General features: G+C 50.2%; 9 protein-coding genes across 13 annotated transcripts; 5 read left to right on the top strand and 4 right to left on the bottom strand.

The window, feature by feature from the left end:
- Nucleotides 1–4920: 4920 nt before the first annotated feature.
- Nucleotides 4921–17332, top strand: Capn11 (calpain 11). The gene is made up of 22 exons (XM_046426168.2): nt 4921–4944; nt 5667–5897; nt 6228–6297; nt 7914–8032; nt 8940–9073; nt 9228–9396; nt 11405–11488; nt 11582–11667; nt 11881–11955; nt 12099–12259; nt 12448–12623; nt 13806–13817; nt 14128–14339; nt 14639–14678; nt 14776–14841; nt 14926–14983; nt 15083–15144; nt 15581–15649; nt 16068–16146; nt 16241–16357; nt 16721–16779; nt 16896–17332. Exons 1-22 carry the CDS (start codon nt 4921–4923, stop codon nt 16917–16919), a joined length of 2127 nt encoding a protein of 708 aa, XP_046282124.2. The 3' UTR covers nt 16920–17332.
- A 25559-nt stretch (nt 17333–42891) lies between these two features.
- Nucleotides 42892–43539, top strand: Mymx (myomixer, myoblast fusion factor). The gene has a single exon (XM_046426239.2). The coding sequence runs from the start codon at nt 42894–42896 to the stop codon at nt 43146–43148; it is 255 nt and encodes an 84-aa protein (XP_046282195.1). The 5' UTR covers nt 42892–42893; the 3' UTR covers nt 43149–43539.
- Nucleotides 43540–44467: 928 nt separating this feature from the next.
- Slc29a1 (solute carrier family 29 member 1 (Augustine blood group)) lies at nt 44468–57825 on the top strand. The gene is made up of 13 exons (XM_046426155.1): nt 44468–44698; nt 51473–51558; nt 53389–53470; nt 53592–53794; nt 53875–54014; nt 54391–54525; nt 54620–54717; nt 54856–54934; nt 55370–55494; nt 55910–56018; nt 56245–56330; nt 56654–56853; nt 57202–57825. Exons 1-13 carry the CDS (start codon nt 44675–44677, stop codon nt 57311–57313), a joined length of 1479 nt encoding a protein of 492 aa, XP_046282111.1. The 5' UTR covers nt 44468–44674; the 3' UTR covers nt 57314–57825.
- Nucleotides 57826–69905: 12080 nt separating this feature from the next.
- Nucleotides 69906–76256, top strand: Hsp90ab1 (heat shock protein 90 alpha family class B member 1). The gene is made up of 12 exons (XM_046426131.2): nt 69906–70061; nt 71379–71525; nt 71859–72065; nt 72168–72327; nt 72692–72825; nt 72952–73260; nt 73709–73874; nt 74055–74245; nt 74474–74621; nt 74743–75011; nt 75576–75909; nt 76039–76256. The coding sequence occupies exons 2-12, from the start codon at nt 71379–71381 to the stop codon at nt 76146–76148; spliced, it is 2175 nt and encodes a 724-aa protein (XP_046282087.1). The 5' UTR covers nt 69906–70061; the 3' UTR covers nt 76149–76256.
- A 297-nt stretch (nt 76257–76553) lies between these two features.
- Nucleotides 76554–79997, bottom strand: Slc35b2 (solute carrier family 35 member B2). Of its 3 annotated transcripts, none has more exons than XM_046426133.2 (4): nt 79853–79997; nt 79144–79337; nt 78819–78973; nt 76554–78027 (listed from the first exon to the last, which is right to left on the bottom strand). In XM_046426133.2, the coding sequence occupies exons 1-4, from the start codon at nt 79861–79863 to the stop codon at nt 77089–77091; spliced, it is 1299 nt and encodes a 432-aa protein (XP_046282089.1). In that variant the 5' UTR covers nt 79864–79997; the 3' UTR covers nt 76554–77088. The 3 variants fall into 3 exon arrangements, with proteins under 3 accessions (XP_046282089.1, XP_046282088.1, XP_046282090.1); XM_046426132.2 differs by having other exon boundaries at nt 79144–79340; nt 79853–79986; XM_046426134.1 differs by lacking the exons at nt 78819–78973; nt 79853–79997 and having other exon boundaries at nt 79144–79224.
- A 1197-nt stretch (nt 79998–81194) lies between these two features.
- On the bottom strand, nt 81195–88225 carry Nfkbie (NFKB inhibitor epsilon). Its single transcript, XM_046426135.2, has 6 exons — nt 87612–88225; nt 85186–85288; nt 84266–84488; nt 83157–83245; nt 82761–83000; nt 81195–81887 (listed from the first exon to the last, which is right to left on the bottom strand). Exons 1-6 carry the CDS (start codon nt 87974–87976, stop codon nt 81822–81824), a joined length of 1086 nt encoding a protein of 361 aa, XP_046282091.1. The 5' UTR covers nt 87977–88225; the 3' UTR covers nt 81195–81821.
- Nucleotides 88226–92775: 4550 nt separating this feature from the next.
- Nucleotides 92776–101095, top strand: Tmem151b (transmembrane protein 151B). The gene is made up of 3 exons (XM_046426171.2): nt 92776–93045; nt 95488–95928; nt 97081–101095. Exons 1-3 carry the CDS (start codon nt 92929–92931, stop codon nt 98206–98208), a joined length of 1686 nt encoding a protein of 561 aa, XP_046282127.1. The 5' UTR covers nt 92776–92928; the 3' UTR covers nt 98209–101095.
- On the bottom strand, nt 101033–120522 carry Tcte1 (t-complex-associated-testis-expressed 1). 3 transcript variants are annotated; one of them, XM_046426177.2, is made up of 6 exons: nt 120323–120522; nt 117777–117922; nt 111481–111844; nt 109873–110441; nt 103939–104388; nt 101033–102058 (listed from the first exon to the last, which is right to left on the bottom strand). In XM_046426177.2, exons 3-6 carry the CDS (start codon nt 111749–111751, stop codon nt 101849–101851), a joined length of 1500 nt encoding a protein of 499 aa, XP_046282133.1. In that variant the 5' UTR covers nt 111752–111844; nt 117777–117922; nt 120323–120522; the 3' UTR covers nt 101033–101848. The 3 variants fall into 3 exon arrangements, with proteins under 3 accessions (XP_046282133.1, XP_046282131.1, XP_046282132.1); XM_046426175.2 differs by having other exon boundaries at nt 117840–117922; XM_046426176.2 differs by lacking the exon at nt 120323–120522 and adding an exon at nt 119980–120267 and having other exon boundaries at nt 117840–117922.
- A 2093-nt stretch (nt 120523–122615) lies between these two features.
- Nucleotides 122616–134576, bottom strand: Aars2 (alanyl-tRNA synthetase 2, mitochondrial). Its single transcript, XM_046426212.2, has 22 exons — nt 134315–134576; nt 133171–133362; nt 132443–132588; nt 132079–132246; nt 131265–131409; nt 129253–129398; nt 128974–129082; nt 128588–128626; nt 128376–128487; nt 127838–127971; nt 127259–127403; nt 126870–127042; nt 126638–126751; nt 126398–126538; nt 125648–125785; nt 125439–125548; nt 125181–125289; nt 124766–124888; nt 124435–124545; nt 123787–123870; nt 123567–123677; nt 122616–123192 (listed from the first exon to the last, which is right to left on the bottom strand). The coding sequence occupies exons 1-22, from the start codon at nt 134555–134557 to the stop codon at nt 123028–123030; spliced, it is 2958 nt and encodes a 985-aa protein (XP_046282168.1). The 5' UTR covers nt 134558–134576; the 3' UTR covers nt 122616–123027.
- Nucleotides 134577–135673: the final 1097 nt, after the last annotated feature.

Raw genomic sequence — 135673 nt, 5'->3', positions numbered from 1 at the left:
CACCAACTCTGGCTTCCCTAGTCTGAGCCCAGGTCTTTTTGATCCCCAGTCCAGGCGTCAGCACAGGGACAGTGCTGGGTAAGAGCCTGAGTGTTCCAGGGGATTCCAGTGCTGCTCCAGGATGTTCTTGTGAAGGGGCTCCCCAATGGAATGGGGAGTCCAAGAATGAGCCACATCCCCATGTATCCCTTCACAGCCTTGTTATTAGACCCTTCCTATGGGAGACACTAAGAAGCATAAATTTCTTCCTTCCAGAACTGCTTAGAGAAATCATTCAAAACACTTATTGATCACCTACTATGTGCAAAATACAGAAGCAAACAAAATGGACCAAAATTCCCTGCTCTCTCATGATCTTCCTTCATGAGGGACACAAGGATAAACAAAATATGTAGCATGCCAGACACTAGCAGGACAGGGGGTGAGAGCCAGCAAGAGAGAGAAAACGCAGACCAAAAACCACTAGAGCCAGTGCAGTGTCACACGCCTGTAATGCCAGCAATGTGGGAGGCTGGGGCAGGAGGATCAAAAGTTTGAGGCCAGCCTCAGCAATTTAGCAAGACCCTCAACAACTTGGTGAGACCCTTTCTCAAAATAAAAAATAAAAAGGCCAAAGAGGTAGCTCTGGGTTCAATGCCCAGTACAAAAACAAACAAGCAAACAAACAATACTTCGCAAAGCAAGGCAATGGTTCATTCATTCATTGAAAGCATTTTTCTGCCCCTGCTGGGAAACCAAGTGTTAGATGATGTAGAGGAAACCCAGTGGGGTACAAGGTGACTCAACCTCCACCTTTGAGAACTTACAGGCTTCCAGGGGATCAGACAGGTCAACTCAGAGCTGGCAGGCAGTATTGAGTGTCATTTGGAAAAAAAACATTATCATAGCCAAGCTATGGAACCAACCTTCAACAGATGAATGAATACAGAAAATGCGGTATATATACACAATGGAATATTACTTAGCCATAAAGAAAAATGAAATTATAGCATTTGCTGGTAAATGGATGGAACTGGAGACTATCATGCTAAGTGAAATAAGTCAATTCCTAAAACCAAAGATTGAATATTCTCCCTGATATGCAGATGCTAACACACGATAAGGGAGGGGGATAGAAGTTAGTTGGATTAGACAAAGGGAAATGAAGGGAAGGGAAGGGAGCAGGGATGGGAATAGGAAAGACAGTAGAATTAATCAACATAACTTTCCCATGTTCATATACGAATACACGACCAGTGCGACCCCACCTCCTGTACAACCACAAGAATGGGAAGTTATACCCTGTGTATGTACGTCAAAATACACTCTGCTGTCATGTATATCTAAAAAGAATAAAAAAATAAAAATAAATGAAAGAAAGTGTTAGACTAAGCAGCCCCAAGCTCTGCTTACATCAGTGGAGGCTCCACAGAGTTGAGGGTGGGGGCTGAATGGAGCAGGGACTGGAGGCCAAGCAGGGCTCTTCCCGGGGTACACAGTGTATGCACAGGATCAGGGATGAGACCAGGCAGAGGCACAGCAGTGGGAACAGTCCAATGTCATTGAGGGACAAAAGCAGCCTGGACACCAAGGTGCTGGGCAAGAAAGTGGCAGCCTGGTTTGGGTTTGTCATGCTAACAAGAGGCGAGCCATTTAAAGGACTGGGCAGGTAAGGGGAGTAGCTACAGTCAGTTTGCATTTAAGAAAATCTCAACCAAGCCTGTGAGGAACCAGTAGGGAGGGAGGACGCTTAAAGAAAGGGGCAGGTTAGGAAATTATTCTCCTGGCCTAGGTTATCAAATGACTTTTGCTCTTTAAAGTTAACTTTTTTAGCCGGGTCCATAATCCCAGGGAGACTGAGGCAGGAGGATCGTAAGTTCAAAGCCAGCCTCAGCAACTTAGCAAGGCCCTAGGCAACTTGGCGAGACCCTGTCTCTAAATATAAAAAGGCTGGGGATGTTGCTCTGTGGTTATGTGCCCCTGGGTTCAATCCCTGGCACCAAAAAAAAAAAAAATTGAATATGCTTTGTGCCCCAAACCCACTACAGATGCCTTAGGCTATCACCCATTCTGAAGATGGAGAAGCCAAGGCAGTAGAGATTAATGGCCTGCAGTCAGTCTTTTTTTAGACACTGGCCTGGTGCTCTGTGACCTGGGGTACGCCTATGCTCCCTCTCTTGGTGATCAGGGCCTTCCAGGGACCCATCTCACTGCCACTGCGTCTGGAGTCAAGCTCTGTTGTGTTAAACGGAGACGCCTGCTCCTCCCTCTGTTGGGGGCTCACCTCTGACAATCACGGGGTCCTCCAGCCCCCCTCTGTAGCTGCCCCTTCTCTCCTCACTCTGAACCCTCCCAGCCCCCAGCCCCACACTGTTCTGCACCCTGCTGAAAACTTGGGGAGGCTGAGGGGGTCAGTACCTGCATGGGTGGGGCCTGAGATTCACAGCCAATTGCTGCCCTGGGGTCTCACCTCCTCTTCCTCCTCCTCCTCCACTCCCCTCTCTGCCCCACCCCTTCCCTTCCGCTGAGTGCTACAGGTGACAGGGAGAAGGGTCGGGTGGAGGGGTGCACATGCGTATGCGTGGGCATGGTGTGCAGCGCATGTGCATATGGGTGGGACATAAGCACGTTGTGGTTTTTGGTGGCAGAGCTGTGGGCAGGGCACCCTGGGTCCCCAACCACCTGACTTACTCTAAGGCTCCCCACTCCCCACTAGGCCATTGCCTAATTTGGAATCTCCCCCATCCACCCACCCTGTCCCCAGCAACCCTTCCCCTCTGCCCTCCCACCCTCTCTATACACCATTATTTCTACTCTCCCCACAAACTCTGTGTTTGAGGCCATTTCTTTTTTCCTTTTTCAAATAGCTCATTTTATGTGTATGTGATCCCATAATAAAGTTAGCAGTCACAGGAAGATTTGATGAGCAGTAGAAGCTATAATCCCTAATTTCCAGTTCAAAATGCTGTTTGACAATCATCACAGCATTTCAGGGTTCGCGGGTGTAGCTCAGTGGTAGAGCATTCACCAAACGTTAAAAATCAAGAAATAGTAATGTAATCATTTCCCAAATATGAAAAGTTAAATATGTATATGGTTAGCCAAGCATGGTGGTGCACGCCTGTAATCCCAGTGGCTCAGGAAGCTAAAACAGGAGGATCTCAGGTTTGAAGCCAGCCTTAGCAATTTGTCGACACTGTCTCAAAAAAATAAATAAAACACACACACACACAGAAAAGTAGTTGTGGAAGCAATTTTTTAAACAATTTTATTGAGATATAATTCATATGCTGTACAGTTTACCCATTTAACTACAACTCTTGTGGGTATGATGGCACACCCCTGTAATTTCAGCTACTCAGGAGGCTAAGACAGGAGGCTCTCAAGTTCAAGGTCTGCCTCAGCAAGTTAGCAAGACCGTTTCAAAACAAAATTAAAGAGATTGAGGATATAGCTCAGTGGTTCATCCCTGGATTCAATCTCCTGCACAAGGGGAAAGATAAGTGTACAACCCACTGTCTTTCAATACACAATTTTTTATATACACGGGTTTCACTTTCACAGATTCGACAAACCCCAGGTTGAAAATATTAAAGGGAAAAAACTACAGAAAATTCCAAAAACCAAAATAAATTTGTCACACAGAGTACTTACACTAAATCCATGCAAAGGAAGCAGTAGACTGGGTGTGGTGGCACATGTTTGTAATCCCAGTGACGCAGGCTGAGGCAGGAGAGTTACAAATTTAAACCAGCCTGAGAAATTTAGTGAGACCCTGTCTCAACAGAAAAAATTAAAAAGGCCGTGGATGTGGCTCAGTGGTAGAGTGCTTGCCTAGCATATGTAAGGCCCTGGGTCTCATCCCCAGTACCCCCCCCCCGACACACACACACACAAACAAAAGCATAGGGGAGGATGTGTGTAGATTATATGAAGATTATGCCATTTTATATAAGGTACTTGAACATCTTCTGATTCTGATATGGGCACGGGGTCCTGGAACCCATGCCCTGTGGATACTAAGAGACCAGTGTTTACAGTTACACGTCCATCACCACAGTCGATTTTACATCATCTTCATTACCTTCCAAAAGAAACCAGCAGCAGCAGCCCCCCTGCCCTCCTAAGCCCTATCACTAATCTACTTTCTTTTCTTCTTTGTTTTTTGTTTAAAATTTTTATTAACATATTAACTGTATACATTAATGGGGTTTATTGTGTCATTTCAACGCACCAATGTGCACTGCTCAAATCAAAGTAATTAGTATTTCCCACTCACTATCATTTCTTTCTGCTTGAACTCCTCTTTTCTGTAATTTCTGTGTCTACAGAAACTTGCCTATTTTGGACTTTCTCTCTCTCTCTCTCTCTCTCTCTCTCTCTCTCTCTCTCTCTCTCTCTCTTTCAGTACTGGGGATTATTGAACCCAGGGCTTGCCACATGCTAGGCAGGCCTCTGCCCCTGAGCCACACCCCAGGCCTATTTCACACGGTCTGTCTACATGGAATCACACGATATGAAGTTTTTGTGGACTGGCCTCTTTTGTTCAGCATTTTTTGCTTTTGTTTTTTATTTTGTGGGACCAGGGGTTGAACCCATGTCCTTGAGCATGCTAGACAGACGTTCTCTCACAGAATTACATCCCCAGCCTTTTCTAAAATATTTTATTTTGAGACTCAGTTGCCCAGGCTGGCTTCCAACTTTGGATCCTCCTGTCTCAGCCTCCCGAATCCCTGGGACAACAGGCGAGCACCATCCCATCTAATTGGTTTAGCATGTTCCTAAGGTTCATCCATGTTGTAGCATATGTCCCTACTTCATTTGGTTTTTTTGTTTGTTTATTACATGTATAATGCATGTTTTGTTTGTCCATTCATCAACTGAGGGATCATTTTTTGGAGTTTTTTTCCCCACTTTTTAGCTATTATGAATAATGCTACCATGAACATTCGTGAACAGATTTTGGTGTGGACATTTATTTTCATCTCTCTTGGGCACGTGGTAGAAGTGGATTTGCTGGGTCATACGGCAGCTCTATGATTCACTGTTGGAGAAACAGCCAGGCTGTTTTTCTGAGTGGCCACCTTGGAGACAGGTGCGTGGTAAGAGTTCTGGCCTAGCAAGATGGATGCCCCAGATTTGATCTCCAACACCACAAAAAAATAAACAAATAAGCAAGTAAATAAGTAAAATCAAAGGGGCTGCATCATTTCCATTGCCACTGGCAGCGCACTAGGTTCCGGTTTCTCCAAGTCCTCACCAGCACTTCTATCACAGCCACCTGGTGGGCGTGAGGTTATACCTCACTGTGGGGTTTTTTTGGGGAGGAGCAGGGGGATTGAACTCAGGGGCACTCAACCACTGAGCCACATCCCCAGCCCTATTTTGATTTTATTTAGAGACAGGGTCTCACTGAGTTGCTTAGCGCCTTACCTTTGCTGAGGCTGGCTTTGAACTTGCTATCCTCCTGCCTCAGCCTCCCAAGCTGCTAGGATTACAGGAGTGCGTCACGGCGCCCGGCTCTCACTGTGGTCTTGACTCAGTGTTTCCCCGATGATGAATGTTGCTGAGCTTTTTTTCATGTGACTGTTGATCATTTGTATATCTTCTGAAAAAAATACCAATTCCATTTATAATTAGATTATCTGTCTTTTTATTATTGAGCAGACACAGATTTTATTAATAAGGGCATGTTTGCCCACATAAGCCATAACCGACTCAAGGCCAAGGGACTCGGCCAACACAACAATGCCCAAAACTACAGAAACCAGGACTTTGAGGAACTGCAAGCAGACTGCCTTAGCATGGGAGAGTTGTTTGAAGACCCCATATTCCCTGCAGTACCCAGTTCCCTGGGCTTCAAGGATCTGGGCCCCAACTCCAGGAGTGTTCAGAACATCTTGTGGCAGCGGCCCAAGGTGGGCGCTGTGGGGGGAGGTGTGGGCTCATGGGAGGGGACTTTTATCATCTCCAATCCCTGACACCACCTTATCCTGACCCCTGGGTTCCACCTCCATCAGAGCTGGGGACAGTTCTGAATGCACTTCGGCCACAGGTTACCCTTGAGTGGTCACTCACCAAGCTCCGCTACCCCAGCCTAGCCATGTCCTGTGGGTCCTGCACCTCCCCCTCCCTCCTCTCATCTATCCCCCTGGAACTTGGAGGGAACACCAGTCCCTAGTAAAGGTGTGAGGGCGGCAGGCAGCAGGTGTCCTGGGCCCCCTGACACCTTTGTTCCTTCACTGCAGGATATTGCAAGCAACCCCCAGTTCATCGCAAATGGGGTCTCTCCCACAGACATCTGCCAAGGGGTACTCGGTGAGTGGGGAGCAGGGGGAAGCTGGTCTCCACTGCAGAGAGGCCGGGGAGAGGGTTGGTGGGGATACCTACTGCATTCTGGATTTGGGGGGTCTGTCGGGGTGCTGTATTGATAATAATGAACTATTCAACACTTAGTGAGTTAAAAACATCAAGAGGCATTTCTTATCTCAAGGTTTCTGTGAGTCAGGAATTCCAAGGCAGCGTGGCTAAGCGGCTCTCAGTGGGCCACTCTTGAGGTCCTCAGCTTTGCTGTGTTCCTCTGAGGGTTCCCTGAGTCTGGTGGTCTGCTTCCAAGATGGCGCCCTCACTGAGCAGGAGGCTCAGTGCCTTACTGGCTATTGGCAGGAGGCCTCTGTCCCTTGCTATTTGGCTCCTCTGGGTTTGCTTGAGAGTCCACACAGCATGGGATCAAAGTTAGTGATCCAAGAGAGGCTAAGGAGGGACCTTAGCCTCTCTTAGGATCTAGTCTCAGGAGTCACACAGTGTGACTTCCATTCATTAGAAGCAAGCCCTGAGTCTGGTACACATTCAAGAGGATGAGAATTAGGCACCATCTTTTGAGGGAAGGAGAGCCAAACTTTTGTGGACAGGTTTTCAAACCTGTGCTACAACCTACTCAATCCAGGGCATCAAATAAGAGAGCAACTGACTTCATCTGACCCATGTCCCACAGGCTGCATGGACAGGTCTTCCTTCCTAAGCCTGGTCCTGTTCCTCAGTTTCCTCCAACCCCCTGTTGCCCCTTTAGGGATGAAACCAGGATTGGCTTCCCCTAGGAATGAAGTCTGTCCTGACTTGTGGCAGAGAAAAGGGGGTGTGTGGCCATGGTAGAGTCCAAAGAGACCTCGGGCCCCACGGCTGCCTCTGTGGCTCGTTGGGCTGCAGGGGCATTGGTTCTAGGAGGAGACCCTTGTGCTGGTGGGTCTGCGGCACACTTACATTCCTTCCTGCCCTCTGCCTCCCTCCAGGAAGCTGGGAGGTCACTGGTAATCACAGAGCTCTGCCGGTGCCCTCAGCTCAGCCTGGCCCTGGGGGCCCACCCAGGCACCTGCTTCCTGGCCCACTAATGAGGGCTGAACCCGAGAGGCAGATGGCAGTGGGTGACTCATGGTGCTGTCCTCGCACAGGCTCCATTTAAATCAAGCCTCAAGCCACACACACTGCCCTTGGGCCCCATGCACAGCTAGTCCTGGGGACTTCACTGGCGTACAGATGGAGCCTCCGGGTCTCCATAGAATGAGGGTGACACGAGGGAGAGACATCTGGGAACCTTTGTCACTACACCAGTGTGCTCATGGGGTGGGAGGGAGCAGTGGGAGGGGAGACTGGCTGTGGTGGGGGGACAGGAGTGTGTTGACTCTCTCCCAAAGAAAGCAGGTCCCAGGGAGGGGAGCAAGATCCGAGAACAAAACCACCTCCCCCGGAACTCCCCCAGACACAAGCTTAGGGCTCCAGTTTGTCACTGTCTCCCAAAACAGAACGGGGGGCCGAGGAAGGGCGGCTCTGCTGGGAGCGAGGTGCCAAGGCCAGGTTCCTGCTCCCCCAGGGCAGGGGCTCGGGGATCCACCCACACATGTGGGTGCTCAGGGGGAAAAGCCCTGCCTGCCTTTCAGGGGACTGCTGGCTGCTGGCCGCCATTGGCTCCCTCACCACGTATCCCAAACTGCTGTACCGAGTGGTGCCCAGGGAACAGAGCTTCAGGAAAAACTATGCGGGCATCTTCCATTTTCAGGTGAGGAGCAGTGTGAGAACCAGAGTTGCTTTGTGGGGGCGGGGGGGAGCGAAGGAGAGAGAATTCGTAGGTGCATATTTATTTTATTATGGTCTGGGGGTTGGACTTTACCACTGGGCTACAGATCCAGACATTTCTCTTATTTTTTTCTTTTGGGGTCTTGCTAAGTTGTCCAGGTTGGCCTCTAACTGATGACCCTCCTGCCTCAGCCTCCTGAATAGTGGGCTTTTATTTTCTTTTTCAAAAATAACATGACTGGGATGGCTTTTGGCCTCATTATCAGAGAAGTGAAACTGTTCCCGAAAGAAATCACGTCGGCTGATTGTTTAAGCCCCCAAAGAAAATAGTTAGGAATTCATGGTTCTTCTCCCTTCTCTTTCTCTCCTCCTCATTATTTGTGTATGCGGTGTGTGTGTGTGTGTGTGTGTGTGTGTGTGTGTGATGTCAGTAATCTCCGTCACTTAATGTTTGTGATCTGTCCCTTAGTAACATTTGGACAATTACCCATGTCATAAAATATTTCTAAGAATAGTAGTAGGAGATTTTAAGATCTCAGAGATCCTAGCAAAGCTGCCTATTTTTAGAGGAGGCCCTTCGGTCAAGAGGGGATGGGGTCACCTGGAGACCAGGCAGGACGGGGAGGAGGCTGGGGGGTCGGGATTCAAGATTTTCTAGGTCTTCCCCCCCACTGTTCAGTCTTTGCAGGGAGTGGGGCTCCGTGGCTGATGTGTTACTGGGCCTGGCCACCAGGAGGCGCTCAGGTGACAGGGTTCCCACGTGGCGCGCGCGCGCGTGTGTGTGTGTGTGTGTGTGTGTGTGTGTGTGTGTGTATGTATGTATGCGCGCGCTGGGGACCGGGGGCTGAGAGATGCCCCTGCCCCACTGAGGCCCACCTTGGTGCCCACAGATCTGGCAGTTTGGGCAGTGGATGGACGTGGTGGTGGATGACCGGCTGCCCACCAAGAACGCCAAGTTGGTGTTCGTGCACTCCTCAGAGCGCACCGAGTTCTGGAGCGCCCTGCTGGAGAAGGCGTACGCCAAGTAAGTGCCCGGGCCCACGGGGGGCTTGCCCTGCCCGCCGGCCGCCCTACAGTGGGCTGCTTCAGGCAGAGAAAGAGGCCGGGTGTGGTGTGGAGCGCAGGGCATCCCTCTCCTCCCTCCCCAAGTCCTCACACTTCCATCTCTGTACCCAAAGGCTGAGCGGGTCCTACGAAGCACTGGCAGGGGGCAGCACCACGGAGGGCTTTGAGGACTTCACCGGTGGAGTGGCCCAGAGCCTCAATCTCTTGAGGCCCCCTGATAACCTGCTGAGGCTCTTTAGGAAGGCGGTGGATCGATCCTCCCTCATGGGCTGCTCCATTGAAGTAAGCCAAGCTTGGGCCTGCCTCAGGGCGTTTGCACCTGTTGCTGCTTTCACCTAGAAAGCTATTTCCCCAGCTATTTGTAGGTATAGCTTCTCACTCCCCTTTCAGTTCAGCTGTCCCCTTCTCCAGTCAGCCTTCCATGACTCCCAGTTGATGTACTTTCTACTTTGTTTTTGTTTTAGGGGGCCGCCAGGGATTGAACCCAGGGGTGCTCAACCACTGAACCACATCCCCAGACCTTTTGATTTTTGGGGAGGGAGGGGCGGTGCTGGGGATTGAACGCAGGGCCTTGTGCATGCAATGCAAGCTCTCTACCAACTGAGCTATATCCCCAGCCTTGATTTTTTTATTTAGAGACAGAGTCTTGCTGAGTTGCTTAGGCCTCGCCAAGTTTTGTTGTTGTTGTTGTTGTTGTTTGAGACAGGCTTTCACTGAGTTGCTTAGGGCCTCATTAAGTTAATGAGGCTGGTCTTGAACTTTCGATCCTCCTGCCTCAGGCTCCTGAGCTACTGGGATTACAGGCATGCGCCACCACGCAAGGCTTCTACTTTGTTCTGATTTTCTTCTTTAACCTTTATTGTGACCTGAAATGTCTTGCTTACCTATGTATCTATTCACAGTCCATCTTCACACAGTGCTCACATTGCATGTGGGCAGGGACCTTATTTGTGTCATCATCCACTGCTGGACCCTGGGACTTTAGACAAGACCTACCATCCAATAGGCACCCAACAAATACTTATTTTTTGTAATGAGCCCAGAGTGCTACCATATGACCCAGCAATTGTATTCTTGGTCATTTATCACAGAGAAATTAAGATTTGGGGTCCACACAAAGCCCCCTACCCAAATGCTTATGGTAACTTTATTCATAGTAGTAAAAAAGCCAATCAAACTAGTCCTTCAGCAGGTAAATGGCTAGATAACCTGTGATGATTACACACCATGAAATACTACTCAGCCATAAAAAGAAACAAACTATTGATAGCTGTAACAGCTAAGCTGGCTCTCTAGGGCATTAGCTGAATGAAAACAAGTCAACTCCAGAAGGTCACACACTGATCCTGTGATTCCATTACATGACATTCTTTTTTTTTCCCCACTGGGAATTGAACTCAAGGGCACTTTACCACCAAGCTACTTCCTCAATCCTTTTTATTATTATTTTTTTTATATTGAGTCAGGGTCTCACTAAGTTTCTGAGGCTGGCCTAAATCTTGTGATCTTCCTGCCTCAGCTTCCCAAGTTGCTAAAGTTGCTGGATTACACAGCAACCACATCCAGCCCCATTTATTTGACATTCTTGAAATGATAAAATATTAGAACTGGAGAATAAGTTCTTGATCCTTGTTGGCTAGGGAAGGAGAGATGGGTGTGTTTATAAGCAACATAAGGGCTGCTTATAGTGAGGGAAATGTTCTCTACTTGACTGTACAGAATAAGTACTTGACTATGGTGGTGGGCACACCAAACCACACATGTGAGAAAACTGCACAGAACATACTCAGTGAAAGCTAATAAAACTAGGGAAAGCGTGCAAGGTTAATGGATTGCATCAAGGTCAACATTCTGGTTTTGACATTGTCTAGTTTTGTAAGATGTTACTCTATCTCTGTGTATTATTTCTTACAACCGTATGTGAATCTACAATTACTTCAAAATACAAAGTTTAATTTTAAAGAAAAAAAAAAAAAAAGAACCCAAGGGCCAGGCATGGTGGGGCACGCCTGTAATCCCAGCGACTCAGGAGGCTGAGGCAGGAGGATCACAAGTTCAAGACCAGTCTCAGCAAATTATTGAGGCCCTAAGCAACTTAGCAAGAACTTTTCTCAAAATAAAAAATTAAAATAAATTATAAAGCGCTGGGGATGTGGCTCAGTGATAAAGCACCCTTGAGTTCAATTCCCTGCACCAAAAAAAAAAAAAAAAAGAACCCAGAGAGTTCTCACCTTTCTTGGGGTGCCCCGGTCCAGATCCTGAATGCCTTTTCTTCCCCTCTGCTCTGTAGGTCACTAGTGACAGTGAGATGGAATCCATGACTCATAGAATGCTGGTGAGAGGACATGCTTATGCAGTGACTGGCCTTGAGGATGTGAGTCCTGGCAACCAGCCCCACCCTGAGGATAGCAGGAAGGAAGGCACCTCTCTCCTAACCCGTGCCCCTGCCCTGTCATGCCTCTCCCAGATCCGCTTCAAGGGCAGGATGGAAACACTGATTCGGATCCAGAATCCCTGGGGCCGGGTTGAGTGGAATGGAGCCTGGAGTGACGAGTAGGTGCCCGTGACCCAGGTGGGGGATGGGGGTCACAGCAGGCCCAGGAGTAAGACAGTGAGGGACTGACTGTGTGCCAGGGCAAGCCCCTCCCTGAAGGTACTCCATCCTCCTGACTCAAGACCCGGGGAGGCAGACCTTCAGGGGTAGGGGAGGGAGTCCAGTGGGGAGGCTGGCCCACCTGGCTCCTACTGCCGCCTTCTCTCCTGCAGGTCCAGAGAGTGGAAGGAGGTGGATTCCAAACTCCGGGTGCAGCTGCTGAACAAGAAGGAGGACGGGGAGTTCTGGTGAGCTTGTCTCTGGTCCACTCCTGACTCCCCCGGGCCCCATCCCTTGGCTCCCCTCCTCCCTCCGCCCTGTGCCTCCAGTGGGGAGGTTGTGGGGGCCTCCGTGCTCACGGGTGTGGGTATGCACTGACACCCTCCTGCAGGATATCCTACTACGACTTCATGAACAACTTCACGCTCCTGGAGATCTGCAACCTCACCCCGGATGCGCTCTCTGGGGACCACAAGCGCTCCTGGCACACCACCTTCTACGAGGGCAGCTGGAGGAGGGGCAGCACTGCGGGGGGCTGCAGGAACCACCCTGGTAGGTGAGGGGCCTCAGGGGACAGGGAGCGAGCAGTGGGACACACTCACCACTAACCCAGGCCCGGGGCGCAAGGTCACGGGGCCAGGGTGCATGAGGTCAGGGGTCAATCCAATCGATCCCAACATCTGCCAGTAGGGGAGGCAGGCACTGTCCCAGCAAAACCATCCGACCCACTTCCTCCGCAGACACATTCTGGACCAACCCCCAGTTTAAGATCTATCTACCAGAGGAGGATGACCCGGAGGAGGACGTTGAGGGAGACCAAGTCTGCACCTGCCTGGTGGCCCTGATGCAGAAGAACTGGCGGCATGCGCGGCCCCAGGGAATGCAGCTGCACACCATTGGCTTTGTCGTCTTCCCAGTGGGTGCCCTGCGGGTCAGGCTACTCTTGCTCCCTCACCTCTGGCCTCCTCCCTTGAAGGCCCTTCTTCAGGGTCACAGCCCAACTGCACAGGTTCCCATCGCCCCAGAGCCATGGCTCTCTGGCTGCTGTTTTCTTTTCACAGATTTTAATTAATTAATTTTGATGGGGGGATACAGGGATTGAACTCAGTGGCGTTCGACCACTGAGCCACATCCACTATTTTGTACCATCCACTATGTATACAAACCACAATTTGGTATTTTATTTAGAGACAGGGTCTCAGTGAGTTGCTTAGCGCCTCACTTTTGCTGAGGCTGGCTTTGAACTCACAATCCTCTTGCCTCAGCCTCCTGAGTACATGGGATTATAGGCACATGCCGCTGCCCCTGGAATCCTACTGAATTTAACTTGATTTAACTCACCTTTTTACAAATTTATAAATTTGGAGCTGGGTGTGGTGGCATGTGCCATCTGCTACTCAGGAGGCTGAGGTGGCAGGATCACTTGAATCCACATTTTCAAGACTTTGTCTCAAAAACAAGCATACAGCTCAGTGGTAAACACTTGCCTAGCATGCTCAGACCCTGGGTTCAATCCTCAGCAACACACACACACACACATACGCATACACACACACACAAAATCTACCTTGGGAAAACATTATGTAACTGTATTTCACAATCCAAATGTGATGGATGTTTTTATTTGTTTTGTTTTTTGGTACCAGGCATTGAACTCAGGGGCACTAACCACTAAGCCCTATCCCCAGCCCTTTTTTATACTTTATTTAGAGACAGGGTCTTGCTGAGTTGCTTAGGGCCTCACTGAGTTACTTAAGGCCTTGCTAAGTTGCTGAGGCTGGTTTTGAACTCGTGATCCTCCTTGCCTCAGCCTCCAAAGCCAATGGGATTACAGGTGGGCACCGTGGCACCCAGCTAAATACAATAGATTCTTTGTGTGTGTGTGTGTGTGTGTGTGTGCGGTGCTGAGGATTGAACCCAGGGCCTTGTGCATGTGAGGCAAGCAACTGAGCTATATCCCCAACCCAACAATAGATTCTTAATGGTATCAGAGCCCCCCAAATACATACATACATACACACATAAACACACCCTCTACCTGGCTTTTGCAGACCTTATCACTCTCAAAATCTGAACCTCCTCTCTGTTTCCTTCCCAGGTCCCAAAAGAGGTACAGAAGAAGACATGGGGCTTGTTCCTGGGCAGCAACCCCTGCCTCCTGCATGTGTATTGTCAAAGGGTGGGATTTGGTAACATGCTCTGAGAAACACTGGGTTAGGATCCAGCCCCTTCAGGCCCTGGTGGGAGTCAGGGATAGAAGAGACCACACCAGGGTTGCATGGTCTTTGGGCCATGTCCAGAACAGGTTGGTTGGTGTTGATACCTACTCCCAACACTGCCCATCAGGCTGCTTGCTTTGGGGGACCCTCTCTCTCTGCTCTCCCATGCCAGTCCTGCACCCACCTCCAGGGCACATATAGTTTCAGAACGTCCAGGATGTGCACTTGAAGAAGGATTTCTTCAAGAAGTATCAGGACAATGGCTTCTCAGAGACCTTCATCAACTCACGGGAGGTGAGCAACCACCTCCGGCTGCCTCCAGGACAATACATCATTGTCCCCTCTACCTTTGAGCCACACAAAGAGGCCGACTTCCTGCTGCGGGTCTTCACTGAAAAGCACAGCCAGTCTTGGTAAGGGTCCATACCTCACTGCTTCTAGATCCCCTGAGCAAGAACTGAAGGATATCAAGCTTGTGGAGCTGTTGTCTGGTTCTCCTCTACATTGTCCCTATTTTATAGTCAGGAAAACTGAAGCATTAGGAGGTGAAGTCTCAGTTAATAGTAGAACCAGAACTAGAACTAGAATCTAGATCCTTCTGAGCTGTTCCATGTTGCTTTGAATATGCAACATGACCTTCCCCAGACCCCACTGCAAACCTCTGTCTTCCCGACTTCTGGTAACCCCTAAGCTTTCACTCTCTTTCTTCTAGGGAACTGGATGGATTCAGCTACGAAGAGCTTCTCCAGGAGGTGAGGGGAGGCTGTGGGACTGGAGGTTGGAAGGAAACACATGGGAGAGATGAAAAAATTTTTTGGACTGGGTTCCTTTCCCACTCCCTTCCCCCAGGAAACCCCGTCTAAGAAGGACATAGATGAGGACTTCATAAATTTGTTTGAGACAGTGGCAGGCCAGGTGAGAGAGCCATGGGTAGAGGCTGAAGGAGTGTGGCTGGGGGCTCAAGGGGCCAGAGCAGGAGTTTCCCCTCCTCTTTCCTAGGACAAGGAAATAGACCAATATGAGCTACAGAAACTGCTCAACAGAACGGCTTTCAAACGTGAGTCCCCACTGCCACCCTCACAACCCTTCCCCCACATATTTTGCCCCACCTTCAACCACATCCCATTCATTCCATCTTTTCTTCCTTCCCTCACAGTCAAATACAAGATCAAGGGCTTTGGCTTGGAAACCTGTCGCCGTATGATCAGCCTCATGGATGTATCTTCCTATCTAGTGGGTGGACCTGTCTGGCATTCTCTCACTCCTGTCCTCCACCCCCAAGCCTGGCCCAGAGATGGCAACCTCTCTGGCCAGCCACAGAAAAGATACCCATTCTGCCAGGCTTGGTGGCCCATGCCTATAATCCCAGCGGCTCTGGAAGCTAAGGCAGGAGGATCGCAAGTTTGAAGCCAGCCTCAGCAACTGAGCAAGGCCTTAAGCAAATAGCAAGACCCTGTCTCAAAATTAAAAAATCAATAAAAAGGGCAGGAGAGGTAACTCAGTGGTTAAGTACCTCTGGGTTCAATCCCTGGTACCAAAAAAATGATGCCTGTTTTTATCATTCAGTGGCTCCCTGCAGTGAGCCGCTCTGCTTCCCTGCCCCAAGATATACTCTTCAGTCCCTTTTCTGCTATCCTTGACTACTCCCACCCAGAAAGATGAATCTGGAAAGATGGGGATTTTGGAGTTCCAGGTCCTGTGGAAAAAAATCAAGAAATGGACGGTAAAGAGCCCTAGAAGGACAGTCTATTGGAATCAGGAAAGGGTGTCTTCTAGAGGAGTGGGGCACTAGCAGGAATGAAACTAGAATTAGAGCCTCTGACCATAGGGGCATATGACGGGAGAGGGTCTTGGAGTGCTAACGTATGAGCTGGTCAAAATGTTTAATAACCAGGATGGCTCAGGTACCAGCTAGTCTTGAAGGATGCCTACAGAAAGTACCAAGCTGCTGTATCAGAGCCCTCCTGCAATGCTTGGAATTAGTGCCTTAATCACTAGATAATAGAAATATTGGGAGCTCATAGGGTAGGTCATTGTGGGGGGACTGGTGATCTTGAGCAGCTATTATGAACCAACTGTACTGCAATATTTCTTGGTTTCAACCAATGCTATGTACATGGCCCTACCACATCTGTCTTCAGGAGATCTTCCGAGAGTGTGACGAGGACCAATCAGGCAACTTGAACTCCTACGAGATGCGCTCGGCAATTGAGAAAGCAGGTGGCCAGTGGGCAGGAAAGGGTTAGGGACTGGGAGCACAGATGCCTTTTCCAGAGCCCTGGACTCTGCCCTTCCCCCCTCTTCTCTCTCCCAGGCATTAAGCTGAACAACAAAGTGCTGCAGGTGCTGGTGGCAAGGTATGCAGATGAAAACATGCTTGTGGATTTTGATGACTTCATCAGCTGCTTCCTGAAACTGAAGGCCATGTACAGTGAGTTAAGCACCTGCCCATCAACCCCCATACCAGATGCACGTGGCCCCAGTTCCAATGCCAGCTCACCTTGCTGGCGCTAGAACTTTGTGCCTCCATTTCCTGATCTATCAAATGCGGATGATAATGGTACTGCCCCCTTGGAATGGAGGTGCAGAGTAAACGAGGTGATCCGTGGAGAGCACTCAGAACCAGGTCTGGCTCCTAGCAAGGGTATATGAGTTGTGATCATTCATTCCGCACTGGGTTAGGGGATTTATCCCGAAGGCAGCAAGCATTTTCTGACCTTCTGCCCTGTTGGAAGTGGGTCCTTTAAACCACTGACCGCCTCGACCTCTTTCTTCCGCCTCCTCCCTGAAATAGTGTACTTTCTCAGCAAGGATCCCAAGAATACTGGCTATATTCGTTTGGACTTGGAGCAGGTACACGGGGGAGGAGTGGGAAGGGATGTCCCCGCCCCTGGCCCCGCCCACCAGGCTCTGGCCCCGCCCACCCGGCCGCCTCCCCTGAACATGCTGGTCTACTCTTCTCTCTGCAGTGGCTGGTGATGACCATGATATAGGCACTCTGCTGGAGCCTGGCTCCCTCCCTCTGCCAGCTGGGGGTGCTGGCCAAGGAGGTTGGGGTGCCCCTTGCCGCCCTCAGCTCTCTGGTCGGCTGGGCCCGGAGGCCGTGTTTACTCCACTGTCGCTCTTCCTGCTTGGAGGGGTTCTTTGTCCCCCACCAGCTTCTAGTAGCTGGATCAACCCCACCATCTCAAATTTTCTCCCAGTATATTTCATTAAAACTTAAGTTAGGCTTCCTCCTGTTCCCCCCGTGTGAGACAGCCGAGAATAGGGAAGGCACCTGAGCTGCTTGGTGCCCTCCAGCTTTCTGTCCACTCACCTGCCTGCCAACCCAATCCTCCTGTGGCATCGCTTCTCTCTCCTTTCCCTCACCCGTGGATGTTATTGTAATAAAGAGCACATGCCACTAGCTTCCCCATGTCTGTGTTTCTATACCAGGAAAAGACTGGCCAGGGCTCAGGTCACTTCCCCAACACCAAAGAGGAGTCCTGTAGCTCTCTCCCTCCCGGCAAGGTGATAGATACTACCTGTTTCAGCCACCTTTTTCACTGCTGTGACTACAGATTCGAGGTCTGACTCCACAGACGGCTGGCTCCATTCCTCAGGGCTGGAGGTGAGGTGGAACATCATGGCCGAAAGAGTGTGGTGGAGAGAAGCAGCTCACATGGTGATCACAAAACATGGAGGGAGACTCCACTCCCCAGATACAAATATATACCCCCAAATATGTACCCACACTCCCAATGTCCCACCCCCTCCAGCCACACCCCATGTGCCTCCAGTTACCACTCAGTTAATCCCATCAAGGATCAATTCACTGATTAGTTTAAGGCTCTCCCAACCTAATCATTTCCCCTCTGAACCTTCTTGCATTGTCTCTCACATGAGCTTTTGGGGGACACCTCACATAGAAACCATAACACCACCTTAACCCTGGAGAGCGCTTAGAAATATGAGCAGTTGCAATGGCTAGGGGGCGCTGTTGGCATTTGTGGTAGTCCAGGATGTGAAGTTTGCTTCAGTCTTTGAGGGTAAGAACTGTACAGTATGCTGGATGGTGGAGCAGCGTTGTGGTGGGGGCATAGGGAACTTTCAGCTGCCAGTAAGGGCTGTGAAGGGGCTGGCAAAGTTAGGGGCCACATGGCTTTGAGCCATCTCTGTCATCTCCTCTCTCCCTTGGGTCCCCAAGGTAGCACTGCATGTCTCAAAGTCAAAAATCCAAATGCCACACCTGCGGCAGCCAGCAGACAGATCATAGACGTGAAAGGAACGTCCTGGGTGTGAGGTTGGGAGGGGTGAGGACTGAGTGTTCATTCCCACCTTAAAGGTATTCAGATTCAAATCATCATTATTGTTGTTGGAAAAGTATTGCTCGTCAAACTATTGCCCCTCACCGGAGGGATGGTCCTTGGTTCTCTAGTTTTTGACCTTGGAGTCTCTGCTGCAGAGGCACCCGCACCCCCTCCCAGTCCCAGCTTCCGGTCATGGTAAGAAGACTCAGGCTCTACTGCAGCTCTGTGACCCCACTTCTGTCTTTCCAGATCTCTCGGTGGTTTCCCCCTCCGGTCTCTGGCAGGGATACTGGGGTCTGGGTGTGTGAGCGTCTCAGATTCATTGGTAGAAACAGCTCCCACACTCCCTTGAATTAGAGACCGTTCCTCCCCAGGGGAGCCCAAATCCTCCCGCCTCTGTGCACTTTCTCAGCCTCCCAGGGCGGCTGGGCTCCAGTTCCCTCCTACGGTGTCCTAACTTGGGTCCTCCTCTAGAATGCTGAGGGGCCTGCAGGAGTTCCTTCCTCCTAGAGCTGGTGACAGATGCCCTGCCCCTGCCTCCTTCATGACTTCAAAGACCAAACCTGATCAGCCTGTGTGGAAAGCCGCCCACTCGGTCCTTCATCACCGGCCATCACCGCCTCTCCAGGAGTCATTTCCTCTCCTCTCCTTCCTCCTGTCCATTGTGACAGATAAATGACACTCTCTAAGCGCCTTTTAAAGGCTTGATTCCCCACTTTATCTTCCCTATTGTCCAAGGAGCTCTCTCCCTGAGGAACAAAAGTGTGGGGGTGGGGCAGTGGGGTCCTGAAACTAGAAACTACAGTCTTTTGAACTTGTGTGTGTGTGTGTGTGTGTGTGTGTGTGTTTATTTAGAGACAGGGTCTCAAGAGTTGTTTAGTGCCTCACTTATTGCTGAGGCTGGCTTTGAAATCAAGATCCTCCTGCCTCCACCTCCGGAGCCACTGGGATTACAGGCTTGCGTCTTCTGAACTTTTGAGATGTCCCAGCAGTCCCAGAACCCCAGGAAGATGCTGACCCCTTGTCCTAGGATGAAATGATGTCAACTTCAAACCAGGAGGGAGGGAAGCAGAAAACTCCCAAATCAGAACTATGAGTCACTTTTCTTTAAATTTTTTTAATTTTATTTTTTAGTTGACACGGTAATTATATATATTTACGGGGTACATATGATATATATATATTTTTTTTGGTGGTGGTACTGGGGCTTGATCCCAGGAGTGCCCTACCTCTGCCTACATGCAATTCTCCAATTACCCTGATCTGTTCATTACATGTTGTATGGAAATGTCACACTGGCCAAACGTGATGGTTTATGGCCGTAATCCCAGTCACTCAGGAGGCTGAGGCAGGAGGATTTCAAGTTCAAGTTCAGCCTCAGCAATTTAGGGAGACTTTGTCTCGAATTTTTAAAAAGGACTGGGATATAATTTGGAGGTAAAGCACTCCTGAGTTCAATCCCTATTACTGAAAGAAAAAAAAAGGAAAAGGAAAAAACATTCAATTGTAAATACATACATACATAATCAAATATCAAGTCATTGAACTAAACAACACAAATGGCATGAGGCTTATGATACAAAGTCAAATGAGCAAGATGCCATGACAGAATTCCTATTGGCGTTTGTGTTTACTGGCACTCTATATTATTAGCAATAGCTATGTATACAATGTAAAATATGGAAAATAAAATATGAGGCTTTAATACAGTGAAAAATGTGGAAAGTGACTCCATCCAGGACTTCTCTTGCCTCTCTTTTCAGCCTAGCTGCCCCTGGAGGCCATTCCCACTGTGACCTCCGTCTCTCCAGATAATTCATAACCACAGGCAGGCAGCCCCACGTTTCTGCTTTTTCCTCCTGTCCTGGGTGTGGGTGACTTCTGCTTGCAGTACTGGGCAGCTGAGATCTTCTGGGGAAGCACTAAAATATGCAGTCTGCTTCCTCCACAGCCACGCTGGTTGACTCAACTGGGCCCCTTGCAATCCAAATTTCAACTGCCATTCTCCACAGCTGCTGCTCCTCCGCCGCCCCATTTCCCTCAGAGGTCTCTCCTCAGCCTCCAATTTTACTATAAAGATTGGGGGTGCCTCAGAAGAATGGCTTCAACCTTACCTCTTCCCTTCTTCCGAGTAACTCCACAGCTTCATCCTCTGGCCTCTTGAGAAAGCAGGGTCTCAGATGTGCTGGGAAACCATGGAATATCATGCAAGATTTAGACACAACAACTAGATGCCACACAGCACCAGCTGTAGAGCCTGGAAAAAGAAAAAAAAGTCAAGTGGTCAAGTGGAATTTTTATTTTGTTTTGTTTTGTGGTCCTGGGGATTAAACTCTGAACTCTGGTGTACTTTACCACTGAGCCACATCCCCAGCCCCAGCCCTTTAACTTTTTTTTTTTTTTTTTTTTTTAAGACAGGGTCTTACTAAATTGCTGAGGGCCTCAATAAGTTGCTAAGGCTAGCCTTGAATTTGTGATCCTCCAGTCTCAGCCTCTGGAGTTGCTGGGATTACAGGAGTGGGCCCCCATGCCCAGATCATACGCTTTTTTTTTTTTTGTATCTGGGCTTGAACTCAGGGGCACTTGACCACTTAGCCACATCCCCAGCCCTATTTTTGTATGTTTTACTTAGAGACAGGGTCTCACTGAATTGCTTAGCATCTCACTTTTGCTGAGGCTGGCTTTGAATTTGTGATCCTCCTGTCTCAGCCTCCCCAGCCACTGGGATCATAGGCTTGCACCACAGTGCCTGGGTCCAGATCATAAGCTTTTTAAATGTTTGTAAGTGTACAGTCTATGGCTTTACATATTATGTGTGTGCAACTGCTACCACTCTTTTGAATAACACCACTATAAACATTTGTGTGCACATTTTGTGTAAACATGTCATCAGTTCTCCTGGTAGATGGTTTCACATCTTTCCAGAGTTTCTCTATGCAAATACAAATATATAAATATATATACTTATTTTTCCACCGTCTTTGCACAAAAGGTAGGATGTCATACACACCTGTTGGCACTTTTTTTCTTTCTTTTGTGGGTGTGTTTGGGGGGGGGAGGATGCTGATATTCAAATCCAGGGTTTTATGCCTGTTAAGTGCGTGCTCTACCACTAAGCTATGCCAACAGTTGCTCCTTTCTTCATTTAAAATAACTCTTTCCCTCTCCCTCTATCTCTTTCTCTCTCTCCTCATTGCAAACTAATAATGGGAGGAGGCTTGAATAATCCATGTGGTAACAGATTAGATAAGAGATATCAGTATGAACTCCTGTTTAGCTTAGTACAGATACAAATGTTTACATATCAAATATTGATAATCTGAGTGTAGTGGTGAGTGCCTGTAATCCCAGTGTGGAGGAGGCTAAGGTAGGAGGATGGCAAGATCCAGCCCAACCTGGTGACTGGTGTTGAGACCTTGTCTAAACAATAAAATTTTAAAAAGGGCTAGAGGTATAGCTCAGTGGCAGAGCACTTACATAGCATATGCAAGGCCCTGGGTTCAATCCCCAGTACTCCCCCAACACAAATGTGTAGACCTGTGTATATACACAGGTTAATATCCCCACACCTACTTCCTTAGTCTGTAGCTAAAATGGCCTAAAACCAACAGTTCTCCAATAGCAACAAGCAACACCTAATGTCTAGTAATTGGTTTCTAATACCATTCTCCAACAAATAGGGGAAGTTGGCATGAGGTCTGCAGAAATTCTGTATAATCTTCACAACTTTTCTGTAAACCCAAAACTATTCTAAAATAGTTTATTTATTTATTTTTCCAGTGGACACAACAACTTTATTTTTATTTTTTTTAATGTGGTGCTGAGGATCGAACCCAGCGCCCCTCACATGCCAGGCGAGCACGCTACCACTTGAGCCACATCCCCAGCCCCTAAAATAGTTTATTTTAAAAAACAATGAAAATATATATCTTAGTGATATTTCTACATTCTATTAGCATGTAGAGAGCTTCCTCATTATTTCTATTTTTTATTTTACTTTTTTGTGGTGTTGGGAATCAGACCCAGAGCCTAACACAACTGGGCAAGCACTCTACCACCAAGCTACATCTCAGCCCCTCATTATTTTTATGGCTGCATGGTATTCCACTGTATGGAAACCTCATCATTTATTTAGTAGTTTTCACATTATTAAACAACGAATAACAATATATATAACATCATACATGTTATTGTATCCCTGTGCACATATTTCTATAGGACAAATTCTTGAAAATGGGATTATTGTGCTGAAGAGTATATACATCCGTAATTATAATAAATATTAAATTTTTCATACAGACAGTACCAATTTGTATGCCCCAGCAAGCTGAGTCTGCCTGTTTCCCCACAACCTCAAAAACACATGAATGATCAAATTTTTCCATATTTCCAATCTGATAAAAGAAAAATGGTATCTCAGTATAGCTGTAATTTGCATTGCTCTTATTGTGAGTGAAACTGAGCGCTATTCCCATTTTGCTTCGGCTTGCAGTTTGTTTTCCATGAAGTGTCTCTTTTTGTTCTTTGCGCATTTTCATTGCGGGCTTTTTTTGGTTTTCCTCCTAAAATTCTAGGAGCTATTCTATTTTAGAAAGATTAGACCTTTGTCTGCCACAGGATTGCAAGTGTTTTCCTTTGTCAATTTTTAATGCCTGCCACCTGGACTCTGTCCCTTCACTCCAGCAGAGCTGCTCTCCCCAAGCCACCTGTCCCCTCTCAGAGCCACAACACAAAGACCTTCCAGATCCACATCTTCCTGGGGACATTTGACCTCATGGTGACATTTGATTCTAGACTAAAAACTCTCTCTTTGTGTAAATAGCATTTGTCGTGTTCTTCTGATTACATAGAAAATACAGAAAAGCACACAAAAGAAAACCAGAGCACATTTAATCCCACCTCCCACTTCCTGGGTGTGTGGGCGTCACTGTGTGTATTTATTTACACAATAAATTTCTTAAGCTTGCTCAGGCCCTTTGGAAGTCTACAGCTCCCCCTTCCCGCCTGCTGGATTGCTCCCTGGGCTTGTTCTGCCTCCTGAAGCAGGTCCTGCCTGCTCACCCCACAGCAGTCTCCCCCTCTATCCGGGACCCCCTCCCTGACACCAAACTCCAGATCTCATGGGCCTTCAGAATCACCTTGTTGAGAGCCTGAGTTTATCACCCTGCTCCAGAGGATCCTGGTTTCCCGGGTTCTTTAGTGCCACCCATCAGGAGGGCCTTCCAAAGTCCACCCCAGCATTGTTCCTGGCCCAGGCCCCAGGCCTGCTAGGCAGTTCCTGAGGTGGGCCCTCACTGGCCTCCTCTTTTGCTCAGGCTCTTCCTCTCCTGGACTCCTCTCCTCCATGGCATGGGAGGGAGGTAGCGTACATCCTACCTGACCTCCACCATCCTCAGGGAACCTACTCCTTTCCTCCTGGAGACCTCTAAGAGGCCCTCCTCCCTCCCCAGCCACTCCTTCTTCTGGCCCCAGCTTGGTAGCTGACCTTCCTCACAACCCCAGGCCCCTTGCCCTGTTCCTTAAGTGCCTGAAATACTCCCTTTGCCCCCAGAGTGGTGGCTCCATATTGCAACTTCCGGTTTCATCCTCTGTTGCCCATACCGGCCACACATGGAGAGCAGGACTGTCTTTCCATGGACATCAGCACTTCATTGACATTTGTATTTCAAGAGCCTGCATCCAGTGAATGCTGATGACTCTATTGAGGGAAGGTTGGACCTACAAAGCTTTGCATCCAGGTTGTCTCCCTCAGGACTAAGGCTGGAACTGGAACCCACCCCAGTCTAATGTGCAACCCCCTCTACCACCGCTGTCTTCCTGCAACGCTTTTCTGTTTTGTTTTTTTTTTTAAAGAGAGAGTGAGGAGAGAGAGAGAGAATTTTTTTAATATCGATTTTTTAGTTTTTCGGCGGACACAACATCTTTGTTTGTATGTGGTGCTGAGGATCGAACCCAGGCCGCACGCATGCCAGGCAAGCGCTCTACCACTTGAGCCACATCCCCAGCCCCTGCAACCCTTTTCTGTCAGAACCTCAGTTTACTCTTCTGTCAGAGAAGAGTACTCAGGAAAAGGAAGAGAACTCAGGGGAAAGTTATAAGGACCAAATGCATCATATACTTGTAAATGGTAACTTCATGAAAGAATATGAGGTATTGGGTTTATTATAAAGAGAGTGCTCTTGTTCACTTCGTGTTTGCCAAGTGCCTGTTTTCTATAATGGTTACTATCCTAACATTTAATCTGTAGCTGTTTCACAGAAAGGTAAATTAGCTAATGGCATATTTGCCAAAGATTCCACACTGGTGTAGAGGAGCTGGGATTTGAACCTGCACAGCTTAGCTCTGTTAGGTAATAGCTAGCAATGAGCAGTGAAATACAGTCAAGGTCACAAGTGTTCTTTATATTACTTTAGAGTCCTTCTTTAAACTACTTCCTAAGTAGACAAGAAAGCAAAGTATGGTAGTTAATTTGTAGAAAACAAACAAAAGCAAAGGAGCTAATGGGAGGACATATCAAGAGAAAAGGATTAATGGGACTAACTCTTGACAGGGTCCACTGAGGTTGGTGTGAAGCTAGGAATTATGGCTAAAGGTGTCTCCATTGTCTGGGAAGGAAGATTCCTTTAGTAGCACAGGGCACTAAGGTAACTTCTGACCAGCTATTGACTCCAGTGCCCACATTAACATGGGATTGATTGTTGATGAAGCCCCCCCCCAAATGGGATGGCCACCATGACCATTCCAGAGACGACCAACTAAGGTCAAAAACTTCCCCACCCAAGGTGAAGGAGGGGTTGAACACCTGATTGGCAGAGAGTACAGAAGGTGGTCCTCAGTTCTCCTGGGAAACACCAAACAGTAATAAAATTGGGGGACAACATTGTCTCCTTTGTCTTTTTCTGCTTGGAGATGGCCTACTGTCTCTCTCGAGAGTGCTTTTTGCTTAAGCCTCACTTTTCTTTTACTTTATGTTCACCTCACTTTCATTTCTAATAAAGTTCTCTTGCATGGCTTTTGGTGTCTGGCTTTAAATTTTCTTTCACCGGAACACAAGATCCGAGGTTTGGAGTTTCAGCCCCCTGCTTTCCTGTGATACTTCCACACTCTGTTTGCTTAACCACCACCTTGGACTGTCCTTAAATAAAGTTCTTAGTATTATTTGGTCACAAAGCTTCCCTCTCTAATATAAACTGACACAGCTGGGTGTGGTGGCACACACCTGTAACCTCTCCAGTTACTCAGGAGGCAGAGGTAGGAGGATCGGAAGTTAGCAAGACCCTAAAAATATATATAAAAATAAAAAGGGCTGGGGATGTGGCTCAGTGGTTAAGAGCTCCTGGGTTCAATTCCTGATACCAAAACAAACAAACAAACAAAAAAACCTGGCACACAACCAACTCCCTCAGCATGGTTACATAAAAATGGTAATGTACCACAGAAATTTAATTTCAAGAATGGAGAAAGGTACAAAATGTAGCTATATGCCCATATTTTCTGTTCTTCATTATTCATATTATTAGATTCAAATAAAACAAATACTCATCAGTTGAACTAAAAACAGAAGTTCAGCCGGGCGCGGCGGCCCATGCCTGTAATTCCAGTGGCTCAGGACGCTAGGCAGAAAGAGCACGAGTTCAAAGCCAAACTCAGCAAAAGTGAGGCAACTCAGTGAGACCCTGTCTCTAAATAAGATACAAAAGTCGGCTGGGGATGTGGCTTAGTAGTCAAGTGCCCCTGAGTTCAATCCCCCCCCCAAAAAAAAACACAGAAGTTGTCATGATTGTCATGCACTTACCATCAGTGGTTTGAAAAAATGCACATTCCCCAAGCCCACCATTCCAGGTCTTTATCACTCTCAGGATGAGATTTTACTCTTTGTCCTCAGATTCTCAGATTTTTTTTTTTCCCCTCAGTACTGAGGATTGAACCTAGGGCCTCATGCATTCTAGACAAGCACCCTACACTGAGCTACATCCCTGGTCCTTTTTAAAAATTCAATTTATTTTGAGACCGGGTCTCACTAAGTTACCCAGATACCCTCAAACTTTCAGCCTCCGCCTCCTGAGTAGCTGAGATTACAGGGTGCACCACCTCATCCAGCTTATATTTTCAGAATTTTGTCACCAAGAGAGACATGAGGTGAGGTGGGAAGAGACCAGACTGAGCAGAGGCCTCCATCAAACTCACAAAGGGCAAGAGAAGAGAAATGAGGAGAGGTTGAGTGGGTACCATGGTTATTCTGGGCCATGGTTTGGGGAGAAGTCTGTGCTCCCCTGGATTGCCAGTTTCCCCTCCTGGTTTGTCCTGTTCCCACTCTCTGATGCTGCCCATCTCTGGTAGGCTCTCACATTTCTGGCAAAAAAACAAAAAAACTCCTGCTTGTGGAGGCCAGAGGAGAGAGGGGGGAAAGAAAGGGACTGGCTCTGGACACCCAAGATGAGACTAGAGAGGAAGGAGGATGCTCAGGGCCAGCTGAAGTCAGACAGCCTTCCACCCAGCACCACCCCTCCTACCTGCTACGCCTAGTGCCTTTCCGCAGCTGGGGTGGGGGGGCTGGGACTTGTGGAAGCCTAGGAAGGAAAGGGAGGGAGAAAGCGGAAGATAAACTTGCATTTCCAGGTTGGTCAGATATTGCCAAATTGCCCTCTAAAGGATTGTGCCATTTAGCTCTCCCTCCAGTACTCCATGAGGTTCTGCCTCCCAGGGTGCAAAGTGATAGTTGCTCTGGGTAAATGTGCGTTTCCTCATTGACCGATGTGGGTGAACAGCTTTTCATGATGATGGATCTCTCCTGATTCCTTTTCAGAAAATGGCCTCCTCTGATCTTTTGTTCATAGGATTCATTTTTGTTTTCGTTTTTTGCTTTTTTTTAAGAGATTTTTTTTATTATTATTGTTTAGTTATCATTGGACCTTTATTTTGTTTATTTATATGCGTTGCTGAGAATCAAATCCAGTGCCTCACACATGATAGGCAAGTGCTCTACCACTGAGCCACAGCCACAGCACCTTGTTCTTTGTTTTTTTCTTAGTGATTATAAAAGATTTTCGCTTATATTGATACTAAATATTTTTTTTCTTTTTCTGTACCTCCTAAGCCGCTAGGATTATAGGCATGCGCCCCAACAATACTAAATTTTTTTCAGTTATGTGGATTGCACATTTCTCTTCCCAGCCTGTGGGAGGTTGTCATTTCACTTTGTAGTGTCTTTTTTTGTTGTTGTTGTTTTTTCCCCCATGTTGGGGATTGTATATGTCTTTTTTAGCAATTGAAAGTTGCTGATTTACTATTGAAACAGGTGATGCATATACATGGGTGTTCGTTAGGCTATTCTAATAGCTTTGACAATTACTATAACAGCTGGACATAGTGGCACACACCTGTAACCCCAGGGGCTTGGGAAGCTGAGGCAGGAGGATCAAAAGTTCAAAGCCAGCTTCAGCAATTCACCAAGGCCCTAAGCAACTCAGTGAGACCCTGTCTCTAAATAAAATACAAAAACGGCTGGGGATGTGGCTCAGTGGTTAAATGCCCCTGAGTTCAATCCCTGGTACCAAAAAATAAAAAATTACTATAACAAAAAATTTGTAAAAATCTATAAAACAAACAATTCTGTGCTCTTCCAAATTCCTAAAGCTCAGTTCCTATTTTTTGTAGTTTTACTTGTTATATTAAAGTCTCTAATGCCACCAGAAGTTTTGGAGTTGATGTGCCAGAGGGTCAAACCTCATCATCCCCTACCCCCGTGTATGGCCCACAGTCTTTGTCCCACATCTGGCCATGCATGTCCCTTCTTCACAGACTGGCAAGTCCCCCTCTGCCTCACGTTCTTAGGTCTTTTTTTGATCCTTCTATTCCTTAACCCCTGTGCCTATTCTTGCCACCTTCCGCACAGTTTTATTTCCCATATTACAATTTGTCCAAATTGGCATCCTCAGGCCAGGTCCCTCTTTTTCTTCTCAGTATTGACCTGGCTTTTTTTTTTTTAAGTTGTAGATAGACACAATACCTTTGTTATTTATTTATTTATTTGTTTGTTTATTTATTTAGTGCTGAGGATCGAACCCGGTGCTTCACATGTGCTAGGCAAGCTCTCTACCACTAAGCCATAACCCCAGCCCAACCTGGCTATTCTTTTTTTTTTTTTTTTTTGATGGACCTTTATTTTATTCATTTATTTATATGTGGTGCTGAGAATTGAACCCAGTGCCTCACACATGCAAAACAAGCACTCTACCACTGAGCCAACCTGGCTATTCTTTTTTTTTTTTAATATTTATTTTTTAGTTCTCGGCGGACACAACATCTTTGTTTGTATGTGGTGCTGAGGATCGAACCCGGGCCGCACGCATGCCAGGCGAGCGCGCTACCACTTGAGCCACATCCCCAGCCCAACCTGGCTATTCTTGACCTTGACTTCTTCCATATAAATTTTATGAGGGCTGGGGATGTGGCTCAATAGCAGAGCACTTGCCTAGCATGTGTGAGGCTCTGGGTTCGATTCTCAGCACCACATATCAATAAATAAAAAGCTCCATTGACAATTAAAAAATATAAATTAATTAATTAATTATTTTTATGATCGCCTTACCCAGATCCAGAAAGAAAAGAAAACACAAAACACTGTTAGGTCAGGCTGGGGATGTGGCTCAAGCAGTAGCGCACTCGCCTGGCATGCATGGGGCCCGGATTCGATCCTCAGCACCACATATAAACAAAGATGTTGTGTCTGCCAAAAACTAAAAAAGTAAATAAATATTAAAAAATTCTCTCTCTCTCTCTCAAAATACAAAACAAAACAAAACAAAAAAAAACACTGTTAGGTCCTTGATTGGAGTCACATTGAATTCTAGATAACTTGGGGGAAAACAAACATCTTTTTTTTTTAATTTTTGTAGTAATAGATGGACAGAATGTCTTTATATAATTTGTTTATTTTTATGTGGTGCTGAGGATCAAACCCAGTGCCATGCTTGGCAAGCGCTCTGCCGCTGAGCTACAGCCCCAGCCCAAAAACAAACATCTTTACTTCATTTATCACATGAATCTCTCCTGACCATCACCCTGGCACATCCACCCGTGTATTTAAGTCTTCTCTTTTGGTCCCTCTATAAAAATGTGTTTGCTTTCTCCAGCGTCTTGCTCAATCTTTGTTAGATTTTTTTCCCCCTGGGGCCTGTGGTTTTTGTTGCTCTCCTTCCCCACACGGAATTTCAAGGCATGTCCCTCCTTACCTCCTCCTCTACCCTTCACCACCCTCTCTCCCACTGTCCTGGGAGCAGCTGTCCTGCCCCAACAGCTGACTGTCCCCTGTGAGGCATTGCCAGAGGGTATAGGGTTCACACCTCATCCTTGAATCCTGCCAGCTGCATCTGGGGAGGGGAGTGACAACTGTTTGAGTGGGGACAATGGGCTGCATTCTATACAGGCTCCCCTCCGGGGCCACCTCCCTTCCCCTGGTCAGGGCAACTGTTCCTATGAATAAGGAAGGGCCCCATCTGCCAGCTCTAGTTAACCTTTCGGGCAACATCCGCTTTCCTGACTCCTTTTACTCATGTCTTATGAGCATGTCTAGTTTGGGTCCTGCTGCCTGATCATCTGCTTGTGGGTCTGTCGCTGCCTGGAATTAACTGGTGAGCATCATTGGAGGAAAAGTCTGATCTCTCAGTTGTTGCACTCAGACCTCAGAGGGTTACCATAGCCCCACTTGGGTAGATGGTTTCAGATTGTCTGAAGCACAAAGGTATTGTGCTAAGCCACAGGGCCAAGCTACCATATCCTGAGTGAGTATTCTGCCCTTCGTCTGCCCACACTGCCTATACCTGGCAGCTCAGTTTCCTGCACAAAGCTTTCCACATCTACTGCTTAGCAACAGCTCTCCTGGCTCTCCGGGGCCTGAGGAGGCCTCCCTGGGAGAAATGAGGCCTCCCTGGCTCCTTGCAGAGCTCCTTATTTGGGGTTCAGCACCATCCTCAACCTCCCACAGACAAGAAGGACTCCGGGTCAGGGCTGAGTTCCAGAGAAGCTCCAGGCCAGTGTTGAACCCGAGCCAAGGTCTCACAGGTCTCCATCAACCCTTCAAACATTAACTGAGCCCCAACCTCTGGTCCATGTGGCTGCTCCTGAGCAGCAGGACACCTGTGTCAGGTCTCCAAGAAGCAGCCCATTCAGCTGGCCTCAGACATAGGGGTGTACTGGGAGGTCACAACTGGAAAGATGGATGGAAATTCATGTTTACTGGATACCTTCTAGAGACCAAACTCTGAGTCTTGTGTTCTTCCCACTTCTTTATCTCATGGAAGGTAGGTATCATAATTCCTACTTTAGGGAGGAGGACCACCATATAGACAGTTCCAGAAAGCCACTCCTATCTCTAGCTATGCACTGTACAGCCTATCAGGCATTCAGGGAAGCCCTAGAGAGGGTCCCAGAGCCAGCACGTGAATCCAGAGCTAAGAGACCAACACAGAAACACATGCAACCAGCTTTGCAGGTTGGTACTCATATGTATACAAGCTGTTCTTAGCAGAGGCATGTTATGGAGTGCTCTGGAACCCCTGGGTAGGGGCACGCAGACAGGAGTGCAATGAGCAGAAACCCCAGTGCTCCTGGTTCCAGCAAGAAGCCATTAGGTCTCATCACCCCATCCCCACTTTTACCCGTGAGCTGTCACCTGGCTGACTCTTGGGGCATTAGGCTTTTTTGTCACTGCCACAGTACCTCCACAGGCCTGGCATGCAGTAGGTACTCAATGCTTGTTGTCAATATGAATGGCCCATGTAACTGATGCTTGCATATAAGGGTTGTAGAAGTCTCCAGAATACTTCTGAATGGCCCTGAAGACCTGAAGAATGGCTTTGAAGATAGCCAGGATGGTTATCTTTCCAGGAAATTCTCAGTACAGCCCTTGGTTCTCTGTCTTAGGAGAACTATTTGGGGCAGGGAAGTGGATTTCAGGGTCACTTAAGTGTCTAGCTCTAAGACCTCAACTTCACAGGTTGAAACCCAGACACTTTTTTTTATTGTTGTTGTTGTTTTTGTTTTTTTTTGGGGGGGTACTGGTGTTATGCTCGAATTTGGGACCCCCAAAAGACCACCAGAGATCCAAGATCGATGTAAGCAGCAAAGAGGTGTTTATTGCGAGCTAGCTCGGTCCTCCACGCGCACACATAGCAACTGGTGATGCTGAGAGGCCCCCAGCCCAGGGTTTGCAGCAGTTTTATACATTCTTTGGAGAAGGCAGGGACTTCACATACATCATAGCATCTCTTAGCAAATCATCACACACCGCTGGAAAATCAAATAACTCTAAAACATGATTAGCACATTCACTGGCGGGAACAAGTTGGGTAGGGGTGATCGGTTACGACAAGAGGGGGATTCATTTGAACTGATTGGTTTAAGCCAAGAGGGGTGTTCCTGCTGAACTACGTGGTTTCCCAACACCATAAACCACTGGGAGGGTCATCTGGCATCCCAGGTATTTCCCTGTCTCATGCTGATTGGTGGCTGCTAGGGGGTTGCTATGGGTCCTCACCTAGCCTGACTGAGTCAGGGACACCTAGTGCAGCAGATCTCTCCTGTTATTTGTAGATAAACAATTTAGCAGGGTAGGAATGTGCCTAGGGGTGCTCTGTGGGTCTTTCCAAGGAAAAGGTCATGTGCCTTCCTTGGACAGGCTTTGCTCTGAGGTAGAGGCTGGTTTTTCACTGGGAATGGAACTCAGGAGTGCCCTATCTCTGAGCTGTATTCCAAGTCCTTTCTATTTTAGTTTAAGACAAGGTCTTGCTACATTTCCCAGACTGACCTCGAACTCGTGATCTTCCTGCTTCAGCCTCCCAAGTTGCTGGGGTTGCAGGCGTGTGTCACTGTGCCCAGCTCCCATTTTTATTTTTAATTGACCTTGAGGAAACAGAAGGTCTGGTCAATTTCCTCAAGGTTGTCTACCCACCCCCAGCAGAACATGGAAGACAGAGGTTAGGGAAGTTCAGGCCCATTGCACAAGGCTGAACCAGGAACTAGAAGAAACTGCTCTCTGGCAGCTTTGAAGACAGCCAGGATGGTTATCTTTCCAGGAAATTCTCAGTACAGCCCTTGGTTCTCTGTCTTAGGAGAACTATTTGGGGCAGGCCAAGAGGAGTGGGGTGGGGTTAATCCAGGTAAGAATGGGAAGGAGATGGACACAGGAGGGGGCCGGGGGAGGGGGATAAGCTAAGCCTAGACCCATTCCTTGAACCCAGCCACTGCCCCCACCCTCTACTAACCCGTCCTGCAGTTCCTCCTTGTTACCAGAGACAATAGCCTATTTCCTTTACCTGTTTTGCCTGCTCAGACCCCTGGAAGCCCTCATTAGTTACAAGAGGCAGTGTCATAGGGCAGGAATAGCTGGCTCAGGCCCAGGATCCAGAGATCCCAGTTATGAAAACTGAGCCTGGACCAGGAGCGGTGGCGCACGCCTATAATCCCAGCGTCTCAGGAGGCTGAGGCAGGAGGAGCACTGAGTTCAAAGCCAGCCTCAGCAAAAGGGAGGCACTAAGCAACTCAGTGAGACCCTGTCTCTAAATAAAATAGAAAACAGGAGAAAAACTGAGGCTGGGAAGCTAGTGGAACTTAGCCAAAGTCACAGTAATCACAGATCTGAGCCAGTGTTTGATGGGGCCTCCTGGGTTCCTCGGAGGGAACCATCGGGCCTGCCTTTCTTCCTCTTTGGCTCTGTGTGTTCTTCCTGTTCCCCAAGGGCTCTCTCCAGCTATTTGTGTAACACAAGGCTCCCACACATCCTGGGAAGGTGTTTGGATTGATGGAGCCCCAGGGGTCTTAGTAGCACAGGCTCTGGGGCAAACAGGTCCAGTGTTGGAGCCTCAAGCAGAATTTCATTTCTTTATTCTTACAATAAATGTTAACTGCCAAGCAATGGAGACCCAGCAGCAGACAAGTCTCTACTCTTCTGGAACTCACATTCTGGTGCGGGAGGCAGATAATGAACAAGATAAGAAAGCTAAACATCTAACATGACAGACAGTGATTTGCTGTGGAGACACAGAAAGATGAGGGGAGATGGGGACAGAAGGAGGGGGTGGAGTGTATATTTAAATAGGATGGTTGGGTAACACTTAGGCAAAGACTTGAAGGGGATGAGAGAAGGAGCCCTGTACCTGGATAAAGAGGCTCTGTGGTGCACGCCTGTAATCCCAGAGGCTCAGGAGTCTGAGGTAAGAGGATCATCAGAATCAGCAATTTAGTGAGGCGCTAAGCAACTCAGTGAGAACAGTCTCTGAATAAAATGCCAAAAAAGGGCTGGGGATGAGGCTCAGTGGTTAAGCACTCCTGAGTTCAATCCCCAGGAATCAAAAGAAAAAGAAAAAAAGCCTTGAAGGCAGAAACAATGGTAGCCCCTGTTGTTGGGGCTTAGTATACACCCCCAAAATATGACTGTAAGAGACCACCCTGTGTGTATATGACTCTTTGGCATATTGATTATTTCAAAAAACTGCAGACTACAGGAGTGTCTTTGAAACCTGGCCCTTGTATAAAGAAAATTTATATCTATAAAGAAATTTTTGTCAGTAAAGGGGTATGGACCAGGGAGAGAGCTGCTCCTGACAACTTCTACCCCTGCCCCTAGAGGATTCTATGGACACAACAAGGAAACCTCTATTCATCATCCATTGCCTCCTCTCCTCCTCCCATAATTTATTTTTATTTTTTTATTTTTAGTTGTATCTGGGCCCAATGTCTTTATTTATTTTTATGTGGTGCTGAGGAATGAATCCAGTGCTTCACACATGCTAGGCAAGCTCTCTACCACTGAGCTACAACTCCAGCCCACCCACCCACCCATAATTTATCTCCATCACACCCCAGAAATTCCAAGCCTTGGTTCTTCTGAAGCTCTGGATGGTATAGAAGTCTCCATCATCTGATTGCTTCATAGGATCTTATTATTATTTATTTTTTGGTGGTGGAGATTGAACCCAGGGCCTTGTGCATGCAGAGGCAAGCACTCTACCAACTGAGCTATATCCCCAGCCCTTTTAATTTTTTTTTTTTAGTTGTTGATAGACCTTTATTTTATTTATGTATTTATATGTGGTGCTAAGAATCGAAGCCAGTGCCTGACACATGCCAGGCAAGTGTGCTACCACTGAGCCCCAGCCCCAGCCCCAGAGTCTTATATTTTTATGGGACTCTAAGCAGACATACATGATTACAATATTTTGTCTCCTATGTCAATAAGCCTTATGTCAATTTAATTTGCAGACCAACCAAAGAACCTAGAAGTGCAGAAGGAAGTAATGGTTATCCTCCTCTACCTTTTGGTGACCACAAAGAGACCTTACTGATGGACCTGGCCACTCCAGAACTGAAGCAGAAGCAGAATGCTGGGACCCCTGATAGAAAGCCAGCTGAAGACAAGATTCTTACCACATAAGGTTCCCCCATCTTTGTCTGCAAAGTGAGAGTGGTAAGAGTCTCCTTGTCTTTTCTCCTTTCTAAATTTAGAAAACATTTGTGTTATAACTAGTTCTTGTATAGAGACTTTGGTGTGTGTGTGTGTGTGTGTGTTGCTGGGGATGCAACCCAGGGCTTCCAACATGGTAGGCAAGCACTCTACCACTAAACCACACCCCCAGCCCTGTGTGCTTGTTTGTTTGTTTGTTTTTGTTGCTGGTTTTGAACCCAGGGGCTCTTAATTACTGAGCCTCATCCCCAGCCCTTTTTTGTATTTTATTTAGAGACAAGGTCTCACCAAGTTGCTTAGTTGTTGAGGCTGGCTTTGAACTCTTGATCCTCCTGCCTTAGCCTTACAAACCCCTGGTATTACAGGCATGTGCCACCATGTCCTGTCCTGGGTGGTTTTTTTTGTTTTTTTTTAATATGAGTACTATTGTTTTCTGATTCTTTCCCTCTAAAGAAGACCAGTATTTTCTTTTGTCTCCATCTTTTGTACCCTTTATCATAAGAAGAATGACATCATAGATTAAGATTCTCTTTTTGTTTTATATCCTGAGAATTTGGCTTTGTAACCATTGAGGATGCTCTCTCTGGATTTCACTGGTTGGGGGTACCAATATTAACTTGCTTCAGGCAGTTAGTCTAATAAGTTGGGAGACTGATCATAAAGTGACAAGTAGCCTTCTCTTTATCTGACCATACCAGCTCTCAGGAGAGTTTATCGTAATAAGAGTTCCCCCCAGTCCCTAAGTGGCAAATATCATCTCAAACTTCATTGCTTAGTTAGTGCTAAAAAAGACTCATCCAAGTAGCTCTTGCCCAGTGTCACAGATTAGCAGGTTTGTGACTGGACACTCTGTTGAAGACTGGGGATACCATTTCACAAATGTTATTCTTAATTCTTAATGGCCATGAAAATCTTTTTTTTTTTCTTAGTCTGTCTCTGGGAGTGAATTTTTTCATATCATGAGGGCTTCAACTTCAGGAACACCAATTACCTCCATAGTAAAGATTTATTGTAAGCCTAGAAAGTTATCTCCAGGTCTTTGCATGAAAAGGTTTACTGGTTTGTATTGTTCCTTGAATAAATAAATGGGTCACATTTGGAAAAAAAAATATTGGAGGCTGGGGATATAGCTCAGTTGGTAGAGTGCTTGCCTCACATGTACAAGGCCCTGGGTTCAATCCCCAGCACCACACACACACACACACACACACACACACATTAAAATTCTCATGCTAAGCAACTGGCTTATTGGTACCATGAGAAGATCAAATCAACAGAAGACACAAAATAATACCAAGGCGAGCCTTACAGATTCCCTTGACAAGATTTAAAAAACAAAACAAACAAAAAACCCACAGAAATCAAAGTTAGAACAAAAGTTGAAATCCAAATCCACCATAAATCCCTCTTTACCATTCTCTTATCTTTACCCTTGACTCCCTATCCCTGGACAGCCAGAAAATTTTTTGGCTCTCTCTCCTCCTCAAAACCTGGTGCCATCTTTTCAGATGGGAAAATTTCCATTTGAATGGAATGAGCTGAGCTCCAATTTCCTCAGCTCCACCAAGAAAGCTGCTTAAATCACCAGCTGCCTGTTTTAAACTTCCAAACTGTTTTCCTAAAGGATTAGCGTGCTTACCCAGTGGCATCATCCCCAGGCCTAAGACATCTCAGTTAAATTGGCAGAAGCAACTAAAGGTTGAGCAGCAAGGCTCACTGTGCTGTCCCTTAAAATTCCTGCTTCCGGGGCTCTTTAAGTTTATTCCGCTTTTTAATAGATCCACAGCACCTTGCTACACATTGGTAGACCCCTGTGAACAGGCTCTATGAACCCCTTCCTATACCCATTCCAGACTTCAGTCACTTGAACTTTAAGAGACTCAGGGATTCCCCCAAAATGATGTCTGATAATAGGCAAATGTGCCCCCAAATTTCTTCTTGGAGAAAACTCAATCCTTCTACTGTATCTTTTTTTTTTTTTTTTTTTTTTTTAAGGGCCAGGGATTGAACCCAGGACCTTGTACATGCCAGGCAAGCACTCTACCAACTGAGCTATATCCCCAGCCCTTCTTCTTCTGTATCTTTGAGATAGAAAATTTCTGCTCTGTTTTATCTTAGAATTATCCCTTATGACAAGCAGACTTTAGGGGGATGTGAAGACAGTTGGGGCTGGGACAGGACAAAGATATTTATGAGAAGTAGTTTGAATTGTGACTCTTGGACTTTTGATCCATTTGATCTTTACCCTCCCATGGAAAGATAATGTTTTATCTTTTTTTTTTTTTTGTCAAAACATGGCTTACAAAAATGGGGATTGGTTTTATCTATCCTCAGCTAGTGTCCTATGGCCTGTTGCCAACTCTCAGGGGACTGTCTTTGGGAGTGGCTCTGGATCTTGGAAGGGCTGTATTTTTGTGCCCTCTTTGAGATAACTTACAAATCTGTGATTAAGCCATAAAAACTTATCAGTCTTAAGTAATAAAAGTCTCATTGAGTCTTTATTGGCCCCTTGATTGATTAAGAGAGAAAGAAGTAGATTGGAATGGGGAGAAGATGATTTAGAAATTGGTCAAATGCAAAATTTTAAATATTTTCCACAAATAGTTAAAAGCTTTAGTTATCTGGGTAGGTAATCTTAACTTGTTCCATTTGCCAGATACAAAGTTTTTCTTATGTGTTGCCAAAATTAATTGTAAAAGAACTCTATTTAAATTGCTTAAATATAAGCACATATATAAATTAAATATTCTCTTAGAAATACAAACAATCTCCCAATGCTTTTTTTTTTGGGGGGGGGTACCGGAAATTGAACCCAGGGGTGCTAAACCACTGAACCACATCCCTGCTCTTTTTTATATCTTATTTAGAGACAGAGTCTCGCTAAGTTGCTTAGGACCTCACTAAGTTGCTGAGGCTGCTTTGAACTTGCAATCTTCCTGCCTTAGCCTCTGGAGCCACTGGTATTACAGGCATGCACCACCAAGCCTGGCTTTTGTTTCTTTTTTAGACATGGACTCAACATGTTGCTGTCTGGTCAGTCTCTAACTCCTGGGCTCAAGTGATCCTTCCACCTCATCCTCCCAAGTAGCTAGAATTATAAGTGTACATCACCGTCACAGAGGCTGGCCCGATGCTCTTTTTAAATTCCCCTGCCTTGGATAATCTATGGCAAACAAGTATTGTTGGTTTTGTAAAAATGGATATGCCTCCAGAGTTGTCAGCATTAATACAATGCAGACACACAACTTTTATTCTACTAGGTTTACTAGTCAAATAATTTCTTGTCTTTTTTTGGTGCTGGGGATTAAGCTAGGCAAATGCCCTACAGCAAAGCTGCACCTCTAGCTCTCAAGTTTTTTTTTTTATCTTAACTAAATATTTACAATCATAAAGCTGAGTTAAAACTAAGAAACAAGCCAGACGTAATGGTGCATGCTCATAAACCTAGCTGCTTGGGAGGCTGAGGTAGGAGGAATCCAAGTTTATGGCCAGTCTCAGCAACTTAGACTGTGCCTCAAAATAAAAAAATAAAAAGGGCTGGGTGGATAGAGCGTCCCTTGGTTCAATCTCCAGTATGTGTGGGGTAAGGAAATGACAAGTTTTCCTGGAAGCACTGGTGTGCTCTTTCACTTTTTTCTTTATTTTTATTATTGTTAATTGTACATGCTTATGAGGTACAGTGTGATAATTACCCACATATGTACAATGTGTGCAGATTCAATCAGGATAGTTAATGTTTCCATCTCCTTATCATTATTTTGTCTTTGGAGCTCCTGGCTGTTCTGTTCTTGATAAGAGATTGTGAACGTATCTCTTAAATAATCTGCCTAAGGGGGAAAAAATCTGTTTTATCAAGATAATTTCCTGTGCTTCCTATGGTCTTCATTAGTTTTATTTTGTTTTGGTACTAGGAATTGAACTCAGGGCACCCAACCACTGAGCCACATCCCCAGTGCTATTTTGTATTTTATTTAGAGACAGGGTCTCAATGAGCTGCTTAGCTTTTTTGCTGAGGCTGGCTTTGAACTCCCTAACCTCCTGTGTCAGCCTCCCAAGCCACTGGGATTACAGGCTTGCACCACTGCACCTGGCTCATTAGGGTTTTTTTAATTAATAAGTTTGAAAGACTGGAGGGGTAGCTTGGTGGTGGATTTGTTGCCTACCATATTTGGGGCCCTGGGTTCTATCCCCAGCACCACATAAAAATCAAAACCCAAAAAAACTGAGTGTTTTCAGTTTTAAAAGTTTTTACACAATCATGTAACTTTCTGTATTTGTCTTTCACTCTGTTATTGCTTCACAACGATCTGTGACTTCATTTAATCGAAAGTTCTAAAAAAAAATTTTTTTTGGTACTAGGGATTAAGCCCAGGACAGCTTAACCACTAAACCACATCCTCAGCCTTTTTTATGGTTTATTTTGTTTTGATATAGCGTCTCACTGAATTGCTTGGGACTGTTAAGTGGCTGAGACTGGCTTTGAACGTGCAATCTTCCAGCCTTAGCCTCTAGAGCTGTTGGGATTACAGGCCTGTGTCACCTTGCGCTCCAAACCTTTTGATAGTGTCCAAAATCAAATTCTAAATTGTCTTTATTTTTAACCTCAAACTAACTTTAAGATTTTCCAGATGGGTCCTTGGAATATCTCAAAATAATTTGTTCTCTTTAAAAAAAACAAAGATGTTAAACTAATAAGGCTTTTTTTTTAAGGACTTGCAAGTGCTAAGCATATGCTCTCCCACTGAGCTACACTCCCCCCCAGCACTAATTAGGCTTATCTGATGTTAAATTATATGGGGAGCATCCTCAAATAAGTGATGCTCACTAAGCCTTCTTTAGGTAATAAATATAGATAAGTGTTATTAACATAAGTATTCTAGAAGTTGTATGAAATTTCTAGTAATCTGATACATCCTGGTATAATGAGCTATATTACATATCAGTCATAATGATAGTTATCTTAAAATATTGTATGCTACAGAAATTATAAAATTTACTTGTCAACTTCATTATAATGAACTTTCATTAGAATTTTATTTGTACCAAGGATTGAACTCAGGTTCACTAAGCCACTGAGCCACTTTTTTTAAGACAGGGTCTCACTGAGTTGCTTCTTGCCTCACTAAGTTGCTGAGGCTGCCTTTGAAGTTTCCATCCTCCTGCCTCAGCCTTCCAAGCCACTGGGATGACAAGTGTGTGCCACTGTGCCTGGCTCATCAGATTTTTTTTTTTAATATTTTTAGCATTGGATAGACACAATAGCTTCATTTATTTAACTTTATTTGTTTATTTATATTTTACGTGGTGCTGAGGATTGAACCAAGTGCCTCGCACGTGCTAGGCAAGTACTCTACCACTAAGCCATAACCCTAGCCCTCATCAGATCTTAAACTGTGGCCATTTTAAGGATTTTGTTATCCACTGACAATTATTATTTTATTCTGATGCTTTCCTAAAGCTTTTGTGAGCAACCATAACCCTATAAATCTGCCTTCGAGATTTATGGAATGGACTCTAAAAAGTACAGGTTTTTGACTGAATCTAAGGAAACTTTTTCAGCAGTTTGGTAAAGTACACTCTTTGTAAACTTAAATTAAACATTTCCTATTTCTCCCTAATTGATCTTTCCAGAATTCAGAAATTTTTAGTGAATGTTCTTATTTTCATGACAGAACAGGTATTTGTGTAAGTTCAATAAGAACCTGTTTCTTATAGGACACAGTTGGAAATATTGCAGTATTACCAAACCTTTGACCAGAATGTCACATTTGAAAGTATGACTAGGGCCATATATGACCAAATTGGTTTTTTTTTTAAATATTTATTTATTTATTTTTAATTCTCGGTGGACACAACATCTTTGTCTGTATGTGGTGCTGAGGATCGAACCCGGGCCGCACGCATGCCAGGCGAGCGCACTACTGCTTGAGCCACATCCCCAGCCCCGTGACCAAATTGTTTTAAGGAACTAAAGTTGAGTTTAAGAAGCCAATTAAAGGGCTGGGGATGTGGCTCAAGTGGTAGTGCGCTTGCCTGGCATGCGCGGGGCGCTGGGTTGGATCCTCAGCACGACATAAAAATAAAGTAAAGATTTAAAAAAAAAAGAAGCCAATTAAAGCCCTTGAGTGTGAGGAGCTAAACTACTCTGGTGCCTTAAATACATGGTTTCTTTCTACAATTGTATCAGGCCCAGGAACCTCAGTGTGTTTGGGGAGCCTCCAGGTAAAATCACCTAAATCTATAGATATTGCAAAGTCATATGACAAATATTTAGTTTTCTGGCCTCAAAAGTGTGTGTGTGTGTGTGTTTGTGCGTGCGCGCATGTGTGCACACGTGCGCTTACTAGGGATCGAACCCAGGATCTCAAGCATGATAGGTAAGCATTCCACCACTGAACTACACCTCCAGCTCTAGATTCTGAATATTTTAAAGTGGAGTCATCAGAATTTGCTCATATGGATGGAGAACTGTGATAGGAAAAGAGGAGTTCAGGATAATTTCCAAGATTTTGGCCAAAGCAATTGGAAAGACACAATTTGGGAAAACCTGGGAAAAGGGCAGTTCTAGAGGGAAATGAGGCTATTTACCCAATGTCTGACTTTGGAAAAGGTGCTTAACTACCCTGAATCTTAGTTCCTCAATGGTTATCCATTGGTTATAATTTTTGCTTCGCTGCACCGTGGTCGTGAGAATTGAGTGAGATCATGAACTCTGTACTGGCATACACGCGTATTCAATGTGTCCTACCCACAGCCCTGGGATAAATACATGACCATGAAACTTCATCTGGTAGCAACTATAAGAAGACTCTGCCTATGAATGTGCACTTTCTTGCTCCTCATCCCTGCTTCTTCCACATAGAAGTAGACAGTCCTTTCTGACCTTGTAAGTTTTCTTTCTTCAAGGTCTTGAATGGTGATGGAGATGACAATGATGCTAACAGCAGCTGCTGGTGGGGTGCTGATATGTGATCATAGTCTCAAGACCTTGAAGTTTTTATAATACGTCAAGGCCATTATCTCATCTGAATCCAGAAAGGCAGGAATTATAACAATTTTCAAAATAGGAGAATGAAGTATTTAAAAACAAGAACAAACAAAAAGCCTGTCTATAAACCCAAGGAGATACACCTGGCTACCTTATGGATCCTCCTCTAATCACAAGGAGGGAAAAGTAGGTGGAGAAAAGGGACCTGAATTAGGTCCCTCCTCCATCTTTGAGTACAAATGTCACCCGACTGTATCCAAGTGTGCCCAGCTATGAAATGGACTGTCTTTACTCCTCTGCCCCCCAGGAGAGGGCCTGCTCCCACGAGGTCCTGGTTTCCTGTCTTGTCCACTGGAACAGGTCTGGTGTTAATAAATGTGTCCTGGGGGCTGTTTTACTGCATCTGAGGTTTGGACATGTGGGTGTCCTACATTGTCCTGTTCAGTTCCTCCTCTCGGTTCTTCCCAGCCATTGAGGTAGCAGATAAGGGGACTGGAGCCCAGAAGAGTCAGTGTGCTTAAGGCCACACAATTAGCAAATGCTGTTTGAATTCCAACTCTGAGGCTTGTACCCAGCAAGGGGAATTCCTGCACATGCTCCCTCCTTCCTTTTCCTTCCAAACTGGAAAAGGGGATCAGCCCAGCTGCCTGCTCCCCTCCATGTACCAGGTGCCAGAACACAGCTGTCTCTCCATTGTTTCCCCTACCCAGGCAAGCTGAGCTGGGTGGGGTTACCCAGTGTTGCATCCAGCTAGGCTGTCTCCACTGCAGGAAGATCCAGCCAGAGACTGATTCTGAGCAGCAGTCCTGACTGGTGAGAGCTGAACTGATCGGTGGGTGTAGGGGGCCGGGGTGTTAAGGATTGCAGGTCTGGGTGGATCAAGAACCCCCCAAAAGAAAAATTAGAATTGCCTGGGGAAGAATTGCTGGACTGAGGAAGAAAAGTTGGGGAATGTCAGGGGGATGGAAGGGGTCCCAGGAACAGTAGAGCCCCTGGAGACAGGGAAGGGCTGGCTGTGAGTTCTAGCTCCAGTTTTTCTCTCCCCATCCGTGCTGTGGTGAAACCCCCTCTACCAGCTACCTTGCTTAGAGAAAGGGAAAAGCAACCCACAAATTGGTAAACTGAAGAGAGGGGGGGCACTCCTGTCCACCCATGCTTTTGGCAGGTGAGGTGGGAGCAGGAAGCACAAGGTTAGAGCCTCCGTTGCCTTCGCAGCGCCGAGCTCGCCATGCCTGCCCCGCTGCTCCCACTGCTGCTGCGAGGACTGCTCTCCCGTCTGCTGCTTCCTGCTGCCCGCCTGGCCCGCCAGCACCTCCTGCCCTTGCTGCGTCGGTTGGCCCGTCGCCTGAGCTCCCAGGATGTTCGAGAGGCTCTTCTAGGCTGTTTGTTGTTCATCCTCAGCCAGCGACACCCGCCAGATGCTGGGGAGACCTCCAGAGTGGACCGCCTGGAGAGAAGGGAGAGGTTAGGCCCCCAGAAGTGAGGCTGCACGTCCTGGCAGCAGCCATAGCCATCGCAGTGCTTTCTCCTGGAGTAGGAGTAGTTCTGGCAACAGCACTAAAGCAGCCTGCCCACTGGGCAGTCCAGTGGGGATCTGACCTGAAGGCCTCCCCCTCCCAGCAGACATGTCTTTGTAGAAGGATGCCTCGCATCTCACAGACAATTGATCACTGCCCCTTCCTCCTCCTGCAATTCTTCTCAAAGATCTTTGCTAACAACCTCTGACCTCAGGGGAGAGGAGACCTCACCTCCTGGTAAATGAGGACAATTTATCTAAGAGGTGATATTTGAATCCAGACTGTTGGTCTTCCAGACTTGGGACCTACCTACCTTAAAATATGATTTTGGTTGCCTTTGGAGGCAGCACTGTTCCTAAAGCCCAGCACAAAGCAAGTGCTTAATAAATATTTGTTGAATTCTTGGGATGCTCCTTTGAAAGTTTTGTCACCTACACCTCAATGGTTGGCAGGTAGGGAGGGGGCTGGAGGAGAGGATCACTGGGAGGCTTCCTTTGGCTGTTTGTTTCATTGTCCACCTCAGTCTTCAAAACCTTGAAGTTGTTTATAGTGTCTAACTTTGCCCAGAAGGTCACACTTCCCCTAGTTATGGTCTGGGTCTGTTTTAGAGGAAGGTTGGCTGCTAGCTCACAGAGGGAGAAAAAACCGTTTGAGTCAGTTTGGAGTCATCTCAGCTAAAGGTGGTGAGAAGCGGGAGACTTGTTTGCTAAGCGACCCTGCGGGTAGCCACCGGAGAGGGAGGGGGCAGTGTAAAAATGTAGGACTTCAAGGACCTAGGAAAAAATAGGGAGGGGTAGCCTGAAAAAAATCAATTCCTTATTCTCCCTTCCCCAAAAGGAGGCAACTGGGGATGTGTGTGTTTCCAGTAAGAGTTGTCAGGCACATTTGCATCCCAGCCTCCGGATGATTTGTTTATGGTTCCCATGCAATAATCCTATTTCCCTGAGTCTTGGGCTCTGGTTGAGAGGGGGGATAGTAATGAATACAGGTTCCTCTCGGGATCCCCATTCAATCCCTTGTCCAGAGAAGCGACACCAAGGCTGTGCACCCTCACTCCAGTAGGACTTTCCCCGCCCCAGTCGCTTCCCGACGAGGTCATCCACTCGCTCTTGCCTCTCGAGAGGACGACCTGGGGTAGAGGCGGAGTAAAGGGGGTCTGAGTCCCGGGTTCCCTAACCCTGTCCCTTCGGAACACTGGCTGCTCGGCCCACGAGCCCCTCCCACTGAGGCTCCCTCACCGCCGGCGTCCCGAAACGCTCTGCGCCCTCGAGCGGCGAACGGCGCCAGGCGGGACTGAGAGCCTGCCGCGGATCGCTGGGCGGGCGCCGCAATCGCCAGTTGCAAACCTCCCGCCCGGCGGCAAAGACCCGGTCCACCCCGGCGCGGGCAGCGCTCTGGGGCCATGGACATAGCCTCAGGCCGGAGGTAAGGAGGCCCGGAGGGATCCCGGATCCGCCGGCCTGGGAATTTCCGTCCTCTCTGCCAAGTCCGGATGCCCCCGCCAAAGTCTCAGCAGGTGCGCAGGGAACGGCGGCCGGGGCGGCGGGGGAGCGCGAGGCGCGCGCCGGGCAGGGGCGGGCTCTGCGCGGTTCTCACGCTGCTCCTGCAGTCTGATCCTCTATGGATTCTGAATCTGCGGTTTCTAGAAGGGAGGGTAGTTTTCTGGGAATTTGAAGGTGACTCCCCCTCTTCCTTGATCTCAGCTATTTACAATTGCCAGAGGTCAGAGATCTGCCTAGAGCAGAAGTCGGGGGCCTGAGCAGACCCAGTGAACAAAGACTTAATTCTTCTTGAACCCTGACCTAAAACCCACCCTTTGTACACACCTGTCTTTATTTAAAAATTCGACCTTGTATTAATCATTGATTCTTTTTATTAAATTTGGGTTTTTAAAAATTTATTAGTTGTAGTTGGACACAAAACCTTTATTTTAGTTATTTTTGTGTGGTGCTGAGGATGGAACCCAGGGCCTCCACATGCTAGGCGAGCGCTCTACCGCTGAGCCACAACCCCAGCTCTAAATTTGGTTTTTGAACATTTCACTAGGGCTGAAGTGTAGCTCAGTGGTGTCCCTAGTATGTTCAGGGTCATGTTCATGAACCCCAGCACATAGTTGATCTTTTCTTTGCCTTTCTTTTCTTTCTCTCGCTTCCTCTCCTTTCTTCTTTCTTTCCTAGTACTGGGAATTGAACCAGGGGCGCTCTACCACTGAGCTACATCCCCAGCCCTTTTTATTTTTTTTTTATTTTGAGACAGGGCTTCTCTAAGTTGCCTAGACTGTCCTGGAACTTGCCTTCTTCCTGCCTCAGTCTCCCTAGTACCTGGGATTACAGGCCTGCATCATTGCACCCAGCTGATACCCAACACTTCCAAACAAACCAAAATTCCACATTGCATTACAAATTTATCATGATGATGATGATGATGATGATTTTGGCATCCCTTAAATTTGGTGTCTTAGGTAGCACTTCACTGTCCTCACTCTAGAACCAGCCCTGCCACAAAGGCCATGAAGACAATCACAAACACAACTGAAAACATGACACATGTTCTAGTGATAACCCCCCCGGGCTCAGCAAATACATTTCCAGCAAACACAGATGGCTTGTTGATGACAGCTGAGAGGACACAGGCCTGGAGAGAGAGGGCTGTGTGCTGGTGGTGAGGCATGCTTACAAGTAACCCAGGGGAGAAGGAGTCTGGAGCATGCCATAGTCCCCAGTGGAATAGGGAATAAGGTGGGTATGGGGGTCTGAAGGACCAAAGTTCCCCTCCATTCCCTGTGACTGAGATCTGATTCCATGAAGGGAGAGAACCACTGGGCAGAGGACTAATTTAGCTAGAAAATCTCCAGGCACAGACCTGTGTTAGTGGGCCTCCGAAGGCTGTCCAGCAGAGGGCGTGGACAACCAGCCACCTTCTCTGTCTGGGAAGGCCACCGTGATGGGTATGGGTCTGGCCCTGGCCCAGGCAGGGTGTGTGCCAGATAGACTTCTCTCCAACAATAATAGGCCTGGCTGTTGCCATCCCTTGAGCAGGGCAGGCCCCATGGGGATGGGGAGAGGAACCAACCTTCCCTAGTCTGGTCTCCTGGGGACCCTCACCACTTCCTCCTGTTTCCTCATACTTCCAGCCCCCTTTGCACACAACTGCAGCCACTAACCACCGAACCTGGCTGTGCCTAGCGGATCTCTCTGACCACCAGTCCTGCCACCCCCACAGGGCCAGAGCCAGAAAGGAAGGTGGGAATGAGGCAGGGGGCCAAGGAGAAGGGGAGGCAATAGCAAGGTGAGGAAGAGAGAGAGACCGGACAAACATGAGGGTAGGAACCCAAGGTTGTGGACAGACATGAGCCACTCAAAAGCCAAGGGACAGTGCCTAGAAAAATACCACCCACCCCATCTTCCTGCCCTCTGTTTGCTTCCTGCTGTGGGGAAGATGTGTATCATCTCCACCAGAGCTATAAGGCTGGGGACACCTCTACCCACTGCCCTATATAAAACCCCTCCCTCCTCAGGGCCCAGGCTTTCTTGGGGAGAGGGATGATTTTGCAGTGTCCCTATGATTTTAGTACCACTAATTGTTTGATGTTATTTTTTGGTACCAGGGATTGAACGCAGGGGCCCTCAACCACTGAGTCCTTTTTTGTATTTCATTTAGAGACAGGGTCTCAATAAGTTGATTATAACCTTGCTAAGCTGATTAGAACCTCCATAAGCTGCCAAACCTGGCTACAAACTCACTGTTCTCCTGCCTCAGCCTCCTGAGCCGCTGGGCACCCAGGCGCTAATTGTTAATTAGTGTGTATGACTTCTCCAGGGGACAGGCCTCTGGGGTAATTGAGGGTGGGGTAAGCAGCCTAGGTTGAATTTTCTCTCCCCAGGACACTTCCAACCTTTGGATAGTCCTAAAGCACTGAGCACTGAGGTAGGGGCAGAGAATGACCCCCTGATTTACTTTCCAACAAGAACAAAAAGGAATCCCTGCTCCTCCCTTGGAGGTACATGGTGGACCCCTCCTCAACACGGACCCCATCAGCCAGGGAAGGATATGGAGCTCAGCAAGGATTCCACCTCTGACCTATATCGTCTCTGGGACAATGGGATTTGTGCAGGATGTTGGGCTCTTCCTGGCTTTCTCTTCCATTCCCAGCAGTGCCTCAGTTTTCCAAAGTGCTCGATTTAGAAACGGTAGATCATGAGGGAGCCCGAGGACTCTGCCTCTCTCCCCTACACAGAGACAAGAGACAGAGACGGAGACACTCATCCCTTCAAGTCAGAGCTGTGGGTGGCATGATGTTTATGGACCTATGGCCATGTGTATGTGTCATGGGTAAGAAAAACCCACCACACAGGTCACAAATGATTGAGTCGTAAGGATCCCACAAGGGAGTGGGTGAAAGGGACAGAAGTCTTATTGAAACGAAAGGAGAAGGGATCTAAACTGGAAAAGGTGGGACACTGGAAAGAAAGGAGGCTCTGTGTACTGTAGAGGCGTGGGCGGGGTTTGGGGCGGGATAACGGAACACCTCAGCTGAGCCTGGCGGATCCTGGCAGTGGGGGCGTCCGGGCCTGTGAAAAGTCCCTGGGATGGGACTTTGCACAGCCTCGGCGCGGAAGGGACTAGGGGCGCCTAGTGTCGAGCTGTGCCCTCCAGGCCCACACGCCTAATAACGGGCTGGGTTAGTGTGGCCCTAAGAAATAATGCGACCAGATGGCCCTGGGACGCAGGGTGTCCTGGTGCAGGCCCCGGCGCTTGCAGATCTGCTAAGCGGGAGACCCTGGGGGCGGGGGGCGGGGGCGGGGCGAGGCCGGCAGGGTAGCGGGAGGTGGTGGCGGGCGCGGACCGGGGGCGGGCTCAGCGGAGGGCGGGTTTGAAAGCTCTCCTGCGGGCGCGGGAAGCTGCAGAGAAAGCGCGCAGGTCTCCGCGCGGAGGAGTTCTTCTCCGGCAGGTGCTCCGAGGGTCTTGGGTGGGCGCGTGCTGGGGACGGCCGGGCGTGGGGTGGCGCGTCCAGCTTGCCACGAGGGAGGGAGGCCAGGCCAAACAGCTCCGCGGCCTAGCGACCGTCGCTTCCCTGGCCTGACTCGTGCAGAGCGCGCAGCACGTGGCACACCCAGGCTCTGGGCGCTGGGGATTTCTGTGGGGACCACAACCGGAGTGGGGCATGGGTGGCCTGGCTCCCGGGCCTAAAAGCTGCTGTTGCCTCGCGGACCTCCACAAGACGCAGGCGAGGGGACAGTTAATCCTGGTCGATTGTCTTCAAGACATGGGAGGGGCCAGGACACCGTGTTCGCAGTGAGGGGGATGGGGATGGGGGCGACGCAGATGGAGGTAGGGGAGCTGTCCCTTTAAGTATCTCTTTTATTGGCCAAATTCTTGTCCCTGACCTCCCGTTCCTGGCGCGTCCTCGTTTACTTACAGAGTAAATGAGAGACAAGGATAGCAAACGCCGGGCTTTATCCTCGGGGGAGAGCAGCGATGGGCCCTCACCCTCCTAGGGATGTCTCCCCAACCCTGTACCGACCCTTGGCTCACTCATCTTAGTAACCTCCAGACCCTTGGACTTGTCCTCCTGTCTATGAGTTCTTCGTGCCTGAATGTATATGTGTGATGGGATGGAGATGAGGTACCCTACCTCTGACATTCATGTCAGGCTGGGAATGATCTGGGCCCCCACTTTATTCTTCTATTTATTTATTTATATTTATAGGGGGTGACTGGGGATTGAACCCAGGGGTGTTCTACCATTGATCTTCATTCTCAGCCTTTTTTTTTTTTTAAACAGAGTTGCGCTAAATTGCCAAGGCTGGCCTCAAACTTGCTATACTCCTGTCCCAGCCTTCCCAATAGATGGAATTATAGGCCTATTTTTTCCCTTTAATTGCAGCAGTGCCCCCCCCCCCTCCCCAGTCTACAGGGACATCTGGGAAGCAGTCTTTATACCTCCCTGCCCAGCCGGAAAGGAACCTAGAATGAAATGAGCATTGAGTTTGAATCCTGGCTCCCCATTCACCTACTCAGTGAACTTGGGCAAGTGACCCAACATCTCTGAACCCCGGCTGGCCCATCTGCTCAGCAGAAACAATCTAGAACTAGCTTCTGGATAGTTGAGAGAAAGAGGGGATCTACAGTAGTGACTGGCCTATAGGGCACCCTGGGGAATGGAGATTTGATGTAGCACAAAGGTATGCCTGGAAGTTGGGTTGAGAGGTGTTAGGAACCTAGGGGCAGGGAGGGGCTCCATTTTGTGACTGCTTTCAAGACTTGACAGGCCAAGGCATGGCCCTGGGACACCAGATGGTCTGAGCTGGTATCAGATCCCTGGTTGCTGTTGGGCAAAACCTGACAAGAACAAAACACCTAAGTTGGCCAGTGGAATGTGAAGATGTGTGCAGGGGTGGAGGGGTGCCCAGTGGAATTGCAGGGCACCCAGGACTGGGGTGAGGACTGTGTAGAACAGGGGCCGGGCTGGGAAAGAAGACAAAAATAGACATTTCTCCAAGCCTAATGCACTTTGCTAAGGGGAGGGGGCTATTCTGCCAGGAGCCCTTTGTGTTGGGGTAGGGTGGAACACCGGCTCTGTGGAGGTGAGAGATGGCGGGGTCCCTCCCTGGTACAGATGAAAAACCTGAGTCCTTCCTCCACTCCAGCAGAGCCCTCTTGTCCTTATCCCTCTAGAAGACATCAATACTATTGTTTGCCACTCTGTCCCCAGTGCCTAGCAACAATGCTTGGTTGCATACTGAGGTCCTTAGTAAATATTTGTTGAAAGAGGATTGGAAGAAGAAGCCCTTCTCCTCCATTTGGAGGTACGCTCCCACCCCTACGACCCAGCTTTGGACTGAGGGATGAGGAAGATCTGTGGAGTCTAGAGTTTACCCAGGGAGGAGTGAAAAAGCCCATTGAGGGTCTCAGAGTCCCCTGCTGTCACTGCTGTGACCTTCAGGTGCAGGGGGCTCTCCTTGCAATCTTATCTCCCCAGCAGCTCTGGGCCTTTTATCTCCTGGGTTTGCTTTTGTGCTCATGAGGCTTCTCAGAAAGAGGCCCATGAGGCCAGAGGGGTCCTCTCTTGCTTTGCCCCATACCACCTTTTTCACTCTAGGCCCTCCTTCAGGACCATGTGGACAAGGTCTGCTGCCCAGCCTGCCTTAGGACCCCCTCCTAGGGACTGCCCAGGCCCCTTCTGTTCTCCCCTTCTGTTAGTGAGTCTAGGCAAGTGCCTGGACAGGGAGCAGAAGGCCGGCCTCCAGACAGCAGCAGACCTGGTTCCAGAGCTAGGCTCACCTGGAGGGTGGGCCAGTGCATGCCAGCGTGGCCACCCAGGCCATCTAATGGAAAGCTGTTTAACCTTCTGGTGCCAGGGAGCCTCCTACACAAGTGAGGCACAGAGAGGAATGCCGAGGCCGGTGGCTGGGAGCTTTGGGACTCAGCAGTTTGGGTCTGTGCCTGAGGCCCTACACCTCCAATCTTCCCTTTAAGCCAATCTCAGAAAGGAGAAGAAAACATCGGCCTGGAGTGGAACTCACAGGGGGATGGGATGACCTTTGGGCCAGCACTGGGGGTCAGAGTGGCTGGTCTGGGTTGTGAGAAGGGTCACATCCCCACACCCTTTGTGAAATATTTCCCTGGAAATCTGGCTGGGAATTAGGAAGCCTCTGGGCAGTGGTTGAAAAGAAAGGTTTAAGATGCCCCTAGGAGAGAGGCCAGTCTGAGGTGCCTTCAGTAGGGGACAGGCTCCACAAAGCCTACCCTGTCCTTGAATCCAGGGGCTCCTGGGTAAATTGACAGATCAGACTTGCGGAGGGGGCCTGGGGCCTCTGCAGATTTGTTTGGTTTTTGTTCTGTGCCTTGCTCCCCCTGCCTCTGGCTGTCCCCTCCACTTTGTTCCTGTCCTCCAGCTCACCTTCCATTGTCAGCATGGCCTCTGACCCTTCTCATCTCTTCTCTGTCTTTGACTGTCTTTCCTTCTCTCTCAATCATGCTTCCTCCTCCTTCTTTCCTGCTCTCCACCCTCCTGTTTCCCAGCTTATAAACTGCTTCGGCTGCTGGATAAAAATAGCGGTGGCAGCGGCCAGGCCGGGAGCCAGGTGGAGGCTGAGCAGCCATAGGGGCCCCATCAGACTGGCCTGCTGGGCCAGAGGGTCTATCCGAGTGGTCCTGAGGGGCAGGACCCAGAGGGGATCCCGTGGGACTCTTCACTTGCCCGCTCTGTCTGCCTCGTCCCCTCCTCCCCACAAGAGTCTGAGGAGGGCTTGGTGGAAGCAGGGCCTCCCGTTGCTTCTGCCCCCAGCAAGCCTCAGAGGGAGGGAGCCGTCAGCCAGGCGCAACTGAGAACAACAGCACCATGACCACCACCAGTCACCAGCCTCAAGACAGGTAGGTACTGGGGGCAGGGGAGGGGACCTGGGCTAGGGATCAAGGGAATGGGTCTCCAGGGGGGTGGGGGCAGTGTTCCTTGGAATTTGGAATTGCCACCACAGGGTGGCCAGGTAGCTCTGAGTCAGGTCTGCTTTGGGCTGGGAACCATGCATGTCTTGGCTGGGTGATGGCAGGGGAGCCTGCAGGGGGGCATGAGGTGGCAGCAGCCTGTCTGGCCTGTCGGTGTTCCAGTATTGCACTCCAGCTAGTCCCACAGCTTCTGTCCCCTTCCGCCACCACTGGGGAGATACTTGGCAATACCCTTCATTCCAGAGCACATCTGGCAAAACCTCCCTGTCCCTCAGGACTACCCTGGGGCCTGTGCCTCAGATTACCCCACCCCACCCTGGTCCTAGATATAACCTTCCCACTTCTGGAGCCTGTGAACTCCCTCAAGTTAGAGCTGCCGTAGCAATGAGGAAGAGTTTTGGAGGGAGAGACTGTATGGGTTCGAGCTCTATAATGGTTTGGGACATGACAGTGTTGATGAAGCCCTGCCACACTTTAGCCAGGCTTCAGGCTGTCCTTCCCTCTGCCTCGGGCCACCACACCCCCCCTCACATTTCCCCTGCCTACCTTCTTTTCTTTCTGCGCCAGAGTTTATGGAACCAGGCCACTTTGTGGGGTCTTTTAACTTGGTCTCTTGGGGACCGTTTCCCCACCTGTGAAACAGATAAGAATATCCACTTCACAGGGCTGTATGGAGGGGAGAGAATTGAAGTAAGGCCCAGGTGCTTCCTCCCTTCCCAGGCAGCCCGGTGCCCCAGCCTGGCCCCCTCTTCTGCGGTGGTTCCCTGAAGCCCTCTCCCCTCTTCACCACCTGTCTTCCCACCCCACCTCTGACCCTCTGTCCTGTATGACCTTGCCTGGGAGTTTTGCCCTTCATTATGGGCCTCCAAATCAACCCTTTAGCATGTTTACTTCAAGGGGGATATGAAGGCTTTGGGGACTGCATTTGTCATAGCTCAGATCTATCTATTTGGGGCACTCACCAAGATCCTCTCCATATGAGGTGTGTGATGTTCCCCTACCCCGTGGCCAGGCCTCCTCCTCAGTGCCTTGGGTCAACTCTGAAGAATGTGAGTCTTGGCTGCTGGGAGGGTATGACACACATATCTGGAGATAGCCATGGGCCTTAGTGACCCTGGTGCACCAGGTTGCTAAGCTTGTAGGTAAGGCCTACATAATTAAATACTGGCCTGGCTGGAGCTGGGTGGTCTTTATTTATACCGGGCCCAGATGTCCAGTGGCTACAGACCTCTTGGCCTGCCTTTGGTAGTATGACCTATAAAACCAGTTCTGTCTGGACCAGGGGGAAAAAAAAACAGCAGTAGCTCTCTCCTTCCCTGCCTCCCAGGCACCCCACCTTCCTGTTCTGCTAGATCCAGAATGGTCTGGGAGCTTCTTGACCTCAGAATCCTCTTTGGGGAACCATACAGTTCCTGCCCAGATGCACAATCACTTCCAGACAGCCAGCCTGGTGGGAGCAGAAGACTCCTCGCTGTTTGTTTTCTCACTCACCCGCCCACCCCAGCCCTTCAGCAGGATTTTCAAAACCATCTCCGGATATGTGGGTCACACTGGTTCCCAGCCTGCAGGATCCGCTGAGTGTTTGAAGGCTGAGAACCAAGGTCCTATCTGCCATGCCATTCAGTCCTGGGTCCCTGGACTCCACGTATTCCCTGGGAGAACTGAAGAGATTGAGGGCAGGGAGGAAGGGGTCTCAGGTTGACCTGGAAGGGTGGGTAGGATGGCGGGTCACTTGGCTTCTCTTTCCTCCCATCCCAGATACAAAGCTGTCTGGCTTATCTTCTTCATGCTGGGCTTGGGGACACTGCTCCCCTGGAATTTTTTCATGACAGCCACTAAGGTGAGACGGGGGGGAACTGGGTTCCATGGGGGCATGTCCTCTGGGCTTCCAGGGCCTGGGTATGTGCATTTGGGCATAGGAAGGGACAGAGGTTTCAACATTTTATCTGCAACCCTTGCAGTATTTCACAAACCGCCTGGACATGTCTCAGAATGTGTCCTTGAATGCTGCTGTATTGAGCAAGGACATACAGGACCCAGCTGTCCCCACAGCACCCTTACCAGAACACAGGTCTCTCAGTGCCATCTTCAACAATGTCATGACCTTGTGTGCCATGCTGCCACTGCTGCTCTTCTCTTGCCTTAACTCCTTCTTGCATCAGAGGTGAGTACCTACCTCTGCCCCAGCACTGCCATTACTGCCTCCTGCCCACCCCTCATTGCTACCCGGGGCCTCTCCTGCAGGATCCCCCAGTCTGTACGGATCCTAGGCAGCCTAGTGGCCATCCTGCTGGTATTCCTGGTCACTGCCATCCTGGTGAAGGTGCAGCTGGATGCTCTGCCCTTCTTCGTCTTCACCATGATCAAGATCATACTCATTAATTGTAAGCTTGGGCCGGGAGCGGACGAATGTCATGAGCAGTTGGGGTTCAAAGGCTTGAACCTGCCTGGGCTGGGCTGGGTGTGAGGCAGAGAGAAGTTCAGCATCAAACCTCACTGGGAGGGGCTGGGGTTGTGGCTCAGCAGTAGAGGCTCGCCTAGCATGTGTGGGGCGCTGGGTTCCATCCTCAGCACCACATAAAAATTAAAAAAAAATAAAGATATTGTGTTCAAAGATATTTTGTTCAACTTAAAAAAAAAAAAAAAAACTACAAAAAAATGCCTCACTGGTAGCAAGCAGGAATCACAGGGCCTTATTTTCCTTTGGACCCTTGACTGCCAGCCCCACCATCCCTTGCTGATACTCATCCTGTTCCCCAGCATTTGGCGCCATCCTGCAGGGCAGCCTGTTCGGTCTGGCTGGCCTCCTGCCCGCCAACTACACAGCCCCCATCATGAGTGGCCAGGGCCTGGCAGGCCTCTTCGCCTCAGTGGCCATGATCTGCGCCATTGCCAGTGAGTCCTAACGTTCACCTGCCTACTGCCCTGGGGGGGGTGTGGGGGAGAAGGGATGGGGCCTCTCTCTGATCACAGACCTTGTCTATCTCAGGTGGCTCAGAGCTGTCAGAAAGTGCCTTTGGCTATTTTATCACAGCCTGTGTGGTTGTCATTTTGGCCATCATCTGTTACCTGGGTCTGCCCAGGCTGGTGAGCAAATGGAGGGATCTGGGGTTTGGTGGGTGGGGAGGTTCAGGGTCTAGACCAAGAGTCTGGAACTGAAACTGGGGGAGGCAGGAGTTCCAGCAATGCCTCTGACTCTGCCTCCCTGTCTCCCTTGCTCGATAGGAGTTCTACCGCTACTACCAGCAGCTCAAGCTTGAGGGGCCTGGGGAGCAGGAAACCAAGTTGGACCTCATCAGTAAAGGTCTCATAGCCAAAGGAAGCAGCGGGGGCGGGCGGCATGCCAGGCAGGAGCAGCATGAACATGAGCAGAGGGGACAAGAATGGACACACTGTATTAGCTGGCAGCCATGAGCCAGTGGAGGACAGAGCAACCAGGGGTGGAGGTAGGGGGACCGTAGGAAATGAGGGCTGGGAATGTTAAAATGTGGGGAGATCCTATGACCCTGATGCCCCAGGCATGTGGATTGAAGGCGCTAGGAAGCAGTTTCTGATTTGGGGTAGGGAGTCACATGACCTGAAGGTCCTGGGAATGGTTAATCCCTGGGTGGGGGGCTCAAGCCCTGGGGATTTGGAAGGGAGGTCTTAGCTAAGAGTTAGGGTGCGGCTATGGTCCAGGTAAAGCTACGTCCACTGTAGCTAACCCTGTCTTTTCCTCCATCCTTCCCACAACAACAAGATTCTTCTACAACCTGTCACCTGCCAGGAGAGGAGCCAAGAGCGAGCAAAGAGGAGTCCGGGGTCTCAACCCCCAATTCTCAGGCTACCAGCAGAAACCCCTCTATTAGAGCCATCCTCAAAAATGTATGTGGGGCAGGGCTTCTTACCCTCTGTCCCTCACCTCTTTTCTTTCTTTTTGCTCCCTCCCTCTCCCTTTCCTCTAGTTCCCTTTTTGACCCAAGACTTGTCACATTCCTGGATTCTTTCTTATATGTGCACACCTGCATGTGTATTTTCTTGGTTCTTTAATGCCAACCACATGAAGACAGGGATCCAGAGAAGCCAGGTGTGTGGTGGGGCACACTCAATCCCAATGACTTTGGAGGCTAAAGCAGGAGGATCACAAGTTCAAGGCCACCCTCAGAAACTTAGCAAGATCCTGTCTAAAAATAAAGGATAAAAAGGGTTGGGGATGTAGCTCAGTGGCAGAGTGTCCATGGGTTCAATCCCCAAAACCAAAAAAAGAAAAAGCTGACTGAATCTTATTCCTTTTCTCTAGATCTCAGTCCTGGCCCTCTCTGTCTGCTTCAACTTCACGGTCACCATTGGATTATTCCCTGCTGTGACTGCTGAGGTCAAATCCAGCATCGCAGGCACCAGCGCCTGGGGTAAGGACACTGCAGCTTCCCGACACATAGGGTCTCAGGCAGGACTGGGAATGAAGTTGAGCGAGCCTGGATTGCCTTCTACCCAGGCAGACCTTTCTGGGTCCATTTGTCCTTCCCTGCGCTGGAAGCATCTTTTCTTTCTGTATGGTTGGGGAAGGCGAGGGCCAATGAGGGCCGGAGTTGCTTGTCTGTTTCTCTTCCCTTACTCCTCCCCGTCCTCTTCCAGGAGATTACTTCATTCCTGTGTCCTGTTTCTTGACTTTTAATATCTTTGACTGGTTGGGCCGGAGCCTCACAGCTGTTTTCATGTGGGTAAGTGGAGGAAGGGATATTGGTCCCCTCTGGGAAAAAGGAGTCCAGCCTGAGAGCCAGAAAGGGGGCCATTTTTTTTTTAAAGATCCAGACATAATTTATATATAATTAAGTGTGTAAGTCTTACGTGTACAACTTAACATGTGTGTGTGTGTGTGTGTGCACCTATCCAAATCAAGTTGTAGAACATCCCAGCACTCCACAGGGCGCTCCTGATCAATGTCCCCCTAAAGGTAACCAGGCTTAGAGGCCAGTCCAGTCCCCAGGGTCTCTAAATTGAACCCAGGGCTCAGCCTGGCTGAGGCACTGCCCTGTCCCTGCAGCCTGGGAAGGACAGCTGCTGGCTGCCGAGCCTGGTGGTGGCGCGGCTGGTGTTTGTGCCGCTGCTACTGCTGTGTAACGTCCATCCCCGTCGCTACTTGGCTGTGGTCTTCAAGCATGATGCCTGGTACATCTTCTTCATGGCCGCCTTCGCCTTCTCCAACGGCTACCTCGCCAGCCTCTGCATGTGCTTCGGGCCCAAGTGAGTGGGGCCAGGCATTTGTCAGGGTCTAGAGCGCCAAGCAGGGACCCTCAGTGAAGAGAAAGAGGGCAAAAGGAAACTTTCTGGTGCTGAAGCTGATGGCCGCGGGGGAGGGGCTGGAGAGCCGTGGTAAGGGCTGGGGTGCCCGGGCTGCTTAGGTGGAGCTGTGGGAAGGACCTGTTGGGGCAGCATGGAAAACACCTCCTCAGTACACAGTCCCCGAAGAGGCAGAAACAGGTGGGGGTAGGAAAGGAGGACAGATTGGTCTCCCTACCCCAGATACTGGGGACTGTGGCTGGGGTCGGGGCTGGGCAGTCAGCCCTGGGTCGTCTTCCTTCCCTCCTTTAGGAAAGTAAAGCCGGCCGAGGCGGAGACCGCGGGAGCCATCATGACCTTCTTTTTGAGTCTGGGCCTGGCACTGGGGGCTGTCCTCTCCTTCCTGCTTCGGGCAATTGTGTGACCATGGATGGACAGAAGGACTGCACTGCTGACCTGCCCCCTGCCCCTTTTGCCAAGAATGAGCAGGGTAGTCTGAAGGTTTTCTCTTCTTTTAAAGCCAACTTCTGCTTTCTTATGCCCTGTGTGGGGCCTGGATGTCCAGGCCCTGGGGAGGGAGCCTCTGATGGACACTGAGAACACTGGGCTTGAGGGTCAGACAGGAGGGGCATGGCCTCTGACTGATGGCTGACTGGTCCCTGCAAGGCAGGTGAGGCTCCTGGGCTCAGAGAGCGTGTATAAGTGTTTTGTTTCTGTCTGCCTACACCAGGGGTGGCTGGGGGGCCAGGACTGACCGTTGTATGGTCTGATCTGATATTTCCCCTCCCTCCTTTCTCCCTGCCCCTTTCCCCTGCCCTTCACCCATCCCTACCCATCATACACACTATATTAGATGCTATTTTACTGCCTTTTTTTAATATATTCAACAGAAACAGGTGCCTTCAGAGGCTCTCTGATTAAATTTTAAAAAAATTTTTTTTCCTCTCTGTGCCTCCCTGTGTCCTCAGGCGACAGCTTAATGCCTTGGCATGGTAGAAGATAGGAAGTATGGGTCTGGAGGGATGAGCAGGACCCAGCTGTGGGCCTGAGGGGTTGGGCCTCAGAGGAGCTGTAGTGCCCCCTGCTGGGCCCACAGGGGAGGGACAGGCCTCCAGCCAGGACACCCGAACTGTGGCCCAGACAGAAAAGCCAAGTTTTTTCTTTGTTGCTTCATTTCTCCTTTCACAAGGCTGGAGACAGAGACAGCTTCTTGTCTTTTCTTGGTCTTAACTTCTACCCACCCCCCAACTCTGTCCTCAGTCCCTGCAATGAACTCTGAAAAACTGGCCAGCTCCACCCCCAGCTCTTGGCGGTACTCCTACATCACTGGGCAGGAAGAGGCTGAGGCCTGAGGGTTCTCCCCTGCCTGGCACCCAGCCCTGACACCAAAAGCTCTGCCTGCCAGACTTCCTGGGGAACAAGGAGCCTATGTGTCCCTCATATTGAAGCTGGACTTCTTCCTTCTCAGCCCAAACTCTAGCCTAAGGAGGGGTGGTTTGGAATGGGACTGTGAGAGTCTCAGTGAAGGGGTCCTTACCACTGAGACCCCTGCCCAAGAATGACTGCCTGGCTAGAGGGAAGTGCAGTCCTCTAGTCATGGTGACCCTCCAGCCCCAGCACTTGGGTATGAGTCTCAGAAAGGCAGGAGGTTTTGCTGCCCTGCCTGGGCTGTCTGTTTACTGATCTCTGACCCTCACATTGCTACTGAGTTGGCACCTCTGGCAGAACTTCCTTGCTTACGGGAGTTTTTTTTAATTGAAGGCTTCAGCCCTCAATAAATTCTGTTAGCTTATTTTTCACTCTTCCATGAGCTCAAGCCCTAATGGGGTTGTTAAGTATACCATCATAGTGGGAACTGAAGTCCAGGTGCTAATTTGTCAAACTAGAGTATGTATCTGAGGTGAAGGTAGACAAGGTCTTCCTTCTAATCTGGTTCAAGCTGCCGGTTGCTTAGGATTCTTCCTCCTGATGTGATGCAAACTGAAGCTACAGACCTGAGATCTTTCTCCTCTGCTTGCCCTCAGGCCTCCCTGCCTTCTCCATTGTACCCAAACCCCAGATCCCTATTGGATCCCTATTGGATCTTCCTTAAGGCCAGCCCCTCCCCCCACCACCTGTATTTCTTCCAGAGGACCCTTTACCACTTCCCTACCTGGCTTTTTGGGACCAACTCCCAGGTCTTCTCTGATCCATCCCAAATGTGGCCACAAGAATAATCTTTTTTTTTTTTTTAATTTATTTATTTTGCGGTACTAGGAATTAAACTTAGGGGTGTTCTACCACTGAGCTCCATCAGCCTTTTTTTTTTTAATATATTTTTTTTAGTTTTCGGCGGACACAACATCTTTGTTTGTATGTGGTGCTGAGGATCGAACCCGGGCCGCACGCATGCCAGGCGAGCGCGCTACCGCTTGAGCCACATCCCCAGCCCCACAAGAATAATCTAAGGCCAGACATGGTGGTGCATACCTGTAATCCAAGCTACTGGGGAGGTTGAGGCAGGAAGATCACAAGTTCAAGGCCAGCCTTGGCAATTTAATGAGACCCTGTCTCAAAATTTAAAAAGGTAGTTCAGAGTTACATTGTTCCTGGGTTCCATTCCTGGTACTAACCAAAAAAAAAAAAAGAGGAAGAAGAAAGAAAAAAAGAATCTGAAAACCAATTTAGGGGTGTGTTCGTTCCTTGATCTGGAGTATGTACCTATCTTACTATTATGTTTTTATCTTTTTTCTCCCTGCTACTGGGGATTGAACACAAGCCTTGTGTTTGCTGGACAAGTGCTCTATCACTGAGCTACATCCCTCGCCTTTATTTTGAGCAGGGTCTTACTGAGTTGCCCAGGCTGACCTTGAATTTGGATTCTTCCTGCCTCAGCCTCCCACATAGCTGGGATTTTAGGTACATACCATAGTGGCTTATGTACTTTTCTTTGTCCAGCTACAAGACCACCATGTTTTTGAAGTTAGGTCTGTTTGACTCATGTTTTGGCTTTTCAATTTCAAAATGCTGTGCCTGGCTCCCAGAGGTACTTGGGAAATTTTGCTGCACTGCATCTGCTTGTGTCCTCGTGATATCTGTTGTTCCATCATCTCCACATGCCTGACTCCAGCTATGCGGTGGTGCTCATCGTCCATGCCCTGGCATGTTATGTAGGTTCCTCCCAATCCCAGCATGGTTCAAATAAAGAAAAGGCTACACCCATTTTCTGTACTTAAACTGATGTTAAAGGAAATTACTGGAATATCTTTTCTGAAAAGAAAATCTTATTAATGTAAATGCCAAAATTGGCAACTAGGTGCAGTGTCAGATTCTGACCACAAGTGGGCACTCTGCAAGCAACACTACACTGGGGGAGCCTGGTAGTAGGAAGCAGGGTGCTGTTGGCTCTGGTGTTCCTCTCTGCTTCCAAGAGGAAGGGAGGGCAGAGCTGGAAAATCTGCCAAGTATCCCTTCCTGCCATGACTTGATACTGCCCATCACCTGACATTTCCGCTCCAAATGGTCTGTCATCCTTCCTAGGGGCTGCCACTGCTACACAGAAATGTCTCTTTTTAGTCTTACGGTGAAATGTTGAGGCCTTGAACACTCTTGAAAAACTGAGCTCTAGTAAAATCAGCATCCATTCTTGAAAATAGAAATGAAGCCTGAGGTCTAATCAACAATTTGGAATATATGTTTATTTTTTGAGGAGAATGTGGAAAGAGCATGGTGTAGGTGAGTATGAGGGGTGGAATGATAGGGGACCCCTAATTCTTGGGAAAACAAAACCCAAATTGTTCTCAGGGTTAAACTATAATAGTGATTCAAAATGAACCTGAGCAGAGAAATGCAGAGTCACTTTTAAAGAGACAGTACTGCTGTCTGGCCTGTTGGCCCCGCCTGAAACCTGAGTCCACATACAGGAAGAGTGGCTGTCTTTTGGAGGGGCCAGCCAGCAGATCTGATAGAGGCCAGATTGGCAGTGTCCATGCAGGTCCTGGGGGGTTGTCTGGTTCCTGGGATGCATTGGCACTGAGCATAGAGATGGGCAGAGTTCCAACCCAATCCATCAGTGGCCTTGTGTCCTGGCTGGTTCCTGCAGCCTGTGCACATGAACTGGCCTTTGCCTGGTGCTCTCAGGCCTGGCTGTGCCCACTCAACCCTCTCTAGCCTTGGCTGTGTTGTGCTCCCTGCAAAGGGACAAGTTGGCGTTCCAGCTCCAGGCTGCTGTGAGTACTAAGTGGGTGAGTGGGTCAGTGTGGCCCATGAAGGCCTCTGCCCAAGAAGCTGCGGTCTCCTAGGCCTTTTGCCAAACAAGAGGGCCATCGTGTTTGGATTCAGAGCCTGGGATTCTGTTCTGGGCCTGCCACGCATTCTCTGTGGCTCTGGCTCCTTTCCTTAAAAGGGGAGGTCGGTATATGTATGGACTTGTTAAGGAAACAGAATCTAGATATAGGAGATGAGGTCCCCAGAGCCACAAGGTGCCATGGTCACTAGGATAAGCCTAAGCATGGCGGGGTCTCTTGTCTAGGCCACTCTGCTCTTCCCCCGTGCCATTCATTCCCCTCTTCCACACTTCCAGGACCTTGGAGCTTGAGAATCAAGCCATTCTTCCCCAGCCTAGCCATTTCCAGCGTGAACTACCGCCTGAGGGCCTGCTTGCCTCGGGACCGCTGGGAAACCTCACTGCACGTTTGGGGCCTGAAGCAGGGTGGGGGTGGGAACAGCCCGGCCAACGCCCCGCCCCTCGGGGAGGGGTGGAGGGTGACGTCACCCAGCGCGCAGGTGACTAGAGGACAGCCCACGCGCTCTGCTCATCTGGGCTGCTGAACCTGACCCTTTCCGTCTCGCAGCCACTCATGTGTAAAGCAGGAATAGTGACACTTGCCCTGCCTGCGGGCGTGGGATTGTGAGAGTCCACTCAGATCTGAGTCGCAGCGTCACTTTCACCACGGCTCTGTACTGTCTGGCGCATTGTTTCATCTGCTTCCCCAATAGCCCTATGAAGTGCTGACTAGTGCTATGCCCATTTTACTCTGGAAAACCAAGTTTGAAAGGTTGAAGGATGAAAAAAAAAAAACAAAACTGTAAACTGAATCAATCTGTCTCCTTGCACTCCCCATCCCCCAACGAATTACCAGGCAGCAAAGGAGACAAAAAGACACAAGGGATCCATCGCATGGCATCATACTGCAGGTGTGGTCTGCTACCTCCCATCTCTGAAACATCCCAGAGAATCGAGTCCGTTCACATTCCCAGGAGTTCCAAGCCTCTGGGATACTGAACTTTCATGGCAGCCTTCCAGATGATACCAACAAAATCACTGATGTCTAACCTCACCCCCACACCCAGATTTCCTCATCACCCAGCAGCACTGTCACAGACCTACTTGTCCCTTATCTGGGTGGAAGTGAACCAGTCAGGCACGGGTCCAGTGAATAGTTGAGAAATACAGTTAGTTGAGACCTGCATATTGAAAAGGTGTGCCGGCTGCCTGAGACAGGACAGGTGGCAGGTAGAACATTAAGTAGGTCAAGATTGTTTGTGGGGCCACTTGCCTTTGTGCCTTCCCCTGAGGCAATCTGAGACAAACAGATTGGGGTAATGTTTTACCTTCTTACTCAAATGGGGGCCTGGAACACTGAACAAAGCCCAAGACAAACGCTTGGGCTGGCTGGCAATGGCAGGCAGGCAAGACTTAGTCACAACCCTTGGGCCCTTGAAAAGGTGAGACACAGTCACATGTGTATTAATAGAGCAGATTACCAAAGATGCCTGGTTTGTAATTCAAGAATGGCTCCCCATTGCCCTAAGTGATTTTGTCTTGTCCTTGACATTAGCCATCAGCTTGATGGTGCCTAGCCCTACCAGTCCAGCCCAGGCCTCTCCATGTGTCCCTCTGCCTGCAGACCTCTCTCTTTGGTGTCCCACAACCTGTCTAAAACAGGCATCCTCACTCCTCCAATCCAGAGGTGTGCTCCCCACCCCCAGCCCCAATTCTATCCCTCTTCCTCTCCTCCTCCCACCTCTGCCTCATCTCGCTGTCTTCAGCCGCTCCTCCAAGATTTGTTCTGTGCAAACTTCAGACATTTTTTTGTGTTGGTCATTTTGAACAACAGTGCATTTGATTTAATACATTGAACCCAACAACAAGATAGTATCTATTTTTTTCTCAAGGATTTACAAGTGCTAACCATATTCAAGGTGACAAATCAAGTCTCAAAACAAAAGAGCCAGTATAACATTCATACACATTGTCTACTACATAAAGGATAATGTAAAAAATTGAAAATTTAAAACACTTCTACATTGATCAAAGATACCAGAAAATCTTTAAAACTGAATCATAAATAAATACTATACAATATATTGAATTTTATGGGGTGTGGCTAATATAATTCTTGAGAAATATGTACCCTTAAATCCTTATGTTAGAAAGGAGGAAAGGCTAAATTTAAATGCACTAAGTATTAAGGTTGGAAAATAGAGAACAATGGAACTAGTCCAAAATAAGTAGGAGCAGAAAACTGTGGTATGGCTCAGTGGCAGAAGGTTTGCCTAGCAGCCATAAGGCCCTGTGTTTGATCCCCAGCACCAAGAAAACAAAAACAAAAAACTTTCAAGAAACATCCAAACCAGGCCAGGCACCGTAGTGCACACCTATAATCCCAGTGGCTCAGGAGGCTGAGGCAGGAAGAGCAGGAGTTCAAAGCCAGTTCAGTAAAAAGTGAGGTGCTAAGCAACTCAATGAGACCTGTCTCTAAATAAAATACAAAAGTTAGCTGGGGATGTGGTCAAGTGCACATGAGTTCAGTCCTGGTACCCACCCCCACACACACACAAAAAAAGAAACATCCAAACCAGGTGTGTGATATCGCACACTCATAGTCCCAGCTATTCAGGAAGCTAAGACTGAGAATGAATTCAAGACCAGCTTGGACAAGAATGGTAAGATCCTGTCTTGGAAAAAAAAAAAGTAATATCTAGAAAAATTATTATGTAGGGCTGGGGATGTGGCTTAAGCGGTAGCGCGCTCGCCTGGCATGCGCAGGGCACTGGGTTCGATCCTCAGCACCACATAAAAATAAAATAAGGATACTGTGTCCACCGAAAACTAAAAAATAAATATTAAAAAAAATTCTCTCTCTTTTTTTTTAATATTTTATTTACATTTTAGTTTTTGGCAGACACAACACCTTTGTTTGTATGTGGTGCTGAGGATCGAACCTGGGCCGCACCCATGCCAGGGGAGCGTGCTACCGCTTGAGCCACATCCCCAGCCCCCCCTTTTTTTAAATATTTTATTTACATTTTAGTTTTTCTCTCTCTCTCTCTCTTAAAAAAATATTAAACCATTGACTCAAATAAGTCATTTTAAAAATTTGAGTCCTTAATTAAAGTGCTTCCATATGAGACCTAGGTAGTTTTTCAGGGTGGGGGGATGAGTTCTACAAAACTTCAAAGAAACAGGTCATGCCAGACTAATATTAGAAAGATTATTAAGAAATTAATGATTTAAGGGGATTAAAATGTAATGTTTTCAGTAGATGCTGAAAATGCAATATTTTCTCAGATTAAAATTCACAGAAAGTTGGGAAAAGAAAGACCAAGTGTTATATTCAATGGTGAAATGTTAGAAGCACTGCTTTTCTTATCGGGGATGCCCAGAAGCACAGCTTCCACTTGTCATTGTTCAGTGGGTCCTAGATGATGCGATAAAACAAGAAATAAGAGATATAAGAATCAGCCAAGTGTGGTAGTGCATGTATGTAATCCCAGAAGCTCAGGAGACTGAGACAGAAGGATTGCAAGTTTGAGGCCAGCCTCAGCAATTTAGTGAGGCCATAAATAACTTAGTGAGACCCTGGCTGAAAATATAAAATGAAAAAGGTGGGGGATGTAGCTCAGTGGTAAAGTGCCCTTGGGTTAAATCCCCAGTACCCCTACCCCCCCAAAAAGGCAGACAAGAATTAGAAAGGGAAGGAGAAATCAAACTGTGTTCCTACATGTTTCCATCTAAAAACACACCCAAGAAATTGACAAATTAAAATTTAATAAGGTTATCAAGTTACTGGAGCAATAAACAAAAAATCGATTTTTTTGAGTTCTCTGAGAAACAGAAAATGAACAAAAATTTCCATTTGCCATGGCATCAGAGCCAAACCAGGCTGGGTGCAATGACACATGCCTATAATCCCAGCAGCTCAGAGGCAGTCAAAGCCAGCCTCAGTTACAGCAAGGCGCTAAGCAACTCAGTGAGGTCCTGTCTCTAAATAAAATACAAAATAGGGCTGAGGATGTGGCTCAGTGGTTGAGTGCCCCTGAGAGTTCAATCCCTGGTTCCAAAAAAAAAAAAAAAAGTACTAGCAATAAGGTGAACAGCAGCTGTATAAGACTGATGTCCTTGAGCAATGTGAAAACAGGTGACCGTGCTGGTTGTACACACTTACCTAGTTGTCTTGAACCTATCTGTCAATATCATTGGCTTGGAAAGGTGTCAATTCAGGATATTCCCTGAGGAATTCAGAGATCTAGGAAATGGGGAGGGGATGGAGGAGCAGCCTGGTGGTCCAGCTCTTGCTAGGCATGGGAGAATCCCTGGGTCTATCCCCAACACCTCAAAGAAAGAAGAAAAAACAAACAAATCGGGAGGCCTAGAAAGTGACAGGACACATCTGACAGGCAATGAGCTTGGGAAGTTACTTGTTCTGGGGGGTTTAAGATCCCTATCTCCCGCCTCTGTCATGGGATCCTGAATGCCCCCAGTGGTTTTCTTCATGCCTTGAGCCTTATCTCACTCAGCTCAGTGGCCTCCCAGAATTCCCCTGCCCAGGCTGACTGTGCTTCTTCAAGACTTCATTTAGCATTAGCTACCTTGGGGGTCTGCAAACCTTTTCTGGAAAAGGTAAGAGTATGGGCTGGGGATGTAGCTCAACTTGTTTTGCATGCACAAGGCCCTGGGTTTGATCCCCAGCACCACGGGGGTGGGGGGGCAAAATGGTAAGAGTAAATGGTTTGCCAGCTCTGTTATGAAAACAAAAGCAGTCAAAGACAAAATATAGACAAAGGAGGAGTGTGGCTGTGCTTCAATAAAACTTTATTGACACTGAAATTCAGACTTCATATATAATTTTCACTTGTCAAAATAATATTTTTGATTTTTTCCCGCCAACCATTGAAAAATGTAAAAACCTGGGCTGGGGCTAAGGCTCAGTGGTTGCCTAGCATGCCCAAGGCCCTGGGTTTAATTCCTAGCACTGCAAAACAAAAGGTAGAATCATAAATGTAATTTTTTTAAGAAAATATAGAAACCAGCTGAGTGTGGTGGTGCACGCCTGTAATGCCATTGGCTCAGGAGACTGAGACAGAGGATCTCCAGTTCAAAGCCAGCCTCAGCAACAGTGAGGCACTAAGTAATTCATTGAGACCCTGTCTCTAAATAAAATACAAAATAGGGCTGGGGATGTGGCTCCTGATTGAATGCCCCTGAGTTCAATCCCCAGTACAAAAAAAAGTAGAACCATTCTTTGCCCACGTAGAAAAACAAGCAACAGTACCCCTAGCTGCAGGAGTTGGTTTGTCAATTCCTGCTTCAGGGACCACCCTCCAGGGTCCTTCAGGGACCACCTGATCAGGAATAAGGGATATCTTGAGAAACTCTATGGTTGTAAGTGCTGTTAGGAATAAGGGTTCTACAGAACTAAGGTGTTTGAAACCTGTCTTTAAAGATGCTCTTAGTGGTCTCCCTCACCCTTAAGGTTATAGTTTCTCAGCAGGGTATCTGCAGCCTTCTGAGACCTGATCCCCACCTTTGGGGCCACTCTCAGCAGCTCTTACTCAAAGATTCCTGATCTATGGTACCTTTGTTGGTGTTTGTGCCTTTCCATGCTTTCCCTTCTCCTGGGAGCAGATCTGTACCTTGGCCTGGCTAGCCATGGCCATAAGCCTGCCTTCTTTACCAGGTTGACTGGGGTCTCTGCTGTTTCTTCAATATCTCCACGGTTCAGCCCTGGAGAGCTGAGGGCTCCTTGTCCTGTGTATGAAGCTTTATATCCCCAGGCAGAACTCAGGGTAGGGGCTTAGTGTCAATGAGTCAAGAGGGATAGAGCTTGTGAGCACAGGCAGAGGTCTCCTGAAAGGCTTCCTCAAAGAAAAAAATGGAATTTCTGTACTGGTATGATTTGAGATTTTCCCAATTTAGAAAGTCCTCAGGGGCTAGGGTTGTGGCTCAGTGGTAAAGCGCTTGCCTAGCATGGGTGAGGCCCTGGGCTCATTCCCCAGCACCACATAAAAATAAATAAATAAAGATATTGTGTTCAACTACAACTAAAAAATAAATATTAAAAAAAAAGGAAGTCTCTGAGGAGTCTCTAGTCCTGACAATGCTATGTGTTCAACTCAGGAGAAGCCCATTTACAGGAATAGTTCCTGATCTGCTCTGGACCCAGGTCCTGGGAGGGGAGACCATATTTCCCATTCCACTTCTGGAGTGGGAAGGGCTCTGAGCTGAGTGACCAGGTAGTCAGTCACTGATGCCTTTATTTTCCTAGTCATAAATGTGCAAACTCACTTTCACCTGCTCACAGGTCAGTGAGATGTCCTGACTGCTCTTGGCAAACCATGAAACTCAGGGCTTGGTTCATGTTTGTCAAGCACTCTACCACGGAGCTAAACCACCAGCCTAGGCAGATTTTTTATTAGCTAGGACCATTCTGCTCAGAGGGAGAGGGCATGTTGAGGGAGGCTTCTCCTGACTTGAGGTTTGCTTTTTTTTTTTTTTTTTTAAATTGTGTCCTACTGTGTTGCCCAGGCTGGTCTCACACTTCAAGATTTGCAGAGGCTCAGCCTCCTGAAATGCTGGGACTACATGTCCTGCCAGCTTTGGTTTGGGATTTTTTTTTTTTTTTTTTTTTTGGTACTGAGCATTAAAAAGGACGAGGTGGGAGGGGCCACTTTACCAATGAGCTACAGCCTCCCTAGCCACTCCCCTCCCCCACCTTTCTTTTTTGGTACTGGGGATTTAACCCCGGGCTGCTTTTTACTACTCCTGAGTCACAAGCCCGGTCCTTTTTATTTTGAGACAGGATTTCACTAAATTGCTGAAGCTGGCCTCGAATTTGTAAATCTCTCGCCTCCCAAACTGTTGGGATTACAAGCTTGTACCACCACCCTGATTAGCCCCAGCTCTTTTTATTCTGTATTTGAGACAGGGTCTCACTAAGTTGCAAAGGTTGGCCTCCTCCTTGTGCTTCTCCATCTGAGCCTCGGAAATTGCTGGAATTACATCATGTGCCAACGTGCCCTGGCTGATTTGAGATTTTTATTTATTTTTATGGTTCTTGGAATCAAACCCATGGGCCAAGGGCTTCACGTATGCTAGGCAAACGCTCTACCATTGAGCTACCTCCCCAGCTCTTGGCTTGAGATTCTGATCAGGAATAGAGCACCGTGGGGCCCTCCTGGCAGAAACATCCAGTGCCCCTTTCCACATTCATTGACTTCGCCCAACCATGGGCTTCTTACAGACCAAGAAGGATGATAAGAACAGGTAAAATGGGAGTGGAGATGGCGGGGTTGATTAAATGAAGTGGGTAAGGAAGAAGAAATCAAGGATCCTCATTTGTTCATCAGAATTCAACAATAACTAAGGTGTATTAGGGAAGGTGTACCATGTGCCAGGATGGGTGAGGAAGGTGTGGGTGGGGGTAACCTTTTCAAGTATTTCAGGGGTAGACAGAGTGGGTTAAGAATGGAGCACATGGACATCTAACAGTCCTCGGAGAAGGGGGCTATTCTCTCCTAAATACGTCAGGCTTCCAGATGACGCCTTGGAAAGGCAAGGACAGCTTGCCAGCTGGAGCACAGGCAGGCTCATAGCCTAAAGGGCTCGGGCTCCAGGGGGCTGAAGAGAACAACTTGGTATAGGCCCGCCCTCCGGTCACCATCTTCATACTATCTCCTAGGACTCCTGCAGCTTCGTTGATGTCCCTGGGGACCCCCACCCCCACAGATCCAAGCAGCTGCAAGAGGGAAGAGGGAGAGAAAACCTAAAGCTGCTGGAGAAACAGCTTGACGTGCCCGTGTAGGGCCCTAAGCTTTGTGTACTTTCGTGAACGCAGAGGCTGGGAAGGTCCTTCCAGTAGCGACGCGGTCACTGAGAGCTGCCCGCAGAGCCATCCCAGCTGCCTATGCACTGTGTGACCGATCCGGGGGATCTTTATGCCTATCCCATCCCCGAGGTAATACTCCTCCAACGCCCCGCGTGGAGAGAGGATCCAGCAGGCGACAGCCACAGTAAATGCGACAGGGACAAACACGCCGCTAAACTAGCACTTCAGATACCGCAGCGGGAGAGGCGGAGCCTCGCGGCGGTGGGGGCGGGCGGGGGTGGGCCCGCTGAGACAGGCCTGGAAACTGCTGGAAGTGCCGCATGACCGCCGCTGCCGCTCCTTCCGCCGCTTGCAGGCAAAGAGTCCCCCTCCGGCCCCGGCCCCGCGCCCTCCCTGAATCGGAACTACGCCCCGCCCTGAGCTGCCGGTCTTTCCGCTGCTCCCGCGAGAGTGGGGGGTCTCGGGGGTGCTCAAAGTTGGACCCTGAATGCCACATCGTCCGTGATCTGGACGTGAGATGTGTAGGAGAGACTCTAGGAAGATCAGCTTTAGGAAGGGCAGTGGGGATGATTAGCTGCCTCTTCTCCTTTGGATGTCCACAGAGGCCCGGCCTCTTGAGTGTATAGATGTCAGTTCAGAGGATTTTACGGAGTTGATGGAATCCTCGACCGTAGACCCGCTGTTTAGGCCCTAAGAACACTCCCGATTCCTCATCCTGGTGGGGTCATGTCCCCGATCTGCAGACACGGGGCTGAGAAGGGAAGCAAATGGGTGAACGGACCGATACTCCATCTGGAAGCAGAGCCGGAGGCGGGCAGCTCGGGCTCCTCTCCGCCCCATCCCTGATTTCTGGCCATGACGTCAGGTGGGCGGGTGGCGGCAGGTGCGAGTGGACAGGCGCCCTCCTTTAAGGCGGAGGGATCCAGGGGAGGGCGCCCGGACCGTGCTTCGCCTTATATAGAGCGACTGGGGGCACACGGTAGCTCTCTTGAGTCACCCCGACGCTGCCTAGGTGTCGCGAGCGAGTCGCACACTCTTTGGGCCCACCCTTCTCTTAACACTCCCAGTCCTTTCTCTGTCAAGGTAAGGCCGCAGTCTTCTGTCCGGCTTTTCTCCTGCGGGGGCTCGTCTGCGGTGTTTGACTCTCTGACCTTTTGAAGGCCAGTTGCCGCCGTGCTAGGGCGGCCTGTGGGAAAACTGGTTTTCGGGGTGGTACGTTCGGGCTGTTGAGGTTCGTCTATATTGTGCTTGGGCGGCGGGGCGCTCTCCAGGCGGCGACCAGCCGTGGGCGAGAGGAGTGGCGGAGCGCGGCCTGGGGGGGTGGGCGGCCGCACGTGGTGGCCGCGCCGGTACGGGACGCTGCCATGTTTGCTGCCCACTTCCGGACGCGGCCGTGGGGGGCCGGAGCGTGGTGGGGCCTCGCGCGCGCGGGGTGACTCAGCACAGCCCGGCGTGGTTGGCTTTGTCACCTGTCTCGCTGGAAGCGTTTTCCAATTATTTCGGGTTGTGTGAGGGTGTGCCACGAGGGAGGAACGTCTTGAGTCCTCAGTCTGCTGGGGACCACCGCGATTTTTCGAGATTTTCTTGCAGTCCCGGTGAAGGAGGAGGGGCGGGGGAGGCGCTGGAAGATTCATGGGTCCCTCCCCCGCTCCTCCCCGAGAGCTGAGATTGTTCTGGAAGCTTCTGGAGCCTGGCGCCCCGCCCCATTGCCCGGATGCTGGGGCGATGGGAGGGTGCACGGCGGCGCCCCCTCCTCGCATGGCCTCGGCCGACGCATGTCCGGCAGTGACGAGGGTCGGGCGACGGCTTTGGCCACCATCTTAGTTATATGCCCTGTTAGCAATGACGGTGGAGCTTTTCCTCTTTGGTTCTTTGTCCTGCTTTAATTGCCCTTTGGGCGGTTACCCCATCGATCTCAGGTTATCCCTGCAGAGTGGAACAGCACATTTGGTGGACGTTGGAGATACTAAGGGGCAGCTGTTAAAAAATCAGGGCTCCTTTTGCTCGATTTGTCCTCTCCCAATTAAAAAAAAAGACTCTTTTCACATCAAAATGTACATGGGCGTTACTTGGCGTTCTCAAGATACCTGTGATGCCCCCCCAGTATTCTGAATTTCTCACAAGGTACCCGATGATGCCGAGGCTGGGCCCTGAGATGAATCTTACAAAAAATGTCTCACTTTCGCATTTGGTTGAAGGATTTAGGTTTTTCCTGGGTTGGCTTATCATTTAGTGTGTAGCCTAACATCTTGAAAGAAATGGTGTTTTCAGTACTCTGCGCAAGGTAGTTTGAATTCCAACTTCTTAAGGTTTTAATTGAACCCATGAACCTTGAGGATTCTTAAGTATGGAGCCATTGCATGTGTGTTCCTTTGTAACTGTTGATCATCTTTATTTTAGATGCCTGAGGAAGTGCACCATGGAGAGGAGGAGGTGGAGACGTTTGCCTTTCAGGCAGAAATTGCCCAACTCATGTCTCTCATTATCAATACCTTTTATTCCAACAAGGAAATTTTTCTTCGGGAATTGATCTCTAATGCTTCTGATGTAAGAGTTTGAACAAGTCCCCACAGTAGTATTGTGTGCCCCCCACACACACACACTTCAGAGCACTTCAGAAGAGGGAGAAGGGATAGATTAAAGTGGTGGGAGCTGTAGCTGTTTGAGATAGATCAGCAGCTGTTCCAAAAAGATTTGCCTTATTCTGGGTGGCTATCACACTTGAAAGGGAAGACACCAGAGAAGTGGATAATGTTAACTGTTGGTCTGAAGATCTAAGGGATAGCAGAATTGAGGCTATATGGAAGTAGAAAAACCAAGATTTGTGGGGGGGGGTGAAGAGATGGACTATAAAAAAGATGTGTCATTTCATATTTACAGGCCTTGGACAAGATTCGCTATGAGAGCCTGACAGACCCTTCCAAGTTGGACAGTGGTAAAGAGCTGAAAATTGACATAATCCCCAACCCTCAGGAAAGGACTCTGACTTTGGTGGACACAGGCATTGGCATGACCAAGGCTGATCTCATAAACAACTTGGGAACCATTGCCAAGTCTGGAACTAAAGCATTTATGGAGGCTCTTCAGGTATGTAGCACTCCATCTATGCACATATTAAAATTTAGGATTTTTTTTTTTGTCTTGCTGTTTCAAATCTCATATTTGATTTTAAAAAATATTCTTTGGCAGGCTGGTGCAGACATATCCATGATTGGGCAATTTGGTGTTGGATTTTATTCTGCTTATCTAGTGGCAGAGAAAGTGGTTGTGATCACAAAGCATAATGATGATGAACAGTATGCTTGGGAGTCTTCTGCTGGGGGATCCTTCACTGTGCGGGCTGATCATGGTGAGTTGGCTTTCCATATGGAAGTAGCTGGGTTAGAATTCTCTGGAAGAAGAGAGAGAAATCTTGAGTATGATATTTGTGGAGCAGTTTCTTTTCTTTCCTTTTTTTTTTTTTGGTACCTGGGATTAAACTTGGGCACTCAAACCACTGAGTCACATCCCTATCCTATTTTGTGTTTAGAGATAGGGTCTCACTGAGTTCCTTAGTGCCTTGCTTTTGCTGAGGCTAGCTTTGAACTCATAATCCTCCTGGATTATTGGTGTGTGCTACTGCTCCCGGCATGGAAAGTTTCTTTTAAGATCATTAATGCTTTTAGCCTCACAGCTTTATACTTTATTGTGATTGATTTGATTGATTCTTCTAGGTGAGCCCATTGGCCGGGGTACTAAAGTCATTCTCCACCTCAAAGAAGACCAGACAGAGTACTTGGAGGAGAGGCGGGTCAAAGAAGTGGTGAAGAAGCACTCACAGTTCATAGGCTATCCAATCACCCTTTATGTGAGTACCAACCAGGCTGGCAGCCTATCTGCACTGAGTGTCTATGGTTGTGGAGTTTTGTGGTCCCTGGCTTTGTTTTCCTGGTGTTGTGTTTTTCACACTTAACCACTATGTTTGGTACTTTAGTTGGAGAAGGAACGAGAGAAGGAAATTAGTGATGATGAGGCAGAGGAAGAGAAAGGTGAGAAAGAAGAGGAAGATAAAGATGATGAGGAGAAACCCAAGATTGAAGATGTGGGCTCAGATGAGGAGGATGACACTAGTAAGGATAAGAAGAAGAAAACAAAGAAGATTAAGGAGAAATATATTGATCATGAAGAACTGAACAAGACCAAGCCCATTTGGACCAGAAACCCTGATGACATCACTCAGGAAGAATATGGAGAATTCTACAAGAGCCTAACCAATGATTGGGAAGACCACCTGGCAGTCAAGGTGAGAAACCTTATATGTGGGCTCAGCTGGAGAGGAACAGGTAGAAGTGTATTGGCAGATAGTAGAGTCCACAGTGAACTTGCCCAACTGGTTGGTAGCTGAGACTGTGAGAGTCATGGAGCCACATGAGTTCACTTATTACTAGTGACCCTGCCACAGTAGAGAGATTCTGTTCTCCTGAATGACTTCACTTTTGTCTTTTAATAGAAATCTGGGTAATGTTGATGGCAGCCTTACACTTAACAGGGTTCTGATTGGAGAACTATTCTCTTAATTCAACAAAATTATATATAGCTAGGATAATCTAAGATTTATTGGCATTAGGGTTCAGGGTTTTTTTTTTTTTCTCTCCTTATGGAGGCTCTTCAGGTATATAGCATTCCAGTTGTAGATGCTTTGGTGTGGCTGAAAAGCACTCTTGTCCTGAAATGTTGGGTTTTTCTCCTAGCACTTCTCTGTAGAAGGTCAGTTGGAATTCAGGGCATTGCTGTTCATCCCTCGGCGGGCTCCCTTTGACCTCTTTGAGAACAAGAAGAAGAAGAACAACATCAAACTCTATGTCCGTCGTGTGTTCATCATGGACAGTTGTGATGAGCTGATACCAGAGTATCTCAGTGAGTGTTTCCTGTGTCTGTTATAGTGGGTAAAGTCTTTTGAGATCTGCAGTGTTCTCCTGGGATTGTAGTCTGAGAAGGGTAATAGTAAGTGAAGGTTCAGGGAGCAAAAGAGCCTTCTGCTTGAATCTGGGTTTGGGTCTTGTTATTTGTATTGAATTTTCTGCCATTTGATTGCAGATTTTATTCGTGGTGTTGTTGACTCTGAGGATCTGCCCCTGAATATCTCCCGAGAAATGCTCCAGCAGAGCAAAATCTTAAAAGTTATTCGCAAAAACATTGTGAAGAAGTGCCTTGAGCTCTTCTCTGAGTTGGCAGAAGACAAGGAGAACTACAAAAAATTCTATGAGGCATTCTCTAAAAATCTTAAGGTATAGAGGCAAATGCTTATTCCCTTTGACATTTATTTTTTGGGGGGCACTTTACCACTAAGCTCAGCCCTTTTTATTTTTGTGATAGGATGTCACTATGTTGGCTGAGGTTGGTCTTGACCACTTTCTTAGTAATTAGAGTGTATTTCCTCATTTATTGGAGAGGAAGGGCATTATCTGTTAGGTTATTTTTTAAGTTGGGTTATTTTTTTTCCTCCTACCCTTAAGCTTGGAATCCATGAAGATTCTACTAATCGGCGACGCCTTTCTGAGCTGCTGCGCTATCACACCTCTCAGTCTGGAGATGAGATGACTTCTCTGTCAGAGTATGTCTCTCGCATGAAGGAGACACAGAAGTCCATCTATTACATAACTGGTGAGTTAAAACCTAAGTCTCATCAAAGCCTCCTATCTGGGGTTGGATGGACATCAGGGCTAACTGGGAACTGGCAGTGTAAATCCTTTTGGTCACTAAGTCACATTAAATAACCTTACAGGTGAAAGCAAAGAGCAGGTGGCCAACTCTGCTTTTGTGGAGCGTGTGCGGAAGCGTGGCTTTGAGGTAGTATATATGACTGAACCTATTGATGAGTACTGCGTACAGCAACTCAAGGAGTTTGATGGGAAGAGCCTGGTCTCTGTGACCAAGGAAGGCCTGGAGCTACCTGAGGATGAGGAGGAAAAAAAGAAAATGGAGGAGAGCAAGGCGAAATTTGAGAACCTTTGCAAGCTTATGAAAGAAATCTTGGATAAAAAAGTTGAGAAGGTGAGAAATTTGGATACATTTTTGTAATCTCTTTGGGGTCTGCTGTTTTCAGAATTTAATGTTGCTGATTAGGAGGTTTACTTTGTTTAAGCCCCCCCCCTTTTTTTTGTGAGTACCGTACTCAGGGTCCTCCACTACTGAGCCACATGATCTCACTGAGTTGCTTAGTGCTTTGTTTTGCTGAGGCTGGCTTTGAACTCTCATCCTTCTGCCTCAGCCTCTCAAGCGGCTGGAATTATAGGCATGTGCCACCTGGCTCAGCAAGGTCTTATTTCTCTTAGTCCATTATACAAAATTTGATGGAGATTAGGTATTAATTCTTGTGTTTGGGAACATAGAAACTTAAAAAAATATGGACCATAATTTTTAACCTTTCAGATGATCCAATCTAAACCTAAGGTGTTTGATTTTTTTTGTTTGTTTATTAAGAGAGGGTCTCCTTGTGCTTCTCAGGCTGTCTTCAAACTCCTGAGTTGGAGTGATTCTCCTGCCTTAGTCTCTTGGAAGAGTCAGGACTACAGGTTTGCACCATGCTCCACTAAAAAGTTTTTTAATTGTCTACAGGTGACAATCTCCAATAGGCTTGTGTCTTCACCCTGCTGCATTGTTACCAGCACCTATGGCTGGACAGCCAACATGGAGCGGATTATGAAGGCCCAGGCACTTCGAGACAACTCCACAATGGGCTACATGATGGCCAAAAAGCACCTGGAGATCAACCCTGATCATCCCATTGTGGAGACATTGCGGCAAAAGGCAGAGGCAGATAAAAATGACAAGGCTGTCAAGGACCTGGTGGTGCTGCTATTTGAAACTGCGCTGCTCTCTTCTGGCTTTTCCCTTGAGGATCCTCAGACCCACTCCAATCGCATCTACCGCATGATAAAGCTAGGCCTAGGTAGGCACTGTGGACTGATTTGATGTGGGGGCAAGTTCTGCAATTGACCTTTTGGACAGATTTTGTTTAATGCTCTTAAGTTCACATCTCACTGGGCCTTTTTTTTTTTTTTTTTTTTTTAACATTTAGGCATTGATGAAGATGAAGTGACAGCAGAGGAACCCAGCAGTGCTGTTCCTGATGAGATACCCCCTCTCGAGGGTGATGAGGATGCATCTCGCATGGAAGAAGTAGATTAGGAGTTGCTACTGAGAAATCTGCCCTCTGTATAGTTTCCCCATGGCTCCCACAGTAGCCTTGAGTGGCCCTCTCCCACCTGGCTTCCTCTGCTGATTGATGTTATATGGCATCTTAATTAAGGCAGGAAATAAGGGCCTCAAGCCCTCTCCATCCCCTACCTAGTTTGGCAGGGTTGGATGTTGTATTGTGTTTTTGTTTTATTTTGTTCCACAATTAAAGTATGGAAAATAAAGAAGATGCAGTTTTATACAGTTCTGCTCTCCCTTGTAAAGTGATGCTGCTTCATAGCATTCTCTATCCATATAATATAAAAACTCGCTGTTGACCTGGGCTACGTGCAAGTTTGAAAGGTATATATACATTCTCATTTCAATCACTTAAGGCAACCAAAACACAGAGCCAAGTCCATTGCAGCAGTTTAATAAAATTATTATAAGAGCAAAAAGTGACATTTCCTAAGTACCAAAACCTGCAATTGGCTCATGGAGCAGAGCCTAGGACCCCAAGGGCATAGTTGTGTTGAGCAGGGCTCTTCATTCACCTCCCTTGGCACTCCCATCTTTACCCTCCTGGGGAAGCAGCATTCGGACCCTACAATACTTGTGCTTCTCTCAACAGTAAGAAATGAGAGTGTATAGAAGGTAGGGGGCAAGCAGATAAGTTCCACCAGGTGGGTCAAAACTTCATTCAGGAAGCTTGATGCAGGAGGAGCTTTCCCTTTACACCTCCATACCCCAAGACTTCCTTCTACCCTGAGGCTCAACTTGCCTACTGGAGGATGGTGGCTTAAGGCAAAGGGAAGATACCTTCTGGGCTCCCTATCCCCAGCTGCAGAGCTGGATTATGATACTGAGAAAACCCATATTTTGTCCTTGAGCCAGCACCTCTGAAAGTATGGTAAGGGTCCTATTCCATTTCACCTCTCAGGTCCTTATCTTTTCAGACCTTCTGCACTGGGGACTCTATAGGTACAGCCTTCTTTCCCCGTTGCTTTAGCCGGCCTCGGGCATAGACTCTGAGCAGAAGGGCAGCAAAGACCACAGCTACCCCTAGCCCACCCACCACAGTGACAGTGTGGCCATAGAGGAGGCAGGAAAGAAGGATGGCAATGGCCTGGCGGAGGGTCATGATGATGGTGAAGACAGCAGCCCCAAACTGCCCAATGGTGTAGAAGATGAAGAGCTGGCCACATGCGGAACAGACAGACAGTAGCAGGGCATGGGCGGCAAACTCACCATGTCGCCCCATGAAGCGGGTCCCTTCCAGGAGGGCCCCCTGCTGTAGCAGCGAGATTACTGTGAAGAGGCAGGAGAAGAAATTGACCCCAAACATCATCTGCACTGATGACATCTTATAGGCAAACAGGGCATCCTGCCAGTTTGAGGTGAAGCTGTCAAAAGCGATGTAGCCTGCCAATAAGATGAGGCCTGAGAGTGTGGTGGCTGGGGAGCTACGGGGCTCTGGTCCACTGGACAGCAAAAACATGCTGACCCCGATGGAGATAAGTCCAGCTGTCAGGTATTCCCAGTGTTCATAGCTGCGCCGAGACACCAGCTTTCCCATCAGCATGACAGGGATCACTTTAGAAGCCTTGGCCAGCACCTGGGTGGGGAAACTGATGAACTTGAGAGCTTCATACTGGCACCAGCTGCTTAGCACATTTGACAGGCTGGCAAAGGAGTACCGGTACATGGGTGCCCCATGTCGAGGTTGCTTGCAGAGGAGGCAGTAGAGGCCAGCCACAATCAGTGCCAGCACACGGTTCATTAGCACTAGGAACTGCGAGTCCGTGAAGCGCTCACCTGGTGATGTGGCTGTGGCCCCATAGCTTCGGGTCATCACTCTTTCCTGCAGCACACCCCACGTAAGGTAGAACACCTGGGTTGGGGAGGGTAGACAGGAGACAATAAGAGAAGGAAAAAGTAGGCAAAAGTAGATCTTAACTTCCCTCTTCCTCAGGATAATTCTCAATGACAAAGGACAGCATGTGCGTTTCTCTGCAGTAGAAATTTCCTCTCCTAAGTCTGGATTTACCTTGTAGAAAATCCGCTGTGGTGAAAAACATTAACACATGCTTTAGAACTCCCTGGACCCTGTTTGTTCCCACAGTATGGGAACACTAGAGTTAGCTCCATCCAGAGTGTTCTCTTACCTACTTTCAAACTCAGGGAGGCAAAAAGACAGAGTTTGACTCCTATATAGTTCAACATGCTCCAAAAAAGGGGACTAGTACCCACTCTAAAATTCCACACAGTCAGTGCCTTAGGACCCCTTTCTCATGTAGTACTGAATGGCTTCCCCAATCTTTTTTATCAGTGGGTTTACAGCGTATGAAGTACATCAGGGGAGAGGGAAGTATAATAACAGCACAATAGATGTCACCAAAAACTTGGGAAAGAGATGAGCCCTCTTCTGCTCTACACATCATAAAACAATAGTGCATTGTTACTTGCAGTACCAATGCTGGAAAAGCAGAGGGGATGAAGAAAGGAATGTCACTGCTTCCTCCAAACATTTTGAAGATGGTGCTCTGTGTGTCTGAGAGAAAGGGACACATAACACACAGACCCGCAAACCTTTGAGATGGACAGAATGAAAACTGAGTTCACAGAGTCCCTGCCCACTGAGCTCAATCCAGGACAAGAAGCAGAGCTTGCCTGCCTACCTACCTGGAGCCCCAAGGTACAGAAGAGCAGCTTCAGAGCCTGCCAAGTGGGGGTGGTCTCCACTGTCTCTGTCCGTGGAGCCAGGGGAACCTCATCAGAGGCCTTGGGCTCATTGCCAAACACACAAGCTTTCACCAGGGGGTAGCAGAGACCCCTGCCTGAAGAAGACACATATAGTTAAGTCCCAAACCTCCTCCACAGCAACTCAACCTGCCTTGCTGTCCAGCCCATTGGCCTCCCCCCTCCTTCCCTTTCCAAGTCACATTCCGGTTTGAACCAACATCTGCAATTCACACCTAGCCCTCTTCCCCACCCTCTCTCCACACACCTGTCTCCAGGTAGTTTTTCCTCCTGAAGTAATGCACCAGGAAGTAGCCAGGTACCATAAAGGTGGCATAGCCAGCAGCATTCACCAAAAAGCGAAAGAACCACAGCTGGGTCCATGACTCGGGAGGGGCTTCAGGAGTCTCCCCACCAGCACCCAGGGAAGGGAGCGCAGCCAGTACCACCACTGCCCACCACCTGCTGGGAGTGCGGACATAAGAATTAGAGTGCAGTTCTCCAGCCCTCTGGCCCAAAGAAGGGGACCGCACATAAGTGCCTCGTCTTCTCCCCGCCCCCTCCGCTAAAGCCCAGCGGGACAAAGAGCCTCTCTCTGTCTTGGGGGGTTAGGCGCGGGGCGGGCAGGCAGGGCCTCCTCCCTCCCCGGAGGCGGACCCGCCTCTTTGGCCACACAGGTCCCCTCTGTTCCCTCCAGCGCGCCCAGGCTGCTCTGGCCAGAGACAGCTCCCCCTCCCCCCATCCCGCCTCCCACGTTCCCGGACCGCCAAGGTCCCCAGCTCCTTCTCTCCTCATTCCCCCAAGTCCCACAAGGAGCACAAGCCCACGCCGCGCCCCCGTCAGCACGGCTCCGTGCAGAGCCACGCGGGCCGGCTGCCTGGCGGCTGGGACCCCACCCGGCCCCCAGTGCCGAGAAGCGGCGATCACGTGGCCCAGGGGCTCGATCATGTGCGCTGCCGCTGCCCTAGTCCCCCCACCTGGTGTCCATGACCCGGGCCGCGTGGGGCGGAGGGGGACCGGGGAATGCGAGTCCCCGGGCCGCGCGCACCCTCCGCCGCCTCCGCTAGCAGCCAGCAAGCGGGCGGCTAGCGGAAGTGCCGCGCTCTTGGCGCCTCCCTCCCGGAGGCCGCCCCCCGCCGCCCCCTGCCGCTACCACGCAGCGCCCCGGCCGCGGTGGGCTACAGCGCCCCCGCGCGGCCTGGAGGCAGACGAAGCTGGGTTCCAAGAGGTTGGGCTGCTTTTGGGCGGAGGAGCCCAGAGCCCCAGCCCAGGAGCTACGCCTCCCCCGGGTGTCGTCGCTCTCAGTCCTCACCATCCTGGGAATAGGGGTGACCACTGCCCTCTTGTGGACTGGGACGTCGAGTCTCTGTGTCCCAAATACTTCCCCTTTATGTCATTCTTCAACTTTTTTTTTTTTTTTTGGTACTAGGGATTTAACTCAGGGTCTTACTAAGTTGGCCAGGCTGCTTTGAACTTGGATCCGCCTCTCTCAAGTCTCCTAAATCGCTGGGATTAGAAGCAACACACCCTAGTTCTCCCATGTTCTGACAGGATGAAGATGTCTCCTTCCTTCTTTGGTTGGGCTAGTAATTCTGTCCCCCTCGTCCCCGTGACCACTGAGGCTCCGCATGACCTAACTGACCCATCTTCCTCGCCCACTTACCCAGGCCCTGTAGAGCCTCGCTAGTCTGTTCTCAGTTCCTCTAATTCTCCAAAGGCTTTCCCCCACCCAAACGCTCTACCCCATCACTTACTCATCCTATGTCCCAATGAGATGACTCTCCTCAGAGGCGTCCCTGGAACATCCAAAGAAGGGTCCCTCACCCACTTTACTGTCCTCTTTCCTCCTCGTGTTTCCCTTCACAGCACCCACTGCATAAATATTTGGATATTTATGATTTTAATGTTTATGAGTGAGGCTGTAAGCTCTAAGAGTCAGAGACCATGTTGGTTTATTCCTCCTTTCTTCATGCCAATGTAGGCATCACTGGTATAAAATATGTAAAAAGTTGCAGGTCTCTGGTGCCTAGCCTCCTCTGGCTACTCCAGATGGCAGCCTCCAGGGCCTGTGTCTTCTCATTCCTCTTCCTCTCTCTTCATCCCTCATTTCCACAAAAGGACAAGGGTCTGCACTGGATAGCGACAAGCCTGAGGACTATTAGCTCCTTATCATACCCAGGGGATAAATTTCCTTCTCTTTGCTTTTATCAAAAGGTCACAGAGCAAGTCTGCCTATGCACATGCACAAAACAACTCTAGAAAGGATGACCCTCCCCAACCCCTTAACACTGGGGATTGAACCAGGGGTGCTCTACCAGCTGTATTCCCCACCTTTTTTATTTTTTTCTTTAATTTTGAGACAGGGTCTTGCTAAGTTGCTGAGGCTGGTCTCAAACTGGTGATCCTCCTGCCTCAGCCTCCTGAGGTTTGTACCACTGCACCCGCATAGGAGGAAAACACTTTTAAAAAGTCTCTGCTACTTTAGTGTTATGTTACTGCAATGTCCCTTTCTCAAAGGCTCAGTTCAGGGCCTTCTGTTAAAAGTTTTTAGACAAGAGTGTTTTGGAATCTTCAATAGCAGTAAGGTGGGACCCCTCAGGGCCCTGCTTCTTCTATTTCAGTCTCTCCTCACTCAGAAGCCTCCACATTTTCCCACTGGTTGGCAGTTTCAAACTGACCCGACAGGTAGAAATGAGAGCCCTGCCATCTCCAAGAGAGGTAAAGAGACTTCACCCAGGATGCCTGGGGCTTAGGCGCCTCTCAAGAATCTCCATCCAGTCCACCTGGGAAGCTCTTTCTTCCAGCCTGGCTCTCTCTGACTTGCAATCTCTTTTCTCACTCAGAACCATACTGGCTCTAGGCTCTGGCTTCAGTAGTCCCTAGGACACCAGAAGGCACATTGGGCCCAGGTTGCAGCAACAGTGGCCCCAGTTTCCTGTCCTGGCTTTAGTCAACACACATCAGCGGCTTCCCGGAGATCTTCAGGTCATCGAAGGGCAAAAGAATAAGGGGCTGAGAAAGAGAATAGAGAGAAGCAAGATCAGTGGCCATGAGAAAAGTCAGTAGTGGAGGAGACCTAGGGAAACTTGTTGGGCCACTCCCTCCTCACCAGAGTTGAAGAACTTGAGGGAATACATCTTTATACTAATGAAGGCCTGACATGGCAGAGCCTTCAGTCTCTAAAATGATGCCAGAATATCCAAACTAGGAGGGACATTAAAGATGATCCAGCTCTGGGGGCTGGGGCTGGGGCTGAGTGGTAGAGCACTCGCCTGGCATGCATGAGGCACTGGCTTCCATCCTCAGCACACATAAAACTAAAATAAAGGTATTGCGTTCACCTACAACTAAGAATATCTAAATTTTAAAAAATAAAAGATGATATAGCTCTGGATCTACTTTTGTTGGGGGGGGGCACAACATTCTGAACATTTGTTTTATACTTAACATTTAAAAACAGGAAGACTATACAGAAAACCTGGGTTTCACCTCTTGAAAATTTCCAAGACCTAGAAACATGGGGCCTACATCCCTATGCCTAAGCATTTGCTGGAGCCAAGGAGAGACCCCGAGGTATGGCTCTCTGCTCTCTCCCAGGCCTCACCACTTGCTGGTCGTACACCTGGCCAGTTTCACTGATTCACGCTAGTTGTGGAGCCCCTGTAGGAGTATAAATTGGGGCTCTTGGTCCTGATCAACTAAGGAAACCGGTTTGGAGAGGGATAAAGGTTGGCCCATGGTTGCACGATTGGTTGGTAAGTGGCAGAGTCCCAGTTGTACCCCAAGACTCCTAACTCTCTGGTCCTTCCAACTATTGACAGTCCCTATCTCTGCTATGGGTGTGAGAGGCCTTGAAACCAGAATGGAGAAGTTTATGCCTCGTACATCCTCAGCCAGGTCCTGCGGTGTCTCATCTTCCACATTCAGCAGCAGGGAGTCAGCGCCGGCCTCACACAGAGTGGATGAGATGCCACTGAGGCCCCGTCCAGCTGCCAGATGCAGGGGTGTACACCCATTGAGCATGCGGGCATCTACCTGAGCACCAGCCTGGAGTAGGAACTGTACCAGGCCCCGCTCCTGGGTTTCCACAGCTAGATGCAATGCTGTCTTCCCACTGGTGCCCTCCTGGAAAGGCATAAGGATGTCAGCCAAGGCCCTGAAGTGGCAGTGGGATCTGGGAGGAGAGCAGAGGCACCACTTGCCATGTGGGGTAGGGGAACTTGCAGGGGGAAGGCTGGGTCAGGTGCCATGAGCAGGCAGTGCCCTGATGGGTTACCTCACCTGGGCATCAATGTCAGCTCCATTCTGAAGCAGTAGTTCTATGAGAGGCTGGTTCCTCTGCAGAGTGGCAATGTGAAGACAGGCCAGACCTGGGGTAAGATGGGTAGGGACACTGATTGGCATTCACCAGCTCTCTTTCACTCTCTTCAGGGACCTCCCTAACCCTCAGCCCCAAGGGACTCCTGCCCACTCAATGCCTTTAATCACAGGACTCTTAAAAATGCAACCCCGAAAACCCCCTCAAAAGTCTGAGGGGAAAGGAACTGCAAGTTTCCACCTTTCAGTCATGTTATTGAAACTTTCATGCTTCAGGGGTCAGCCTGCTGAGTGACAGCCCCCAAACATACCCTTCTCCAGGGCACATACCCCTCAAGCCCACACATACTCTAGAACTCTACTTGCCTTCAAGCTCAATCCAGATTTCTCCGAGGAGCCATCTGGGGATCCTCATGCCCCAGACTCTCTCCAGGGGCCACTTCCTTCTGTGTGCCCCGCCTTTCTTTGCTTATCTCCTTTTTGGTCTATAACTCTCCCTCCCCCACTCTCTGCTTATAACAGAGATTCAAACGTTATTTCCTTCAAGTTTTTGTTCAGATGACCCTGGCCTTTCCTGACTACCCTTTTTAAAAATCACATCAACCTCCCCACCACAGCACATTCCAGTTCCCCTCCCTCTGCTCTACTCGACCATAGCACTTACTTCCTTTTAACATACTATATAATTCACTTCTTATATTTATTGTCCTTCTCTATCTTTCTCATTTTTGTTTTCAGATGGGAGCTGAGCTCCTGGGTAGAATCTGGCACACAGAAAGGCACTCAGTACATTTCTGTTGAATGAATGAAGGAGTTCATTTAATCTCTATTAAACTATATATTTTAAGGACAAAACTTAGATTTCTGCTCAACACTCAGTAGGTGTTGGGTCAATTCTGAATCAAATCATTCATCCATCATCTATTCCTTCATCTAGCAAAGATGTACTGAGTGTCCAGGTGCTTAGAGCTGGAGGAACATCAACAGACAAGCTGAGTCTCCCCCTTTCCTAGGAGTGGGGTCCCTGTTTCCTGCCCCCTCCTCTTCCCCAAAGGCTCTGGGGCTACCCAAACCTTGCCAGTTTTGCAGCTGGAGGTCCAGGGAGTGAGATGTTCCTCTGCCTGGCTCTGGCTGCCCCTCTAGCAGGCAGCGGGCACAGGCCAGATGCTGGCGCTGGCATGCCACATGTAGGGCTGTGTCACCATGCCGATCCTGTAGCACCCGGCTGGCCCCCTTCAGCACCAGGGCCTGAACTGCATCCGGCTGGTCCAGATGAACAGCCAGATGGAGTGCTGTCTGCAGGCACAAACAGAGGGTTAGTCGGCTACTGCAGCATGCTCCCACCTCTGGGACCATGCTAGATGCTAAGGTGGGCATAGCAATATCCAGATGCCATCATTTTCTTTGAGAGCAGCTTACAAAGGCCATAGCCCTGGTCTTCTAAGAAAGTACTAGCAAGTCCTTCCCTCTATCACCCTACCACCAAGTTCATAGGACCCCAGTTCTGGAAGCAGAGTGAGGGAAATGACCCCCTGTTCTTCTCATAGGTCTGCTGAACTCCTAGAGAAAGAACATGTGGGATCAGAGTCCAGTCACTCACCTTCTAGGGAGACCTGTGCTATCCCCTGGGGTTAGGCTGCAGGAATTGGCACTAGGCAGTCTCCCCCGGCAAACTCCTTCCTTCCTTAAGTCTTCATTCAGATGTCACCTCCTGTACTAAGCCTTCTCTACCTGTTCCATAAAGACACTGGACCCGACAGTAGCAGGTATGAGTCTTTCTCACACCGTTTGTCACCATGATGTATAATTAGGCGTTTACACGGGTCCTCCAGACCAGACTGTGCCCTGTGGGCAGAGGCTGGGTCTTACTCATCTCTGCATCCTCCACTTCAAGCCCAGCATCTGGCATATAGGTCCCAAATGAGCAGCCTAAGAACCCTGGTGTGGCTTCTGGGGATGGCTGCTATGGACACAGACTCCTCCTTCTACCTACCTGGTAAAGGTTGTTCTGAATGTCCAAGACCTCCTGGGGCAGCAAAGCCAGGCAACAGAACAGCACCTCTGGAGCCTCGTGAATCACTGCCAGGTGGACCAGCCTGGGGAGCAGGGGAGTGCCTGGGGTCAGGGCCCAGGCCAGAGAGGGTGACTGGGGTCTTGGGTTTAGAGGGACTGTGTTACCCTCTAATTAGCAACCTGAAAGGTAGGTGCAGGAGATGAGTTTGGGCCAGGAAGTGAGGGTTGATGTGGAATGGCAGGATTCTGGGGATGGAGGCCCACATTCCCATTTGTGGCCTTGAGGAGGGCCTTGGCTGGGTGGGCACGTAGGCAGGGTGCTGACAGGACAAGGGCCTTCCTGTCCAGCCTGCCCACACCCTGCTCCCCCCTGACCCCAGGGCCCTGCGAGGCCAGCTGCAGCTCAAAGCCAAACTGAAAGCCGCAGGAGTGGTGCAGAGGGGGTTTCCAGGGCCGAGCTCCCCACCTCCCCACAACAGGGAGGAGAGGAGGAGGCAGATGTGGGGTTCCCCCCAGTAACTCAGTGTTATGCATTCCAAGGGAGGGAGACAGAAGTTCTTGGAAGACAGGCAGGAGACAGCATTTTGTTCTGCTGCCCTTCCTAAGGGAGTCATGAGGGCCACTCCTCAGATGGCACAAGCCAGACGGGGCTTGATTAGTGGCCCTGTGCATTTCTAAGAGGAGATCTGTGCAATGCAGAAAAGGTCTGTTTGATAAAGGGGACAAGAGTCTTAACCTCGAGGTAAGGGGGAGCATCGGGCAAGGGAAGTTCCAGTCTTGGGGTTTCCCCACATCAGGTGGGGAAAATGAAAGCCGAAGCTGGAGGATTTAGGCCTGGACAATTGCCTTGCAGCATTAGTGAGGGGCACATCTTGGCTAAAAGGCCCATCTGGGCTGGGCAGGGGGCTGCTCAGCAGGAGAGGGGGCAGGCTTTGGCTGCAGGCAAGCGGCAGGAGAGGCCCAGGAGAGAGTGACGAGGGAGGGAGGAACCGCTCTGGAAATCCCCTCGGCCAGGGCCTGCTCTCTGGGTCACATTCCTGCAGCCACCTCCCTCTCTCCCTCAGTCTCCCCTCCTCCCACTTCCTCTTCCCACTTCCACACCTCCCACAGCCCAACAACCTCCAAGGGAGGAAAATGCCCACCTTCTCTTGAGGGACCTGCTGGGAGTCCTTGCACCTCTCTCTCTCTCTCTCTCAGACACACACACCACCTGTCTCTAACTAGATATGGTAAAGGCTGAGGCTGAGAGGCCAATGAAAGAGGGAAGTATCAGAAGTCCCATTCACTGGATCAAAGGTCAGCCATAGATATCTTGCATGAAGCCCCTGAAACCTTGGAGTTCTGGGGTAGTGATGTAGGCACAGAGTACAAAAGCCCTAGGATCTCTCCTCTCCCACTCACTGGGTCTAGAGGATAACTTTGTCAACATCCACCAAAGATTACAACCCCTGCATCTCCAAAAAGCAGGTCAGAACAGGCACCCCCGCCTCCCCTATGCCTATTCATTCCAGCATCTCTGATCAGGGACTCCATCCCTCCTCTCCCATTTCTCACCCCGAAATCCCAGCTGCCAGTGTTTTCTTCTTTTCAAGTCCTCAACTGACCATCCCATCCCACACAATCACTTGCAACTTCAGCTGTCCCCTGGCCCAGTGCCCATCAATCTCCCTCTGGGCCTGGGAGAGGAAGAATAGAATGAGGGGGTAAGACAGAACAGTAGGGAGGATCTGGGGTGCTCAGGAATGAAGGGTGTTGGGGGCTGACTTCAGCCCTCACTTCCCCTTTCTCAGTAGAGGAGGAAGTAAGCTGGGGCAGCCAGTCGCCTGTCTGCCTGGGCACTCTGGCCCCAGCCTAGTCACTCTCTTCTTCTCAGGGCCAGTCCCAACCCTGCACCCTGCCAGCACCCCCATCCCAAGCTTCCTGGCACTGAATGGCAACCTGTAACTGGTGTCTCTTTTTCCTTGAGACAGGGCATTCTGAGGTCAGGAGCTGGGAATCCCAGATATTGAGCAAACACGGATGCCCCCTCCCCCAGCAAGTTAAAAAAAAAAAAAAAAAAAAAAACTGGACTGGTCAGGGGAATTTTCTCTTCCCAGGGATGGGTTATTGGTAGATTTCCAAGATACTGGCTGGGGTTCCAGGTGCCTGGGTAAGAAATGTGCTAACTCTAATAATTTCCCAAAAAGAGGGCAAATAAATGATGACAAGTCCTCTGGTCTGGACCTGGCTAGAGTACAAAAGTGGGCTAAGAGTTAGTAGGGAGTTTGGAAGAGAGTGGGGACTGTCCCTTCCACCGTGGGGGTACCTTGGGGTGTACTCTGTGGGTAGTGGTGGGGTACCTGGACAGTTGCAGCCCCTGGAAAGCCCAGAGTTAGTATTCCATCTCAGCCTAGCCCCCATACTCACGTGTCTCCGTCCTCAGAGATATAAGTGAGTGCTTCGAGCTGTGGGCTCAGCGCCCCCGCGGAGGGCAGTGACGATCCTGGGGCTGGGTCCTCAGCCTCGGGATCTCCCAGCAAGGGCAAGGGCTCGGTGAGCGAGGAGGAGCCATAAGTGGAGTCAGCCCGCTCCCCGTCCCCGTCTTCCTTTTCCCGCGGCTCCTTGGAGGTCCTCGGAGGATGGGTCCAGGGCTGGGGGCTGCAGCCGTCCGAGGGCCTGGAGCCTGTGGCCGGGGTGGGCTCCGGTAGGGAACGCAGAGAGCGTAGAGACTCTATACCGGAGTCACACTGGCTCTCATCCGCCTCGTCCGGCCCCTTCCGCGCCTCCGACATGCCCGCGGCGCCAGCCCGCTGGGGCCGGGTTCGAGCAGGATCGGTCTCCGGGCTACGCCGCGCGGCCTTTCCGGGTTGCGGGTCCGCCTAGTAAAGACAGCGCCGGGCTCTCAGTTGCCTCGGTTCCAGGTTGTGCCGGCGCAAAGAGTGGACGATAAGCGCGGACGAGGTTAGCAGCGTCGATCCGGTCCACGGCAGCCGTTTACTCTGGGCAGCTGGGCAGTCCAATCGGGTCCTCCCTCTCGCCCCACCCACTCGGGCCAAAGAAGTGTCCGCCCTGGGATGGCCCCGCCCCGGGCCCCGCCCCGACGGCGCTTCCGGGCAAAGGCCCCGCCCCTCCGGAATCCCCCTTGCCGCCTCTGTGCGTAAGTTCAGAGTCCATGGTTACCCGCTCTGACTCACTCCTTCGTTGATTAATTTGCCTGTTCATCATTCATTCATTCATTCATTCGTTCATTTTCTCACTCTTTCCCCCTTCCTCCTTTATTCCATTCATTAATTCCATGCAGTCATTCTTTTCTTCCTTCTGTTTCTTTGTTTGTTTTGAAGGAATATTAATTTTCTGCACAAGCTGGGAGTCTTGTGGGGAAAGCACGTAGGTGGTGGGCTGGGAAGCACTGCTTCCTATTCGCAGCCTATTTCTCTCGATTTTTCTTGCTTTTTCATCTTTCCAGGTTCAGGAGTATAGGTAGAAAAGGGATCCATTATTATTAGAGAAGAAATTCTTCCCTGTAGTCCCACATAGAGAGTCATTTCTCCAGATCACATAGAATTGGGCAGGAGAATATGTTTTTATTAAATGGGGTTTCTCAGGCAGACTTGTTTAACAGGCAGAGTGCTCATGGGTTTCTTCTTCCTCACAGGGTGAGCACTGACCTTGAGTGGTTACAGTATCTGGCCACCCCGAATGGTCAGGGAAATTTAGTTCCTTAAGGTAGGGCCAGGGTGGAGAGGCCCCAGACACACTGCTGAGGCCCCTTCCATTTCCTCAGTCTCAGCCCCCAAACATATTTTCTTCCCAGTTCCTGCTTTCCTTGGGCCCACAGAGGCCATGGGAAAACATCTCCCAGGTGAGTTCCATGCCACTGGTCATAGTTTGCTGCTTTCACGCTACTTCCTGGGACTTCAAGGGCCACTGACCTTGGGTTAGCAGTGGTCTCAGAGGATCATCCCGAAGGTAACAGCTTTTTTTTTTTTTCATCTCTGGCATGGGAGGAAGAAAGCTGGGGTAAGGAGGCTCCTAACCAGCTCTCCCCACTTCTCCCCAACCTCATTTTATGCATCCATCCATTCACTCATTTGACATTATGTATAGAGCTTCTGCTATATGCCTGACATTGTTATCTCTTCTGGGAACAAAACCAACCATCACAGTAATAACCAACAATTCCCCCGCCCCCACCAAGAAAATCCCAAGGTCCCAGCTTTCACAAAAACTTCCTGGCAATTGCAACTCAAGGTGGTTGTGTTAAGACAGGACACAGAACAGTGTTGGGGGGCACACGGTGGGCCACTTATTCAGTGGGGTGAGATGAGGGAGCATTTCTTTTGAGCTGAAAATGGGAAGGGAAAAGGGTAGATAGGGAAAGAGAAGGGCCTGCTCTTATCCACTGTTCTCCATCCATGTGGAGGACTAAAATGGGGAGGATGTGTTGAGCATGAGGCAGAGAGGAGTCATGAGGGAAAAGCCCAAGGAAACTGAGGCATCTCCTTCCCTTGGGGATGCTGGGGTGTAGCTCAGTGGTAGAGTGCTTGCCCAACAGGTGAACAACCCTGAAAACAAACAAGACATTACCAAAACCCCCAACCCCTCTCCTTCCCTTGGGTCAGTGTGATTTCAGATATTCTTAATCTCCTCCCCTGCATGCTTCTCTCCCATCCTCAAAGTCTAGAGCAAAAGTATAAACTCCAGACCTAGAACAGACAGGTTCAAAATCCGGTACTATCACCCCCATTTTAATGTTGGGAAGCTGAGGGCCAGAAGGGTGAGTTGAATTGCCCAAGTTTCAGAGGTCAGGAAGTGCAATGCTGACCTCTGGGTTCTTCTGACTTAACTCAAACCTTGAAATTCATTTCAGTGAAACTGTCTTCCTTTGTCAAGATCTAAGCCATGCATGGATGGCATCTGAGCCCTGTTCAGGGATACAGAACTCCAGAGAGTTCAGTGACCACCCTTCTAATTGACACAGAGGCTAAATTTAAAGAAAAACCCATCCCAACCCAGCTAGATGTCTGGCCCTGAGCCATAACAGGTGTGTATCAGCCCCTTTCATGGCCACATGAGGTCAGCATTGAGTCACCCACTGCCACTAGCACTAGAACTTGCACTCTCTCAGGAAGCCCTCCTGTCATTCCAAGAATGGGGAAAGGGACCATGGCAGTGTTATTTGGAAAGATGCCCTAGGAACTTCGACTCAGGTTATAGCGTGTTCACGGCCCTGACTTTGCTCCTCAGTAACAGTCTTGTCCGAGGCTAGGCCCCTGAAGTCCTTCTCTCCCTCTGCCGAGTTCTCTGGTTCCCTTTGTCCTGCCTTCACTCCCCATCTCTGCCCACCCTAGCCAGGCTCATCTTGGGAAACAGTTCTAGTTTCCATGGTGACCAGCTGGTCAGCTGGCTCATCCCACCATCCCCCCTCTCTACCCTTTCCTGGAGCTTCAAGGGAAGGGTAGTGTGTGTGAATGGAGAAGGCAAGGTAGTATTTTGTGTCTTGGGAGCTGTGGCATTGGCCAAAAGGAGTTGGATTATCTTTCCTCCAAAGGCCCTTGGATGGGAGGTGGAAAGGCAGTGGGGTTGATGTCAGAAGGAAGATTATAAACACCTACATGGGGAAGTAAAGAATCCTGCAGGTTAGGAAGGCTGCGTTAGGACCTTGGCCCTTTGTCTGCATGGAGGACTGGAGTCCTGATTTCAGTCTGAATGGGCTGAAATCACCCAAAAAGCATGGGTGTGAGACATTGGAATAGCCACCAAGAGATTCTGTCCTCTGCCACAGGAGTGAAGAGAGGCCCCACCTCTTCAGTACCACACCCTTCTCTACTTGGGCAGGGAGAATGCACTCACCAACCTGGAAAGGATCATTCAGGTTGGATGGTTCTGAAGTGATGGAACCTCACCTTGCCTGAAAAGGGAAAACGGAGGCAGGACCAGGTGGAGGAAGTGGTTCTTCTGCCCCAGATGAGGTGCAGGAATAGCCCCTGCACATATATTTGCTTGTATCCTACACTCAGAGATCAGATATCCAGGCTTTGCTATGAATTACTTTTTTTTTTTTTGTAATGGGGATTGACCCAGAGGTGCTTTATCACTAGCTACATTCCAGCCCTTTTCAATTTTTAGTTTGAGATGGTCTCACTAAATTGTTGAGGCTGACCTTGAACTTGTGGCCTCCTGCCTCAGTCTCCCAAGTAGGTGAGATTACAAGCATGTGCCCTTGTGCCTGGCTCCCCCTGAATTTTTGAACAGGAAAGATCTGAATTCTAGGACTAGCTAGCTCTGTGAGTGTTAGCAGATGACGGGTTAGTTACTTGCTCTCCTTCTGCCTTGGTTCCTTGAGGATAAATAAGAACAGTTACTGGGTGTCAAAGACCCTAATGACACAAAGTAGGATCCCCCAGTGACTGCAAATGAACAAACTGATCATGCATGCCTTTATTACATCCTATCATGATTGGTTTCCATGCCCTTTAGTCCCTGTAAACTTCAAGTTCCTGGAGGGTAGGAAATTGTGTTTCATTTTATACAGGGCACACATTGGCTGTCTAATACTTGTTTATTGAATGGATGCATCCATCCAGGAATGCATGAATGAATGAATGATTGTCAGTCCCCTTCCTTACTATCCTACCCGGTGTAGGGAAAAGCAATGTGAGATGGACAGCATGGGGTGGGGGCAGGCTGGCTGCAGTCACTCAGCCTGGTTTGTAGTCTGTGACTCTGCCTCCTACACCCACAGACCAGAAGCCTTAGAGATTATCTAGTCAACATTCTCACTGCACTGATGAAAAAATAAAGGCTGAGAGAGGGAAAGGCACTTGCCCAAGGTCAGACAACTCACTAATGGCAGAGCCAAGATTAACAATTAGAACTCAAGTTTCCTTGACCTCCAGCCTAGGGCATTGTACATACTTCATTGCTTTTCTGGGGCTGTTCTTCTAAGGGAGGAAGAAGGTTCAGTGAAGGCCGGTTCCAATGTCCTCTCCTCTGTCCTCTGTTAGTCCTTTTCTTACAACTAGCTTCATTCTCTCCCCTTTCACCCTATTCCATCGTCTGAAGTTTGGCTCTTGCCTTAACCCTTTACGATGCAACTAATAGGATCTTCCTTATGATACCAAGACTCATTTTCCTTTCCCCCGCTCCTTAGACCCAGGAACTTGCGGGAGCCGGCTCGCGAGGGGTGTTGGTTGACCCTCGGGCGCCCCCTCCACGGAGGACAGGAGAGGAGTTGCGGCATAGATCTTCCCAGGATGGGCGGGCGGGCAGGAGGGAGGTGTGGAAAGCAGGGCTGGGACCGGGGAAGGGGTGCGCGGAGCCCCTGTTGCTGCTCCCCTTTACGGGGTGGTTATTAGGAAGGCTTGAGGAAGGCGGAGTTTGGGGGGCCGAGGGCGGGGCTGGGCTGCGCTGGGAGGAAGAGGGGGGGCGCGCTGGCTCCAGCTCCGTTCAGACAAAAGGCGGCGGCGGGAGCGGGCGGGAGGCGGAGCGGCGCCGCGAGGGCCTCAAGGTGACACCCGCCCCCGGCCCCGGCCCCCCCAGCCCGGCCCCTCTAGCCTGCCCCCCAACCCCGGCCCCCATCCCCTTACCCCGGTGCCCTTTCCAGGCCCCCTCCCCCCGTCGGGGGGTGGGGAGCAGTGAGGGCCCCGCCCCCTCCCGCCCCTTCCCCAGGGCCAGCGCAGGATGCCCCCAGCCCCTGGCAGCCCCCCGGGAGGTCTTGAGCTCGACGCGCCCCCTCTACGCCATGTCCCCCCCTGGCTCGGCCGCGGGAGAGAGCGCCGGCGGCGGCGGCGGCGGTGGCGGCTCGGGGGTCCCGGAGGAGCCCATGGCAGCGGCGGACGAGGGCCCCGCCCGAGAGGAGGTGAGAGCCAGCGGCCCCTTCCCCCGGCGCTGCCGCGGCCTGGTCCCCATCCCCCCCGCCGTGCGCGGCCCCCGCGGTTCCGCCGCAGCGCGGCCGGCGCCCCGCACCCCGAGCCGGCCGCCACAGCCGCAGTCCGGCGCCGCCGCCCCCACCTGGCGGCCGGAGCTGTCCGCGGTGGCGAGGAGGGGGCCCGCACCGGGGGCGGGGCCAGGGGGGTCCCGGGCAGTGGGAGGGGCCTGGGGCGGGGCCTCGCGGACCCCGGGGCTGGAGCCGGGGACTAGGCTATCCCAGGGTGGGGTGAGCATGGTGGTGGGATCCTATCTTACAGAGGGGATGCTCTCTTGATGGCTATGAAGGGGGACTTTATAGGGGCTTCAGAGTCAGGAATGCACCTTGGAGAAATGGTGAGGTTACCTAGGCTAGGGCCCTTCGAAGTTCAGATGTGTATGGAAGCTGTACCTCCTGGGGTCACAGGGGTGTGAATGTGTATGTGGGGAGCACCCCATCTCCCAACCCTCTGCTCCTTTCCCTAGGGGTCCCTAAGCTCAAGAATCCTTCAGAGTCTTGGTACTAAGCATATCCCTAGTTGAGGGCCGTAGGATAGTCTTCTGAAACTGGAGACAAAGAAACTAAGGAAATTACCAGAAGCAGCCCCCCCACCGTGGGCCTCTCATGCACACTTATGCACATACATGCACACTACACTAGACCAGGAGCTCAGCAAGAGGGACAGAATTATAGGTAGAGCTCCTTCTGGTTGTGCCCACACTGGGACAAGCACATAGTCAGGTGGGCACAAAGGTGCATGTATGCACACACATCCCAGAGACAAGGCTTCCAAAAGGTATGTGCTCTTATAGGTACATGCTGTGTGCTATTTCCTATTCCACCTACCTATCCATACTAAGTCCAGGGCCTGCTGCTTGATACTATGCTCTTTCTTTCCACCCCTTTTTTCCTTTTCCTGGCTGGCCTCCAAGTTAGGCCGGCAGAACTGAAGGGACAAGTCAGGATTCCAGCAAGAGGTCATATATTACGTGACTGCTGAGTGCCAGCACCATGGTAGGCATCCAGGATGCAAAGAATTAGGCATGGGCCCTGCCCTCAGGGGTGCTCAGTCTAGAGGAGGCTCAGACATGTAAACAACTCACTGGGCCAACCATGGGACAGAATGTGCCAAATGCTTTAACGGAGCACTAAAAACTGTTTTCTGTGACAAATGGCTGGATTTCAAATGACTTTCTTCCTAACCGTGCCCCATATCCCCTGTTCCCATCCGCTCCCTAGCCACATGACTCTGCCTTTAAAAAAAAATTTTTTTTTTTTTTACTTGTTGATGGACACAATACCTTTATTTTATTTGTTTATTTTCATGTGGTGCTAGGGATCGAACCTAGTGCTTCACGCATGCTAGGCAAGTGCTCTGCCACTGAGCCATAACCCTGGCCCCAACTCTGCCTTTTTGAATACCTCCCTTTGGACTGCCTTTTGCTTAGGGACCCCATCCCCTCCTTCTCATCCTAGAACAGAGGGAAACAATAATAAGGTGTAGCAGGAAGACTCATTGGAGGAGTCCAGAAGGGGGCCTGGGCTTTCTTCTGGATCCTCCTCCAAAGAAGTGTTAGACTGATTGCCATGAGAGTTAAGAGTTGGATTGGTTAAAGGGGAGTGGCTCCTCCAGAACCTAGACTGAAAATATCTGCAAGAAGTAAGGGCCCAGCCGGGTGCGGTGGCACATGCATGTAATCCCAGTGACTCGGGAGGCTGAGGCAGGAAGATTGAGAGTTCAAAACCAGCTTCAGCAAAAACGAGGTGCTAAGCAACCCATTGAGACCCTGTCTCTAAATAAAATACAAAATAGGGCTAGGGATGTGGCTCAGTGGTCGAGTGCTCCTGAGTTCAATCCCCAATACCCCCCTAAAAAAAGTCAGGGCCCTCACCTGATAAGTGGGTGGTGACGTGGGTCCCTCCCCCCTTTCCTGGAACACCTGGAAGGGGTCTAGGCTGGCGTCCTACCTTTGCTGATGCCTATCTGTCTGTCCTCCCTTCTTCCCCATCCACACCTCCTCCTGTTTCATTACCATCTTTGTGTCTGTCTTTGCACTCTCTTTCTCTGGGTGCCATCCTATCCATCTGTGTCTTTGCTTCCTGGGCCTCCATATCTGGTTCTGATCCCTCTCTGCCTCTTGGGGTGTCTCTCCGCACTTTCCTGTATTGGCATTCTGGTCCCTTTTACTGTCCTTGTGGCTCTCTCTGGATCACTTCTGCGTTTATCTCTGGTCTGTGGTTCCCATCTCGGTCTTATGTTTTCTCTCTACACCCCCGTCTGTGTCTCTGATGCTGGTCTCTGCCCCTTCATTCCTGCGTCCATCTCTTTGCTGGGTCCTGCCACTGTGTCTGACTTCCCACTCATCTTGACCCCCTCCCTGCCCATCTGAGCAGCAGCGTCCCATCCAGCCCTCTTTCACAAAGTCCCTCTGCCGTGAGTCCCACTGGAAGTGCCTCCTGCTCTCGCTGCTCATGTACGGCTGCCTGGGGGCAGTGGCCTGGTGCCATGTCACCACAGTGACCCGCCTCACCTTCAGCAGCGCCTACCAGGGCAACAGCCTCATGTACCATGACAGCCCCTGCTCCAACGGCTATGTCTACATCCCCCTGGCCTTCCTGCTCATGTTGTACGCCGTCTACCTGGTGGAGTGTTGGCACTGCCAAGCCCGCCATGAGCTGCAGCACCGTGTTGATGTGAGCAGCGTGCGGGAGCGTGTGGGCCGCATGCAGCAGGCCACACCCTGCATCTGGTGGAAGGCCATCAGCTATCACTATGTCCGCCGAACCCGTCAGGTCACCAGATACCGCAACGGAGATGCCTACACTACCACCCAGGTGAGAGGCTGGAGGGGAGAGCAGGCCATTCAAGATGGGAGAGGGTGCACAGACTTGCACCTGTGTGTGAAAGAGCACAAGGCAGCTGTGAGCTCAAATGGGCACTGCAATAAGAGGGTGGTAAGAATAACTTAATAATAGCAAACACAGAAAGAGCCAGGCTCTGAGTACTTTACAAGTATTAAAGCATTTATTTAATACTCAGAGCAAGTCTATGAGGAAGGTGTGTCCCCATCTTACAGTTGAGGAGGCCAAGACCCCATGAGGTTAAATAACTTGTTCAAGGTCACTTAGCTAGCATGTGGATGAGATGGGAGTCAGCCCCAAGCTGTCTGTTCCAAGGTTTATACTATTCAGTGCTTATTGGCTACAGATGACTTCACAGGTCCAGTCTCACAGCATGTGCTCACCTGTTCAGTGAGGTGACTGCCACTGAGTTCTCTTTCACAGGTAAGGAGACCTAAGCTTAGAAACTGGCCCAAGGTTTGCAATTCCCGAATGATAGACTCAAAACCAGGTGTTTGGATTCCTGGTTCAAGGCTCCCAGAGGATGGTGTGGGGGAATTTATGGAGAGTCCACAAAACAATCACCACTTTGAGAATTAGACTTTGTGAGGTTCTGGAGGAGTTGTGCTGGTGACCTCTGTTTCAGAATTGGGATGCGTAGACAAAAGCCTATGAGAGGAAAGAAGGAGGTTGAGTGATAAGTAAGGCCAGAATGGGGAGCCTAGTGACAGAGAGGTTCTTCCGGGGCTCCTTTGGATACCCATTTGGAAACACACGTAAAAATGAAGACGGGGAGGCAGCTTGTGGTAGTGAGGAGCAGCGCAGGACAAAGCAGGCAGTGAGAAAAGGATCAGACAAACCAGGGATCAAGAGGAAGCAGAGCTTACTGAATGCAGTCAGGGAGGGTTGACTGTAGTCCAATCTCCTCTCTTAACTCATTGATTAAGCAAAGAGCTCAGTGTTTCCATAGCCAAGACGGTAAGATCTCCCTGCTCCAGCCGCTGCTTAAAACGGGACAGGCTTAGGGATGGACCAGGCAACAAGAACAGCAATGGGACGGGTGGTCGGGAGGGCCAGCGTGAGCAGATAGAGGAGGGCACCGTGGCACCGGCTCTTGGAGACTCCAGCCGCCTCCCCGTGCTGCAGGTCTACCACGAGCGTGTCAACACGCATGTAGCAGAGGCCGAGTTCGACTATGCGCGCTGTGGCGTCCGAGACGTGTCCAAGGCGCTGGTGGGGCTGGAGGGCGCGCCCGCCACGAGGCTGCGCTTCACCAAGTGCTTCAGCTTTGCCAGCGTGGAGGCTGAGAACGCGTACCTGTGCCAGCGCGCGCGCTTCTTTGCGGAGAACGAGGGCCTGGACGACTATATGGAGGCGCGCGAGGGCATGCACCTCAAGAACGTGGACTTTCGAGAGTTCATGGTGGCCTTCCCGGACCCAACCAGGCCGCCCTGGTACGCCTGCTCGTCGGCCTTCTGGGCTGCGGCGCTACTCACGTTGTCGTGGCCCCTTCGCGTGCTGGCTGAGTACCGCACGGCCTACGCGCACTACCACGTGGAGAAGCTCTTCGGTCTGGAGGGCCCGGGCTCGGCTAGCAGCGCGGGCGGCGGCCTCAGCCCCAGCGACGAGCTCCTGCCCCCGCTTACCCACCGCCTGCCGCGCGTCAACACGGTGGACAGCACGGAACTTGAATGGCACATTCGCTCCAACCAGCAGCTAGTGCCCAGCTACTCGGAGGCGGTGCTCATGGACCTGGCGGGGCTGGGCGCGCGCTGCAGTGGGGCAGCAGGCGGTGGCTTCGCGCCCACCTGCCGCTATGGCGGGGTGGGCGGCCCGGGCGCGGCGGGAGTGGCCCCTTATCGGCGCAGCTGCGAGCACTGCCAGCGCGCGGTCAGCAGCTCATCCATCTTCTCACGCAGCGCGCTGAGCATATGCGCCAGCCCGCGGGCAGGCCCTGGGCCCGGCGGAGGCGCGGGCTGCGGGGGCAGTCGCTTCTCGCTCGGCCGTCTCTACGGTTCCCGACGCAGCTGTCTGTGGCGCAGCCGGAGCGGGAGTGTCAACGAAGCGAGCTGCCCCACGGAGCAGACGCGGCTGTCGAGCCAGGCCAGCATGGGGGACGACGAAGACGACGACGAGGAGGAGGCCGGCCCGCCGCCGCCCTATCACGACGCCCTCTACTTTCCAGTCCTCATCGTCCACAGGCAGGAGGGGTGTCTGGGCCACAGCCACCGGCCGCTGCACCGCCACGGCTCCTGCGTGGAGACCTCACTGTGAACTCCGGCCCTGGGGAGGCCCACAATGTCCTCCCTCCTGCCCCTCGCCGCCTGGGCTCCCTGCGTGTAGCAGGGGGAGACACGATGACTGAGGCTGGGCGGGTTACAGCGGGAAGCGGGTAAGGGGAGAGCGCCCAGACGGTCCCAGGTGGGACTGAGACCCCTGCCTTCCCTGTACATAGAGACAGAAGGGTGGGAGGGGATCAACACCTCTCCTAAAATCCCACCCACCTGGGCAGAGTCGCTCTTCCAGCCCCACTCAAGTTCCTAAGGAGATGCCTCCTCCTCCTACACGCACATTCGAGATTTCCCGTCCAGCCTGTCAACGGGTCTCCTGACTGTTATTTGGCAACTGTGCTGTTGGGCCTCCTCTCAAGGGAGCAGCCCTGGCAGTGCAGCTGGGAGGTGTAGAGGCTGCGGGGAAGGGCAGTTGGGGCTTTCCTTCTTCCGTTTCATGGCCCCGCTGAGGCCTCTATTGAGGGGGCGGTGGTTTGGTGAACCCGAGGGCTGGCTTCCAACCAGCTAATGAATTCAGCGGGTCTGAGGCCAGGGTCAGGTGGCAGCCCCAATACTCCATCTCCACGTCGTGGAAATGTTGCTGTCCTTTTCTTGGCGCTGGCCCCAAAGCTTGGGGTTTCCTTTCTGCCACTCCCTCCGCTGTTGTTTATCTCACTGAGCCCCAGGAGCCAGATCCTGGAGGGACTGTGCTCACCACACCTACGTCACTCATCCCTGGCTCTGAAGAGCTGTTGCCAGGGTGCAGGGGGAGGGGAGGGGAGCCATAGAGGGCAGAACGCCTCAGTCCTCTCTGGAAACTCCCGCAGCCTCCCAGCAGCAACCTCCTCACCTGGGTTCTGGGCGGGTGCTCCCTTTAGAGAGACTCAGGTGCCACCCTGGCAATACTCATTAGAGCTGGCCAGGGTGAGTGACTAAGTGGAGAGACCCCAAGATACTTGTGTGTCAAGCAGAAGAATTAAAGAGCAGAGGGCAGCGGAGGGTACAGTGAAAGGACTTCTAAAGATAGGGGTGCCCGGGTGGCAGCCCTTTCCTCCCCCAGAACCATGCGGAGGAGTGGAATGTGCTTGCCCCTTTTACACGCCTCTCTGGGGCTGAGGATGGTGTCATAAGTCCCAGCTGGAGAAATACTCAATTCCAGTGGCAGGGTCAGAGGCAGGAATTCTCTGAATCTTGCCTGACCACTCCATCTTCCTCTATCCCACAAGCTGAAGCCCTGCTGTGTGTTCCAGGGTCTTCAGAAGGGCATCCTGCCACCGCCCCAAGGCGCTGGCCTCCCGTCCTGTTCCCCTAAAGCTCTGACACCAACTTCTCTCCCCCTGTGCTCTTCCACTCCAGTGTGTGTCAGCGTGCATGTCTTGTACAACCCATGCCCTCCCAACTGCCCTGGCTAAGGTTTTCCCAGCAGATTTAGCGTCCCAGGGTTGAGCTCACTTTTCAGCCTAGACGGGATTCCCTGGGGCCACCCAGGCACGGCCCACCCCTGCTGCTTCTTGCTTTGCCTCAGCCATCAGATCTCCACCTCCAGCCTCTCCCATATTCCTCCAGCCCAGCCAGGCCTGCCCTATAGAGGGGTGTGGCCTCCACCTATGCAACATCACCCTGGCTCCCCTTCCCTCCTTTCCAGGAGGAAACGGGGTGGAGGGAATGGACAAATTGTGGAGACACCATAGCCCATGGCTCATCAAGGAGTTGAACTTTCCAATCACATAGATAGCTGAGAGGAGGAGGGAGGGGACATCAGAGAGGGAGAGGTTTGGGCAGAAGGGAACAGCTGCCCACTGGGTTTTCCTGGGCAGCAGTGCTCACCTGCCTGCCAGTATGAAAACTGCCTGGACCCTGAGTCTGTGCTTATCAGGGATCTGGAAGCAGGAACACCCTTCTTTCCTCTGAATTGACATCTGTGAGGTACAGGTGGTGAGTTGTGGCCTCAGGCCCCAGTTCTTGGCCTGGCACATGGATGTCCTGTCCTCATATGGGGTCATCCTGGCCACCTTGTGGCTCCAAGGCTGGAGGAACTTGGCTCCTCCCTCAGGCCCAGTCCTGAGGCCACAGCCTAGCCTCAGAAGACGGGAAGAGGAGCCCCTGTTATACTTTTCCCCTGAATGGATCATTTCTGCCTAGGTCATCTTACACAGACAGACTCAGCTCCCACACACGCACAGACTTAGAGAGAAACCAATTCTTTGGTCTATTTTCTTGGTGACTTTATTGATTGCCAGGGAAAACGAAAACCAGAAAATTAATCTCTAAAATTAAACTTTACACTGAATGTTCTTGTTTCTCTAATTAGAACCTCTGCTAGCAGCTGTGGCTACACACACACCTACCCTCACACCTACACGTTTGCACTCCGGAACTGTCAGAGGGTGTCAGGCATGGAAGGACTTTAGGTGGCCCAGACAGGCACATGCTGCAGTCACTCCCAAGCCCCCTTTGGTGCTCTGCTCAGCGCCTGTTTGTTAGAAGTCTCTAGAAGGCAGGCACTCCTGGATTGTGGTTGTAGCCCATGGCCCGCCCTATGGGGACATGGGTTTGGAGGCTCTGGGCCACTCAGCCCAAAGAGAATGGAGGATGAAGCTCAGCCTGAATCCATCAGTCAGGTCCTCTTGTGGCCCCATGGGCTGATGTGATTCCTGTGGGTTTGGTCCCAGGTTGGGCAGCCACAGAGTGCTGGGGATTCATGGAGAGCACCCGGAAGGCTCCATGGTCCTGGGGATAAGGGCTTGTGGGGTGGGCTGGGCCTGGCTGGGGAGAAGACAGGTCTCTGTCAATTGGGTGCATCACACTGTGGCCTTTCTGTTGTGGATATCCAAGCGCAAAGATTGTACAAATCAAACTGGTGGATAATAAAGTTGCGGATGACTCACTGATCTCTCTTTCCCAGTGTGCGCTGCTTCCCTATCTCCTTTGTCCTGCAAGAAGCTCCCTGGGGTGGATGGCAGGAGTAATACCACACTTCCTCAGCAGTCATTCTCTACGATTGCCTCCTCAAGGGAGGTCTGAGCTCCTGTCACCCATTGTCCCTTTCTCAAATTGAGAGTTGGGGATTAGGGGATGGTGTGACCTATAGAATGTGACCAACATGACCCTATAGAATCAGGCAACAGGAAGGTGGCAGAAAGAGCCAGGCATGATTCTACTGTAGCCAGAGGGGAGAGAGAGAGGGAGAAGGAGAAGGAGAGAGTGAGAGAGAGGAAGAGGGAGAGAATGTGTATATGTACTTGAAGGTTAAGGATCTGCGCAGTAGAGAGGAATATGGGAGTGGTGAGCCAGGGAGGTGGGCAGCCCTCACAGGAGAAAACCTGTCTGATCAGGTACAGTCCTCAGAGTCTTCTCTGCCTTACCTATTGCTGGAAGGAGTTGGTCATTTGTGGGGTCCAGTAATCCTTTTTCTGGGTCCCAAAACTAGGTGTCTGCTTTATACTGCTTCTTTCCCTATCTCAGTTCCCCTTCCCCACCTCCCATCGGTTTGCCTATGACCCTCTATCACATACTTCAAGGACTGGTCTCCCCTCCCCCTTCCTCTGAACCACTGTGACATTCTGCAGCAGAGTGCCCAGCAAAAGCATGAAATTCCCGATGGAGCTGAGGTAAAGACCCAAGTCAGGTCCCTGTCCCCACTCTTATTCCACAGAATGATCAGGGTCATTGGCAATGATGGGAGACGTCAAATAGCCAGGATTCAAGGTCCGCTGACGGGCAGCTTCCCGGTTGGCACAGAGGGCCTGGCCAATGAGGTACTCGCTCTCCTGGGCTACATCTGATAGGCGGAGGTCAAATTCCAGGAGGGTCTTGTTGTCTGACATGCCTTCCAGGAGCTGCTTGCCACCATCCTGGGACAGTAGGAAAAGGGAAGGGTCACTTTTCATCATCACCCAGGATCACGTGCACACACATATTTTAATATGGATATGTCTAAACAATTTCACAAAACCATACTTAACCTATCTATGCATGCTGACCCGTTCTGTCCCATTCTACTTGAAAAATGGTGGTCAAGATCCCTAAATTTATTTTTCAGTCTCAGTGGTTTGAAAAACTTGGATGTCTAGCATCTGGGTAGGTCTTGGAATGTGGGACTATTCTGTCTAGGGAGATGTGAGGGGGAATTTGGGCAGGGTGACAAAAATAAAAAAAGGAGACAGGAACAGTGTTCTCCCCTTCACTGCCTCTGGGCATGTCCCCATATGAGATGTCAAAACTTCAGCTGCCATCTTGGGAGCACCAGAGAGGCCATGGCCATGGGACTGGCACTGAATGGAGAGATTTGTCAGCTCCAGGATCCCCACTCTGGGGCTTCTGGTTATGTGAGATCCTAAATATTCCTCCTGTTTAAGTCACTTCCTGGCTCAGTTTTCTGTTACTTGCAGCCAAGAGCATATCTATGGTGCACATGGTGCATGCCTGACAGGCATAGTGGGCGAGAGTGCAAGGTTGTTCTCATGGAAGGTGTGAAAGAATGACACCTTGGAAGGTAGAATATTGCTGTTCTGTGGTTGTATCCCAATAGTGTGTTGTGAAGTCAATTTAATGGGTCACAGAAGCATTTAAAAAAATGAAATAAAACAGAATCCGAAGAAAAATAGGATAAATCACAGACAGTAAATGTAAATTTCAATGATATTATGTTTATATGCATGTCCACTGGGTGTTCACATAACTTTGATTTCCATTTTCTTTTTGGTACTGGGGATTAAACCCAGAGATGCTGAGCTATATATATCTCTAGTCCTTTTTCAATTTTTATTTTGAGACAGAGTCTAGCTGAGTTGCTGAGACTGACCTGAAATTTGCAATCCTCCTGCCTCAGCCTCCCAAGTCACTGAAATTACAGGCATGTGCCACCAAACCTGGCTGTAACTTGTATTTTTTAAAATTATTTTTTTAGTTGTATATGACTCAATACCTTTATTTTTATATATTTATTTTTTATGTGGTGCTGAAGATCAAACCTAGTGCCTCATATGTTCCAGGAAAGCACTCTGTCACTGAGCCACAACCCCAGCCCTGTAACTTGTATTTTTTATTCCAGGACTTGGTCAAGGAAGTTTGAAAATCACTGTCAGAAAGGACTCAGGCTGGGTTGGGAATATAGTGGTAGGCTTGAACCCCAGCTTTGTCAAAACAGAGCAAAATAAAAAAAAGAAAACAAAACAACCCCCCATTTGATTGTATAGATTTAAAGATTAAAGGAAAAATATTGGATATTATTGCATACGCATATATTATAGCATAGTATGTATGCATATTCAGTGCAGAGTGTAGTAACTCAAGCTGTGATTTCTTCTTCTTTTTCTTCTTTTTTTTTTTTTTTTTTTTTTTGCAGTGCTGGGGATCAAACCAGGGCATCATTCATGCTAGGCAAATGCCCCACCACTGAGTCATACCACCCGCCCCCATCTATAACCTCTCGATACTTGTCCTGCAAGGGTCCCATGGCAGTTGGGTTTTGTTTTGTCTTTTTAGTGATAAAGGCAACCCAGGGTTGCTTTATCACTAAGTCACACCCCCAGCCCTTCATATTTTTTAGAGACAGGGTCTTGCTAAATTGCTTAGGGCCTAGCCGTGTTGCTGAGGCTGGCCTTGAACTCGTAATCCTCTTGCCTCAGCCTCCTGAGTTGCTAGGATTACAGGCCTGCACCACTGTGCCTGGTTTCCCATGGTAAGTGGATTCCACACTCACCCTCTGCCTGCCCCCAAAGAGAGGACTCACCAGCCCGATGTGGTTGCAGGACAGGTTGATGCTGGTGAGCGTAGTGTTGATGGCAAGCACCTGGGCGAGGAGCGTGGCTGTGGGCTCGGACAACTCATTGCCACCAAGGTTCAGTGTGGTAAGGCACTTGTTGGTCTGCAAGGCATGGGCAAGTGCCTGGCCGCCCTCATCTTCGAGGCAGTTGAGGCGTAGGTTGAGGGAAATGAGGTTGGTGTTGTGTGCCAGGGCGTGAGCCAACGACTGCGCGCCCGGCCCACGTACTTGGTTGTTGGCCAGGTTAAGCACGCGCAGGCGGCTGTGGCTGAGCAGCTTTGCAGCAGCACATGCACCACGGTCCCCAATGAGGTTGTGCGACAGGTCCAGCTCCCTGAGGGCTGGGTGGTCAAGCAGGCTGCGGATCAGGATGCGGGCCTTCTCATCGTCCACCTTGCTTCGAGTCAGCCTGAAGATCTGAGGGTAGGTGGAGGGTCTATAGCACCTGCCAACAGGGCAGGCTGCCCACCTACTCCCCTTTTGCAGGTAGAGAAGGTACCAAAGGTAGCTACGAGGAGGTCTGAGACTCTGTTCCACTGGTATTGGCCACCCAGCTGGTTCTTGGACAGGACAGGTCTACCCAGTGGTACAGAATTGGTGGTAGGTTGCAGAGGGACATGTTATTCCTTTTTTTTCTTTTTCCCAGTAGTGGGGATTGAACCTATTGGTGTTCTACCACTGAGCTACATCCCCATCCCCCCCTTTTTAATCCCCATCCCTTTGTTAACTTTCTTTTTTTTTTTTGCGCGGGGTGGGGTGGGGGCTCTTAAGCACTGATCCACATCCGCAGCCCTTTCTTACATTTTAGTTAGAGACAGGGTCTCACTAAGTTGCTTAGGGCTTTGCTAAGTTGCTCAGGCTGGCTTTGAACTCGTGGTCCCTCCCGCCTCAGCCTTCCAAGCTGCTGGGATTACAGGTGTGCACCACGGCCTGGGCTGCTTTGTTTTGTTTTACTGCTGGGAATGGAACCTAGGGCCTGGCTCTTGCTAGACACATGCTCTACCACTGAAGTACACTGCCAACCCTAAGGACAGGAACTCTTGAAAGAGGTTAGCTGGGGAGACAGGAAGTGGGGAGGGAGGATGAGAAACAGAAAACAATGGAATGAAAAAATAAAAGGTACAACCCGAGATATGAAAAATTGTTCTGTATTTGTGTAATAAGAATTGTAATGCATTCCGCTGTTGCTTTTTTTTTTAATCAATAAAAAAATAAGAAAAGGAAGATGGTGGGTGCTGGGAGCCATTAGCCAAGTAAGTATGACAATTTCCTTGCCAGCGTACCCCATGTTGCAGTGACATTGAATGTACTTAACCTTGCTCAAGGACCAAGGCAGATTAGGGTGTTCCCGGTTTTAAGATAATCTTGTTTAGGGCGTTCCCAGTTTAGGTTCCAGGTTTAAGGTTTAAGATTATTCCTGCTGGGAATAGGGCGTATCCTGCTGCCTGAGTTCCCCTTGAGTTCTCACGGGATTCAGACAGTATATTTTGGAGATAGAAGCCCAGTGGAGGAATTTGGGAGAGAAGGTGGATTTGGGAAGAGAACGTGGATTTCCCCAGAACGTGATTGTAGACGGCTGGTGTGAGTTCGGGAATAAAGAGTTGCTGTTTGAATCTACAAGCTGTGTGGTGGCTCGTGATTGTGTGCCCAGCCAGACTTCGGCATTTGTGCCCAGCCAGACTGTGGCAGGTGGGGATAGCATTATGAATGTTGTACATAGGAGCTTGTCCCCTCTGCTTCCCACTGGCTGTTCCCTATCCTCTGACTCCCTTCAGACTTCTCTGTGGCTGGCCTCTCTCTCCCTTCCCTTTAATTCTTTCCTTCCTTTACTGCCCTCTTAGCCAGGTCAAAGCCTGGTGAAAGTCCTCTTGTATTTTTATTGCATTTACCTGATGAAGCCCAGAATCTGGATCAGCCTTGCTCTCTATTTTCTGCATGCCTTATGCCTAGTCAACGAACAGGATGGAAAACATCACCTGATGGGACTGATTGGTATCATTGGCACCACCAGCAGGCCTTCAGTGCTGTGTACCTATGCAACTTTACTTCTCTGGACAACAAACTCTTTCATAATATACAATGACTATTTTATTTTATTTTACTTATAAATATTGTTTGGTATCAGGGATTGAACTCAGAGGCTCTCTACCATTGAGCTGCATCCCCAACACTTTTTATTTTGAGACAAGATCTCAATAAGTTGCCCAGGCTGGCCTTGAATTCGTGATCCTCCTGCCTCAGCCTCTTGAGTTCTTGGGTTACAGGCATAAGTCACAATACCCAGCTTTACAACAATTATTGTTGTTGTTGTTGTTATTATTATTATTATTATTAGGTACCAGGGGACTGAACCCAGGGGCATTTTACCACTGAGCTACAGCCCAGATGTTTTTGAGTTGCTCAGGCCTCACTAAATTGCTGAGGCTGGCCTTGAACTTGCTGTCCTCCATCCTCAGCCTCCTAAATCCCTGGAATTACAGGCATGCACCATCGTGCCTGGCTACAATAACTATTTTAACCTTTTCCAACCTCAGACTCCAAGGGGCCTCCCTATAGAACTCCCTTTCAGCTTGTGGACTCTCCTGACTTCTCAGCAACTGAATGGGATCCCATTTCTGATATCAAACACACACCCACTGCTCCTCACCACATCCCCACTTCCACTGCCCAAGGCCAACTGCCTCACATCAGTGCTAGATCCCACTGTTCTTGCCTTTTCAAGAACTTTCCCTGATCCATGGACCTGGACTTCTCCTCCCCCTCCCCCTCCCCCTGAAGCTGTTTTTTTTTTTTTTTGCGGGGGGGGGGGGTGGTTACCAGGGATTGAACTCAGGGGCACTCAACCTGAGCCATATCCTCAGGGTCTCACTGAGTTGTTTAGCACCTCGCTGTTGCCGAGGCTGGCTTTGAATTTGTGATCCTCCTGCCTCAGCCTCCCAAGCCGCTGGGATTACAGGCATTCGCCATCTTGCCTGGTCCTCCAGCTGTTTTTAAGTTGCTTAGGGCCTCACTAAATTGCTGAGGCTGGCCTCAAACTTGCTATCCTCTATCCTCAGCTTCCTAAGCTCCTCCTCTTTCCTCTCCCCCTCCTCCCCTTCTTTTTCTCCTCCTCTTCCTTATTCTTCCTCTAAAACTATCTTTTTTACTTTTTCTACATTTTTTTAATTGGTGCATTATAGTTGCACACACAATGGTGGGATTTGTAGTTACACAGTCCTACTGGTACCTTTCTTCTGCATTTGCCCCTTTTATGCAGGTGGATGGGGCCTTGCTTTCATTCTAAACATGCAAGTTTCTTAAGAAAACCCAACACCCTCATCTATCACCTCTCTCCTCATCTCTGCTTCCCAGATGAGTTCTCCAAGAAGCTGGTCTCAGCCGCCCCCTTTCTCACTTCCCACTCTCCCCATGAACCACGCTCACAGCTTGTGCTCCTGGAATGCCTCTGAACCTCCTCTCAGGGACGTCCAGGTTTGCAAAGGCCAGTCCTTGGCTGCACCCTACCCCATTGCTCACTCCCTCTACTTGAAACACGTGCCTCTGTCGCTCCGTGACACAATGCCATCTCCCCCTCTGCCTGCCTGCAAGCTCTTGCCATCAACACCACATGCCAAGTCTCTCTCCTTCCCTCACACTTGGTTCTCCCTTATGAGACTCCATCCAAATGCAGGCCTTCACGGGCCATGTTGATAACACGGCACCTGTTTCCATGTTCAATTCAGACTCTTCAGCTGAGTGTCGGACCCTCTACCCAACTAACAAGATGACCCCTGCTCTAGGATGTCTCACACTGGAACTCAAAACAGGGGTCCCCCTCAAGACAGCGGTCCCGGATCCCCTGTCTCTGCCGCAGCCCCCTCCAATCATCTGGTCTCACGAGCAAGAATCCTTGATGTCTCCTGCTGCTTCCTTCTCTTCTACATCCTTCTGAGGCCAGCGAGACCTAACCCTAACCCTAATCTTAACCCTAACCCTACTGATCATACTGCCTCCGTACCTCTTGAGTCTCCCCACCTCTGCAGACACCTCCATGGTTCAAACTACCCTCATCTCATCTGTGTTTGGCAGTGGTCTCCCAGGTCACCTGCCATGTCCACTGTTGCCCTTCCCATTCTCCTTCCCAAACATGGTCATCTTTTCATCTTTTCCAATAACATGACCATCCTTTTGACTGACACCCTTGGATGGTGCTATGGTTTGTCCTCCAAAGGATCACTGTGTTGGAGACTTCATCACTAGTGTAGTGAACCTTTAAGAGGCGGAGCCTAGTGGATGGTGGTGGAGTCACCAAGGGTGCTTCCCTCAGAAGAGATTAATGTAGTTCTCCTGGGACCCCATAAGAGCAGGTTGTTATAAAGTGAGATCATCCCATGCACTTGGTTTCTTCCTTACCTGTTTCCCTTCCTGCTTCTCTACCACATTGTGGAGAGGAAAAGCAACGGGTGGTATCATGCTGTATGGACCCTTCAGCCACCAAAATTGTGAACCCAATACACTTTTCCCCACCCCAATGCATGCCAGGCAAGCACTCAGCCACTGAGCTATATCCTCAGCCTCCACCTCTTTTCTTCATAGTATACCCAGCCTCAGATATGTTGGTATAGCAACAGAAAGCTGACTGATCCAGATGGTGCCCCAGAGCTCTTCAGGATAAAGATAGATTCCTTGACAAGGCCTCTTTCCCCCAGTGATTCCGGCTGCTGATTGGCTTTCCCTTTTTATCCCATCCCTGTTCCCCCATATTCATGGCTCCAGCCACACGGCCTTCTCTTCAGGCCCTGGAATTAGCTGTGTATTGACCATACCCAGGGGCCTGTATGTGCTGCTCCCTCTGCCCGGAGTGAGCTTGTCTCTTTCCTCAAGACTCTAACTCCCACTCTTCCTTATAATCACTATACAAGTGACACTTTCTCAGGGTAGCCTTCCTGGGCAAGGTCAAATGTCCCTTTTATAATCTCTCATAAGAATGTCTTTTCTGTGGGCTGAGGCTGTAGCTCAGTGATAGAGCACTTGCCTAGCATGTGTGAGGCACAGGGTTCAATCCTCAGCACCACATTAAATAAATAAATAAATACATAAATAAATAAATATGTTTTTTAAGAATGCCTTTTGGTTTTTTTTTAAAGCATGCATTTCATCCCAGTTTAGGGTTACCAGAGGCAATACAAGATGGCCCGGTGCAGGTAGCTCAGTGGTAGAGCAGGTGTTTAGTGGGCAAGAGACCCTGGGTTTGATTTCTAACAGTCCAACAGTCCAACAAACAAACAAACAAACAAGGCAAACAAAAAGCACTAAAAGAGGATGCCCTGTTCAGTTTAAATTTCAGATGAACGAGTATGTCCCATGGAATATTTGGGACATAACTTCTAAAAAATTTGTTATTTTTCCGAAATTCAGATTTAACTGGACATCCTGTATTTCTAGTCGCTAAATTTGGCAACCCTTTGTCTAGTTACAATTTTACATTTATATGATTGCTCATTAGTGCCATTCATCCCTCCAGACTGTTAGCTGCAGAGGGCACAAATAGTATAATTTTGCTCTCTAGATCTTCAGCACCTGGGACAGGGCCTGGAGCACAGATGTTTGTAGGATGACTAACTGGCTGGCGAACTGAGCCTCCTTCATCTACATACCCTGAAGCTAGTCGCTTGGTGCAGGATGCATTTTAAAAAACAGTCAAGTCTGGGTCTGGGGGTCTGCGCCCGTGCTTAGTATGCCTATGTGAGGCCCTGGGTCCAATCCCCAGCACCCCAACAAAACCCCGCAAACTCCTAGGTGGATGCATGAAAAAAAAAAAAAAAAAACTGGAAAGAAGCAGATGGGAGTAGAGAAGGGAGAGGAGGGAATCCGGAAGACGCTGGGGAGAGAAGGTGGGGCTACGCAGGGGGCAAATGGTACCTTAAGGGTGTGGCATGCCTTGATGGTGGCCGCCAAGGAGTGACAGTCTCGGTAGGTGAAAAGGAAGAGGTTCCACTCGAAGTTCATGCCACAGTCTTTGACACCGTACACCAGGTCCAGCTCCTCCAGGTGGATCAGGCCGGCCACCAGATCGCCCAGCTGGTAGTGGTCCATGGTGGGCTCCTCCGACTCCACCTCGCTTTCCGACTCGGACAGCTCCCGGGTCAGCGGCGAGGTTGGGAGCTGCACTGGTGGAAGGAACTGATCCACACGGATCCTGCGCACGTAGTTCCTGCAGAGGGGCAGCAAGTCGAGGATGACGCTGGGGTCCGTGGTACCCGGGATGAAGTGCTTCAGCAAGTTCTCCAAGTGCCTCTCGAAGAACATGTGTTTCCAGCTGCCGCCATGCTTGGCCACGTGGCACACCGGCCAGCGCGTCGTGCAGCAGTGACGCCAGTAGTTCTCATCTTCGATCAAGTTGGCCGTCACAGCCAGCGGCAGGTCAGGGGACAGGTGGTTCAAGACCTTCTGCTGGTGCTCTGGGAGCAGCTGCTTCAGAATAGGGTTTTCTTGGGGAGAAGAGGAAGGAAAACAGGGGATAGGTCTCAGTGTTGGGGATATGACAACATGGTTCCCTGGGGTTGGCTTTCCTGGGGGCACTGAGGAAAGGAAAGACCCTTTTTGCCCTTGGGGAGCTCCACTCCGAAAGGAGAGACAGCCTTTGCTCTAGGAGGCTCAATGGGAGGGGAGATGAGAAGTCATAGCCCGAGAATATTCCCTGCCTGCAGCTCAGTATCTGGGCTCAGGGAACCCCGGTCCAGGATAAATCTCCACTCCAATCCTCCATGAAAACCTCCTCAGATGGAGGAGATAACCCCTGACTCCCAGTCTGACCCGATTCATTTATTTGAAAACAAATATATTTGCTTTAACACCTACTATGTGCCAGACACTTTCTAAGCGCTGGAAATATAAACATGTAGGAGACAGATGAAGCCCCTCCCCCTCAGAGTTGACATTCCAGCCAGCAGAGGGCCACAGTAAATGAGGTCAGGTGGCAGTAGTTGCTGGAGGCAAATGATGGTCCTGTCCTCCGAGAGCCCCCCTGCTATGGGAGGGGCTGGCAGTAGTCTTTGGAAAGTGTTAACGTTTTGGGATCAGAGGGTACAGAACAAATGAGGAGGAACCCACACAAACCAGGGAGACTCCATCTGGGAGGAGGGGTTAACCAGGGAGGGCCTTCCAGAGGAGGAGGTGAATTTGGTTCAGGTCAAGTTTTGCTGGAGAATGTGGACAAGACTGGGAAAGGACGCAGGGGTGGGGGTTTGCTGTGTGTGGGGGGTGGTTGCTGTGGAGGGGGGGGTTGCTGTGGGGGGGTGGGGGGGTTGCTGTGTGGGTGGGAGTCTGGTGGGGCCCGAAAGTGAGGCAGCACCAGACATTGTCTGGGTGCCTGGTGAAAGGGAAGTCCCCAGCAGCTAGGAGGATGCTACCAGGGGGTGCAGGCTGCCCCAGGACCTTGTTTCTGGGGTCTCCACACCAGGAAGCCTCCACTCCTGCCTCCCTCCTGGTCTGCTCCTGCCCTCCCAAGCCCAAGCTGGGCAGGCTCACTCTCGAAGTTCTTGATGATGTGCTGAATGCAGAGCTCTGTGAGGAGGGGCACAATGGCCAGTGACCACTCAGCATCCTCAGCGATGATCCGGCGCATGTGACGCACATTTGTGGGCTTGCTCTTTGCTGGGAGTGGGCCTGAGGAGGACACGGTCTTCGAAGGCTGTGGGCCTACGTTTGAAATCTGGCTTGCAGTGGGCGGCGGGCCCTGGTTGGAGACTGTGGACTGGCTGGGGACGGACACTAATGGTGGTGTTAGGGTGCCCTGCATGCTGGGGCCTGGCAAGGAAGGAACACGAAGCCCCTTGGTGACCTTGCAACAGGAAACTTCTCAGACTGGCCGGTCCTTGGTTCAGATGGGGACCTAGAGCAAAAGAATGGGGGGAGGGGTACAGGTGTTACTTTGGAGGATCTCAGCAGAGTGGTGCTTAGCTGTCAGGGTCTGGAGTGGAGAAGATCCAGGTATAAATCCCAGTGTGGCCTTGGGCCAATTACTGGACCTCTCTGAGTTTCAGAGAGGTTAAATGAAATTTTACCCTGTGAAATAAGGGTTACAGGACCAATAGGATTATTTGGAGGAGTAAATATACAAAGAGGTATTGTATATTGTCTAATACATGGAACTGTAGCAAGGAGCAGCCCAAATTTTTAGATAATAATAGTTACACAGGAATTACAGTCATTGCTATACACCCACTCTTTTAGTTTAGTTTTTTGTTTTTTTTTGGTACAGGGGATTGAACCCAGGGGCTCTTATCCATTGAGCCAAATCCTAGTACCCCCTTTTAAAATACATTTTATTTAGAGACAGGGTCTTGCTGAGTTGCTTAGGGCTTTGCTAAGTTGCTAAGGCTGCCTTTGAATTTGTGATCCTCCTGCCTCAGCCTCCTGAGCTGCTGGGATTACAGGTGTGTGACACCGTGCCCAGCTTCAGTTTTTTTATGTATATTAACTCATCCTTACAAAAGTTTTCTAGGTATAGGTACTTGTATTTTCCCCATGATTCTAATGAGAAACTGAGGTACAGAGAAGCTAATTGATTTGTTCAATGTCACACAGTTTATAAATAATTAATTCATTTTATTAAATTCATATTCTGAACCCTACATGTACTGTGCCTCCGAAGGTGAGGGGATTCAGTATGTATTGCTAAAAGACTGAGGTTTGCGAAAGAGCCATTTAGTTCAGAACAGCTCTGTGCATTAAACATTTCGCAGAAAGAACAGCAACTGCCTGACCCTGAGGACTGGGTTGAGAATAGTATGACCAACAGAAATACAAGGTGACCCCAAATGCAAGCCATGTTTGCTATTTTAAATTTTCTAATACCCCTATTCAAAAAGTAAAGAGGGATGGGCTGAGGTTGTGGCTCAGTGGCAGAGCGCTTGCCTCACACATGTGAGGCACTGGTTCTATCCTCAGCACTACATAAAAGATAAATAAACAAAATAAAGATATTATGTCCATGTATAATATATACGTAAAGAGGGTTGGAGGTGTAGCTCAGTGGTTGAGTGCTTGCCTAGTATCCACAGCATGGCAAAAAAAAAAAAGTTTAAAAAAAAGGTGAAATTAATCTTGCATTTAAATCAGTATGTCCATGATTTTGCCATTTAAATATGTAATCAACAAAACTATTAAAATATGTTTTTAGCCCGTGCTGTGGTGCACATTTGTAATCCCAGTGGCTCGGGAGGCTGAGGCAGGAGGATCACAAGTTCAAAGCCAGCCTCAGCAACAGCAAGGGGCTAGGCAACTCAGTGAGACCCTGTCTCTAAATAAAATACAAAATAGGGCTGGGGGTGTGGCTCAGTGGTCGAGTGCCCCTGAGTTCAATCCCTGGCACCCCCCCCCCCATTTGTTTTTATACCCAGTTTTCAGAATCTGATACTCCATAGGAGCACTGAGTGTCTGAGACCGTTGAGGGCAGGGCAGGGCGGGTTGAGACAGGAGAGAGGACCCGCACACACGCCTGCCCAGGCCGCCAGGCTCTCCACCTCCTCCCTGCCAGGGGCTCCAGCTCTGGCCCCTCCCTTCAGCCTCCGCCCAGTCTTCTGGTTCTCCAGACAGCAGTGGGCTGGCGTGGGAGGGGAGAAGGCAGCTAAATCTGGGGCTGAAGACAGAAGGCGTTCGCCCACTCCTCCAACCTTGCTGCGGGGCGCCCCTGTCCTGAGACCTGCAGGTGGAGACCAGCTGCCCCGGCGCTGGCTGCTCCTCGGGCAGTTCCCCCTCCGGTGGCGCCCTGACCCAGTGCACTGTGCAGCGTCCGGCGGGAAGGAACATTCTGATCCAACAAACGCGGCCTTGGCAGAGGGAGGAACCAGATGGTGCTCCCCAAGCCTGCCAGGCATCTCAAGGAGGAAAAGCCTGGCTGAGAGGGGGTTGGGGACAGGGCCAGTGTAGGGAAGATATTTATGCATTGTGACACCCCTCATGCAGATCAAATGCAAATTCCCAGATTGGGTCCATCCAGCCTTTTGGCTAATGGCTTCTCAGACAGAGGGTGGGGCTGGAAGCAGGTGTTGTGTGGATGCACGGGTCTGACTTTGCATTTCTGGCTTTGCTGATTGCTATGTAACCTTGGCCAAGTTACTTACCCTATCTGAACTTCAGTTTTCCTTATCTGTAAAATGGGATACTAATATCTTCCTAAGAAGACTACTGTAGAGATTCCTTTGTGATAATATTTGCTTAATATTGATGAAAATTGAAAAGGGTGCTGGAGGGGTGTTAGAGGCACTATGGAAGGCAGGGATGCTGACCTGGCACCTTTGAATGAGTGCCCTTTTCTATTTCCAGGGAGAGGTGAAGGACAAGGGGCAGTGGTGGTATTGGGGGCTAGATGCAAGCAGGAGAGAGGTAATGGAAGGGAGTCACAGGTGACAGGTTAACAGGTCAGCCCTGCTACTGCCAGCCCTGCATCTGGACTCCTGGGCTCTTTCTAAGGTTCTAGCTTAAAACATTCTGTCGTTCCCCTTGTCTGGGACAGTTCTCAGCCAAGCAGGACTGGGCTGGGCAGAGGAAGCGCCGGGGTTACTTGTAGGCATTGTCTTGGGGGAGGCGCTTCTGTCATTACTCACAATGCCACCCGGCCTCACTACTCTGGGAGGCAGGACTTGCTCCTTCCTCCTGGGGGCCACACCTCGAGGAATCCTACCTGGGCCAGGTGAGATGCCCTTGGGGACAGGACAGCCCTAGGCTTAGGGCCTGTAGCCCACTCTCTCAGGAATGGGCAGCTTTTCCTAAGGCCTGGTCCTGACAATTCTCGCTGTTGTTGGGGGGCTGTAGTCTGCCCCTGCTGTGGCATGGCGCAAGGGACCCACCATGGCTCCCCAGGGCGCTGGCCAACTCTTCAGAAGGAAGGGGCGGAGCCTGACTCTGGGAGGCTGCCACCTGCAGGGCTGGAATAGAAATAGGCCCTGCCACCTTCCGTGTTTACAGAAACAGCAAGGCCACCGGGTTCTGATGTCATTTTAAGGCAAATGTTGAAGACATTAACTGCATAATAATTTTCACTTGATCAACTCTTTTAAAAATTAGACTTTATGAAAATATTTTTGGCAGATACCTTATTATCAGACACAGAGGATTTTTCTAAGCAAGATTTTAATTTTTAAATGTTTCCAAATATTTTTTAAAAATATATGTATACATGGGTTGGGATTGTGGCTCAGTGGTAGAGCGCTTGCCTAGCACAGGTGGGACCTGGATTCAATCCTCAGCACCACATACAAATAAAGGCATTGTGTTGTGTCATCTACACCTAAAAAATAAATATTAAAAAATATAAATGTATACACATATTTGTTACTGGAGATTGAACCCAGGGGTGCTTAATCACTGAGCCACATCCCAGTCCTTTTTTAAAAAAATATTTATTTTTTAGTTTCAGGTGGACACAATGTCTTTATTTTATTTTTATGTGGTGTTGAGGATTGAACCCAATACCCCATGCATGACAGGCAAGCACTCTACTACTGAGCCACAACATCAGCACCCCAAGTCCTTTATATGTTTTATTTAGAAAGGGTCTTACAAGTAGTTGCTTAGGGCGTGGATAAATTGCTGAAGTTGGCCTCAAACTTTCGATCCTCCTGCCTCAGCCTCCTGAGCCACTGGGATTACAGGTGCACAACACTGTGCCCAGCTTAAAAATCTTTTTAAAAAACTAATAGTAGAGCATATATATATGTGTGTGTGTGTGTGTGTGTGTATATATATATATATATATATATATATATATATATATATATACACATACTTAAAAGGGTAATGAGCAAAACCAACTCCTTGCCTTGCAGTGGCTCTTGTAAAGCCGGTATGAAGCACAGCTCCTGCCTTGGCTGCCCTTGGTCACCACCACCTGGCTCTCCCACTGCTCTGACAGTTCACTTCAGAAGTCTCCATCACAGCTTTCTGGCGCTCAGCCCCCCCCCCGCCCCCCCCCCGGCTGAGGGCCCTCAGGTTTCTGCCATCCTCACTCCTTTTACGGGTCCCAGCTCTCATCCCTCCTCTGAATTCCAGGCTCAGGCTGGGAAGCTTCCCAGCTACTTTAGGTTTGACCCATCTGGATACCAGAACTGGCGCCAGCCTCCTGCAGGCCCCACATCTGGTTACTGACTCTACCCCGCCTCTGTCACCAGCATCTCTGAGCCTTTCCTGCTGCTGCCTCCGCTCAGGGACTCCTTGTCCAACACATCATAACTTCAGATGTTGGGCACCTGGCCTCTGGCACCAGGGTGGTGCTCTTACATCTAGCCCTGACCCAGGTCTCTGTGTAAGGCTTCCGTGTCTCATGCTGCCCTCAGGCGGAAGTCAGCCTCCTCAGCTCCTTTCCCTGCACACTGGGTGCTCTCTGAAATAAACTGCCCCCCCCCCCCGTTGGTACTTGGGATCCAACCCAGGGACACTTTACCACTGAGCTACACCTGCAGCCCCTTTTGTTTTTTATTTTGAGATAAGTTGCCCAGGCTGGCCTCAAACTTTCCATCCTCCTGCCTCAGTCTCCAGTGTCGTTGGGATTACAGAAGTGCACCACCACACCTGGCAATAAACTCCTCTCAGCATCTGGGACGCTGTGGGCTACTTCATACTTCCCTGCCTTTGCTCAGGCTGTTCCCTGGGCCTAAAACACTGTTCCTGCCACCTTGACCCAGGAAGAAGACTATTCATGGTTCACGGAATCTGACCACCAGCATCTTCCCCCCCCACACACACTTTCTAGTCAGAGCCTTTGTCAGAGCCCCAGCCTCCCAGAACCTGTGACCCTTCAGTGACAAGCTGCCTACCCTCTCTCCCCGCACCCAGGCCAGACCCAGCTCCTCAAGGTGTGGGGCTGCTTCCTACTCCTTTGTCTGCCGTCTCTCACCCAGCCGGGCCTGCCATGGGGGTAGCTGCTATTGGCTGTCCCATTTGCTTCTAAGAATAGATTCTGACCAAGAGGAGATTCCTATTGGCCAGAGCAATTGGTTCAGGGCTGGCTGCCTGATGCCAGCCAATCAGAGCCCTTCTTAGGATTTGTCCAAGTGGAGGCAGACAGAAGGACACGTCCTTGAAGGATCTGGAGCCCCTGCTGCTGGAGCAGGAGGGAAGGAAGCCTGGGGGAGGCAGCAGAAAGGAAGGGTGGGTCCAGGGCACCAGAACTTCAGTCCCCATCCATGTCCCCAAGGCCCCCAGAACGGCCTGGTTCCTCGCAGTCCCTGCAGCTCTCAGACCTAACTTGGCAGTCTTCTCATCAGCCCTCTTTGCAGACGCTAAGAGTTGGGCTTCTGTGACCAGGGGGTCCTGTCGTTTTGCTAAGCTCACAATTTGGTGAATGAAACGATGGGAAAAAAAGTCCTAAGTCGGTAGATGAAATAGTTCAATGGGGGAGCGGAGAGGGACCAAATGTCTAACTCCTGGGACCCCTTCCTCTCCGCATCACGCATCACGCTGCACTGCCAGTGTCACATCCCAGCTGTGCCAGCCTGAGGCAGTATCAGCAACCCACAGCTGTTCAGCACCCGACAGTTACAAGGTCCCTTGGGAACTCAGATCTGAGTCTTCCACCATCCCAGGATGCAGGCGGGGTGGCACCCTCATCCCCATTTTATAGAAGACACTGATGGCAGAATAGGGAACACCCAGGAGGGCGGCACATTCTATGTAACATATACAGTAAGAGGGACATACATGTTTATATAAGAGCTACCTCTCTGATCCCTAGTACTGCCAAAAAAAATAAATAAATCTATATCTCAGTGTGAATGAATTTCAGATGCAAGAGAGCACCATTAGAAAAGGGGAAGGGAATGTACCACCGAGAGGAGAACGGTGGGGGGACCACAGGAGCTGGAGGCGGGCTTGCCATAGCCACCTACTTCACAGGTGGGCCTCAGTCTGGCCTGGAATCACCAGTCTGCAGCTGAGGGTGTCAGTGAGCAGCGCTGTCTTCCCTGGGAGCCTGCAGGGATGGATAGACACCCATTAGTTGAAGGTCTAGGGGGAACCCAGAGAGTTCAAGGTCCCCAGAGGAGGGGACAGTCCCCGAAAGGGCTCAAGTTCCTCTCTGGAGCCTCATCTCCTTAGGGAGCCTGTGGGGCAGTCAGGGGATCCCAGAGTGAAGACTGGAAGCATGTTCCTGACCTGGGGCAGGAATCCTCTCTGACATTCCAGAGAGGTCAGAGCTACCAGCAGGGTGGCTCTTGGAGCACAGTTGGTGTCCCCATCTAAAGGATGCCCTTGGAGGAGGAGAGAGGAGGGTGGGGGGTGTGCTGTGGACTTTCATCTTTCTCTGGGGCCTGACTCACAGGCAAGGTGGGCTTCATGTATTGAAGTCTCCAACATCAAGCACAGCCAGCTCAGGACCATGATCCCTGGGGAAAGGCCAACCCTCCCCAGGCCCCCACTCTTTGTCCTTAGAATATGTCCTTAGTCAGGATCCTGAAATCACAAAGGGACCATGTCCACACTAGGTCATAACCTCAAGGGTCCATTCTTAACATGCACAGGAAACAAAAGTACTACCCTAGTTTTTTGATGGCTGGTTCTGGAAACCATATCCTTGACTAGATAGAACCATCGTTTTTTGAACTGTAGGTACTTAATAGCATGCAGGAGCACACAACTGGCCCAAAGCTCAGATGCTGGGCCTCAAGTCACCTCCCCACTCTGTCCCTTGCATCTGTGGGACATTTAACCTCACTAAGCCTCAGTTTCTTTATCTGTAAAATGGAGGTGGCAACACTTCCCTTCATGGGATTATCTAGAGGACTAAGGAGTTAATGTGTGTGTGTGTGACATTTCAGAGTGCCAGGCCCAGAAACAGCACTGGGGGCACGTGTGGATACCATGACAAAGATGCCAGATGCCTCACCTATGTAATTTATTCACTCCTCAAATATATTATAGAGTATTGTTGTTATTAAAACACCATCATCCCCATTTCACAAATGAAACTGAAGCTCAGAAAGTGGAGGGCTGATGTCTGAATTTCGGTCTGTCCAGTGCTCCCTCTCCTCCCATGAGGTGCTGGATTGATCCCAACCTGGTGATTCACAGCACTTGCCCTGTTGGCCTCCCGCCTTCTCCAGCTCATGAGCTCTCGTCACCAGCATGGAACCCAGGGTTACCCACTTAGGTGCTGACCTAGGCAGCCCAGCCCTCCTTGCCTCCATTCACTGCTGGACTCCGAAGCCTCCCCCAAGCTGGGGGCGGGCCAGGAATTCTGCCTGCCTCCTTTGGCTCTCCTGCCCCATGACTCAGGCAGGGCCCTTGTTCCTCACAGACCCGGGAGTTGATGCCTCAGTCTCTAGCACATTCCCTCTGCACAGGGGAAGTCTTCGACCTTCTCTGTTGTTTCTCAAGTCCCCAGGTAAATTCAACCACTCCAGGCAGAGGTTCTTCCCACTGCCCAAATGGGAAGTAGATGACATTGTGGGGGAGCTTCCTCACCTTGCTCCTTACACCCTGGTCCTCAACTGTCCTTGCATCCCTTCCTCTGAACTGGGAAACAGAAGTGTCCAGCCCTCTATCAGCCCCTGGAGGTGCCCCAGCTGTGATGGCCTGCCTGCCAGAGCCCCTGTGGCTCTTCCTGCCGCTGCTTCCTCTGCCTTCTTAGTCCCTACCCCACCACAACCTCACACCAGGATTCCCTGAGGATTGCCCTCTTCAGGGGCCTAGGCTTTGGCCCACACCTGCCTTGACCTCTTTCATGGCCACCATGTCTCACCTTAGTATGTCACTCCTGAATTCCCAGCTGGGAATTCCCAGTTTGTGGAGTCACAAGAAGAAGGGAAAAAGAGTTTCTGTGACAGAGCCCAGGCTTGGTCTTTGTCGCAGAGAAATAGCAGGTTCATAAGCTCTGGGACCCCTCCCCCAGCTTGGGCTCACTAAGGCCTGTTGTCTCAGAAAGGACTCCAGAGGGAGGCTCCTCTCCCCATCCCTCATCCTCATCTTCCCTCAGACACCGCGGTAGGGAAGCTTGGCTCCAAAGGCCAGCGGGTCCCTCCCTCGTCCTACCTGGGGTGAAGAGGCTCTGGCTCTGGTAACCGAGGGAAACCAGGAGGGAGGCACGGGAAGCTTCTGGAGCTGCAGGGTTGCCGCCCTCCCGCTGGGGATGAAGGGACAGTCAGAATTTCTAAGAGGACTGGGGCCCCAGGACTTAGGAATGCTCTCCCTCACCACCTACCTGATGTCTCACCTTCCCCCTCCTATTCCCACAGTTCCCCACTCCCCTCACGGGGACCCCAGGCCTTGGGGCCAGTTTGCAAATAGTGACGGGGTAGGGCGTAGGACGGGGAAATGGGGGCGGATCCCCGCGAGGGGACCCGGGTAGGGTGGGGACAGAGCAGTACGTGCCGACCTGGACCGGCGCTTCCCCGCTATGGAAGAGTGGGGCCGAGGCGACGGGCTGTGTGTGCGGGGGGCGCTGGAGCCCCAGGGGCTTCCGGGCCCCGCTCCCGTGCGTAGGATGGATCGGGGAGCCCTGGGTGGGTGTCCCCTGTCCCAGAGGTTCCTCTCCAGCTCCGCAGGCCGGGCGCTCGCCCTCACCGGCCTCAGGGTCGTTAGGGACGCCTGCGTCGCCAGGGGGCGGGCCGTGCGGTCGTCGCAGGGCGAGGTGTGGTGAGCGCAGGGGGCGGCCCCCACGGTTGTCCTGCGGGCGGGCACGTGGCACGCTGGTCGCCCTGGGGCTTCCTGGGGAATCGGCTGCGTGTGGCCATTGGTGGTAGCGGGAGCTCCTGACCTTGGGCGAGGCCTGGTGCTTCTGGGGGCGAGTTTGGGAATGGGTGGACTTTTTGTGTGGAGAGGTGAAGGCAGAGCTCTTGCAATGGGTGCTTTGGCCTCCGGATACCGTTGTGTGAAAAGGTTGGGGTGGGGCGGGAGATGGATCAGGAAAAGCATGGTGGAAACCGAGGATGGGAAGGCTCTTTCCGGACACCCCCAGGAGTCACTGAGCTTCCTCAAGGCTTCCTGCAGACCCACACCTTTCTCCAAGATGTAAACAGGGGGCCGAGGCAGGAAGGATCCAGGCCTTCCCAGCCCCAAGCTGAGTGCCAGCCCCCCTTCTGGCCCTGGAGTGACCGGATGTGGTTGATGTCCCTGATCTCCAAGGGGCTGGCTACTTAAAAAACAAACAAACAAAAAACCAAAAAGAAAAACATCTTTCTGGAGGGGAGAGGCAGCCTGGTGGGGGTGGTGTCTCATGAAGGCATAACTCAGCTTTAACTTCAACTCTGTGGATTACTGCCACTTAGTTATCTTGGGTAAATGAATATCTCAGATGCTCCACTATCAATAGAATGGGAATACCACAATGCACTGCGGTGCCCAGGGAGGAGCTGGGCCTGTGGTGAGCATCATTGAACAGGAGCAGCTGGGACACTCCTAAGGTACAGCTATGCAGTCCAAAGTCAGGCACCAGGGCTGTCAGCCCCTTCAAGCCCTGCATGGGTTTACCCACAAATCATCACGACTCAATCAGAATGAGATACTGTGCAAGGAATGACACCCTGCATTCCAACACTTTTTTTTTTTAACTAGACAACCCCAGAACCTGGTAGCCAGGGGACCCCTGCACTGAAGATGGGTCCATAGAGGTTCTTTTTTACCCCATCTTGCAACAGGATTTGGGAACAGGCAGTTCTAGTGCCTGGTTTGGAGCAGAGTGAACTCATTCTGGCGGGGGAGGAGGCCATCCCTCCAGCCCCTGACCTCCTCCAGCTCTGGGCAGCTGTTTGCTTCAGCTCCGGCTGGGGCAGGTGCTGTGTAACTGGTTTTAAAAAGCCTGTGGTTGGTCTGACCCCTCACCTACTGTCCTAGCTCCCTGCTCAGTGGCACTGACCTCTTCACCCCACTGCAGGGGCCTGCACTGGCTGCCCTCTGCCTGGAACACTTGTCTCAGATTTCTGTGGGGCTCACACTCTCACCTCCGGCTCCCAGCTCGGATGCCACCTGAAGGTGAGGCAGTAATGCCACCCCAACCTCCTGACCCCCAGTCTCACTTTAGTTGTCATCACTGACACCCTCTTCTTTTTTTTCTGTGCTGGGGACTGAACTCAGGGACTCACACATGCCAGGCAGGTTCTCTAACTCTGAGCTACATCCTCAGCCCTTTTTAGTTTGTTATAGGGTCTCACTAAATTGCCCAGGCTGGCCTCAAGCTTGCCCTCCTCCTACCTAAATCTTCTGAGAGGCTGGAATTACAGGCCTATGTCACCGTACCTGGCTCTTGTTTCTCTTTCTTGCCTATTTCTCCCACTAAAAGCAAGTCTGAAACTTGCTTCCAAGCAGAAACTGCTGGTGCTTGCCACGGTCTCAATGATTGAGCAGTTCCTGTTGCTCAGTGTTCTCAACAAGTCAGCAGGGCCTGAACTAAAACAAGAAGTCACTGGACCTGTCTGAGCACTCTGAGGATGAGGATGGTCCAGACTGGGATCCTGGGTGGCCTTTCTGCTCTGTGTGAGTGGTCGGACTGGTGATGGGGCACCTATGCCATGCTGGGAAGAAAAAAAAATTTTTTTGATGGTGTTAGGGATTGAAGCCAGGGCCTTGTACATGTGAGGAAAGCACTGGACATTGTTTTAAGTAGAAGAAACTTCCAGAGCTTCCTATCCTTTGTGAAGTACTTTATTTATTTTTTTTTTAAAAAGAGAGAGAGAGAGAGAGAGAGAAAATTTTAATATTTATTTTTTAGTTTTCGGCGGACACAACATCTTTGTATGTGGTGCTGAGTATCAAACCCAGGTCGCACGCATGCCAGACGAGCGTGCTACCGCTTGAGCCACATCATCCCCAGCCCGTGAAGTACTTTTTAATAAGCAATCACAGCCACAACAGCTCTTGTCTTCACGTTGGGTGGGGATGGTGTGTCTCTGGGCCCACTTCTACTTCCCCTGGCCCATGTCTCCTCGTGTCATGCAGGGCCCAGACGAGGTGGCCCAATTCCGCTCAGCCACTTGGCCTCCAGCCTCGAATCCTCTCTGCTTCAGCTTCCTGGAGGTTCTGCTGGCCCTTTCAGGGTGCCAGCTGCGTGCCTTTAGTCCATGTGGGTGCCAGGGAGGACCTGGGTCAGAGCTGGTTAAGGGCGTAGGTTCGGGCTGTCCTGAGGGCAGCTTCCAGGTCTGTGGTGCTTCCAGTGCCCTGGGCCACCACTCGAGAGCCCCAGGCCTTGCCCCCCATGTGGCTGCACACGGCCAGCGCCCATGCCTCTGCCGTGAAGGTGGGTGTGGCACCCTGAGGACAGAATCAGAAGTGAAAGGGATGCAGAGTAGCCCTCGCTGCTAGCCTCCACTCAGCGGACCCGCAAGAGTGGCATCCTGGTGACCAGCAGCCCCTCTCTAGCTGTGGGCAGAGGCTGATGAGCATCTGTGACTTGTTGCAGGGAAGTGAGCCTGGGAGGGGTGGGGATTAGGGAGTCCCACAGTGTCTTCTGGGGCAGCAAAGGGCTACCTTTAGGGAAAAGGAAACTGCCCTATGCCTATTCTGAGATGTCCTCTAGGGCACCTCCACTCAGCCCTGGCCTTCTTGTCTGGGAGGAATAAAAGATACAGAATCAGAGAGCTGGACCTGGAGCTGCCAGGGGTGGGGTGCTCTCCCGCTTCCCTTACCTGGGCCACCTGACAGGCACACAGCACGCTGCCCACTGGCTGAGGGCTGAGAAGGAGCACGGACGTGCTGGGGGCCTGTGTGCACAGCTGCCGCACCACCTTCACCAGCACCTGGTGGGAGGACACAGGGGACTGCCTAGCTTCCTAGACTCCCAGATACCTCCCAGCCAGGACCGTGTCCTCCTCGGGCCCTGATGCAGCCCCCAGTGCCAGTACTCACTGATAGGGACTCGGCAGGGACTGTGTCCACAATCAGAGGCCCCTTCGTGTGCCTCTTGAGCAGCTCCTCGGATTTCTTTGCAGCCTGTGGGGCAGGAAGGACAGTAGAGGGGTCAAGCTGAGAGCCAGATTTCCCATCATCCCCACCTCAGAATTAAGCCCCAGTCCAGATCCCCATGTGCTTCTGTGCCCTCTCTCAGTGAAGGTCATCAGCTCTGAGTGGTGGTGGCGGCAGGGGCTCTGCCAAGGATGTCCCTGTTTTTTGTGCTCCACCCACGTCCTTCCTGCCTGCCTTGCCTCTTCCCTTTCATCATAGCTCTAGGCCCCTACAAAGAAGTCACTGAAGGTGACAGGAGGAAGGCTGAGCACAGATGGACCAGGAGGGGAATGACAGTCACAGGGCAATGTGGGTTCAATGGGGTTAATCAAGTTAGGTTTCCTGGAGGAAAAGCTAGGGGAGAGACAGTTTGGCAGAGAGAAAAATGGGGACACATTTGAGATGGCTCCTGGCTGGCAGGTGAAGGAAGCAGTGGTCACCGGCCCCTTCCCTTTGTCCCTGCATAGGCTCTGACTTTGCCTCCCATCACCCCAGCCCTTTTTAGGGGAAAGCTTCTTGGGGTTCACAGGGGCGTGCCACACCCCCTCTTACCTGGCCCATCTCCAGCTTGCGGATGGCTGTGTTGGCGCGACGCTGGAGCACCTTCAATGTGGCCTGAAGCTCCCGCCGCTGCCACTGGGGCATCATGGCAGTGTCCACAGCCTGTGGCCAGGGTGTGTCATTTTGCCCTTTCCCTGGGTCATGCCTCCGAGGCAAGGAGCAGCAGGGCCGGGGCGGACACCTCACCCGCCCTGCAGACAAACCCCTGGAGCCCAAACCAACTGGAGTGCTGGGTAGAGACTGGAAGGGTCCAGGGAAGCCCGGGAAGGGAACAGGACCAAGAGAAGGTGGGAAACAGCTCCATTATGGGGATGGCCCCTACCTCCGTGAGCCGTCCCATGTCCTTGGATAGCCGCTGTGCCTCCCCCAGGTCCTGGGTGCCTCGACTCAGTCGCTCTGTGGCTGCTTCCACCTCCTGGGTGAGGCTCTGGCCCACTTCTCGGGCCTGCAGAGAGGGGACAAGATGGTCAGAGCTTCCAGGCTTACTGTCACCTCCCTAGGACAGGGGCTTGCAGCTGGTCAAGGTCAAATATTTAACAGCAAGAGCTCATCAAGGCAATAGCACCAAATAATCTTACCAGGTGCCAGTTGCCAACAGCTGGCCTGGCCACACCAGTGTGCGTATATGGACACTGGCTCCACTGCGGGGCATCCCTGAGCCCGGGATATTGGCTGTGTGTGTCCCCTGCCCTCCCTGTCCACTCCTGGGAGTCTCCTGGGCCTACTGGTGCACTGACCTGCTTGGCCTGCTCCCCGGTGATGGCCAGCAGACGAGTGGTGCCTTTGGTGAGCTGGTGCTCCCCGATGATAACCAAGTCCCCCACATCCCCTGTGCGTAGCAGGTGCCTATGGGAAGGAGGAGGCAGGACAAAGTCAGAAGGGATTATTGAAGAGAAGGGAGAAGCCTGAGCCCCAAGCAGAGGTGTGGTGGCTCTAAAGACCATGGAAAGGTAAAGATCTAGGGCCCCGGGTCAGGGCAGCAGAGAGAGACTCACGTCCCACAGCAGAGCTCCACGGAGGTCTGCAGTGCAGCCTGGGAGGCGGGGTCCAACGCACGGGCCACAGGTACCCCCACGGACACCACCCGCACTGGGTCTGGGTACACCTGAGGGTTAAGAGGGGACAGGCCTGTAATGCCTGTAAAGGACAAGGAGGAAGCCTTCTGGATATGACTGAAGGGAGCAGGCCATCTCCATCAACTGACCTCATCCAGAAAGCGCAGGCCAGGGATGTGGGCAGTGAGCGCCAGAGGTACCTCCTCCATGTATACAGCCTCGTCCTGCCCCACGGCTTCCTGCACAGTATCTTCTATTCTCCGGAGCTGCTCTGGGGTCAGTGGGGCCTGGGGGGTTGGGGGAAATGGACATGGAAACAGGCATTAGCCTTATCCTTGTAACTGATACATTAAGGAGCAGTTGATGTTCATTGAACTCTCCCCAGGTTCTACAACAGTGGCTGGCACATAATAGGTACTCAATAAACGTTGGTAGAGGAATAATTATCTTCCTTAGAAGGCCACCTGGGAGTTGGGCCTACTAGAAGCTGCAGCCCTTTCACTGGGCATCAGAAGTTGGTGAAAATAGCAACTTCTGTCCTTAGAAAACTTACAACAAGAGGCCCAATGGGAGAGAAATATAGCTGAGGGCACTGCAGGAGCAAAGGGTCAATGAGTGCATTTTGGTGGAAGGATTAGAGCTGATGGGTAGAGAGGGGGAAGGGGAACAGAGAAGGGAAAAGGCAGCCCAGTGTGAAGAAGAATGGCTAGGGTGACAATAGGAACAAGGTAGATGGGTGGCTGGAGGTGAAGGGAGTGTCCTTAGCTGCAGGGCCTGCAGAACCCAACATCAGAGCTAGGAGAGGCCCACTGACTAGTCTGGTCACTCCTGGCACACTGGACTGTCTCTCTCTAAGCAATTTGCTTTATGTAAAGCCTGTCTTCCTGTGCCTGGCTCACCTGGGTGGCCACATCAAAGCGCAGTCGTTCCGGATTGAGATGGGAGCCCCGCTGCTCTGTGTTGGGGCCCAAGGTTTGCCGCAGAGCCCAGCTCAGGAGGTGGGTAGCCGTGTGCTTCTCCATGCAGCCCAGACGCCAGGCCTGTAACGCTTTTGTCATTCAGGGTCCTGGGTGAGGATGGGGCCTGGGGAGGTTGAAGGGGTCACAGGATATTGAGCATAACTGGGCTGGGGTCCTTACCTTATCCACATGAAGCTGCACCTGGTCCCCCACTTGCAGGCATTCAGGGGCCACTGCCTCATGCAGGACAAAGCCCCCGAAGACTTGGGCCCGGGCCACGGGGAACAGCACATCCTGAGGGAGAGCAGGGCCAAGATGTGGGAGTGTTGCTTGTGTCTTCTCCTTCCCTTTGGCCCCCATCCAGGCTTAGATCTGCCTCCCCAGAAGTTAGCCTAGGGTGGGGAACACTCACCTGCTGTCCCACCCGCACCAGGTAGCCTCGGTCAGAAGCCTGACCCCCTTGTTCAGCATAGAAGTTGGTCCTGTCCAGGAGGAAGCCACAACGCTGGCCTGCCCCCACAGAAGCCACAGCTGTCCCGTCCTCTGCATACAGCCGCAATACCTGGGCCTCACACGTGCCAAACTCTGCCAGGGTGCAGAAGGGTTATCTGTGGTAGGCCGCAGCTGGGGATGCGGAATGTGGGTCTGTGACTTGAGGCCAGCAGGCACCAGGCTGGGGCCGCAGCGACCCCTGGTGTCTAGCCTGGGGAATGCATAAGGGCTGGGAGCCATCATCTTTGATGTCCTCCCCAATCATGGTCAGGCAAGCTTGTGGCCACCGGCTTGGGTCCAGGCTCTCACCATAACCCCCATCAGGTTGCAGGGAGTAGCTGTACTTGGGGCTGTCATCGGTTGGGGGCACCCCTTGGCGTTGCAGCTCCCCCAGTGCATGGATATTGAGGTGCAGTCCTTGCTCTTGCTCTGGCTCAGTGCGCTGAGCCCGGTGCTGTAGGACCCGTGCATGAAAGAAACAAGTACAGAGAATGCCATGGGACTTGTGCCTTGGAAAGCCCTGTCCCCACGAACTCTGCAAAGGGGTATGGAATAAGACCTCAGGGCTTGGTTGGCTGGTGGACCCTCCCTCACGCAGGCTCCTTGGGCCCGGGCCTTCCTACACACCACCCCTGGAGCCCCCCCTCTAGGATGCTGTTCTGGCCTCCCCACTTCTTCTCTGTTCAGCTTACTGCCAGCTAGTGTTCTTCTCTATAGGCTCTGAGCAGGGGCTGAGCTTTCTGTTCCATCATTCCCATGGGTGAGGGGACAGACTATCTCAGCCTCTGGATTCTTCTCAATAGCTATAGATCTTGCCCCAGGAACTCAGGGCTGGGGAAGAGGCTGACAGGTCTCAACAGAACCAGAACAGGGGTGCCCCAGCTGTACCTGGGCCTCCTCTTGGGCCAGTCGTTCCAGCCCCGCAAAGTCCAGCTTCACCCCCTTCTCCTGCAGCATCAGCTCCACCAGGTCCAGGGGGAGCCCCAGGTCCCCAGACAGTGATAAGGACCAGGCCACTTCAGCTTTGAGGAAGGAGGACAGAGTATTGAGGAGGACAGGGGTACGGCAAAGGAAGGGGAGAGACATAAGAGAGAAGTAAGGGGCCAGGGCTTTTCTAAGCACATAGAGACAACCATGTGCCAAGCACAAGTGCCCCCTCCCCGTACAAGGGACTCCCCGGTGAGGGGTCACCTTCAAGCTTCATTTCCAAAGCTGGAGCTGGGATATTTAGAGGAGTGGGGAGGCTCGGCCTAAGCATGCAGCCCCCTTGGATCATAGGGACACGAGGCAGGGCTGGCTGGGCAATGCAGGGTAGGGAGATGCGGGGTGAGTTGACTGCTGTGGGGACAGGAGAGGAGGCACAGGGAGGCAGGATGTGGACAGGAGCCACAGGACTGGCCCAGAGCTCCTTCCCCTCCCTACTCACCAGGGAACAAATCAGAAGGCCCCAGGCGCCTCAGAGCTCGGTCAATGATCTGCCGGCCCCGCTGCAGGGAGGCCAGGAAAGTTGCCTCGTCCTCTGACACTAGGTTGGTTATCTGAACAGGGCAGGGCAGGAGTGGAGCTGGGTCTCGTTGTAGGGGGACCTCTCTCCATAAATCTCCCATCAGTCCCTCCCTCCCCACCCAAATCTAGTACCTGCGCTGAGTTCTTCTGCAGTTCAGGATAAGTGTTCCCCTAGGGAAGGTAAAGAGGGCTGAGGAGGCCTGATGGGCAGCCAGCCCACCTCAGGCCTCCCTGAGGACACCTGCCCTAGAGGCTCAAGCCCTCTGAGGGACAGGGGAAGGGACCCATATAGGCCACTGGTTGTCCTATGGGTTAGGGATAGAGGCAGAAGGGAACCCTAAGGTCAAAGGCTCAGTGACCTGGGCCACGACCCTCAGGCAGCCTCCTTGCCTCTTGTAAGCAACTCTGGCAGAGAGGATGCTGGGCTGGACACTTAGGATGAGGAACCCTGGGGACCCAGGCCAGGGGTACTAGCTGGGCTCAGTCGTAGGGTCTTTCAGGGCCTAGGGAGGCCTTACCAGTGTCTCCACCACCACTGGCACCAAGCTGCCCAGGAAGCCAGGTGGTGCTCGTAAGACCTCCGTGGAGAAGCGCACAGCTCGCCGAAGAATCTGACGAAGAACCAACCTAGGGGGGTTCAGAGCCCAGATATGAGCCCCCAGCAGCCTCTGATCACAGTAAGCCCTCTCCCCCATTTGTCTTGTGCTCTCCACCTGACCCACTGTTCTATGTCCTTCCCTCCTTGCCCTGTAGCCTCCAGCAGCTCCTGCCACTCTGTGGAGCCCTTCCAGACTCACGGGGCACCTGACATTCCTGGGGAGACGCCATCGGCAATGCAGACACTGAGTGTGCGGATGTGGTCAGCCACCACGCGATACGCTGTGTCTATGCGTCCCTCGTCTGCTGCTCCTACCCGGCCTGAGTAAGGGGGTGCCCCACAGCTCTGGAAAACAGGAGAGGAAACATGCTGTTGGCCCTGCCTGATCTGCCCAGGTGGATGTTCTTCATTGATTCCACAGCCCTACAGTCACCCACTTCCAGAATGGGCTTCTGAAGAAGCTACCCAGGTGAATGAGAGCTAGTCCTGCCTACATGGGGCTTACATCAGCATTAACAATGATCATGACTGTGATTACTTACTGAATTTCTACTCTCAGAACTGGGTGCCTCCTTGAAAAATGATGTCATCCTACAAATAGCCCTGATCAAGAGGTATTATTATCTTTAAAGAGAGGAAACTGAGGCTCAGAGGAGCTAAGGGACACAGGCCACAGAACTCATCAGGTGCAGATCTGACCTCTGAAGCAGGCCTGACAATCAACACAGGGGAGTGCTCGCCGGATTCCACCCCTTCCCCAGGCTTCCTCAAAACAGTAAACAGCCCTGTCACTCACTGCTGGCAAGTCATTAACCCTGCCCCTCCCCATCTGATCCCTCAGTGGGTCCTTTTCTTCTACCTACGTGAGAACTCCCCAATCAATCTGCTTTTTCTATTTCCGCTGCTGCCACTTTTGTAGTGCCCCATGGTGTCTTGACTGGCCTGCTAATGGCCTCCTAACTATTTCTTGGCCGTTACTCTTATCATCCTTTAGTCCGTGTTCCACACAGCAACAAGAGTGGCCCTTCAGAAGCGTTATCTGGGACCTGTCACCCCACACCCCAGTCCTTTTCACCACAGGTGGAATAAAAGCCTCACTTTGGACTTCAAGGCCTCACAAGATTTGACTCCTGCTTTTTTCTCTGTGATGGGTTGTTTGCTAAAACAGTCCTTTCCCGAGCACACAGCACTTTGTGATGAAACTACAGCTGCTTCCCATGGAAGGACAGAATCAATTTCTCCATTGCGTCTGAGGCTGGCCTTGTGACTTGCTCTGGTCAATGGAATATAGTGAAAAGGACACCATCCCAAGCCTACACTTCTGCTTTCCTTCCCGGAACCTTGCTGAACTGTGATGTGAACAAGCCTGAGCTAGCCAGCTGGATGATGATGGACATACAGCCCACTCACTCTAACTGGAAGTCAGCCAAACCCCAAAACAGAGCTGCCTCATAGTTGAGCACAGATGTATGGTGACCTCACACAAGACCAAAAGAATGACCCAGCTAACCAACAAACAGCCTGCTTCAGACTCATGAGCTCAATGGCGGTTATAAGTCATGGAACATTTGGGTAGTTTATTATATAGCAAAATCTAACTGACATGTGGCCAGTTATATATCCTGTGATTCTACTTTAGCAGGCTGGCTGTCTTTGGTCCCTGGTACATGTCAAGACTTTTCCTGCCTCAGGGATTTGGTACCAATTGTACCCTCAGCCTGAAATAAACTTCCTGTTGCTGACTCCTCTTTTAGGTTTCAGATCAAAGGTCATCTCTGGTGAGCCTTCTCCACATACCCCGTGTAGTATTCCTTGGTACCCCCCTCAGTTACTCTCAGCCATGTTTATCACTTGTTTACAATTTGTAACCTATAATCTTATTTGTTCATATACTCATTTATTGTGTTTCATACTAGCGAGTAATCTCTGTGATCTCCTGCCTGTTTACGGCTATTTCCTCTGTACCAAGCACAAAGGACTGAACACAAAGTAGGCCTCAACTCACAGTTTTTGAAGGAAGGAAGGAGTTAGAAGCAACATCAAGGAACAGTGAATCCCAGCCTCATGTTTGAAACTCTGGGATTCTTGGCTGGTCACTGTCCCCACGTATTGGAAATACTCTGAATTCTCGACAAAGATGACAAGCCACTGAGGCTGAGTGCCAAAGACAAGCAGGTTAGAGAGCTTCTGGAAGGACAGAGGTAGGCTCACCTGGTGAATGGCATTGAGAAGCGGGGAGAAGAGGTCAGTGTCATAGGTGGAGCACCTGCCTTGCAGCACGGCCACCAGCCTTTCTAGGCCCATTCCTGTGTCCACGTGTCGATGGGGCAGGGGCTGTAGGCTTCTGTCGGCCTCTCTAACCAGGGAAGGTATACAAGATGAGGTTAATCAGGATACAGGTGCAAGGCAGATGCCCAAGTGGAGTAAGGAGAAGTCCAAGAGGGCCCAACACTGGGAGGAACAGGATGGTTCCACCACCCATCCCCACCCAGTGGGACATGACAATGGCCTTGAGTCCTGTCCTTTCTTATACAGTACTAACTCTACCCTCACCCTTGTCTGGGCCTTTGCCTAGATCCATACATCACCCAGTAGGAAAGAATTTTTTGCCCTTAGAAAGACATGTCAAGGCTAGAAGAAAATCCTGAAGAGCATTAAGTTCAACTCCATTGCATCCTAATAGAAAAGAGACTAATTTAAATTGGCATGGACAAAGACTAGGATTGAATTAGTCATTATCTGAAAAGTATTTTAAAATATGTCTGATACATATTAAGTGCCTTTTAAGTATGTGTTTTTATAAAAAGTGGATGAGTCTTCAGACTGCCACCTTTATTTAAAAATATTTTTTTTAGGTGTTGATGAGCCTTTGTTTTATTCATTTATTTATATGTGGCGATGAGAACTGAACCCAGTGCCTCACACATGCTGGGCAAGCCCTCTACCACTGAGCCACAGCCCCAGCCCCTGACTGCCACCTTTTTAACCCCTAGCCAAGAATTCTCCAGCTTCAGCGCCCCATTACCTGTTGTGCTGCATGAATACCAGATTCCAAAGTTCCACCAGCTGAGGGGCTCCCACCCCACCAGCCAGGTCATAGTGGATCTCAGTACAGGGCCCACAAGGGCCAGTGTCCCCCATCTCCCAGAAGTTCTCCTGTGGTCCAAAGGAAAGTACACGGTTGGCAGGCACCCTGGGGAGAAAGCCAAGTAAGTGGTGGGAGATAGATTCAGAAGCTAGGACACTTTTGTCATGAGATTCCCTCCTCCAAGTCCCAGCTCAGCAAGAAGAGGAACAGGGCTGACCCTGAGACTAAGGACCTATGCTGGCAGTCTGTTTTCCAGTTTACCTTCCCTCCATGAATGAATATAAAGAGGGGACTGACTTACCCTAAGCTGAGCCAGATGTCCCTGCTCTCCAGGTCTGGGTCCAGTCCTATTTTGGGATCTCCACCAAAGTAGGAGACCCAAAGCCTATCCTCAGGAATCCTGTAGACTTGAGTCAGAAGTTCCCAGGCCATGCTGCAAGCCTCTTCCTGCAGCAGAAACCAGGAAGGGGGGGAAAGGGGGAAGGTGGGTGAGAGGAGGCCCTAAGTACGTGCCAACCAAGCCACATGAGTTCAGATCTTAGGTGAAGACAAAACCATTTCCGTTGCCTATCTTGTTTCTGGAATAAACCAAGACCATTTCTGACTCTGAAGTTTATTTTTTTTTTCCTGTCCAGAAAGCTTCCCTGTTCATCTGCCTACCTTCTTTCAAGTTCTAGAATGAATCCCACTTTTTCATGAAATCCTCTACCCACCCTAGTCTGGGGTGACTTTTAATTCCAGTTAGCACCTCAGCATTGCTGTCTGGCCACTTATTCATAAGATAATGTAAACACATCCACTAGATGAGAGGTACAGTCCCTGGAGGGCAGGGAAACAATCCAATTAGGGAAATGAGGTGTAGTCCCATTATACCTGTTCATCCAGCACTTTTCCTCTACATCTAGTATGAGGCCCTGCCTAAGAAGACAGGGAGGGAAGGTAGAGTTCACCTTGGCCTCTTTCTGGATCAGGTCTGATCTTTTCTTAACTCTGATCCTTTCTTAACTCCAGAACTTCCTAGAGACTCACCTTAAAATATTCACCCCTGAAGGCCCAATTGCCAAGCATCTCAAAGAAGGTATGATGGGAAAGGTCTCGACCCACATCTGCCAGATCATTATGGCGTCCTCCAGCTCGCACACATTTCTGGCTGTTGGCCACACGCCGGTAGCCTGCCATCTCACTTCGAGGATCCACAGTGCCCAGGAAGATGGGCTTGAACTAGAAGCATGTGAAGGGAGAAGGCAGATATCTCCTTAGAAGGGAAAAGTGGGGAGTGGACATAGCAAAAGCTGTTCAGACTGAAGGCCAATTGTGACCTTGAGAGTACAGTTTGGTCTTGGCCTAGGAAGACAACCTGGGAGCCTGTGACAGCCATCTCTGGTGTGTGTGAAGCACAGCTAGGGACTCTCTACTAGTAAAATAATTAAGAACGATAAATGTACCGGTGGCTGGAGACAATGCACTGAAAGGTGACACCTTTATCTCAGCGTCTTCAAACACACTCAGTAACTTAAGGGAACAAAACTGATCACAGGCCAGGTGCTGTGGCACATGCCTGTAACCCCAGCAACTTGGAAGCTGGAGGCAGGAGGATCACAGGTTCAAGACCAGCCTCAGAAATTTAGTAAGGCCCTAAGCAACTTAAGAATGCCCTGTCTCAAAATTAAAAAAAAAAAGGGGGGGGGAGTTGGGGATGTGGCTTAGGGATAAAGCACCCCTGGGTTCAATCCTCAATACCAAAAAAAAAAAAAAAAACTATCAGCATTTAGTAGGCTTTTAAAGTAAACCTCCCATCCGATCTTCAAATTATAGATGAGGACAACGAAGTCTAGAGAGAGTAAGTGTTGCTCAAAATCAAAGCGTAGAAAACAGTACCTAGAACACAGCTGGTGCTCAATAAACATTAACGGTCAAGTTATCTTTATTCATAACTCCGCTGGACTTCACACCTGCCATTCTGAGACTAAAAACCCCGTCCCTGACCAGTCAAGTCCTCCCCAATCTCTATCTAGGCGTAAGCTCCGCCTCCAACGCGTCATCCAACTTCGCCCCGCCCCCTCTCTCACAAAGCCGTGCGCCCCACCCCCCACTTCTTTTGCCCAATCCCGCGGCGCCTTTCTCCGGGAAAACTCACGAACTCCGCCCCTGATGAGTACGGCCCCGCCCCCACCTGGTTCATGCCCGCGTTGACGAACAGCAGACTCGGGTCGCCGCGGGGCCGCACGGAGGCAGAGGGTACCAAGCGGTGGCCGTGGCGATCCCGGAAGAAGCTCAGGAAGGCGTCCCTCACGGCGGAGCTCTGGGCTGGAGGCGGCTTGGTGGAGGCTGGCCGACGGCTGGGGCCTTGCCATGCGGGCGACCTTCGAATGGGCCGCCGCAGCCGCCGGGCTACAGCTGCCACCGGCGCCGCCATCGTAGCTCTGAGCAGCGGCCTCACGGGATCAAAGAGTGACTTGAAAGGAATCCGTGCGTTTTCAGCAGCGGCCTCTGGCGACAGGAGGACTCAGGGCAGCCTCTGCCGAGGTGGAAGTGGTTGGGAAGGAAGGGGGACGCTGGCAGAAGTTGGAATAGCACAGCGCCTGGCACATAGTGGGCCCTCGATTCACTTAGCATAAAACAAATATTTATCAAGAACGCGCCTCCTATGTGTTAGTCATTGATTTAGGCGCTTAGGTATTTTAGTAACAAAATTAATAAAATGTCCAGCCCTCTGAAATCTATATTCTAGCAGTATTTGTTGTTATGCTTTTAGATTTTGCAAGGTTATAAATGGGGCTACAGTGAAGAGGTGTAGATTCAGTTTTGTGTGTGTGTGCTATGTATTTTTCCAGGCCTAGGGAAGAAGGTACAGAATGCCAAGGGAATATCAACATTCATTCAAGGGGCATTGAATATCACTATGTGCCAGGCACAGATCTAGGCACTTGCCAATTCCCTTTGCCCTTTGCATTGGAGATAGTCATTTTCTCTTTAGAGACTGAAGTAAGCCTTTTGGAGCAGGTTTCTGTCAGAGACACAGAAGGCAAACAGCATCTGCTTCATTATTAATTGCTTAATAACATTTGGTCTTTTAATTTGCCTGGGGATAAGAGAGAATCCAGGTCACCAGGTCAGAACAAAGCTGTTGGCTGAAAGCTGCAGAGATTGATCTCCATAGGCTCCCAGATGCCCTGGAGTTTTGTATATTTTGCTTCAGGGCAAGAGACATCTTTCCCAACTCCCCTTGTGTCTTTCTCTCCATGGTAACAGCTGTGACTGTAAGGCCAACACAGATCCTTGTGGGTGCAGCCAGACTCCTCACAAGGCTTCTCATGATGACCTCTGCCCTAGGTTTGGGAAATTAAACAGAGACTGGGTCAAGGTTAAGGCCCATTAGGGTCAGCAGAGCTGACAAAGAAGGCCTTGGCTATAGAGGAAGGGGTTCTTTTGGCCACCATTCTTTGTGAGTTGTTTTTGGGGGCCTTTTGAAACCATTTCCTGTGTAGTCTATTTTGGACTTGAGCTTCTATAGCAATAGAGAATCCTCAAC

The sequence above is a fragment of the Marmota monax genome, unplaced genomic scaffold, assembly GCF_021218885.2.
Source record: "Marmota monax isolate L192 unplaced genomic scaffold, Marmota_monax_Labrador192_F-V1.1 WCK01_AAM20220418_F8-fsc00187, whole genome shotgun sequence".
Classification (NCBI taxonomy): domain Eukaryota; kingdom Metazoa; phylum Chordata; class Mammalia; order Rodentia; family Sciuridae; genus Marmota; species Marmota monax.
Note: the sequence above shows the minus strand (reverse complement) of the source record. Positions and strands in the feature narration are given on the sequence as shown.

Bases quoted from the DNA above. Each gene is read 5' to 3' on its own strand.
- Capn11 (XM_046426168.2), top strand. From the start codon at position 4,921: ATGAACATTCGTGAACAGATTTTG. The intron at 9,397-11,404 runs GTAAGCCAAGCT...TCTGCTCTGTAG, and splicing joins TCATGGGCTGCTCCATTGAA to GTCACTAGTGACAGTGAGAT. The intron at 14,842-14,925 runs GTGAGAGAGCCA...CCTCTTTCCTAG, and splicing joins TTGAGACAGTGGCAGGCCAG to GACAAGGAAATAGACCAATA.
- Mymx (XM_046426239.2), top strand. From the start codon at position 42,894: ATGCCTGCCCCGCTGCTCCCACTGCTGCTGCGAGGACTGCTCTCCCGT.
- Slc29a1 (XM_046426155.1), top strand. From the start codon at position 44,675: ATGCCCCCGCCAAAGTCTCAGCAG. The intron at 53,471-53,591 runs GTGAGACGGGGG...CAACCCTTGCAG, and splicing joins TTTTCATGACAGCCACTAAG to TATTTCACAAACCGCCTGGA. The intron at 54,526-54,619 runs GTGAGTCCTAAC...TGTCTATCTCAG, and splicing joins CATGATCTGCGCCATTGCCA to GTGGCTCAGAGCTGTCAGAA.
- Hsp90ab1 (XM_046426131.2), top strand. From the start codon at position 71,379: ATGCCTGAGGAAGTGCACCATGGAGAGGAGGAGGTGGAGACGTTTGCC. The intron at 72,826-72,951 runs GTGAGTACCAAC...TTGGTACTTTAG, and splicing joins GCTATCCAATCACCCTTTAT to TTGGAGAAGGAACGAGAGAA. The intron at 75,012-75,575 runs GTGAGAAATTTG...AATTGTCTACAG, and splicing joins TGGATAAAAAAGTTGAGAAG to GTGACAATCTCCAATAGGCT.
- Slc35b2 (XM_046426132.2), bottom strand. The intron at 78,974-79,143 runs GTGTGTGGAGAG...TGTCTTCTTCAG, and splicing joins GAAAAACTACCTGGAGACAG to GCAGGGGTCTCTGCTACCCC. The intron at 78,028-78,818 runs GTAGGTAGGCAG...TCCCCAACCCAG, and splicing joins TCTGTACCTTGGGGCTCCAG to GTGTTCTACCTTACGTGGGG.
- Nfkbie (XM_046426135.2), bottom strand. From the start codon at position 87,976: ATGTCGGAGGCGCGGAAGGGGCCGGACGAGGCGGATGAGAGCCAGTGT. The intron at 83,246-84,265 runs GTTTGGGTAGCC...ATCTTACCCCAG, and splicing joins CCAGCTGCAAAACTGGCAAG to GTCTGGCCTGTCTTCACATT. The intron at 81,888-82,760 runs GTACGAGGCATA...TCTCTTTCTCAG, and splicing joins CGCAGGACCTGGCTGAGGAT to CCCCTTATTCTTTTGCCCTT.
- Tmem151b (XM_046426171.2), top strand. From the start codon at position 92,929: ATGTCCCCCCCTGGCTCGGCCGCGGGAGAGAGCGCCGGCGGCGGCGGC. The intron at 93,046-95,487 runs GTGAGAGCCAGC...CCATCTGAGCAG, and splicing joins AGGGCCCCGCCCGAGAGGAG to CAGCGTCCCATCCAGCCCTC. The intron at 95,929-97,080 runs GTGAGAGGCTGG...CCCGTGCTGCAG, and splicing joins ATGCCTACACTACCACCCAG to GTCTACCACGAGCGTGTCAA.
- Tcte1 (XM_046426177.2), bottom strand. From the start codon at position 111,751: ATGCAGGGCACCCTAACACCACCATTAGTGTCCGTCCCCAGCCAGTCC. The intron at 104,389-109,872 runs GTACCATTTGCC...ACCTACCCTCAG, and splicing joins AGGCATGCCACACCCTTAAG to ATCTTCAGGCTGACTCGAAG. The intron at 102,059-103,938 runs GTGAGTCCTCTC...CTACTGTCCCAG, and splicing joins CCTGCAACCACATCGGGCTG to GATGGTGGCAAGCAGCTCCT.
- Aars2 (XM_046426212.2), bottom strand. From the start codon at position 134,557: ATGGCGGCGCCGGTGGCAGCTGTAGCCCGGCGGCTGCGGCGGCCCATT. The intron at 127,043-127,258 runs GTGAGAGCCTGG...GCACCCTGGCAG, and splicing joins GCAACCTGATGGGGGTTATG to AGTTTGGCACGTGTGAGGCC. The intron at 123,678-123,786 runs GTGAGTACTGGC...TCCTCCCACCAG, and splicing joins TCCCTGCCGAGTCCCTATCA to GTGCTGGTGAAGGTGGTGCG.